General features: G+C 42.3%; 4 protein-coding genes across 7 annotated transcripts in view; 3 read left to right on the top strand and 1 right to left on the bottom strand.

The window, feature by feature from the left end:
* Positions 1-8405, top strand: part of LOC117461567 (nectin-2-like) — an 88149-nt gene extending 79744 nt beyond the window's left edge. Inside the window, exons 7-10 of the mRNA XM_034103496.2 lie at positions 3848-3983; positions 4143-4200; positions 4574-4663; positions 6767-8405. Of these exons, the coding sequence (XP_033959387.1) occupies positions 3848-3983; positions 4143-4200; positions 4574-4663; positions 6767-6973 (491 nt within the window). The 3' untranslated portion in view covers positions 6974-8405. The remainder of the gene's footprint in view (positions 1-3847; positions 3984-4142; positions 4201-4573; positions 4664-6766) is intronic.
* A 27811-nt stretch (positions 8406-36216) lies between these two features.
* On the top strand, positions 36217-58836 carry atp1a3b (ATPase Na+/K+ transporting subunit alpha 3b). The gene is made up of 23 exons (XM_034102405.2): positions 36217-36439; positions 36559-36648; positions 45886-45957; positions 46498-46557; positions 46793-46996; positions 47107-47220; positions 47395-47529; positions 48057-48174; positions 49039-49307; positions 49543-49741; positions 50651-50895; positions 51720-51912; positions 52786-52961; positions 53502-53638; positions 53724-53874; positions 54456-54624; positions 54722-54876; positions 55048-55171; positions 55405-55550; positions 55634-55764; positions 56182-56283; positions 56636-56727; positions 57288-58836. The coding sequence occupies exons 2-23, from the start codon at positions 36643-36645 to the stop codon at positions 57314-57316; spliced, it is 3027 nt and encodes a 1008-aa protein (XP_033958296.1). The 5' UTR covers positions 36217-36439; positions 36559-36642; the 3' UTR covers positions 57317-58836.
* A 2036-nt stretch (positions 58837-60872) lies between these two features.
* Positions 60873-65857, bottom strand: rabac1 (Rab acceptor 1 (prenylated)). Of its 2 annotated transcripts, none has more exons than XM_034102415.2 (6): positions 65748-65857; positions 64496-64631; positions 63733-63945; positions 63388-63485; positions 62559-62660; positions 60873-61847 (listed from the first exon to the last, which is right to left on the bottom strand). In XM_034102415.2, exons 2-6 carry the CDS (start codon positions 64615-64617, stop codon positions 61759-61761), a joined length of 624 nt encoding a protein of 207 aa, XP_033958306.1. In that variant the 5' UTR covers positions 64618-64631; positions 65748-65857; the 3' UTR covers positions 60873-61758. The 2 variants fall into 2 exon arrangements, with proteins under 2 accessions (XP_033958306.1, XP_033958307.1); XM_034102416.2 differs by having other exon boundaries at positions 64496-64628; positions 65748-65841.
* A 632-nt stretch (positions 65858-66489) lies between these two features.
* On the top strand, positions 66490-79810 carry dedd1 (death effector domain-containing 1). 3 transcript variants are annotated; one of them, XM_034102414.2, is made up of 7 exons: positions 66490-66615; positions 66943-67120; positions 67779-68278; positions 68441-68521; positions 68868-69008; positions 78014-78422; positions 78679-79810. In XM_034102414.2, exons 3-6 carry the CDS (start codon positions 67804-67806, stop codon positions 78379-78381), a joined length of 1065 nt encoding a protein of 354 aa, XP_033958305.1. In that variant the 5' UTR covers positions 66490-66615; positions 66943-67120; positions 67779-67803; the 3' UTR covers positions 78382-78422; positions 78679-79810. The 3 variants fall into 3 exon arrangements, with proteins under 3 accessions (XP_033958305.1, XP_033958304.1, XP_071062069.1); XM_034102413.2 differs by lacking the exon at positions 78679-79810 and having other exon boundaries at positions 66491-66615; positions 78014-78490; XM_071205968.1 differs by lacking the exon at positions 78679-79810 and having other exon boundaries at positions 66491-66620; positions 78014-78490.
* Positions 79811-102500: the final 22690 nt, after the last annotated feature.

Raw genomic sequence — 102500 nt, 5'->3', positions numbered from 1 at the left:
GCACCTCAATCCTTAAAACTGGCCTCTTTTTCCTGCATCTCTCTCTCTCTCTCTCTCTCTCTCTCTCTCTCTCTCTCTCTCTCTCTCTCTCTCTCTCTCTCTCTCTCTCTCTCTCTCTCTCTCTCTCTCTCCTCTTCTCTCTCTCTCTCTCTCTCTCTCTCTCTCTCTCTCTCTCTCTCCTCTCTCTGAGGTTATCTGAGAGGAAGGAGCCGCTTTCTACCTGAAACCTGCTGAGTGAAAATTACTTTGGTTGGATAATGACGCCTGTGAGATAAGGGTGGGGGGGAGGCCTCCTATAGAGTTTAAAAAAAATCCCTGGAGCCAAAATGGAGGAGGGAGCGGTGTGACGATAAACAGACACGGCACTGGAATGAGGAAGCAGGGATACTGAAAGCAGGTATCAGGGTTAGGAGGAATGTTACTATAGCTTCTCAGAGTTTAGTTTTAAAGCTACACAGCACCTCCATGTGGACGATAAACGTCACTACATACACTGAAATGTATGTGATTAGTTGTGATGTGCAGATTCCAGTTGGAAATCTTAATGGAGCCCTAAATGCCTGCGAGTGCTTCTCATTCTGTTTCTGCTGCTGAGGTTTTGGGAAGAGGCACACTCTGATTTATTCTTATGTGTTTTTTTCTCCCAGCAAGCCATCCGTCCATGCTCATTAAATTACTTAATATAATTAGTCCCTCCAGGGAACCGTCGTGACTCAGAAAATGCCAGTGAAATGTTCTGCACTCTCCTTCCTGACAGTCCTTGTAAAAAATCGGACTAATTATTTAGTATTGTTCATTTTAAAGTTCAAAATTCTGTGTTTTATGGGTGAGCTGAAATTGAAATATTTCTTTTGTAAACTCAGGGTTGGACATCTTTTTAAAATTCAGACTGTCACATTAATAATTACTTTTCATATCCTGCAGCCTAGCCTGAATGTCCTCCAGGAATAATAGCTGCTGGTCCTCATCACTTTATTACAGAATTCTACAGCTGCTATTAAATTAATTGCCCACTATTCTAATAATCTGAGTAATTTGTCTGAGAAAAACAAAGGCAAAATCCTCTGACTCCAGTTTCCCTTTGTGTAAATATCTTCTGATTTATTTACATCTCTCGGAGTGAAATTAATATGTTGTCTGGCATTTGCTGTCAGCATCTCTGGCTTTGGGAAAAACTGATTGCCATGTCTCACCTTTCACTGATTTATAGATTTGAATAACTGACAGATTAACTGACAATGAAATGCTCCTTGCAGCCCCTTTTTGAGTTTTTAATATAACCATTTGGTATTATTTGGATCACTGTTATATATATTTAGTAAAGAGAATTGTATCATCTTACTCTAATGAATGCAACCATTAAAATGTGTCGGTAATATCATATTACCCTAATCAATATCAGAGAAAGAATTGAGTGTCTATTAAAGAACTAATATCTCATCACCTATTCCTACAACAAATGTCACTTAATAATAATTCAATAATAATAATAATAATACAATACAAAAACATAAAAATAATTCCAACTGTTGCATTTTTTCTGTCAAAAATAAGTAATACAAAACGTATTGACTAAAGCACATAGATAGGTAGACTGCTAAAAACAAAAGTAGAATTCATGTTTTATTTGTTGTCTTAAGAATCAAAGTGTAAATAAAACTAATATTCCTCTCTATGTAAGAGCGCTGTGGCAGACTGTGTCCCTCCAGAAGATGAAAGTACTTTAGATGCATTGAGGGCACAGCTGGGGGGGAAACAAAGGAAAAGTATTTGTACCCCGCTGAATAAATACGCACAACATAATTAACTCGGTTCACCCCATCAAAAGAAGATTTCCCATTTTATATCCAGGGAACCCTTTGGTTTGATTGCCAGTTGGTGCTTTTCATATTAGAGATTCAGATCCACTTTGATTCCTTTTTTAAATGTCATGTCTTTCATTTATTCATTTCCCTGTTTTCTCTTCAAATTAAATGTTTATAAAGTCCATTGTGTCGATGGTTCGCAGCAACCCCTTTCAAATGTGGGCTTTAAAAGCGCAATAATAAGCATAAAAGAAAGACTTGGTGTACAACGAGGGTCAGCAGTAAAACTTTTGTTTGCGCCAAAGAATGATAATTATTTTTAGTCAAAGTAGTCTATTGTTGGAGAAATATAATTAGTGCAGTAACGACGTTCAATCATGACCCCTCCAATTACTTCGACCAGGGTTTGTTCTCATCAACCGAGCTTCAGATCCTCTGCCCTTTAACAACCCTCATTAGCATAATCCCCTGGGATTTGGGGGGGGAATAATGAGCCGGGTTGCACCTTCAGTAAACATACAGTGTGTGCGTGTGCGTGCGTGCATGTAATGTGTGTCTCTGTGTGTGTCAGTTCATGTTCAGTGTAGTCATGGTTCATTAGTGGAACCTCTGCATGATTCCTCTGGTTCGTCTTAATCACCCATGTGATTCAACCTTCTAATCAAAACCCACTCTGTACCGTACCAGCACAGTGTTGCACGGCTGCACACACACACACACACACACACACACACACACACACACACACACACACACACACACACACACACACACACACACACACACATTTATAAACTCATCCTCATTGCTAAGTCTCTTTTGTATAAGGCCACCCTTAGTCATATGTCTGACAGTGTGGAGTAACTTCATGTATATCACAGTACATGGGGTCTTGCTCGATGTGACTTCTCGTTAATGTTTGTGAAATCACTGATTTCCAGCCTGGGGGCGAGGCAAAAGATCAAACTAAATGGTTGGAGGATTATTACGAAATGGAAAAGATGACGAAACATATTCCTGCTTCACAAAACAGTTTTTTAGATTTAAAACCACTTTTTATCCCACTTTCATATTTTGTGTATTAGTTCTCACCTGTTGCTTGGCAACAAACAAAATCCCCAGGAAGCTGCTGATCCCAGCCAAAAAATCAATCTGACACATAAAAACCCCTCCAAACATATGTTGGGTATTCAATTCATTCTTTTAGGTGCTTGTAGGTGGATTTCGTTCATCAGTGGGCACAGCCAGGCTAACAGTTTCCCTCTGTTTCCAGTGTTTGTGCTAAGCTAAGCTACCAGTATGCTGACATTAGCTTCATATTTAAGAGACAGCCATGGCAGGGTTATTTATCTTCCAGAAATCGTATAAGTGTCAAGTGACTACTTTAATTAAGTACTAGGTCGTTTGTCTTCCTCTGGTTTTAAAAGGTGCGTTAAATGTAATCTGAATGGCTCACAATGTATTGACATGCAGTATAAGTGATCAGGCACTACTGGACTTGGTTTTATTTTGGGGCCTTACGTTAATTAATATCTAAAATATAAAATAGTGTTATGGAATCGACAAGGCTAGGTTCATGTCCACGTCTACTTCTAATTAAGGTCATTTTTCGTTTATAAAGCCTTAATACCACTAATCACAATTCTGCCTAAGGGGGATTTAAAATCTGTACAGCACACGACAGACACCATGCATCCTTTTAGACTTTCGCTTCCTATGATTTAGTTAAAAACTCCCCAAACAAAAAGCCCCTTTTATGGGTTAAAAAAATGAAAGAAACCTCAGGAAGAGAAACAGAGGGGGGCTTCCTCTACCAGGTCAGAATGTGCAACAGATTGTGTGTGTGCAGCAAAGACTATCATAATACAATTATATAATCCATTTGACAAAATGATATGTTTTGGACATATAGTAAAAAGATGGATCCAGGAGGATGTCAAGCAGCTTCCAGGTGTCCACGTCTGAGCCACAGAACCTCCTCTCCACCATGCAACCTGAGTCTGTCTAATGGTGTTTTCTTTCTCCTATTCTCTGATATCCAGGTACTCGTCTTCCAGAGAAAGGTCCTACTACCGGCAGCATCATAGGAGCCATCATTGGAGTCATACTCCTCCTGGCCATCATTGGAACAGCCATAGCGATGTACCGCAAACACCGTAACAACAAACTGACCGGAGAGTGAGTATCTGTGCCGACGACTACAATTCAATTAGCTTTTGTTCATGCCTGGCTGTTTGTTCTGTGTGGTATCTGCAAATTGGTTCATTACATGAATCGTCACGCTGCATGTGTCATAATGTGTGACTCACCAGACAGATCTGTGTGTTTGTGTTTCAGTGGTCCACCTAAACACAAGCCCCCTCCCCCCAAGAAGACCACCAGCTCCGCCAGCACAGTGAGTCCCCGTCCAGTGTCAAAACAGTATCATTCACCAGAATACTGGTTGTTCTACGTGTAGAAAAGTTAATAGATTAAATGTATATACTGAATTTCAAAGGTTTTATTGTCATATGCACAAAGCTACAGTGTAGAAATGGCAATGAAATTCTTCTGACCTCCAACAATGCTACATATATAATAAAATACAAAAATACAAAATAAAAAGTAGTGCAAAAAGTCTATATACATGTAAATAGAATATGATATGTACAAGAACAGAATATGACATTATTAATGTGAATTAAGACAAAATTAAATACGGTTTATTGCGGTGATAACTGTTAGTATATTGCAAGATAATAATCATTGTCTGATGTGTGCGTCCTCAGCATCCAAACGTCAGTCACGTCCCGGTGGCCGGCGAGGACGGACCTCTGCAGAACGAGTACTACAATACCCAGAGTGCCGAGCCAGTCACGGTAAGGGAATGTGTTGTGTAGATAGATAGATGGGTATATAGATGGGTAGATAGGTAGGTGGGTAGGTAGGTAGGTAGGTAGGTAGGTAGGTAGATGGATCGATGGATATATGGATAGATAGACAGACAGATAGATAGATACATTCTTTATTAATCCCAATTTGGGAAATGTTTGCGTTGCAGCAGCATAAAAATTAGAAATTCAGAGATGACACAAACTCCAAAACTGTTCCTCAAACGTGGATCATTCGTTATATTTTTCTATACATTTAAATGCAGACTGTGCATGGTGTGTGTTCTTTTCCTTTCTGTGTTTTAATTATAAATGTGCACTCCCTGAATTAGTTGGATCCATCAATTTAGTGTGCTGATGAACCTTGTCAAACTGCAGAATGTTCACACAGGAAGAGAGAAAAACACCTTAGATTATCATTACAGACTTCAAATAGTATGCAGTGTTTAATTTACACTTTGCAAAACATTGATGTTCGAAAGGTTTAAAGGGGCCCTATAATGCTAATTTTAAGGTTCATATCAGTATGTAGTGTCTCTACTGGGACATGTCTCCACGCTTTAATGTTCAAAAAGCTTTTCTCATACTGCCTGTGCTGCAGCCCCTCTTTTCCCCCTCTGTCTGAAACCAGAGCCCAGTCTGATTGGTTAGCTGGCCGGCTCTGTTGTGATTGGTCAACCGTTTAGAGATTTCACGTACAATGAATTGGAGCGCAAGCCAATCGAAGCGCGAGTGTTACACAGTGATATCACTACTGGCAGAGAAACTCCCTCTGGAGGGAGCACAGGGATGTTAGCGTTTGCAGACCATTCACCTTCACAACAGCTATAACACACTGCAGGACAAGGAAAACCCCAAAAAGCATAATAGGGTCCCTTTAATGAAAAATCAACATAAAAAGAAAACAAAGTCTTTCAATAATTTACACTGTAGTCAATTTGTGAATTAATGTATAAATTAAGATGTGATATTATTTTTACCATTTTAATATCCCATGCCCTATACAATGAAAATAGCAGTTACTCTGGACGATCTACGATCTCATTGTGTCACTGAAGAGTATCCCACATCAGCCGGATATTCAATACTGCATGGTCATTTAGCGAATCAGAGGTCTGGAAACCACTGACTGGAGGCTGATAAATCTCTGGGTAATGGTGTGTGTCACTGCACAGCTGCAGCAGTTAGAAATACACTGATGAGCCGGAGGATTCGGCTGAAGGAGGACACAACAACACTGCTCCTCTTAATAGATTTCCCAGAATGAGAGGAGGAAGTCATGCAGGTCAATACTGTACCACTATTTACTCTTTTTCATGTTTTATTTACCTAATTAAACAGGGGCACATTGAACAATTTTGTGCACATAAATATTTTTAATTGAGCAAGTCTTAAGAAGCAGACATCCTAGCTTAAGAAAAGTGCTGCATCATGTTCTAGCCTTTCAGGAACAGATTAAACCCTGGCTGCAAAATAAATTGTGATCCAGATAAGATAAGGTAAATCCTAATGAATCCCCTTAGAGTAATTCAGGTGTCAAAGCAGAATAAGAGACAAAGAAAACGCAATCGGCGAGTGAAAGTACAGGGATACCAATACAATTCAATAAAAATGTAGGCAAAATTACAACAACAATAGAATTAGGTAAAACTGCTAACATATTCATATACAAATGAATATTTATCAATATAATTAATATCCGAATGCAGTTTATTGCCATGTAGGTTTTCACATACAAGGAATTTGCCATGTTGTATATGGTGCAAACATGCCATAAGAGGAATTGAGTTGTATAAAACAAGGAACAAATACAAACATATTTAAATGAAAAATACACTAAATAATGTTAACAAGAAATATAAACATACAGGAAAGTAAGGACAATAAGAAAATGACAATGTACTATGAGAAATGTAATTATGTATCATGTCTGTGTGCAAGGTCAAGATGCTTTTTCATCAAAAACAAGTGGGATTACACTCAATTTCTCTGATATAAAACAACGAAGTGTTCATCACTAATTGACCTTGATAAGAGAAAGTGTCGAATACATGAAGGATGACATGTTTTCTGTTGCCTTGTTTCTGGAAGGACCTGGATGCCAACCACGACGATGACGACTATGTTGAAGATGTGAGGGAGCACTACCACTCTGCTGCCCCCTCTGGATGGGATGACCCCGGAAACAACGAGGTCCCGCCTCCTTACATGCGCACAGACAGCGACCCCCAGGACTATCATCCGGCCCCCAATGTCAACCGTGGGGAGAGCTTTGTGTCCACCGCCATGTTTGTGTGAGAAGACACAGAGGAGGCGTGTGTGTGTCTGTGTGTAAATATGTGTGAGTGAACATCTCTGCAGGCTTACATAAGAAACAGATAGCTCGAGCTATATGAATGCGAAATGTGAAGACGTGTGAATGTGAATTTGATGTTGAGATTTCAATACTGTGCCGTAGAGACTGGGATATGTTTAGCATCTACGAATATTTATCTGTGGTCAGGTTACCAATGATGTGAGATAATCAGGTTCAGTTGTGTTGAAATTGATCATTTTTTTAAAAAACCTTTTCAATTCTTTGCTGCACTAAGTTGGTTTGTGTTTTGCTATTTTGTCTAAGAATATTTAACTGTGGTCAGGTTACCAGTAGGCCTACTATGACATCAGATGCAACTTTTCACTAACTTTGAAAACCCTGATCAGTTTAAATCAGCAATATGTAAATGTTTCTTTTAAAATGTATCAAAGACAAATGTTTTTAATACCTTTTTTAGCTGTGTGAAAATGTTACAATCGAAGTCAAGACCAGAACAAATTGTACACTGTTGAATTGCTGGTGGATTTGTAAAAACTGCCGCATGTGTTATTGATTGTGGGTCTTTCTCATACATTATGGCTGCTTACATGGCTTGGTGAGCAGAAGCACGACAGTAAAACATGTTGCCTCCGTCTGGTCCTATCTGTCTGCTGTTGTTGGTTTACAAACCCAGCCGGCGTGGAGTCGGTGTAAAGCAGGCGCCCCGTGGAGAAGCTAGCTGCAGTTAATCAGGCAGAGAACAGACTCACACACCGTGAATAGATCGGGGTGTAAATTGCAGTGTGGGCGGGCAAGAGCCTATATTTGTGGAAATGCTTGATTTGTATAGATTTTATGTCTTCTTCTTCATCTGGCCTTTGCCTCGCTTTTGTCAGTGACACTTAGTTCACACGAGCTAGTGACTGAGATAACTTGAAACGCCTGATGCTTTTTTTTGTACTTGCATCCATCCTTCTTAAAGCCATAGTTGCTCATCAATGAGTTGCATCAATGCCGATTGTTGGGGATATCTGTTACTTTTGTGCCTATTTCTTTTTATATTTCACTTTGCTTCAGAATGCTCAGATAGATTAGGATAAATCGGGATTACGTCCATTAACTTCGTCTCGCCAGTTGAGGATTAAATATATTTTATGGAGTTCAAATTGAGGTTGACACAGATCCTGCTTGTATACTGATATGTCCGTCCATTATCAGGGTCAAGTGTTAAACAGGTTAGTAATACTTAATCCACACTTTCTCTACTCCATTAAAAACCCAAAGGTGTGTTGGTGCCAACAAGTTTATTTTCTTGTATATCAAATAATGTTCTGAGGAACTTCTCTCTAACTGAATGATTTTGCTTTTAATCTATTGTGCTCTTTTGAAATTCATCGTGACAGTTGATTGATTTAATAAACGTGTAAATTGTGATCCTGGTTCAAATCATTAAATACAGTTTTTAATTTGTATTCTTTGCAGCTGCAGGTATTTTTACCCTCAGTTGTAATACCAGCATTTCTCCATGTGGTTGCAGTGTGGGCTCAAAGTAAAGAGAGGCTTTGGATAAAAGAGTCACATTTATCACGAACACATGCTCGTATATAATGCAGAACATTTGCTAAATTAGGAGTGCTCCTTTAGCTATGACTGAGCATGTTCACTTCTCTGCATGTATCAGTCATTTAAGGTGTGTACTATACGCACACAGTGGTGGTTGCTGCAGCTGCAGTACCCACAGATGTCCATGGGAGGGCTCTAACTGCAAGAGGCTTTAGCACAGCATACTGAGGACTTGTTCTCTGCTTCCTCCCCTCACGTCTGACTCATCTTTTTCTATCTTAAGATGCATTTCCTCCAATTCCATTTTTAGATCAGCGTGATTCATTTCAAGCACTGAGGATGCATCAAAGGAGCTACAATGTGCAGCTTTACAGATGCAGAATAGGATCACATGAATCCCATCCTGCACCACCACATGTTTAAAGCACTTGCAGCTTATCCATATTAATTGAGTGCAGCAGTGTCCAGAATAAGCCTGGTGCAGACTCTCCTCTGCTGCAGAGGAAGGTGAGGATGACTCTGCAGTCTGCTCTCTGCCTGTATTCTGATCACACGGGTAGCTGGGGATTCGAAGAAGAACTGAATGTGTAAGGGCTTTACTGCTTACATTATGCATTTTTCAGCAGAAGGCCATTCAAGACGTAACTCCAGCAAGGTCAGCTCGTGCTGCACTGAAAACTCTGCCTGCTCCAAACAATATGGCAGCTGTGACTTTCACTCTGCACCTGCTGTTAAAGGTAGCTTCTATGAACTTGATTATTTATTCATGTTTTTTCTTCCAATTTTAGTTGAACCTCAGTGTGCTCTTTGCAGTGTACATTAAGGTGCATGTACATCAGGGGTGTCAAACTCAAGGCCCGGGGGCCAAATCCGGCCCGCAACTTCATTTCATGTGGCCACACAAGAGCTTGCAAAAATATAATATGTTTATTAGGTTACATGCCGCTTTACATAAGCACATTGCCCACAAACTACATGTCCCACAATGCATCTCAAATTAGACTTTTATTTCTCAGAATTTGACCTTTTTTTTTCAAAATGTCACTTTTTTTTTGTTTTTCCAGAATTTGGCTTTTCTTTTTAAATCATTTTTGGACATACGCACTAAAGAGATTTGCAATTATTTCCCCTAGACTTCTGCTTTCAAACGTAGTTAATTATGAAGTTATTACCCTATCCGATAATAATCCATCATGTCATATAATACATTATTTTATATATATTAAATATTTATATATGTATATTTATATAGTCTTAAAGTTACAACCGGCCCTTTGAGTGCAACCATGATGCTGATGTGGCCGTGATGAAATTGAGTTTGACACCCCTGCTGTATATGAACGTGGGAATTCACCAGTGTTGGAGGAAGTAGTAAGATTCTTTCCTTAAGTAAAAGTACTAAAACCACAATGTAAAACTACTCTGTTAAAGCTAAAAGTAGGCAAGATATTCAGTCAAATGTACCTAAGGTATTGAATGTAAAAATACTCGAAAACAATCAAACTTCAAGTAAAAAAACACCCCAAAAAATGCAAATTGCAAATTATGAAAATGAAATTAGAAAATTATCTAAACGTATAGAAGACAAATGTACAACGCATACACTTTTTTCTGTTTCTCCATGCAACAATTAAAATAATAAAATAACTTTAAACTAAAGGAAAAAGTACAATATTTGATCATTAAGTCAAATTAAGTGGCATTAAAAGAAAAGATGATTAAAGCAATACTTAGTGAATGTACTTATATGCTGTCCATCACTGTAATTTATTCGGACACAAAGAAGAGGAGACAATAAGTGGAATGTTGTGGATCAAACAGCTTTGAATTCAACTCATTCCTGAATGGAAACTGTTCTCACGCTTCCCTGTGCTACTCCTCTGTAAACTAGCAGTGATCTGTGCAGTCGCAGCGTTATGGGATTAGCAGACTTTGAGAACCGGCATCCAGGTAATGAGTGAGGGAGAATAAAGCTCTCATGCCGCCAACGCTGCTAATCTGGTTTAAAAATAGAGACGGAAGAGAGGGATTGGGAAAATCGGCGTGGACAGAAAAAGATAGGGGTGGGGGGGGAATGGAGGAAACGGCTGATTTGACTCCCGGCAAAGTAGGTGAGGAGGGATTTACCAGGTGACCTTGACAGTCAGCGGAACAAATGTGTGGCAGGTTCAAGACACACAAAGAAACTTGTATCATCCTATCCTATCATCTATCCTTTAGACACCAGCAGCCTGACCTGATGAACAATATCTGCCAAGGCTCATCATGTGTATGACAATGATGAGCATGTTTGGCTGCATGCTGTTGGCGTGGTTGGTGAGTAGACAAATACACACACACATATTTATAAATACATGCCTGTTTAACCTGACAAATCCCCCTTGAATGACCTCGAATATCTATTTTAAGGTCCAAGAAGGAATATGGATTAAAGCATACTGTTATAATTTAGCAGCAATTTGACAAAGCTTAATTATATTCTCTTCAAAGAGAAAAAGATCATTTGGGTCAGCATGCTTAAGATGTAGATCTGAACCTGTTACACCCGTTAATTGGATGAAATGAACACATGACTGGACACAAATGGAGACAGGAAGTGTGTGTTTTTAGTTTCTCAGCTGCTGATGTTTAAGAAATGAAGTTGTTTAAGAATATTATGAATTCGGTATTTGTTTTTCCTCAAAGTGAATGTAGTCCTGCAACTTTCTCACCTGTTCTCAGCTTTTTCTCTTCATCCCTTCCTTACGCATTTGTATTTTCTCATTCTTTCTGGCTCATCTCATCTCTCAACGGGGACAATTCTGTAAACACCAGGCCAGAAGGACGAGCTGTGAGGGGGGAGAGCAAGAGGACGGGGGAGGCACGAACTCTGGCGCCATGGTGAGTGACGCTGCTGCCGAGACGCCCTCGCAATGGGGAAGGCATGTGAGTGTGGAGAGGGGTGGAAAGAGAGGGGAACTGATAGAGAGGGGGGCGCATGCTGTGAAGGAGAGCGAGAATAGAGAAGGACCGGCTCCGGGGATTACAGAGATGAAGGTGGAGGGCACAGAGGGCCAATGGACAGCTGGTGGAGGCCCGGCTCAGCTCGGATTGGCTCATATTTGTATTTCCCACTGTTAGGATATTGAAATATTAATAGTCAGATCTGGGGTGTCCAAACTTTTTCACCGAGGGCCACATACAGAAAACTATACGAAGGGCTGGCCACTCACTCGAGGTATATTGCCTCATAAGTTCAGTTATAAGTTAGCTAAATCAATCAAATGTATACGTAGATGATGCTTGTGAGTGTTGGCAGCTCATCCCTTAAAACAGAAGCCTCAGATTATAATAAGGAGAAATATGAAGGGTGTATTTCACGCTTGTTAGGTAAATAAGTCATTGGGCTTTTTTCTTTTCAACTAAGATATGTTAGAACATGTTTCCGACTTTAATTGACTGAATTGAATTGAAAAATGGTTTTATTAACACATGAATACCACTGAGTAATACATTTGTACATTTATATTTAAGAAGTGCAATATAAGACAAGCACAAGTTTCATTTGAGGGCCATATTACATTTTTAATTTGCTGAGGGCCGATTCAAAATGGTCCGCGGGCCGCATTTGGACACCCCTGAGTTACATGCTTCTCAATGTGAAAAATATTGACACAATTGTAAAGATATTGCAGTACTTAGATTTTTAAACAAAACACAATTACATAATATGACGGAAACAGACATGGTCTCACCCAGCAGACAGATAATGGTCCTGCTGTAAAGTTGTATTCAATAAACCTCGGCTGTCTGCTCGCCTCAGGCAGGACCAGCACTGACTGACAGTGATGCAGCTATGCATGTTTTGTAACTCTCAACATAATGGTTTAACTTAGAATTGTTCATACTGCATGAATACGACACTGTGCCCAACTGTATACAATTTTTTCCAGTAAAGGCCACAAGGTGATTGCTGTCATGAAAGGATTATTCTCATAGTTGCATAGATGAACTAGAATGGCACTCATAGCTGAACAATGGATGCTTTCAAATGCTCCACTGAGGTCCCACTTCCTGTGTTGTGAAGTCGTTCTCCTGACTTCACAAGTTCAAAATGTGTGTGGTCTTTCGCTGCTCAAAGCGTTTAAACAACCTGTTTCCGTGGAGATGTCCAACTAAAGAGGATACAACTTGAATGTTCCCAGTCTGGAACTTGTTTTTTTCAATCATTTGCCACATGAAGACAGAAAACATGCCCTACACTGCAATGGTAATGGATGTCAAAAATAGCTTGTGTATCCGCCCTGTGATTCAGTAATATAATGGACTCTTTCTTTGCCCATGCCACATCCTTTTTTTTAAATAAAAATCAAGCCAGTAGTTTTCCATTATCCGTTGACATTCAAACCGAGATAGAAAAAAAACCTTATTGGCAGAGGAAGGCTATTTAGAAACATTACAGTACATGTCACTTGTTAGACGCTTTTATCCAAAGCGACTTACATACTCAGTACTGTGGGCAATCCCCACACGAGCCATTTGGGGTGAAGTGTCTCAGGGACACAACGACATGCTGACTGCAGTGGGGTTTGAACCTGTGACCCCCTGATCCCAACACCAACGCACAACCCACTGCGTCACATTTAAAATATATATATTTTACAAGATATAACGTCATACTGAGGATCAGGCAAACTATGTGAGTCAAAGCAATCAGATGTACACTTTGCTGAGCCACCGTGGCATTTACAGAAAAACGGTAAAAGCTTTGACATTTTGCAACCACAGCACAAGTAGAGAAGAGACAACAAGTCAGTGATCGGACTCTGTAATGTTAGTTACGGTGCTCACACGTTCTCCACTTTCTCTGCAATGCTGCCATAAGCTACCTGTCTTACCAAACATGTCAGGCTGTAGCTCCAAACCCCATGTGTGTGTTGAATTGAGCAATAATGGCTTTATGTTTGAGTGAATTCATCTTTCATTTGTAAGAAGAAGTGTCAACATACTTTTTTGAATGACAGAATAAAAACCGAAAGTGTGTAATATCAAAGTTTGTAAATAGCTGTATGGATGAATACATGTTGAACATTTAGAAATGACAAACGAAGCACAGTGTTGCTTATCTTGGATAGTGAGTGTGTTCAACCATGTGCTTGTGTGTGTGTGTGTGACATCGGCAGCCTGTTCCCTGGGGCAGACCTGCTGGCAGTTGGTTTAAAATGATGTTTAATTTGTAATGATCTGCTCAGGTCGCATCCCTATTCTGCTTAGAAACTCCTTCTAACTGTCTCCACATTTTTCTCGTGGGTGGTATCTCCAACATGCCCTTTAAATATCTTCCTCAGAGGGCTCACAGCAAACCCTCAAAGTATGTTATCCACAATCATAACCACTTACTCGGTTATTATCGGCGGAGGGCTGTTCACAACCTTCCCGTGTTGAAATGTAAGTGTGTGTGTGAGGATCGTGTGACAGATGGAGAAGTGGCTGATATCTTACACATTCTTCGACTCACCCGTCTGCTGTAATGTCCTGAACCTGCAGTGTTTCCCTCTAACACCTCACAGCTCTTTTCCCTCTCTCTATTCCATGCTTTAGAAACAATGCTCATTTTTTAACATGCCCAGCAACATAAGATCCTGCTAATCCAGTCACATTGTGTTGAGCCTCAGCTCCTGTCCATTCATACAGGGAGGGTCTTCTCTCCTCCAATCAGAGCCACAGGCCTGCTCTGCAGATGCAGGCAGAGGGTGGTGTGCACAGCTGTTGTTCTTCTGCATTGTTAAGAAGGTGCTCCACCTGGACAGGAAGAGGCAGAGAGACGGAGAGCAGACGAGGTTTATAGTCGACATGAAGTATAATCACGGTTAACATGTGTTGCAGCTAGGGAGAAATGAGGTTCAATCAGCATGATGAAATGGCAAATGATGGGGTTATACAACTACCCTTTTGTTCACATATGAGTGCAGTCATATGCAATAAAAAGTGACACACACAGGTGTTAGTGCCATAAATCAAACACTGAACCAGCAACGATCAGACTCTGGTTGTGTGAAATGAAACTATGGGCACCATTTTGTCTCACCCTTTATAACGGTCTTATCAATTGTATCTAGTGGCTTTGTAGATGGTTAATAAATAATGTACTGACATGAAGGTTTATTCGTGACATTAGAGCACATATTAAACTTAAAGGTCCCATGACATGGCCATTTCTACTGATCATATTTCCATTGTTGAGGTCTACTAGAATCCTGCCCCCCCCCCCCCCCTCCCTGTGAGCCCAGTGCGCTCTGATTGGTTGGGACGTTGCAAGCTCGTTGCTGCTCGTTGCTGCGAGGAGCGGACAGGTTTCCGGGTCGGCGATACAGCGAGAACAAGCGAAACTCATCCTGAGCACACAAACACTCACAGCCGAAGTAAAAACAATAAGTGTGGCTTGATATTGAGTAAGAAAAAGGTTTCTAACGCTGTGAGAATGGGTCTGCGGAGAGCATTTCTCCACGATCCCAACTCGTCTACCAGCGTTCAGGGAGCTCTATGCAAGTCAACGGGGACTCCCTGTTAGTTGGCCAAGGGGTCCTGGTGTGTGAGGGGCTCCGCGGATTGGTCCATTTGGTTCACACGTCACAGAACCCAGGAGGCAAACAATGGAAAATGAGAAATGTCCAACGAGGCGTTCAAGGGCAGCAGACAGGTCTTCTCTGTGTTAGAGTTTTACTCCCTACAGGGTGTACTTTGAGGGTTGTGACTCTGCAGACCGTTCACATGCAGAAAAACCTTCATAACTCACAAGGGGACGGGTGATAACCGGAATGACATGACATGGGCCCTTTAAGGTGCACTTATTGCTTTTTCCCCGAGCACAGAACATGTGTACCTTGTAATTGTTGGACACTTTTCATACCAATAACAGTAGTAGGTGAGTTCGATGTGCTGTGTGCTTAATGGCTCTTCGGCATACACTTTCTAAGTTTGTATCTACTGCGGCATTCTTTCAAAGATATTCACTTGTTTCTTATTGTGATGATAGTGAGAGAACACGTTGTCAAACCCATTGTGTAATCCAAAATCTCTTAGTGTTTATTAGTGATATGTTGACTCTAAAAGGTATAGCATGTAGTATGATTTATATATTAACCATCGTACTTGTTAGGTATTGCTTTCATCTTTCAATCTGAAGGTTGTGGGATCGATCCAAGCCCCTGCAGTCAATACATCAATGTATTCAGCTGCTACTAGCAACTAATTAACCCCAAATGGCTCCGGAAGGAATGGGCAGTGTGTGCATGCCAGCTTCCTTGAAAGGCACCTTGCACGGTAGCCTCTGCTACTTCCTCAGCATGGGTGAATGATGACTTGTATATATGTATGCTTCGAGGAGTCGTAAAGACTGGAACAAAGCGCTATATAAAAAGCAGTCTATTTACCATCCGTGTTGCAATGTATGACCCCTCACTCCGCGTAAATAAGAGTCTGCAGTTATTTATTAATCCTTCAATTTGTCAGGATTACGAAGCTTCAGTAAATACACAAATATAGACAAGAAAAGCCACTTGAATCAGCTTCTGCTCCACCTGTTTATCGAGGTTAAATAAGGGCTGTTCACTCAAATAAAATAGACACCAAATGTTTAATCAGGATTATGTACAATGCAGCGCCCTCTGTGCTCCCAGAGATCCCAATCAGCCCGCTTAGTCTGTTTGTTTGCAACCGATTGAGTAAATGTGTGAAACCAGTTAGATGAGGCCAACACACACACAGACACACAAACACACACACACACAGCCAGATGTTTCATTCCCCAGTGCTGACACAACATTTGAACAACTGAGTGCCTCTTGGGTTCTCTTCCAAACTCCTCCAACAGCCCTCATTCAATTCAATCCCCAAACACATTTCTGGGCCCATGTGCAACCTTGGCATCTCATACACAAACAAACACACACACACACACACACACACACACACACACACACACACACACACACACACACACACACACACACACACACACACACACACACACACACACACACACACACACTAATGGCTGCCAGGGTAACACTTGAATAACGACCTGTTTTCACACAGTGATGAATGGCCTGACTGATATTTTAGTCTGAGTAAATAAGCCTTGATTTAGTAGCATAACATGTTAGCATGTTATGCTAACATGGCATGAGTTATGAGTAATTTGTGGGTTAGAGATACTCCAGTTTAGTAGCCAAGTATAGGTATGTGGGTGTGCTTGTGCTTGTGTGTGTGTGTGTGTGTGTGTGTGTGTGTGTGTGTGTGTGTGTGTGTGTGTGTGTGTGTGTGTGTGTGTGTGTGTGTGTGTGTGTGTGTGTGTGTGTGTGTGTGTGTGTGTGTGTGTGTGTGTGTGTGTGTGTGTGTGTGTGTGTGTGTGTGTGTGTTACCCTGCCAGCGGTTGTCCAGATGCTTGTTCTAATTTGATAAAGCCTGCAGCCACGCCCACAGGTTTCCATCATTCTCATGGAAACAGCACACCAAGGTTTGAAATCATCAATGAAATCTACGAGCAGCGTCACACAACCCAGTCTCACGGCATTTCGTGTTCACCAACACGACTTTTAATCTATTGATTCGTGTTGACCAACACGATTTGCCCCTTTTTTTCGTGTTGCACAGCACGATTTTAAAAGCAATGTATTTCTACTGCCTGCAGCACGTCTTTTTCTCCGGTCGGGTCGTGGGAGACCGGAAGCTGTGTGGTTCATAAAAACATGTTCTTACTCAATATCAAGCCACAATTATTGCTTTTATTTTAAATCGTATAATTTCGGACTTTTGTTGCCGTCTGTGAGGAAAATAAATGGGGCTCAGAGCCTCAGGATACTGAAATCTGTATTTTTTAAATATTTTTTTCCTTCTAATTTGTTATTCTTTTCAAAATAACACACTGTTATTTACTCACCAATAACACACAATTATCCCTGCTTTTATTTATTGGTTTAATTCCATAATCTCGGGCTTTTTCGGCGTCCGTCAGGAACTGAATTTCAAAATAAAAATAACCGGAAATAGACGTAGGCATTTCGAGCGATTACCCAAGATCCTCAGCTATGGTTTTAAGCTCGCTGATTGGATGTGTTAGCCGTAATGCATGCTGGGATTTGGTGTTTATATTATATGAAATCCGGAAAACATTTTAAAAGAATAAAATAATACTTAATTCCGAGTGCTCTTGCTTTTCTCTTTGAAAGTCATCACATAACGGCATTGTAATACACGGTTCGGCTGCATTACATATTACAAATCTGCCGTAGTTCTTTATTTAGAGAGCCCTGATGAGAAGACCTTTGGAAAAACTGGAAGAAATGCCGCCGAAACTGAATACTTGACGTGGATCATAAATATATCAACAATTTAATAACATCTTCAATTTCTCTTCACACAATACGTCTCCTTGCAGTATCAACACTAATTCGGCTGACTTTTACATTTGATCTAATTCATAGATCGGTTATATTTACACCATAACGGTGCACAGCTGATAGAAAAGGACTGTAGTTTTTAAAGATATTACTGATTTTCTTTGAATGTAAGAATGTAAATACTGAGTCTGAAATAGTATAGCAATATGCTGTAAAATGATGTGAAAGCATGCATGAAACTATACATCTTCAGATGTTGTACATACACACTAATAATACAAAGTTATTATGGCTGTGTGTACCTTGTGTGCACCTCCTAGTGGTTAAAGCACGTTATTGAATTATTGTTTTTATGTGTTATATTTGATTAAAAAAATATTAAGAGTACATACTTTCATAGGGGGAAAGTATAAATATAGAAATATAGAATATAAAAATCAAGAAGATACTATAAGTGATCTCTACAATAAAACAGTTTAGTGCAGGATGTACAAAGATATTAATAGGAGGAGGTGCAAAACAGAAAAACGGATTAACCTTTATTTAAACATTAAATAACAGATTAAGGTCTTTGGGGGTATCTATCTACAGATAAATATTAAGCCTGACAAAGTAATTAACGTCTAATATATTGCTTTCCTGCAATGTTAACTATGTTGAAGCACTTATTTTAACTGATATTATACACATTAATTATACTCTTATGTATGTAGATAGAATACGAAATGTGCAGAATATGACAGTTTAATGGTGGAGGTACACACATATTGATAGATGTCTTGTATGCACTGTTGAGGAACCTGTGACCCAAGTTTTTCATTCATTGCATAACTACACCGTAGTTGTGTATGATATGTCAATAAACCTTTGAAAATCTTGAAAGGGATGTGCAAAATAGCCATAATATACAGTCTTTAATTAACTATTAGTAGAGAATAACGAGTAATGAATATACTTTATTACTCGTTTCCATTCATGTCAATTGCAGATACATGTTTAGTCTTCTCAAGCACCAACTATCAAATATCTCTCCTGATTGTTGGCACTTGACAATCACCTTACCTGAATTTCACTCAGGTGTAACTAAAGTCTGATTTAAGGGTTTTTTATATGCAGTGTTGTGCTAGTTACTGAAAACCAGTAACTAGTTACCATTACTAGTTACTTCATTTCAAAAGTAACTCAGTTACTTTACTGATTACTTACACCAAAAAGTAATGCGTTACTGTGAAAAGTAACGTTTTAGTTACTTAAAAAAAGGCTCCCATTATAGTAATGCCCTTATAGCCTTAATTTCAGTACTGTTATTGCATTGGAGAATAATACAATCTATTGATCAACTTGACATGCATTATATGCAATCTGGATAGCATCGATATTAGCTGGCTTTACATGTTTGTATATTCTTTCTCCAGGTAGTTGGAAAAAGTTTTCCGTCCCATATGCCGGTGTGCCGCCCGGACATGCTATCATGCTAACTAGCTCCCTGAAAGCGGGTGACTCCACGGTAGCAATAGCCTGCATGTGTTCTACAACATACCGTGCGATGGCTTTATCGACTTTTCCCTGGCTAGCAGTCCCTTGGTTAAAATCCAGCCGCTGTTGCTGAGGTGCAGGTGGAGTGGCGTCGGCTGAGTCTCTGTGGTCTTAGCTACTAGCTTCGTCCCAGCATGTTGTTTTTGCAGATGTTTTAAGAGATTTGAATGACTGGTCTGGGCAGTAGATAGGCTCTTTGACCCGCCAGGACACAACTTACATTTAACTAAAACGTTCTTTTCTTTGTGCTCGACAAAAGTGAAATAGTGAGAATATCTCCAGGTGGAGAAACTAGACTTGAGCTCCGCCGCCGCCATGATAGTCTTGTTAGTAAACAACACAAACACGCCCACAGCGCGTCTCCGCATGTGACACAGGAAGTATCTAAGTACATTTACTCAAGTACTGTACTTAAGTACAGTTCTCATCTCTGTTCACCTGGCTGTTGACTATATAAAAAACTAACGCAGTAACGGAGTAACGCACCATGTAGTAACGGTAACTGAGTTACTGAATTTAAAAAGTAATGCGTTAGAGTACTAGTTACTGCCAAAAATAACGGCGTTACAGTAACACGTTACTTGTAACGCGTTAGTCCCAACACTGTTTATATGTCACATAATTAATCAGAATCTGCAAAGTAACTCAAATAAATGCAGTGAAGTAAAAATACCAGGTTAACCTCTGAACTGTCGTGGAGTAGAATTACAAAGTAACAATGAGCTGTCATGTGGGTATATATTAATGCTGCGCATTATGGACACAAGCGATTTTCACCCATTTAGTAATTATATGTTTTACATTTGATAACACCAATGTGTTTAATACTGGCAACTTCTAATTGTGGGGAAAACGAAAACGTTCAGTAGAGACGTCCCATGGAACATTTTGCGAAACACAATAGACAGCATGTGTAGTTCTGGGGGAGAGTTCGATTCCAGTTTTGGATAGTCTGGCGTGGTTTCGTTCCATTTCACACAGCTGTTTGACGCTCTGCGTAACCTTACGGGAACTGTAGTCCTAAACGATAGCTGGGGATTATGGGTAGTGTAGTGTCTTCGGCCATCCTAAACTCAGAAATGTTGACAATCGCAATTATGCTCGAACTGTCCCTTATAGGCCTACGTCTGTTTCCGGTTATTTTTATTTTGAAATTCAGACACCAAAAAAGCCCGAGATTATGGAATTAAACCAATAAATAAAAGCAAGGATAATTGTGTGTTATTGGTGAGTAAATAACAGTGTGTTATTTTGAAAAGAATAACAAAGTAGAAGGAAAAAATATTTAAAGATACAGATTTCAGTATCCTGAGGCTCTGAGCCCCATTTATTTTCCTCACAGACGGCAACAAAAGTCAGAAATTATACGATTTAAAATAAAAGCAATAATTGTGGCTTGATATTGAGTAAGAACATGTTTTTATGAACCACACAGCTTCCGGTCTCCCACGACCCGACCGGAAAAAAGACGTTCTGCAGGCAGTAGAAATACATTGCTTTTAAAATCGTGCTGTGCAACACGAAAAAAAGGGGCAAATCGTGTTGGTGAACACGAATCAATAGATTAAAAGTCGTGTTGGTGAACACGAAATGCCGTGAGACTGGGTTGCGTCACAAGGACACAAAGATGTCAGCCCTAATTATATTCATGGAGATTGAGTTTAACCTTTTCACTTTAGTTGTCAACAGTAGGTCAACAGTGTGTAATATTGCAGAGCTTAATCCGAATTGACCCCTGCCACTGCCAGCATCCTCGGGGTAATACACCAGCATTAGTTTAACAGCTGGATTGTGGGCTATCTGGTCCCGATAAGTGTAGCTGGGCAGTCGATGTGGCCGGCAGGCACAGATTCATGCTGGAAAAATATAATGTTAATAATAAGTAATATTAGTAGTTCTTAAGGTACACTTACTAGATTGATTTTTTGACTTTGTGAACATGTTGTGTGGTCTTCTTCAGTGGAGGGATTGTATTTACTTACAATTGAGCATTATTGTGTGATCAGTTCTCAGTTGCGATATGATTTGTCAAACTGTTATTTCCAGTCAGAAATGAATTGCTATCTTTTGTGTTTCAAATGTAAAGAATTTGCCCTTTTTATTTAGCACGTTTATGGCATCTCGCAGGTCGAGCATCGCATTGTTTCCCTCCCACGTCCACATGTGATATTAATGAACTGTTTTTGTTGCAAATGCCAATTATTTTCCAAATAATTTAATCTGCGGATTTGCATTGCATTAATATGCAAGGTTATATGCAAACATCAGTCCTTAACCCAATAAAGTCTTTTGAAAAGTGTTTAGTTTAATTACTCAGCCTGTCTCTCTGTCTGTCTCTCTGCCTGTCTCTCTGTCTGTCTCTCTGCCTGTCTCTCTGCCTATCTCTCTGCCTGTCTCTCTGCCTGTCTCTCTGTCTGTCTCTCTGCCTGTCTCTCTGCCTATCTCTCTGCCTGTCTCTCTGCCTGTCTCTCGGTCTGTCTCTCAGCCTGTCTCTCTGCCTGTCTCTCTGCCTGTCTCTCTGCCTGTCTCTCAGCCTGTCTCTCTGCCTGTCTCTCTGCCTGTCTCTCTGTCTGTCTCTCTGCCTGTCTCTCTGCCTGTCTCTCTGCCTGTCTCTCTGTCTGTCTCTCTGCCTGTCTCTCTGCCTATCTCTCTGCCTGTCTCTCTGCCTGTCTCTCGGTCTGTCTCTCAGCCTGTCTCTCTGCCTGTCTCTCTGCCTGTCTCTCTGCCTGTCTCTCAGCCTGTCTCTCTGCCTGTCTCTCTGCCTGTCTCTCTGTCTGTCTCTCTGCCTGTCTCTCTGCCTGTCTCTCTGCCTGTCTCTCTGTCTGTCTCTCTGCCTGTCTCTCAGCCTGTCTCTCTGTCTGTCTCTCTGCCTGTCTCTCTGCCTGTCTCTCTGCCTGTCTCTCTGCCTGTCTCTCTGCCTGTCTCTCTGTCTGTCTCTCTGCCTGTCTCTCTGCCTGTCTCTCTGCCTGTCTCTCTGCCTGTCTCTCTGTCTGTCTCTCTGCCTGTCTCTCTGCCTGTCTCTCAGCCTGTCTCTCAGCCTGTCTCTCTGCCTGTCTCTCTGCCTGTCTCTCAGCCTGTCTCTCTGTCTCTCAGCCTGTCTCTCAGCCTGTCTCTCAGCCTGTCTCTCTGCCTGTCTCTCTGCCTGTCTCTCAGCCTGTCTCTCAGCCTGTCTCTCAGCCTGTCTCTCAGCATGTCTCTCTGCCTGTCTCTCTGCCTGTCTCTCAGCCTGTCTCTCAGCCTGTCTCTCAGCCTGTCTCTCAGCATGTCTCTCTGCCTGTCTCTCAGCCTGTCTCTCTGCCTGTCTCTCAGCCTGTCTCTCAGCCTGTCTCTCAGCATGTCTCTCTGCCTGTCTCTCTGCCTGTCTCTCAGCCTGTCTCTCTGTCTCTCAGCCTGTCTCTCTGCCTGTCTCTCAGCCTGTCTCTCTGCCTGTCTCTCAGCCTGTCTCTCTGTCTGTCTCTCAGCCTGTCTGTCTGCCTGTCTCTCTGCCTGTCTCTCAGCCTGTCTCTCTGCCTGTCTCTCTGCCTGTCTCTCAGCCTGCTCTTCTGAGGATGCGATGACCTGTGATTTACTGCTACAACATGTCTGTAGCAGTTTAAATGGAAATGTGGAAACCCCCCAGGTCTTGCCAAAGATAAGGTTGTGCTTCACTTCCTGTGCACGAGTGTGTGCAGTTGTTGCTAGCTGCATGTTGGCATACATAACCTTGAGAGTTCTTCTTCCTCTAAGCATCATGGGACGGCTCAGAGGACAGGGAATGAGCCAATCAGCCGTTACGGTCACCCCACTCACATTGCTCATCTGTTCACACATTCTGCACACACACATTCTGCACACACACATTCTGCACACACACGATCACGCATCCTCTCAAGATGCTGGATGTGAAAATGCATATGTAAGACCCAATATCTAGGGCGGTAAAATATTGCGTGTAACTGACGTGTTACAGCTAAATTTAGACTTTCATTGAGTCCGTTCACAAGGGATGAAGAGGGGGAAGGAGCAGAGCGAAGAAGAGAGGGGGCTGGGAGTGGGAGACGGCTGAGGACGGAGCGAACACATGTGAACTGTAAGGGACACAAGATGGGGTAACATATAGAAGAGAAACCCTTACTCTGGCCAGCTGCTTATGAATCATAGTATTGATAATAATGTATTTGTTGCATAATTCTAATGGAAAAGAAGAAAAAATGCCACAATTTCATCAGAATCTGAAAAATGTATTTATCGTTCTGGAAATTAGGTTTCCAGTTGCTCCATTTTTTCAAAAGAATACAAACATGTATACATAAGAAGTTAGATTTTACGAAAAAATAAAGATATATATACAAATATTTATAAAAACATAAGTGAAAGTAAAATGCTCAATTCAAGAAATATATCTAGTAAAATATAATACAAATATTTACATACACATAAGAACCCCAAGTAAAAACACAACATAATAACGTATTTATTACAATGTACACAGTGGTGTATTGTAATCGTTAAGATATAAGATCAGAGTAAAGCATTTGGCACAACCAAAACAGAAATGAGAAAAGAACGGGGCGAAAGGACAGAAAGCAAGATGAACGTTAAATAATTAAGTGCCTTTACCATAAATAGATGCCCTCCTAAACAAACAGTAGTGAGGCCTGTTTTAAACAACTTCTGCTATTCATAGATGTTCATTTCACCGGTTGGGATGCAGGAAAGCTTAAGGTCTAATTTCCCTCCAGGAGCTTAATCAAGGAGGTGCAAAGAGTCAAAAGGACGTCTCAGTAGAGGTTGGGAAATCAACGCTCTCTCCTAGATTTTACACATTTGGAAATACAAATCATTCGTGAGGTGATGGAGGGACTCGTTGTTATCCTAGCAGCGGGCTGTAGCTCATTGAAGAATCAAAAAGCATAATGAATGGTCGTACTCCAGCCTTGAGAAGATGAATGGACAGCGTCTCTCAGGATGCACTGGCTTGCAGTATTTCTCTTGAGATGTGCGTAGAAGACTGTGCGTGACTATTTGATACAGGTTGCACACATCATCACCGTAACTCCTTCTCTCTCCTTCTCTCTCTTCCTCTCGCAGGTGGAGTTATGGGCTCTGACATGCGACACTGAACTGTTCCCTACATGTTTCTTACGCATTCCCCTGTGCTCTCGTGTGTGGCAGATGAGTAATGTGACGGGGAGGGGAATGAAAGGGGGGATGGGAGGAAGGAGATGGGAGAGTAGTTGCCAGGGAGACCTGTCTCCAGGGTGACTTGACGGGGGTGACCCTGGCAGCTATAGTGTTGCCTTTAATATCCAATGCTACACCTTCTGTGTGTTGAATAAAGAGTGCTTCAGTCACGATGGATGTCATGTGAGCAGTACCTGTCATGGCTCTCGCAGACATCAGCTTGCATTGGGCTGCAGTGTGTAACGGTGAAGGGACAGTGCAGCGGCCAGTGGAGAGCCAATTACTCAGTTCTTTACTCACACTCCACACTCCCACCGAGGGAGCAATGTCTGCAGGAGTCTTACAGTAATGAGCACACATCAGCCTCTTTCTGCCAGGAGCTCAGGATAAGGGCAGAGTTACACATTTAGTGGACAAGCCTGGGAGACATAAGACGCAGGAACATACACACAAGGACACACACACACACACTAAAAGCTAGTCACGCACACACAGCTGACATCACGCAGATGATTAATGTGCTACCAAAATTAGAGAGCATCGCAGAGGCGTATTTCTTTTTTATCTGCAATCTTCAGTGTGTGTGTGTGTGTGTGTGTGTGTGTGTGTGTGTGTGTGTGTGTGTGTGTGTGTGTGTGTGTGTGTGTGTGTGTGTGTGTGTGTGTGTGTGTGTGTGTGTGTGTGTGTGTGTGTGTGTGAGAATGTATGACACTTGTGGTGGTCCAGGGACACAGCCCCACCCATATCTGCGGTGACTGGGTGCAGTGATATTGAAAATCTTGCTGAGGTTGTCCTGCTAGCATAGCGTCAGGCTAATACTCCATCACACTGACTCATTGGGTACAGCAGCAGTAGCACCCCAGTGAAACACACACACACACACACACACACACACACACACACACACACACACACACACACACACACACACACACACACACACACACACACACACACAGACACACACGGCTGCATACTGACGCACATGGTGCAGAAGCACGCAATCATGGTAAAGCGCACTGGAGTCTTTATTTCTCCTCTACTATCTCTCACTTACACACCACGGCAAACACACCCAAGCATACTCTCAATCTATCATGTTGAACAGAATGGGGCCACACCCACTGCTGCACATCTGTCAGGGCAAGAGTCCTTCTGCGACTGCTGCTGACACCACATATGGAGGAAGGCCGCTGCAAGTGAACGCATCATTAGGCTATCGTCGAGATTAATCAAACGCTGCTGAACACAGAAAATACATATTTGTATGCGTATCTCACTTTTATAAAAGATTGTGTCTACATTACATTTTTGATTGAAAAGTTATGCATACATCTTTGATATACCCTTGTCAGAATAATGCTGAATGTTGCATGAGAAGATCAATATGAAGACATGTGGGAGATACAGTATAGATCTTTTCATCTAAGCTCAGCGAATCAGCCAATAGGAATACTTTAGTTTAATATTCACCAGTTTTATTCAATCTGAATCTCCTTAATGACCTCCCCCCGACTTCAAGCACAGTTTTCATGCTTACATAATTCCCACCTCTACATCTGGGCCCTATTCTTATACCTCTCTTTCATCTCTTTCATTGAAGAATTGTTATGCAATAAAAGAGCGTGGCATGCTGTCAATTTAATCTGGACGGGATGACGTCTGCATGTCTCTCTGTCACAGAGAGGTGGAGGGAGGCAGAACTACGCAGCTGAACTTTAAATCCTCTTAGTGTCCTCAACTATCTGTCTCTCATTCATCCGTCTGCATCTAACTATCCGTCTATTTATTGTGGCATGTGTTTTTTAGTGCCCTTGTGGTGAAGATGAATGCAGCTATATTTCTATGATTTTTTCCCCCGGCTTCCTCCATCTTCCCTGCATCCTCCGTAACAACCCCCTCCCCTTATTCTCCTTTCTCTGAACCTTCAGTGTGCACTTCCCTCTCTAGCCTCCATCCCACAGCCCCCCTGCAAGGTCGTTCCCAAGGACGGCATGCTCCCAGCACCCCCTGCTTCATTGGCTGATGGGTATTAAAGGGCCAGTTCCCCCTGCAGAGCACATGGCTGCACTCCAGCTCGGCTACCACACTCATCACTCCCCGGGCTGCTTACTGTACTTATACGCGCACATAGCAGCTCACATGCAGCAGAAAATCCAAATACATTCTAAGCAAAAGGCTGACAAAATATATGAAATACATTCATAGACTATCTTGGCTGTTATATCAGGAAGGTGCAGCTTACCATACTCTGCATGACAGGTCACTTATCAGAGTGAAAAACGATGCCTGCGTGGAAATATGCCAACACACACATGCAGGGTGTGAAAAGACACTCGGCCCATTCCTGCAGACTGCCAACTACGTCTGAGCCAAGCACACCTTTACCCTTACGATAAGTGAGCGTGACACACAACAAGCCCAGCAGACCTGAAACATACAAAGCCAACAGCTTCAAAGCAGCTGGGCAGATAGACTGTCAGCAAAATGGCTACCACATTTAGCAACATGTGCTCTCTGGAATAACGAGGGAGTTAAGGATAGGTAGATGAAACATAACAACAGTACAATTCTGAAAAGGATCATTTAGTGGAGAGCCTGACTTAATAGCTTACAGGGTCCATCATTGTTATGTGAAAAGCTAATCTGCTGAATAATAATCATAGTATACTCAAAAGCCCTTTTCCCTCATCCTAGTGACCTCCTTCACAAAGCAAATTGACATCTGGGATACAGATGACTCTGCGTTGTTAAGTACTTCAAGAATGTTATCTCATTATTAACAATAATGTAGTTGTACGACAAGGCCAACCATATAAATCAGCTCTGAATAGTCAAATGACTAAATGTACCACTTATGTCATTTTATATATATAGACATTTTTATATAGAAATGTTATTTTATTTATTGGGATAAACCCCTTGAGATGCAGCATCTCGTTTTCAAGGGGGTCCCGACAATAACAACAACTTACAGACATACATCAACAAAAAGGCAAAAAGCAAAACATGACAAACCACGTACAGTCTGTTAAGTACAATTCAAGTAATACATACAATCATTACAATTTGAGAGACAGTCGAGCAGATCAGTTTCATCAATATCAGTTTCATCAACAACAAGTGCAGAGCAGTTGAAAGTGAGATGATAATGCATGTTTAAACATACACAATGATGCAAGAGATCTAATAGCAGCAGGTAAAGTATTCCAGTCTGTTGGGGCTTTGAACATGAACGCTCTTCTCTTATACATCTTTAATTAATGTCATCTTGCCAGTCATTTCAGAATTGATTTCCTTTCTTAGTTAAGTGTATTTACAACGCTCTCACATCTGTAATGAACATAGAGTATGATGCTACAGCTAGCAGCTGGTTAGCTTAGCTTAGCACAAAGAATAGAATAAAGGAAAAAAAACTATCCTTGCTCTTGCAGTTTTTTCAGGAACAGATTAGATAGACTTATAGTGAGTTCTTAAACTGCCGGTTGTCTTTTTCTTTTGTTCAGAGCCAGGCCCTTTGTTTTAGGTCTTTATGCTAGCTAGGCTAAACTAAGCAATCTGGATGTTGGCTGCAGCTTTATATTTAAAATACAGACCATATTGAATGTGCCATCAATCTTCCCATCCAACTTTAAGAAAGTGAATAGGCTTATTTCGTATATCTCAAAATATCAAAGTATTTCTTTAATCATCAATCATAACTTTTTTGTTTTACATTCGATTGCATTAAGGCTTTATCATATCCGACCTTCACAGTAGACATTTGAACATATAAAATTGCGGATCACCACTTTCATTGAATTTTGGATGATTTAGTCAACTTTGTAACAGCCATGGTGTTCCTGGTCAAAAATGACCGCCATAAAGAAAAGGAATTAGTAACCATCCAGATCAGATACAACACACACACATACTCTAACTCTACTAACAAAGAACTGCTAACAGAGCACTTATATACTAATAAAGGACTGGCTTATCTATAGCCAGTTGAGTAGCACTTGAAATGCTTGGCTCTATGAAACCTGATGTACTTATATGATTCTGTTTTCTTCAATGTTGTGTCTTCCTGGTCGAATGTACTTATTGTAAGTCGCTTTGGATAAAAGCGTCAGCTAAATGCAATGTAATGTAATGTAATGTAATGTGTGTCCTCCCCCCCTGATGTGCCCATCCCCCCATGTGAATCACAGCTGGCACTCACAAACACACACACTCACACACAGAACAATTTGATACATTTCCCGCTCTTATGTGCCCATCCCCCCATGTGGATCACACCTGGCACACGCAATACATGTTCAGTGTCTGTTCTTTGTATATTTACTGCAGTTTTTCATGTATACCAGCAGTCTGATACAATATGTACAGTTTGAAAGGGTGTTAAATGAAATCTGGTGATGATTAATGGTTTTTGTGTTAATGTAATAGCAGTTAAAACAGGACCGGTCAAATTTGACCACGAACACCAAAGTAAGGGGGGGAACACGAAGACAATAGAGCCCCTTCACACCTTTGTGCTCATACTTATGTTGCTTGATTAGCCTTTTCTCATGACTGCGGGGGCGCTTACAAACTACTTGATTGACATATACCTCAGGGTGTTACGATTATTCAATTTGTAGACTGCGCAGAAGAGTTTTGTAAAAGCATGTAATACCCTGCCAAGCACCCTAGGCATCAGCCATTGTAACTGAAAACACCGTTATAGTTGTACTGGAACATTTATAAAAGAATATGAGAAAATGGGTGTTAAAAAGACAGAACACTTCTAATTTCCTTTTAAAATATATTACATTGGGTGAAACACATTTGAGCTTCTTAGAAAATATAGAACAATGATTTTTGTATTATTTGAATTGAGACTTTCGTTTAAATCAGCTGTCAAAATTAGGCATTATTCCTGCTGTAAGAATAATATATACCATCTGGACAGATCTGAGAACAAGAATATGATCAGACAACCACATAGCAACACAAATAACAACCACAATTGACAAAGAACTAGTAAAAGCAATATCAAAAGTCGTACGTCAGATAATAAAGCTTTAAAACTAAAAAGGATAGAGCTTTAACAAGATCTGGTTAGACTTGTGCTTATATAGAATATCAAAGGTCACATATGTATTGGACCTTATCAAAGTTACAACATTGAAATGTAAGATAGTTAGCCAGATTTGACAGAGATTTATAGATAGTTAGTGCTCCCAACTTTGTAATACAGAGAGAAATAATGAGTACAGAATGTGTCAGTGACAAAGCATTATGCACTGATAAACAGTTTGACTGCTAAAGTAATGATCCCTGTAATGACAGAAATTCCCTGTAATGCCTAAAAAGTGAAGGCATAAAATTGACTGAACAATTGTTTAACATTTATGAAAAGACAGACAACCTTAATTTGCTACAGAAAGCCTGGTTTAACTTATCATTTTATATTCAAATGTTAAAATATAAAACCCTTCTGTCAGTCTGCTGTCAGATTCTTTAGTATGTATATGACAAGGAAAGAATGAGAAGGGTACCATTTACAGGATATTAGCATATAATGGTGTTTGAAGTCTTAATGGAAGTTGAAGTGCATACTAAGAATACCTCCTAAAAAGCAGTGGCATACAATGGAAAACAAGTGGATGGATGTTTGTCTTCTAATGGCCTTGCAGACTAAGGTATTCACTAAATGTATTTCAGATTCAGTCATAAATCCTTCAGCCATTACTCCAAGTTAATAAAAAGATGTAACATTGAGACCGCTGACTCAATTTCAACAAATGAGCAGCTGATGATTATGTTATGTTATGTAGCTAGCGTGTAGGTGAAGTAGTAAAAAAGAAAGAAAGAAATCGTGCAACAAAGGTAGGGTGGAGCAGCGTTTTGCTGCAGTGGCAGCGGTGCTGAAAGGACAGCTACCAGAAGAGAGGGAGGAGGGGTCAGGGAGGACGGAGCGAAATGCTATAAAACCAAGATTATATAACCATAAATGTAGAAGAATAGCGTACGTTGAGTCATGTGTGCATTTGGGCTAATTATATCATACACCTTTCAGTAACTGTCCATGAATGTGTGCATTTAGGTGTGACCTGAGAAAGATCTGGATATATTTATGGCAGACATTTTGTCTCGTCATTGCAGGAAAAGCACAGGTATCATTAATAACACGATTTAAGGCTGTATTAGTTGTCCCAGGTCCAGGCTGGCTGCCACAGATTGTTAGGATATTCAAATGGAATGGAGCCATTGTTAAAGTTATCAGTAACACTTTGCTTTTCTTCCAAGACAAGTTAAAAAGCTTATTTTGAATTCAGGGCTGTGGCCAAGAAATACTGAAGTCAAGGCTGTTTCCCAAATTACATTATTTTGAATATACTGCAGCTGCTCTTACAAGGTACTGGCGGATGCAATATGCATACTATTAGGACAATCTTTCTTTTGATGGTGTTGAGTCAAGAACTTGTTCGGCTATGCATAAGGACTGTTGGTCAGAATAGCAAGAAAAACATGCTGGCTGTCAAACTGCAAAATGCGACCAGATAAAGTAGGACATACTGCTATTGTTGCATACTGCTTACATACTACATACTTTTGGCCTACTAAATGGTAGTATGGGTATTGGAACGTGCCCCACGAGTCTCCCATTTAGACGCTGTTAAACCATTATATTCTAAACTTTGATTTGATATCCAAGCCATGAATAAACATTCTGACCGACACCCACAGGGGTGATTCTATTATTTTCGGTTGGTTGGATGTCCTCTCAGCACTGTGTGGGTTTGTAAAAATCGGTCCTCGATTGATACCTCCTCCCTCTTGTGTTTGATTGGTTGCACATCTTAGTGTCGGAAAAAGGAACTTCTTTATTGTCTTATTTATACAAAGAGTTTTCTGACGTAATTCCCAGCATAGCTTCACTCAACCCAGAAACACAATCAGTGTGAAGTGAAAGCACCAGTTAATGTCACCTCATTGTTCGTTTTTGCTAGTCAAAACTACTGGAATGTGTTTATTTTTAATTGCAATGTGTTTACTAGCCTCAGGGCACATATTTGTGTATAACAAAATACATGACCTGTCATCAATGGTAGCTGTTTCCCTGCTCAAATGGTTCCTTATTGGTATAATAACCTTAGAGCAGTTTTGCACAATCATTTGAACGAATAACAACAACACAATTCCGGTTTTGCACATTGGAAATGTTGTAGGAATATAGTTTGATGATGAGTCAGGTAGTGAAAAACAAAAAACAACACATAAGGAGAGGCAGATTTAAGTGCACTTTAATGTGTTGTTCTGTTTTATTCCCTTAAGCTGTGAAATGTTTCTGAAATGTCAGTTATTTCTCCGAGTATGTATTGATAGAACTGCTAAATATAAATCTTTCTTTCATCTTTTCCTCTCTTTCAAGTCACCAATTATCCGCCCTCCTTTGAACGCATGAAGGGATTTTGATTCCTGACAAACTAACTTTTCATTATTAGGGCAGATTCCTTTTTTTCCCTGCTGCTGCTTTTTTGCATTTCTTATCTGACTACAGACTCTGCTCAAGCCTGCAATGCTCTTGCACTCAACCACACATCTGCCATCCCATGACGACTAAACCTTCATTGACCGTCATCTGTCACTCTTTCCACGCTAAATCCCAGAGGAATTTTCCACCCCCCACCTAGCATTTCCCTCCTTCATCTTTGTCCTATTGTCTTGTCCTCTAATATCTTCGCCCCTCCCTCCTCACACCTCTCCCCTGTCATCCCTCTTAACCCCATCTGCCTTTCCATCATCTATCCCCGGAGATCTTAGCCCATCTTTTTGTTCCCCTCTCTCTCTGTCTCTGCCTCCTTTCCTCATTCACTGTGCACTGTGAGTGGAACACAGATTATGTCAGACATGTATAAAACCGGATTAGCTAGGATCACCTTCACTCACACACACACACACACACACACACACACACACACACACACACACACACACACACACACACACACACACACACACACACACACACACACACACACACACACACACACACACACACACACACACACACACACACACACACACACACACACACACAAATCACCCCGTATATCCCTATTCAAACTCAAATGTTTTGTGCTGTGTATGTCCTAAAGTATGTGCATAGCCCTTTTTAGATGCTTCTGGAGCAATTACAAACTAAAAAAACACATGTAGACTTTAGCATCCGTAAATTCTCCCACTGTCGGACGAATAAAGGATTTCTGATTTAAAAAGATCCCAACATTGCATAAGGATTTCAATACAATTCCTTTCCTTTTTCATTATGGCAATTCCACCGAGCACAAAGAAAAGCCCATAAATAAATAACTTTTTTGTTTGGAATGTGGTGAGAAAAGTATGCACTTTCCTGCTCAGATCCCTTTAACTACATCCAACACCTTAGAGAGGAACTGGGATGCACACTGGAAGCCAGGCCTCATCACCTGACATCAGTCTCAAACCTCACTAAGTGCTTTTGCGTCCGGATGGGATCAAATTTCTACAACAAAATGTCTAAATCCAAAGTTGAGGCCAGGTTATGAGTGATGTTGAAATGTATTGCTCAACAATCACACGTGAATGTGAGGCATGGTCATCTGCATAGCATTGGCTTCATATAAATAGATACACTGACACATGCAGCACAAAGATAGACACTATTTTAATCTTGCCCACACCACACATATTTTCCTAAACCCCAAACACAGCCCATGACACTAACGCTTCAGGACATATGATATTTATCAGCAGCTCTGACTCACACCTCAGCATCATGATTATCAAAATCACTGCATACTATCGCACACGCAAAGGGCCTGTATGTCGCCTGGCCGAGTCCTCTGGGGACGTCTATATGCTTCAAGACATCAGCTTCCTGATAATGAGAGTGACACAGCATTGTCTGCAAGAGCAGCATCCACACAGCCGATCACTTTGAATAACAATAAGCACCGGCTTTCCCTCGGTGTCATCTGTCTCTTCTTCTCTTTCTCTCATCCCCCTCACCCATCCCTCAAATTCTGACTCAGCAAAACTAGTCGGAGGCAAGGTCATCTGACTGCTGTTGCCGTGGAGACCGAGATTTGGGGGATTTTATTTTACCTCCCCCTTTTTTTTCTGGTACTGCAAGGCAGGGAGGCGAGTGATGGGGGGCAGGAAGGAGTGAGAAACATGAAGGTGTGTCGGAGGTTAAAAAAGGGATACTACTGGCAGCCATTTTGGTTGAAATGAGATTGAATGTAACTTTATTAGCAGCAGCACGATAACAATGTCACCCTCATGGGTAGCACTGTGGGATTCAGGATCAAATTCTGTCTGTTAATCCTCACAGTTTCCTGAATGGTTCAAATGTCTCAACACTTCCCAGTGTGCCAGGGTTTTATGAAGCTATAAATACATATGTTATAAAGATATGAATTGGCAGCCACAGGGAAATAGACATACTGTAGACATTTATGTGGGCGAATAATAGAAACAAGAGGCTATAAAGCTGCCCAAAAATAAATATATTCCATCCATCAATTCAAACCAAATGATTGAAATGACATTGACATTTTTTGGAGTCAATGTTATTTTCTTTATCTCATGTAAAGCATGATTTACCCTAACACCAATGGTCACTTTATATGCGGAGTTGGTCCACCTAACTTTAAAATAAATCAATTTTTTTAGATCCTTGAATTAATTTGGAAATAGTCTGCACATGTGTAATTCTTCAGCTGTATAGGATTCTTTTACAACAACGTATTATATGATAAAATAGGTCTAACAATACAGTATACGCAGAATATTCATGTTCCTTTATTAGAAATGTCTACCTACTGCTAACTGTATTCAGTTGCCAGCCATTCATCAAAGCTTTACAAAATGGTTCTTTAGAAACCAGACCTGGGTATACAGTGATGAAAGTGGAAATGTGTCAAAATGCGCTTTCATTTCCTGTTAGTGCAAGCCATGGTGGGGAACAGATTTGAAACCGTCAATCTGGTAGTTCAACAAAGTAACAGAACATTAAATAAAAACATGATTACTCACTGCTCAATTCAATTGGGGGGATATTTGTAAGTCATCTCCACTTTAGCAGCACATTTGATGAAGTTTCTGGCTGACTGTCCTCTAACCCTGAGCTCACACTGTTCTGATGCGTTGGTTCACGGTGCTGCCCATCGTCTGGCCTGCAGCAAGGAAGCCAGTGAGGCATGGCAACAATCTGCTGCGGGGACGGGAAGCGTGACTCTCAGCTTTCCCTTGCAAATCAGGCATGGGTTAGTGTGCATGAATGTGTGTGTATTTGTTAGTGTGCATATGCAACCCAGTGACTCTGAGCGTGTGCTGCATCGTCCCCTCAGTGTAGTGCACGAAGGAAAAACGTGACCAAGGGCCTGTAATGGCAAAGCACTGCTGCATACTGTATGGGGCACCCTCCTCTTGTATTTCCTCTGACTCTCTTTTATGCTTTGGATTTATGTAGCACTGTTACAGAAAAATGCACAATCCTACCTGTTCTCATCTTTTGTAAAGTCATTGCACTTGGTATGCCTCCCTCTCAGTTTATTTTCTACCATTTCCTCCCCCCTCTCTCTCTGAATACGTGTCCAGTGTTTAAGGAATGTAGTCTGATTTGTTAGACAAGTTTGTTCTTGCTGTGTGGTACTTACTGCTGTCCCACATGTCAACGGTAGACACAAGTCTTTACGACTGCCATCATAAAATGTCAAGTAGCTCCAAAGACAAAATGCCAGGTTGAAGTCTTTGCTTTCACTGAGGTACGCCTATATCAGTATTTTGCCTTTGCCACAAGTCTCTCCACATCAGCTATGCTGCTGACTCTGCATCTTTAAAACTGTACAACTGCTGATGCACGGCTGTCAGGTTGCAGGTTGTCTGCAGCCCATAATGCCCCTGATGTGCAGTAATACATTAATAACCGAACTGTAGACTAAAAGGATTACATTTGATTCTGATTTAGAAAATAGTTGTCATCTGCATGTCTCTCTCACACACACACACACACACACACACACACACACACACACACACACACACACACACACACACACACACACACACACACACACACACACACACACACACACACACACACACACACACACACACACACACACACACACACACACACACACACACTCTGTGGCTACACTAATGTGTCGTCTTTCTGCTATATGAAGGTGCACAACATGCTCATGACAGGCCTGCTAAGACATCCAAGGATGCTTATCCCATGCACTAATGCACACAAATCCACTATTTGTATCTTACATAAGTACATTTCATGATGAACAAACACAATCACGACAACTAGAGTCTAACCTTGTGCGTCCATTTTTAAAACATTTCAGCCTAGAGATTCGCGATGCTGCTGGATGCAAGCCTCGGAATTCTGCAGTAAAGCAGGAGGGGCAGACTGGCCGTTCTATTGGTCGGTTTATAGGCTGACATGACACCGATTGGGCAGCAAAACCATCACAGAATTCACGGTCAGGCTTGTGATTGGCCAGCTGCATGACAAATGGGCGGGTCTTAGCCCCCTTCAATACTGTCTTTAGGCGGAGCTTTTTGCATTGGCGGAGTGGTGCGGCTCTAGAGGAGTACTGCGGTAACCGGGACTTTCGCGGAGGGAGATCAAGTGCTGAAAAGGTAGCTCTGCGGCTCTTCCTTTTTGCCGGTCTTTCACCGCAAGTATCAGAGAGCAAAGGAAGGAAGCGCACCCCGCGTGATGCTCCGCTTGAGACCGCAGCATTTCATTTGAAAGACGTCTCCCAGGGAAACAGAATAGCCGAACCCTTTTGGAAGGTTTGACAACGTTTTGATTTAAAAAAACCATTTTGTCAGATCAACTGCCATGACGTCGTTCTCATTTTTCATTTAAGCCACCCTGAAAACTGAGCATATTCTCTTTCATATTTTTCAAGGCAAGGCATTTTGATATTCAACGCGAGGGGCTGACACCTCTCAAGCTGTGCATCACCTGAGAGGAGAAGAGTGACTGCGCCAACATGGGGGTAAGACTGACGATTTCCACTTTATAACTGCGTTGTAGCCCCCGTGAAGTGGCCTGAGAAAATAGCCTTAAAATGTTACTCCTGTCGAGGAAGGGCTGAAGTGATGTCATTTTTCCCCCCCTCTATGGAAATCCCGTTTGCCTGAGTGGCATTGACTGTAATGCGGAACTCTGTTTTAGCCTGGTCTCCGAGACTGCGACAAATTGATGTAGCCAGTAGCTCCTCTGTGGTGCCGCTATATGAAGCAGAGATATAACACCGATCTCCGTGATGAATTCTGCCTGCTTTTGACTTGAATTACTCTTGAATAGAAATAATAATATTATATTCGCTGGTGCCTTTCTCTCTTATTCGCTCGGTCAATTCATTGGCACCGATATAAATACGAACGATGCCAAGGTGTCGCTTGTGTGGTTTAGAGGTTATCCTATGTATTCCAGGTCTATGATGGGCCCTACTGTCACTATAACCTTGCGAGCCATGCTAGGCCTAATCGGTTTATTCTTACCGAGAGCTCTAGTGGGTGGGGAGGGGGGGGGGGGGTATGAAGGGTGGGGGTAGGGTGTACCTGTTAGAAACCCATTCTCGTCACCCCTCATTTAGCTGTGGTTTATTTTCTATTTGAACATTTTGTTGCATTTGAAGGCACATATTTTATGACATTGTCAGATGAACACGATGTACTGTGACTCCCTCCATGCCCGCGCATCCTCCCCCCCCCCCTCTCCTCGCCCGTATGTGCTCCCCTTGCTGTATATCCCGTTGGCACTGCCCTCTCCGGACCGGTCAACCGAGTAGAAGCATCCGGTGGTGGAGCAGGAGAGATGCTGACCGGTGGACGCCATCAGTTTCATCCCGGGCACCCTCGATGGCCCATGCGTCATAATGCGGTTACTGGGAATAAGCGCCTCACCAGTTTATTTCCCCCGTTTAATTTGTGACGTAACAGCTACTCGATAATCGCTAACAGTGATCACATTTACAACCGATTAAATTCAAGATGCGAATAGAACAACGTTATATTTGACAGTAATTTCATCCGCTTTGCGCAGTTTAAAAAAAAAAAAGCATCTGTTTCTTGTTATCTTGTATTAGTCATGCACATGGTATTAGAGGAAGCTGGTGGAAAAAACCCGCGTTCCCGGAAAATGCCAAGGCGTTGATATGAGTGTAATTGTGAGATATTGCGCAATGTCCCCCCCTCTGAATCAGGCAGAGAGGAGTTGTCATTTTTAATATTCGACTGCAGTATTAATGCTGAAAAACGAGGAGCCGTGTTGCTGCAGGCAGGAGATGATGCGGCTCTGAGAGATATGCACCGCTGCAGAGGCAGAAGTCGATGTCGTTGCAGTTACACAAGCATCTGAAATGCCTCTGCCGGTAGAGATGTAGCCCGTGAAGCTAACCGGCACCATTAGTGGGCACTGCGTCAAATGGGATGGGAGTATTACGCATGAATCGCTGCTGTCAGGAATGTAGGGTGGGATTTGGGAAGATGCCGCAGCTCTCCGGAGATTGGCATTATAAAACAGAATACGAGCGTGCCTGGCGATCTGTGAAGGGTGTTTCCTTGACTTTCACTCGATGCCTGCTGAGGTCACCCTGAAACGGAAAGGGGATGGAGAGATGGATGGATTCGTGCTGCGAGTACATGGATGCCACCAGTCACCGGTCGACACTTGCTTCTCGCTATTTCTGTCATTTTCCCCCTGAATTTTGCATTGGTGCACTGTGCGAGGGCATTGCCAGCTGTCCTTCCCCAAGGCCGCAGGGTGCATCAGTAGCGACGTGCCTCCTGCGTCAAACTGGGGGCGGGGCCTGTGATGTGGAAATTCCCTGTAAAGAGCTGTGATAGGTTGGCATGGGAGCACGCAGAGAGGACAGGGCTTAGAGACAGCAGTGATGCTATAGAGCAAAGCCTGGGCATGGGTCAGGCTTGCCAGAAAGACCATTTAATCTGGCAACGGGATGAATCTCAATGTGGAAGATTATCTCTAAAGAAATGTCTTTTCAGTCACACACCTGCCCACCTCCATCATTGTTCTGCATTGGTGCAGCTATACAAGGCGGATGCTGATGAGACTATAGGGGGAGATTTTCACCTTCAGACACGTGACACTGGTGGGGGAGGGTGGCAGTGCTGAGAGAGCGAGAGGGAGGGAGGGAGGGAGGGAGGAAGAGCAGCTCAGTAGTGGCTGGTCTGCAGGTGTAGAGTGAGAATGAGAGAGGGAATTAAAGTGATGGTGGAGGCGTAGGGTGGGGGAGGGCTGCCGGTCGGTCGGTATATCTTGTTACAGGATAATGACCTGAGGCTCCCATTACTCTGGCTCCTGTTTCCTCCTGCTGCACATGTAGGATTGGTTATCAGGAGGAGACAGATGGGACAGGGAGAACAGGGATGTGGTTGGGTGGATGATCTTCATCGGACACTGCCTGAAGGTTGAGCATGGTGGAGAGAAGAGGTTAGAGAGGTTTAACACTAGTGGGCAGGTATTAAAGATGGATGAAGGTGCAGTAGCAGCCCCGAGACAGAAGGTCACGCAGGCTGGTGAGCGGGGGTGTGGTTGACCTGCTTGGAAGGCATTGTAGTGAGGAGAGTTGATTCTCTGATTACCTGACATGATGTAAATGTTTCTAGAACAGTCAGTGAGGCGTGTGAGAGGATGGAGGAGGATGCACGGTGTTGGTGTTAGACGGTTCAGGAGTTGGATCTCTGCAGAGGCCCAGCCCTCAGTTTGGTGCAGAGGACTGCACATCCCTCCCCACTGCACCTGGCGCCTGATAGGCTGCACTGATCTGTCCTACATGTCGCACGGACCAATAGTAAAGCACGTCCATATAGGATCTGATCAACCGCATGATCTCCCTGACCGCAAAGCCTGCTGGGATATCTTTGCCCTGCGGCCTAGGTCAATTAAGGTCAATATGGTGACCTTTGAAACATCCTCTATTGTCCCCTTCAAGCCTCTTGTAGGTCTCTGATCAATAATATCTGCTGTAATGAGTGCAGTGTCCTCAGTGAGAGTCCTGCTGAAGGACAGAGTCCAGACTTCTCTTGTGCCTCAGCAGAAAATCAGGAGCTAGCCAGCCTGAGCTGTGAGCTCAATACCGCTTGTGCAATGCTAATGAAATGTAAAGGTCAGCACTGTCTCTTCATACATTACTTTAGAACAGATAACCGTCGGCACGGTGACAGCTTTCCAGCATTAACGTGTTACTGGTCTCCCATAATTAATGCATTTCAAGGGATTAGGTTGCCTGACTACAACGACATGACTAATTCAGGGTGTTGTCCTGGAGATCTGTGTGTGTGCTCGTGAAGAGTGTGTGTCCCGTGTGAATACACCAAAGCCCAACGTGTAACAATGGGCAGCCACAATGGACAAAGGCTTTTAAAAATAAAAAACAGATCATTTTACAACAAGTTGGAACATTTGCTCGGTGTGTTGCAGTGCCGCGGTTCAGCAGAGAAGATTAAATATCTTCCAAGTATCACAGTTATTTTCTTTCCGAGTAGTGAATAGTTTTCCTTTCCTTCAGAGATACTAAAACAACTATCCTGGTTTGGAATCACAACGGGACACATGCCAAATGTTAATGGGTATTTATTCTAGTTGTGTCGTCAGCAGATGTGTGTATGTGCGTGCGTGCACATCTGGATATATCCGTGCAACCAGATGCTTGCTCAGGCAAGGCACGTTTATTTATACAGCACCTTTCAGCACACGGCAACCCAAAGTGAACAACCAAGATCTACAGCACCAATATAGACCAGGCCCCATTGGAAGACACACCTCGCCCTCAAGAGACCACGGTGCATTGTAAAGAACTAGAGACACAGTTACAAAATGGTGGGGTGACAGATGGACAGAAGTGATCCGAGGGGAGAGGAAGGACTTCTGTTAAATGTGAGGTCTGGGTTGATCCCGATGAGAGCTAGAGAGTTAATCTCCTTCGTCCCTATATGTTTATGTGGTTCAGAGATTAAGACTTTACGTTAGTGCTCTTGAGCGGCCACCATCTTTTCATTTCTCTCTTTACCAGTCAATCGGATTAATACTCATGTTTCAACTTGAACTGCCCCGTCCCCTGGAACCACACACATCTTCACCTGTTCCCTCTCGTCTCCATGTTGGATATCTGGCATCCTCCTTTTGATATCTGATCACTTCAACAGACAGCCGATCACATCTCTTACAGATAAGTGAAACAAATATCTTAACAGTTTCTTTTACAAAGAATTCAAATCCTTCTCGTCTGGTAAAAGTACCAATCGAATCTATTTGCTTAGTCAGTACTTTTTTTTAGATTGCATTTACACATTGGATTTCCCTGAGAGAGGATTGCAGAGAAAGAAGAGTGAGAGAGAGACAAAGAGAGGGGGGGCACATGGGCTAATCCACTGTGGTAATCAGACTAGCTAATCCCAACAGCAATGTCCATCGGTCCACAGCCTGACCCCCCCCCCAATACTGCCCCCCCCCCCCCCGCCTGCCATCCTGCTGCAAGAAACAGCAGATGGCCCAATGACCTTGCAATGTCACTCACACACACACACACACACACACACACACACACACACACACACACACACACACACACACACACACACACACACACACACACACACACACACACACACACACACACACACACACACCATGACACAGCACATGTATCAGTGTGTCTACAGATGCAGAAATTAAATGCAACACTTCTCATAACGGCTCTCGCAAAGATCGTTTTTATTTCCCCCCTTTATTCAATAATCCATGTTAGAAATGATATTTTCATTAATTGACTCTTAAGAAGGCCTTGCTATCTAAAACCGTCCTGCAAAACACAGGCATTGAACCGTCTCACCCAACGACTGCACGCTTTCAAAAGAAGAGGACATGGATTAGACCCAAATATCTAATGTTAGCCGTGAAGACAGGTAGGAATAGATGTTTATATTAATACAACATCCGCTTAGAAGTGAAGACACGAATGTGTGTTCTTTGAGCAGTACATTGTACAGCCATGGTCAGAGTGGAAAACAGGCACATGGTGTACACAGAGGAAGTGTTCGTTGTGTCGTATTGTGTGGTCGTTACGAATGGTAAAATAACTCTCGTTTTCCATTCACAAACCACTTCCTTATATTAGTTCCACACGAAGAAAAACAAACGTTTATGAAAGAACCCGACATGCCAGTCCCAGTGGATCCCACCGTCAGTGGGCATGCCTCGACCCGTAGGTCTGTAACGATCCTCAGGTGCCACTCCTACAGTTATTTCAACACGACATCTACCGGTAGATTATTATCACACATTCTCAGTCTGCCGAAATGAAGCAGCTTTGTAGTTTTGAACATCGCCAGCTGTTTTCCTTTTGAGAAATGCAGTGTTAGCATAGAGAGGCAGTTACACCCTTACTCACTGGATGTTTTAAGTTAAGTCTGACTTGTTTTGTATTTGTTTTTTTAACCTCTCTCTCTCTCTCTCTCTCTCTCTCTCTCTCATTCACCTTCTCCATCTTTCTGCCGCAATGCGTGTAGATGCTGCTCATACGGACTGTAGCCAACACAGTGACTCACCTCTGCTCACACACACACACACACACACACACACACACACACACACACACACACACACACACACACACACACACACACACACACACACACACACACACACACACACACACACACACACACACACACACACACACACACACACACACACACACACACACACACACACACACACACACAGTATGGATTTATTGATACTTTAAGCAGATTTTAATAAGCCGATATGTAACCGCGCGTGGGTGAGTGCACTCCATAGACAGAGGAGCATCCGATGAGTCCAGATTGTCAGAGACGCGTCAGTCACCATCGGTGTGTTGGTCTGTGGGAGATCGGCGTCTGTAATTCCAGCCACGAGTCTCTGTTTCCGTCCTCAGAACCTCGGGGGGTTCATTACATTACCCAGAACGCCGTGGGACAGCTGGACACCCACAGGCAGGGAGGCACACTCTGGTATTTCCTGCAGATGAAAGGAGACTCCATGTGTGTTGCCTCCATCTTTTCTACACTGTATAATTAACTAATCAAGGTGGAGATGACGGAGGAAGATATATAGACAGACCGGTAACAACCAACGACGTGCAGTTCAAAGCCTTTTACTTGTTTGTTTCTTTAAGAATAGCAACATATCTTAGGTCAGACACATCTTATCAGGGTGTGTGTGTGTGTGTGTGTGTGTGTGTGTGAAGGGGGGGAAGGACACACTCACGTGCACAAAGCCAGCAATGCACTTAACATTCTGTAAACTGAAGATACCTCTCTCTGAGTCATGCTGATAACTCCTCAGGCCCAAATGCACACTCACTCCACAATGTAATCAGTTAGCAAACACAAGTGACACACACACACACACACACACACACACACACACACACACACGCACACACATTACATCACGTGTCACTTGTTAGACGCTTTTATCCAAAGCGACTTGCACACACTCAGTACTGTGGGCAATCCCCACAGGAGCAAGTTGGGGTGAAGTGTCAACGACATGCTGACTGCAGACGGACTCGAACTTGCTACTGCCTGATTCGAAGTCTAGCACACTAGCCACTGAGCCACAGCCTACACACATACCATCAGGAAGGTTTCGCAATCTATTAGAGTGGGGTCACTGTGGGTCAAACGCTGACACAAAGACTGCTGGTCAATACCTAATTAGAGGCATGAGAGAAGGGTGACAACGGCTCTCCTCCCTCTCTCTCCTCCCTCTCTCTCTCCCTCTCTCTCTCCCTCTCTCTCTCTCTCTCTCTCTCCACCTGTTTATCTGTCCCTGCTTCTCACCTCCCACTGATGTCTCCCTTTCCATGTGCCCAAGCGTGTCTCTCGTCCACCGCCTTCGCATCCAATCTCTCTCCACGTCCTCACTTTTCACCACATAGCACTTTGTTAATAAGCACTCCCACCAACCGCTTGTAAGTGTCGAGGCATATGTGTGGTTTGCGATAGGGAGATAAACACCGAGTGTGTGTTCATCCTATCAGTTTCAGGGATCTGAGGAAAGCAGGTGCGCCATGAGCGGACAATGCTCCCTAAATGCGCATTTGAGCGTTCCTCATCTCCTAGACACAACGGCGTTTTAAACCGATGAAGCGTCCTTTACACACCTGGCCGACCGCCTGGCACCTGATAGATTATGTTGCCGTTTTGACACCTGATTACTTAGTTGGCAAATTGGTTCCGATTGTTCAACATCTCTTTTCATCTCTAAATGGAGGCGCCATGAATAAATAGAATACATGCACTCTCTTTCTCGCCCACACACACATCCAGGGTGGGTCTCAGAGGGGATGAGCAGCAGTGTTTTTCCACTGCATCAGTTCTGCAGCCTTCCTCTCCTCAGGCCTGCCTGGTCTTGCTGCAGCAGGAGATTTGCTCACCTGCTGCTTTGCTGCATGTGGGTGTGTGCACTTGAAGCCAAGTCAATCAGCTCCTTCCCACACTGACATGTTGCTCTATGCCTGACATGCTCCAACACATGGCTTTATTGTTTGCTTTACATTCAGTGGCGGTTGTTGAGCAGCCCGCAGTTCTCTACAATTAGAGCGCGTGAGAGTTGTCCTCCGCATGTTGTTTCACGAGGGATGTTTTTATTCACCAGAGAAACCAGAAAGACGGGTCCTGGTTTCAACGTACAGATCCAAAGTGCAGGGGCAAGATTTCACAAGTGGGACATGCATAGCTTCTTGGGGACATGTGTCACACTGCAGGTGTGTGTGTTTTGGTGTGTGAGATCTCAATCCACGCTTCCTCGCTGGAGCTTCAAATCTGAGAGGAGAATTCCAATAGTTGTTTTTAAAGTATGTGTTAAGCATCATGTCAACGGACGGATTAAACATTGCAAACAGATTGGTCCAGCAGCAGTTATCTGTGTGTGCTGCACTGCTCATGTTACCGCCTGATCCTACCACTAGAGGGTGCTCACTTTATTTCAGTCAATTTCAGCACACAGTAGTTTTCTGATATCCTGTGAGGCGCCACGCAGTCAATACCTTTTCTTTGGACACACACACACCTTAGTGAGGAGGACTGTTATAGATGATCCGATGATAGGTATTGATGTTTCGGTCTGTATCAGCTGGACTTTGCTACTTCACCCAAGCATCAGTGTATATCTGAATGTATTGATCACGGGCAGTGTCCTTTGTGACCTTTGTCCGTGCAGGGCCTGACCTATAGGACCCACTCACACCTCCAGGGAGGGATTGTGGCTTCTCCGTGTCACCTCTGACCTCTGTTGAGGAACCTTGGTATTGATGATGCTCTGCGGTCAAGCTGCTCTCCTTCCGGACTCAGGCTAGAGTTACACTTAGACCTAAAGGGACTAGAACGTGCCGTGCCAAGGACAATCGGGGCTATTAATAGTCCACTCAAGTCCAGTTTAACAAGATAAGCCGATTTCTGAGGCATCAATTATAGTAAGGAGAGTTCCTAGAAACAGCAGGGCGAAGGACGTGTCCGTCCGTGCAACATACTTAAGACATGAATCACTCCTAACCTAGACATCAAAGTGTCTGTGGTGTGTAGAACATATTGGAGTATATTTAGAAAGCCTTTGATGAGCACACACTCTCTCGTGTCCTTGCATGTAGATACATGAAGGAACATAAGGGGATGAGTTCAAACATGACTGGTTACACCCTTTGAACTTGTTTATGTGTTGATGTGTACATCAGGCTGTTGTGGACATAAGAGCGAGAATGATTTGATCAGACATCAAATGGATGTGGCAGAGCAGGAAGGAGCCTTTCATGTGTGGTCTTACTTAATGTTAATGTGTTGGTCCATAAAGAAGCGACCAGGGTAACGCGTTACCTTCCATGTCTTTAATAATTCATTGGTTTGTATTAATGCTCTTCTTCAGCCTCCTCCTCCTCCTCATAGTAATTGACAGGCCACTTCACACGGTTACACGATCCTTTTCTGTGAAAGATTAACACCTTAAGGGTAATTCAATAAAGCCCGCTGTCTTTTTTTGAGGCAGTATAGTTTTATTCTGTTAATACGATGTCCCACTATCCCATCACCCCAGTGACCAGCTAAGGTTATTCATAAAGGTGAAAGGCTACCCTCCCCTTAAACTAGTCCCACGGCATGTTTGAACCATATGTGTATGTCTGTAGTATGGAAGGTCAGACAGTTACCGAGTTGCCACCACACAGGACAAAGATAAATCCCCCAAGAAGAAGAAGGGGGGCAAGGACATGGACGAGCTCAAGAAGGAGGTTCCTATTGTAAGTATAACCTTCTCTTATATGTGAATACTTGTGGAATTATATGTTGGCACAAAGTGAGTTTGAGACCAATTCACTTTCGATCTTATCAATCCAAAAGTTGATTCATTTGGCATTTACAACTAATATAACAAATATTTATATGCACCCGTGCATCCCCTTTTTGAGGATATAGTAAAGGAAAGTGAATTGATACCAACTGTGTTCGAGAAAAGGGAAATATTTCTCACGCAGGCCAGAAAAAAAAGTATTTTCACTGGTAAGAAGGGGTGACTTGTGACCTGGAGGTCGTCACTTCGATGCCAGCGCAAGAAACACCCGGGCCGGCTTATCAGCTGCCCTGATTCTCTGATCTCTCAGGTGAACGGCATGCATGGAGATCAGTTACTCACAAAGAAGAAGCTGCATATTCGCATCATTATTGTTTCAATTTGGACAATTTTCTACGAAATGTCCTTGCATGCAAAACATTGCAATGACTTAACATAATGTCCGAGGCAAAGTATTAATTATCCCTTTTTTGTTTTGTTATTCTTTTAGACGGAACATAAAATGTCTATAGAGGAGGTATGCAGGAAATTCCAGACTGACTGCGTCCAGGTGAGTGACATGATCTATTCCTCGTAGCCGTGACTTGAGACCTGTTTTTATTAGTTGACCCCTGGGTGGTTCTTCATTGCAGTGTGTATTGTTCCGTCCTCTGAACTCCAATGTATTTGTCCATACTAAATAAATATAGCACTTGAACAAAGGTGTGTTTGTGTTGGCGCTGCATCAGAGCAGACCTGCTTTCCTCTGCCCGCTTCACACCTCACTTCCTGTGTTCTGCCTTCAGGGATTGACCAATGCCAAGGCAGCAGAGTATCTGATCAGGGATGGTCCCAATGCTCTCACCCCTCCTCCCACCACCCCGGAGTGGGTCAAGTTCTGTCGCCAGCTGTTTGGTGGATTCTCTGTCCTGCTGTGGACCGGCGCCATCCTCTGCTTCCTGGCCTACGCCATCCAGGCAGCCACTGAGGACGACCCTGCAGGAGACAATGTGAGCAGAGCATACGCTCAAATATTCACATCGAGAGCGAAGAACCTCAGCACAACGACTTCCAACATATGTTTGACTCTCTCTCTCTCTCTCTCTCTCTCTCTCTCCAGTTGTACCTAGGTATTGTGCTCACAGCTGTTGTCGTCATCACTGGATGTTTCTCATACTTTCAAGAGGCCAAGAGCTCCAAAATCATGGAGTCTTTCAAGAACATGGTGCCTCAGGTAAAGATGTGTTTTGCTCACTAGAGAGTGTGAAAGCTTAAGAGTGGGAGACAATTTAACTGATTACTTATTCATTTAAAGAACAACTTGTCAGTTAGTTTATAAGTGCTAAAGTGTGCAAGGTTGTATGGTCTGTGTATATTTGCTCTAACCCTCGCTCATATCTCCCTGCAGCAAGCGTTGGTGATCCGCGAAGGCGAGAAGGTGCAGATCAACGCTGAGGAAGTGGTGGGTGGAGACCTGGTGGAGGTGAAGGGAGGAGACAGGATCCCTGCTGACATCAGGGTGGTCTCTGCTCACGGCTGCAAGGTACACACTCACTGATACACAACTTCAAAAACACTCACTTGCTAGATATGAAGACAAAGTTAAGATGTCATGATATACAGTTAGCATACGATAAAGTCTCATTGCATTTAAACGTGTTTTCATGTCGGTGATGGAACTTTCATGTTGGTATCAATTAGTTCAGCATTGTTACGCTTTTCATCCGTCATATTCGCCCGAAAGAGATCTTGTTACAACCAAATTTGCAAAATCATAATAAAATGATCTATGGAACTGCATCTCATATCATACGAAGAATTATTATCCGCCAGTTAATAACAGAAATGCATCACATTTTGTTAGATATTGTCCCTTTCATATAAACCACTAATTTATATTTAACATTCAACATACAGAATATAATAATCTTATTGGGTTTCTGATCTTTATTCTAATCGATGTCTTGAGAGAGTGTTTGGGCTGGGCATATTATCCAGGCACGTCGCACATCCCAAAAGTCTTACTTCTTCTTGTTTGCAACTACATGCTTTCTCTCTCTCTCCCCCCAGGTGGATAACTCCTCCCTAACAGGAGAGTCAGAGCCTCAGAGCCGGTCACCTGACAATACCCATGACAACCCCCTCGAGACCCGAAACGTCGCTTTCTTCTCCACCAACTGTGTGGAAGGTATGGTCTCCACGGCGATAATATAACATGCTTAGATGCAGGAGTGACTGGACCCTACGCTCTTCCATACGTGGGTCAAAAAGGACCCGTATTAGAATAATGGTTTTTATGCCATTTTTGTCATTTTGGTTAAGAAAAATCACTTGTATAATATTTAGTATTATATTTTGGTTCACACTAAAAATATTTTATATTTAATTTTTCACTATTTATAATTGTAGACATTTTTTTTACATTTTGAAAAAAAAACGTTTCCCATAGAAATGCACGCGGGTCATTTTTGACCCACTTATGGAAGCTTGGGGTAGAAATACAAAAACTACAATTTCTTAAAATGTAAATACAACATTTGAATGGCATGATATCCAAAACATGTTTTTTGAGGAATAGCTGGAATATGAAATGTAATTACAAAGATCCTTCAAGAAAACCACCTCACCGGGTCCAAGAAGACCCACTTGTGCATCTAAGGGTTAATAACTTTGTGTGCACATGGTTTGAGCAGTGGTTCAAATATTCAATTGCATTAATCACATAAAAGAAACCTGCGATTAATCAAGACTGTCAACAAGTTTAAAGTTCTAGTATTTATTTTGCAAAACTAGTAAGAGAAATCAAAGGTTTTTACTTCATTAGAGTTCAGCTTAGTGTTAATGATTCTGGAATTATATGTCTGTATATTTTCGGACACTTAGCCAAAGCAAACGTGGTGGTGTGGTAATTTGATTTAACACGTTAAGGTTTCCAGCCCTAGTCGTTTACTCCAACATGTAGCATCTAACTGAGACATTGTTTAAAGGACACACTAACTGTTGCAGCGAATATATTGTACAATGTTGTGTCTCTGTTCTTTTTCCACACCAGGCACAGCTCGTGGTATTGTTATCTGCACCGGTGACCACACAGTCATGGGTCGCATTGCCACTCTGACCTCTGGCCTGGAGACCGGAAAGACCCCCATCGCCAAAGAGATCGAGCATTTCATCCACATCATCACCGGCGTGGCTGTTTTCCTGGGCGTTACCTTCTTTATCCTGGCCATCGTCCTGGGTTACAGCTGGCTGGAGGCCGTCATCTTCCTCATCGGCATCATCGTGGCTAACGTGCCCGAAGGGCTGCTGGCTACTGTCACTGTGAGTGGAGGACAAAGACATACTGCATAAGCCATTTATACTTCTTCTGTATTAAAGACTTTTGTTTCCTGTTGGACAAATATCATTTATTTTATTATTATATTCAAGTGCTTACTTTGTCTATATTGTTGTCTTCAATAATATAGACAAAGAAACAAAGAAAAATAACGTTTAAAATAATAATAATGTGTTAATGTGATAAACGTTGTCTGACATCATGAATGTTTGCCTGCAGGTGTGTCTGACCCTGACTGCTAAGCGTATGGCGAAGAAGAACTGCCTGGTGAAGAATCTGGAAGCTGTGGAAACCCTCGGCTCCACCTCCACCATCTGCTCCGACAAGACAGGAACCCTGACCCAGAACAGGATGACCGTGGCCCACATGTGGTTCGACAACCAGATCCACGAGGCCGACACCACGGAGGACCAGTCTGGTGAGAGAGGACAGGGCGCAGTCACTTCCTCAAACCAGACTTCCTTTATTTGTCCCCCACACGGGACATGCACATTGTTAAAGCAGAGTACTGATAGAGACGAAAGAATACAACACTATTACTGTATATAAAGTCATGCACATAGTATTATATAATGTCTTTATTACATTTTTCAAATACAACACAAAACAGAACAGGCAACAACAAAATGAAGTTAGATAGTAATAATTATCAAAAATAAATAGACAAAGGAAGGAGGAAACCCTCGTAATATAGGAGATACCTACATAGTATTTAGAATAGATATTATTACTAGAAGTACACAGTCAGGTAGATAAGTAAGTCGCAGGATTTATAAAATTGAAGTGTGGTATATAAGAGTAGTACAATTATTATTGCACATACAGATTCCTGTTGCATTAGTGGATGGAATCACTAAGAGTAGCAGCCAGTAGTAACAATAGTATTAGCAAGGAACATATTACACATGTTTTTTTACATGGTTTCACATTGGCCTTCTACAGCAGTGGTGTCCGAGGTGTTGTGTGTGTGGGGGGGTCTACTAGGGCTGTGCAATTAATCGTATTTTAATCTCGATTACGATTTTGGCTTGCAACGATTACGAAAACAACGTAATCGAAATAAAACGATTATTATTTTTGTTTAAACTTTTTTTTTTTTTTTATAATTGGTTTTAATACATTTTCAGTTGAATTATATTAAAGTTCAGGGTAATCAACTGTTAAAAACATACTGTTCACATTTTTTCAATAAATGGATAATCGTTTTTAATAATCGTGATATCAATTATTGACCAAAAATAATCGTGATTATGATTTTTGCCATAATCGCGCAGCCCCAGGGTCTACCAGCGAATAGATTGTTAATAATCTTCTTCTCTCTCTCCAGGTGCCTCTTTCGACAAGAGCTCCGTGACGTGGCTGAGTCTGGCTCGTGTTGCTGGTCTGTGTAACCGCGCTCAGTTCAAAGCGGGACAGGACGCCCTGCCCATCCTGAAGCGTGACGTGGCCGGAGACGCCTCAGAGTCCGCGCTGCTGAAGTGCATCGAGCTGTGCTGCGGCTCCGTGAGAGCCAACAGGGACAGGAATAAGAAGGTGGCCGAGATCCCCTTCAACTCCACCAACAAATACCAGGTACGAGACATGTCTATGATATTCTATTTTATTCTATCTACTTGCACTGTTTGATCTGTGTTATTGTGTTGCACTGTGGGAGGAGCCTGCTGTGACCTAAGGTTTTCATTGTCATAACGACGCTGTAGCACATGACAACAAAAGCCTTGAATCTTGACATGTATGTTAAAAAAAATGTAGTCAAAGAGAAACATTTAATACATAAAAGAAAATACAAATTGCTAATTTATTCGTAATTATCTTTTATTCTCCGTCTCTTCTTGGCTGAAGCTATATGATACAACAATAGTGACAGATTATCCAACGTTATTGCAAAAGTGTATTGATTAGAAAGCATTCGATGATACGATATTACTTTATTTGTCAGATCAAGTCTGAAATGTGACAGCAGCTCCATGTCCAACATCATCACATATCCAGACACAGATTCAAATCATATATCATATCATTTAGCATAATCTCAATCTCAAACCAAAGTGCTGTACAATATCAAATAACACAATGGGAGTACAATAATAAAACAATAATTAAAACATGATAAAAAAGCACAATAACTAGAAACATATAAAAACACATACAAATGTAAAAATGTTATGTTCAACTAGTATTAAGAGCCAGCGCAAAGGAGTGAGTTTTCAGCTGGGATCTACAAAGTTCAATCGACTCAGCATCCCGGATATGCACTGGGAGGCATAGCACATGTGTGTGATCAAACAAAATGGTGTACAACAGTATTACAGATTAAAGACATGCATTCTTATGTTACAGTAAATGCTCAAACAGCCGATTCAATAGATCAAATGAACTCTCTGTGCTCCTTCTAGCTGTCAATACACGAGACTGAAGATACCAATGATAACCGCTACCTGCTGGTGATGAAGGGCGCCCCCGAGAGGATCCTGGACTGCTGCTCCACCATCATGGTGCAGGGCAAGGAGCAGCCCATGGACGAGGAGCTGAAGGAGTCTTTCCAGAACGCCTACATGGAGCTCGGAGGCCTCGGAGAGAGAGTGCTGGGTGAGGAGAGAGAGAGGATGGAGCCTCACCCCGAGGTTTAAAAAGATGCTCTGAGCCTCGTTAATAGGCACAAAAACATTAGCAATCAAAACCAAATCCGCTTTTGGACACAATTTCTCAACAGAAGGCTCGGTAGGGAAACATTCCAATTTACTTTGCATTTCAATTTGTTCCACCGGCACGAAGAAAAACTGTCAACCAGAGATCCTAGTGAGACTGAAGCTTACCCGACACGACGAAAACAACGGAACGACCGGACGAGCCCCCAGTTTACGGAAATAGGGATTTTGTTTAGATTCTTTGATGCCAAACAACAGTGTGTGTTGCATTGCATTTAGCTGACGCTTTTATCCAAAGCGATTTACAATAAGTGCGTTCGACCAACAAGATACAAACTTGAGGAAAACAGAATCATAAAGACATCAGGTTTCATAGAGCCAAGTATTTCAAGTGCTACTCAACTGGCTTTAGGTAAGCCAGTCCTTTGTTAGTATATAAGTGCTTTGTTAGTAATTCTATCGCTCGAAGTCGAAAGAGATGAGTTTTCAGTCTGCGCTTGAAGATGTGTAAGCTTTCTGCTGTCCACCATTTCCCACCATTTTGGACATATTTTAGTTTATATAAGCATTTCTTTTGGACAGGAGATTAACAATATGTAACTCAAAGGACAGTAATAGTAGTGTCCTTTATTAGCTTGAAACCATATACATGCATTACAGGGAACTGCAAACACATTCCGTAATTTGCGACAGCTCAAGACCATCATATGTGTTGTTGTTAAAGATCTGATGATAAAACCAGGGTTTATGGAAATGAGCTCCGTGTTCATTCCTCACACATCAAACGCTAACTCCCACACGTCTCCCCCTCCAGGTTTCTGCCACACGATGCTCGCAGAGGATCAATACCCCAAGGGCTTCGCCTTCGACACGGATGATGTCAACTTCCAGACAGACCAGCTTTGCTTCATCGGCCTCATGTCCATGATCGACCCTCCCCGTGCCGCTGTGCCTGATGCTGTTGGGAAATGCCGATCAGCTGGAATCAAGGTGAGTTTTTTAACACGGCCAATAAATCACTAACCTCGCGTTAACACATCCCGTCAGATAAATTACGATATAAAATCCAATATTTGAAGTTACGGTCTTTTATTATTTTAATTAGTTTTAAACTTTATTTTCCTTTTACTTAAACAACACATACAGTTTCAATGACAACAAAAAAACCACGTGTGCAGGTTGTCCATTTTCTTAACCCCCCCCCCCCTACAGAATAAGACTTAATAGTACAAAAACACTTTAAAATGAAAGACAAACAGTTGAAATCACAAAAAACGAAAACAAAACAACTGCAAACAATTCTGCACACACGTGAGCCATCTCTCAAACAAGATGTGTGAACCGTGCACATTTCTCTGTATACTGACAGCTTTTCCAATGATTTGTTTGAATGTGTTTTTGTATGCACCATTATATACAGTCCATGTTCATGTACTTGATACTCTATCCGATCTATATATCCCCGTGTTAAATAGGACGGTCCTGCATCAGTTTGAGATTGTCTAATGTAATATGTGTTGCTCTCTTTAGGTCATCATGGTCACTGGAGATCACCCTATCACTGCCAAGGCCATTGCCAAGGGAGTGGGCATCATCTCCGAGGGCAACGAGACCGTGGAGGACATCGCAGCTCGTCTCAATATCCCCGTCAGCCAGGTCAACCCCAGGTACAGAAACATCACAGAAGAACAAGTCGTCCAGATGACGATGGCAAATGAGCAGACTCACATCAACGCTTCACTCTGTTTGTAGGGATGCCAAAGCCTGTGTGATCCACGGCACAGACCTCAAAGACCTGTCTCAGGATCAGATGGACGACATCCTGAGGAACCACACAGAGATTGTATTCGCCAGGACGTCCCCTCAGCAGAAGCTCATCATCGTAGAGGGCTGCCAGCGACTGGTGAGGACATAGGAGTCGAATCTCTAACCCGAGCACTGTTGCTTTATGTTACTATAATCAAATCAAACGTTTCTTTTTCATGATATTATTACATTGACTACATCCTGGCGCTATAAGTAGTATTCTACTTTCACAACAGCAGAGGGCGCTAGTTAGTCATTGATTGAGGATTTCCTGACAGTGAGATATTGGAAAAAACTGTTGAATTAAATTGTAATTGTTTTCATTACAACTGATTATTTTAATACATCTGATGTTGATATGTATTTAAAATACCATGTTTTAGATTAATTTGATTACATTGAATTAATTTAGTTAAATTGAAACATTTTAGATTTATTTCTTCATGCCATATAAACGTCTATTCAGCTCTTGAAATCTTTGAGTATGTTTTTCAATCATGATTAGATATAGACACCAAAACAGTTTCTTAAGTAGTGACTCATTTCACTTTTATCACTGTGGTCATGAATCATAGATTTCTAAGATAGTTCTCATTTAAACTCAAACTACCACATGGTCAACGATGGATGAAATATAACCTCCTTTATAACCTCCTCTCTGTCCTCCTTCTCTCCCAGGGTGCCATTGTGGCCGTGACAGGCGACGGTGTGAATGACTCCCCCGCTCTGAAAAAGGCCGACATCGGTGTTGCCATGGGTATCTCCGGCTCAGACGTGTCCAAACAGGCCGCTGACATGATCCTGTTGGACGACAACTTTGCCTCCATTGTGACAGGAGTGGAAGAAGGTGAGAAGACCCCGAGCGCCTGAACATGAACGTGCGGTTTCCCAGAGCCACACCCTGTGACTGAGTTCCTGGTGTGACTTGTTTCTCCTCCCTTCAGGTCGTTTGATCTTTGATAACCTGAAGAAGTCCATCGCCTACACCCTGACCAGCAACATCCCAGAGATCACCCCCTTCCTGCTGTTCATCTGCGCCAACATCCCCCTGCCCCTGGGAACCATCACCATCCTCTGCATTGACCTGGGAACTGACATGGTGAGAGCGGATTAAACACTCAATAGAAGACGGTATCAATTAATTGAGTAAAATAAACATAAAATACAGATATAGATTATTTAACATTACCTTAAAGCAATGGTCCTAAAATGAGAATATTAAAAAAAGTGAGTAACTGCTAAAAGTTCCCATGTCTCCCTCCCCCCTCAGGTGCCAGCCATCTCCTTGGCCTATGAGACGGCAGAGAGCGACATCATGAAGCGTCAGCCCAGGAACCCCTTCAGGGACAAGCTGGTGAACGAGAGGCTCATCAGCATCGCTTACGGACAAATTGGTAAGTGAAACAAAGATGGCTACTGTTATTACTTACTATTATTGTCTAGGCTTCCTGGTGTTTTCTCCCTTCTTTCTGACATTCATGTTAAAATAACTTATTTAAGGCACACGACAAGGCATGTTTCTTTGGTTTGTTTTGACTTATTCTGCCTATAAGAGAATTAGTTTTGTGTTTTATAGATAACTTCATCTCTGGATATGTAACTTCATCTGTGTGTGTTTTCTCCTCAGGTATGATCCAGGCTGTTGCCGGCTTCTTCGCCTACTTTGTCATCTTGGCTGAAAATGGTTTCCTGCCCAGTCGACTAGTCGGCATCAGGCTCAACTGGGACGACCGCTCTGTCAACGACCTGGAAGACAGCTACGGGCAGCAATGGGTAAGGGTGTAGTTTCACTTTGTGAGTTGTTGGGTGGTCTTATTACTTTGTCTCATCGTGGTCCTGAACTCTCCTGCCCTCAGACATACGAGCAGAGGAAGATTGTGGAGTTCACCTGCCACACAGCCTTCTTCGTCAGTATCGTGGTGGTGCAATGGGCCGATGTGATCATCTGCAAGACCCGACGTAACTCTGTGTTCCAGCAGGGCATGAGGTATGTGGACTTGGAGGCTGACCCTCTTGGGATCTTGTTTTCTGACGGGGGTCCCAAACATAGTCATCAGACAAATGGGAAAACAGAACAGTATAAGACACAATAACAAACCACTAGCAAGCAATCACACCAACAAGGCTATCAAAAGAAAACATGTACAGACATCGATAAAACCCAATTTAAATAACGCTAAATATGATCAAACTATGAAGAAACGCAAGTGATAGCATTAATGAAAACAAAGGCAACTTGTTATATCAATAAATACTTGTATGACATACTATATACATTTACAGCTAAGTTCCTTTACAACAGTGGCTTATCTTTTGTCCCCATTATCATAATGACACACATCTCAATTTCTGCATCACTTTTTTCTTTCTGCTCTTGAATATTTGCTGTGTCCTTCCCACTCAGGAACAAGATCTTGATCTTCGGCCTGTTTGAAGAGACAGCCCTGGCTGCCTTCCTGTCCTACTGCCCCGGCATGGATGTGGCACTCAGGATGTATCCTCTAAAGTGAGTGCTACATTTAAACATATGCTTCACTTTGACACTAAGGGCGACTGTGGCTGCGACCGGAAGGTTGTGGGTTCGATCCCAGCCCGTGCAGTCAACATGTCGATGTGTCCTTGGGCGAGATAGTTAACCCCGAGATGTTCCCGATGGCCAACGACGTGTGAATGTGTGTGATGCTAGTTCCGAGAGCAAGGTACACTGCTCTGTATGAATGGGTGACCGACATGTGAAGCGCTTTGAGGGGTCTTAGAGGCTGGATAAAGCGCCATATAAGTTCAGTCCATTTACCATCACGACATATTTTGTAATCTGATGTGTTTTAACCCTCGCTGTTCTCTCGTCTTGCTTACAGGCCTAGCTGGTGGTTCTGTGCGTTCCCCTATAGTTTCCTCATCTTTGTTTATGATGAAGTGCGAAAACTCCTCCTCCGTAGGAACCCCGGAGGTCAGTATCTTTTCTGCTTCATGTCCTCTTCATCCCTTTTTAAGCAGGTTCCTTTTAAAGGACGTTGTGTCGTTTACTTTGCTTATCGCTGTGACTTTATCGAAAACTCAACGATGAGACCCAAAGAAGTCTCTGCACCCGGCTAAGAACATGTCCAGCTCCTGAAAAACTACAACACATAGTTTTAAAGCACGATTATGACATTTTTACGGTTAATTAGTGAGTTTCAGAAGTGCTAGTTGGGATATTTTCTTATCTTTAGACTCTCCCAATATCAGATTAGCGAATATCGTAGCTGCAATCATTCATAATTACAATATTATCTAGCTTTCCATCGATTTAAAATGTGAACATCATTTTTTAGGGGAATGAAGTGAAACCCCTCTCAAAAGAGGAGTGAAAGTAGCTGGAAATAAAGTAAAACCAGTAGAGCTGCTGGATCATTCACTTGATATCTGATTTGTCGACAACATGATATCACGGAATGCATTTATTGAATATCATCCTAAATCTCTACTAACTGAACTTTTCTGTGTTTTCTTTCTTCCTCTGATATCCAGGTTGGGTGGAAAGGGAGACATACTATTGATCGATGGAGCATCTCTGCTCAAACCCCCTACATCTCCACTTATTTCTCCCCCCCCTCCCCCCTGTCACTTCATCCCTGGCAAGACACACCTCCAGACGCCCCGCCCTCTTAAAGACAAAAAACGCTTTGAAGCAATTTTCATCACAACTGCCCCAAAGATTAAAAACAGCAAAAGCACCTTTACAACTTTCTACATTGACCCTCCCCCCCTCCCTTTCTGCCCCCCCCCTCCTACGATACTCTTTGCATGTGTTCTCTCACTGCTGTGTACATAAACCAATATATCTACCAAACGGCAGCTGCATATTGTGTATGTAGATTTGAATGAGCTAAGGATACAAAGGGAGTGTCTACGCTCTGCAAAAAAGGGCCAACCAGCTCCTGCCCCTCCCTGTTCCTCCCCTGCTTTCTCCCCCCCCCCACCTTCGTCTGTCTCTATACCTTCGTCCCCCTCTCTCCTCGCCAACCCTTTGCTTGTCGTCCAATCACACACACAGCTGTAAAGATCACACAGTGAGACCCCACCGCCGACACCACCTCGACTGCCACCTCCTGTCTGTGGAGGACCAGCAGGGGGGGGGGGTCACCTCCCTCCCTATCCTCCCTCCTCGCCCCCTCCATCCTCCCTCTCTTCTGTTCTCAACGGCCACCGTGTTGTTGTTTTTTTTAAATATGTGGGGTACGGGGGGATTTCGATGATTTCTTTTTTTATTTCCAAGACGGGAGGGGGGGTACGTGAGAGCTGCTTTTCCTCATTTAGGCCTAACAAAGCACACCCCACCCGTCTCCCCCCCTATGTCTCTCACAGCCCCCCCCTCCCCTCCCCTCCCTCCCGCCCCGTTTGTCTCTGTTTGTGTGCACAGTGTGAACCATTGTCCTTGTTAATAACTATTACAGTACACCCCCCCCCCTCTCCCCTCCCCGCCCCAAGTTGGTGAATACAACTCAATCTTTCTGTGTGCTCTAGGAAATCTATATAATTCTATACTGAATTTAAATGAAACAATAAAAAAACACATGTTGAAAAACAGCTCAAGAGAGACATTCATGAAAAATAAGGAAAAGAAAGCTCGAGATATGTGTCTCTGTTTTCTGTTTTTGGTTTCTGTTCTTTTTTGGCTGTTTTTCCAGGGGGCTATTCTAAACCTGTAACAGCAGAGCAGGGTCTTAGGTTGTGTTTTACCAAAAGACACAAGACACCAACCAAGGCTTTCAGGTTCCTGTCGCTGCAGGTATGACGTGGTGAGTGGCGATGAGGAGACCATGCGCCTCGGGACTGTTACCGGGTTTGGGTCCAGCTGTGGTTTAGTCCAGGTCCTGGTGCGGCCCGGTCTGGCCCCGGTCTGTGTGCATGTTTGTGTTGGAGACCAGCGAAGGGCCAGCGGTCTCAGGCTGGGTCTATCTCAGATGGCAGCAAGAGATGAAAAATTCAAGAAGAAAAAAAAAACACAACTAGCAGAACATGTGTGTCAAATAAATGAAACAAAACACCAATAAAACATCTAGAACATTTAATACAACCCAGACCTGTGTGCGTGTCTCTCTGTCTCTGTTTTTACTCGTGAAAAACTACACTACACAGTACACACCATGTTTATCTGCCTACTACTTATCATCTTAATCACTCAATGTTTCATATTATAACAAGGTAAAGGAATTTAAAGGCATCCATTACAATAGACATGAAATACTGCTACAGTATTTAAGCAAGTATGAACAATAAAGGTGTTTATCACTTAGGTAACATCTAATTTATCTTATTGCGTGAGTCTGTATAAACGTCGAATTTAATGTGTTAATGATTACAACCCCTTTGAACCCATGATAACTTCCCACGTGAATCAATACCTCAAAGTAGTGGCCATCGAGACGTTTGAGACCAATCCCGACGGGCCGGTAATGAAGTGGGCCGGTCGGACGATGTGGACCGGTCGGATATGTCACTAGCACCCCCCCCCCCCCGTTGACAATTTAGTAGCGGTGCCGAAGTGGGCCGGTCGAGAGTCCCGGGCTGATTAAATATCTTTGATTGTAATACCACACCCGACTTTCTATTATTTCAACACATAAATCCAATATGAGGTTGTATTATCTGACATTTTAATCCCACTACGGTGTAAATGTGTTGGTTTCCATAACACACAGCAGGAAATATGAGGATGGGATGCCACCTAGTGTTGTGAATGTACACGCACTTCAACGTGCAAACTGCATGATGTTAGAGGAGGAAGAGTTGGCAGTAGCCCAGGGTAATGCACCAAATCCTCTGTCAGCTGCGTCTGACATTACCATCCATACGCTCTTATTGATAGTCTTACCAAGGGAACAATGTCTCCAAACTCATCTTCCCATACTATAAGAAATAGAAAATTAGTCATGTGTTCAGAAAGCAACATATTTGATTAATAAAAGCGATTTTCCAAAGGCTCCTGCAAATAAAGCAAGGCAATACATCTTAATGTTAAGGGAGCAGGCTACCACTGTTCCACAAGGGTCATCTATTCTAAATGAACCTCTTATTGCCTGACTTGTACACACATGAATATACACAACATGGAGCTCTATAATGTGATGATGATGATGATGATGATGAGGATATGGTGTGTGTGAGAGGTCACTTTGCCACATCCTGTCCACATTTAGGACATAAGTGAGAAGAAGCAAAAACTTTCTGGCACCGCTTTGCCCAATGACAAGTGCAGTGTCTCCTGCTAACACATGCACACACACACACACACACACACACACACACACACACACACACACACACACACACACACACACACACACACACACACACACACACACACACACACACACACACACACACACACACACACACACACACACACACACACACACACACACACACACACACACACACACACACACACACACACACACACACACACACACAGTCTCCCTGACAAACACACTCACACCCTCTCTCTAATTTCCCCTGTGTCTCTGCAGTGAGCTCGCTGCAGTGCGACTCCCCCCCCCCCCCCTCGCCACCCTCCGTATAATAGAATATCGATCGCCTTTGCCGCAGTGTGTAAGCGAGTGTGTCTGTGGACGAGTGTGTGTCTGACTGGGGCCCACCAAGGTCATTGCCATGGCAACCTGAGCAAGGGGTACTCGTGCTGTGCTGTCACAGGTCACAGGGTTCACGTGGAAAGGGGGGACAGGGGGGGGACCACAGGGGGGATTGTGGGTGCTGCAGTGTGTGCTGGAGATATAGAAGAGCCACCAGGGTTGAGACTGTCAGTGTGTTCAGACCCGAGCAGAATAATAAGAACTGTACGGACTGAGTGCTCAGGGTCACTGAGTTTACAACTTCTGTAATAGGTACACAAGGCAAGTTTATTTATATAGCACCTTTCAACACAAGGCAATTCAAAGTGCTTTACAAAAAATGAAAGACATTAAGAAAATGGCATTTAAAATCAGTCATTAAAAAGAAAAGATAATAAAATAAACATTAAAAACATCACAAAGTGAGTGAATACAACAAACCATGCGAGTTGATTGAAGGCAAAATAACAAGAAGCAGATATGAAGCTTTCTTTACATTAAGGGTTTATTGCAGTTATGAAAATTCAATTTAAATACAAAAAACACCCATTTTTACATCGAAATGTAAACCAATGAATAACAGATTTTTAAAAAGAAATATTTCAGGTAAGGAAACCTGACCTGAATGTGGATAAATATGCATACAGTCACAAAGATACCATATGATCAGCCGATGCAAGACAACATTATTATGTACTGACCTTTAAAGATGTATTTTCTGCAACCTGTCTATGTTAAGTACCGTATCTGAGATTGGTTTTTGATCCCCCTGAATAAAACAATAACTTTGTATTCATTTTTTTTTTTTAAAGCTTTACATTGCACTTTTCCTTTGGACAATCTATATTTCTTTAGCTGTTTAGAATGGAAACATTGCATTTAGTGTATCTTTAAATAAAGAAGCAGCAAACTTGTCGGATGGGTTGGATATAGAAGATATTCCTGAAGCTATCTACAGCAGACAATTCTATTTTCTTCAAATTAAACCCTTATTGTTATGTATTTATGCATTATTATTGGAAACTGTAAATTACTACTAGTACTTCTACTTGAATTGAAAATTAAAGATATGAATGTGCGACATTATGGCGAGCGAGATGGTATTTGACACAAACCAGAGGCATCCAAGGTATAACATAATTAGAGAAAGGCATATAATCTGTATGATAATGTGCCTAAATACGACAAATTACAATGTGTGCATTTGGCCAGCTATGTGTATGAATGCGTCTGCATAAATGTCTGTAACATCAACTACTTTATAGGCAAGACAAGGTGCATTCTAATACAGGGAATGCATGGTGAGGATCAGATGTGGGAGCAGTGCTTCCTCCACCCGTGAGTGATGGAGGGGCGGCTCCTCCTCTTCACACCGGCTCCATCAGCAGCTCCTCCATGTCCGACCCCTCCAGCTCCCTGAACGCAGCGTGAGAGCCGATCACAAACAGCGTCGCTCCTGAAGGGAGACGGGACAAAGTGAAAAGAGGAATGTGAAGGGGAAATAGCAGGAAGATTCTTGTTAGACAGAGAATGTCCATATTAACAATTAAATTAAGGTAATTAACTGACGATGATGTTTGGTAAAAACAACTTAAAACCCTGCTCTCCAAAAGAATATCAGAAACCAAAACGAAAAACAACTATAACACGGAGACTTTCAGTATTTTATTCCAGGGTACAGCATTTCATTTTACATAATTATATTCTACATGACAAATTGAAAAGCGGAATGTGATGGAAAATAGCAGGAAGATTCTTGTTAGACAGAGAATGTCCAAATTAACAATTACATTAAGGTAATTAATTGACACTATAACACTGAGACTTTCATTATTTTATTCTACAGTACAGCTTGTCATTTTACATTATTATATTCTACATGTAGCTAGTTTACTTACCCTTTTAATTTAACCATTTGCACTATTTCATGTCTTTTGATCTTCTATGTCCTAAATATTTAGACTGTTGCATCTCTGCATTGTTAGAGCCCGGTACTACACTGATATTGTGCATATGACAATAAAGTCTTTCATTTTTTCATTGAATGTAACGGTGTAATATGATTGGATACTAGAACAATATTACACAAAACTTTGAATTCCAATAAATATTCCTGCATGCCGGGAAAATAACGAATGACAAGACCAGCTAATGTAGTTTATCTCACCCAGAACCCAAAACACTGCGGCTCCGGCTCCAGCCAACCAGAACACAGGAAGGGAAACGGCTCCAGCGAGACCCATCTGGTGAGGGACGGTCAGCTGCTTGCCTGGTAGACAAAAGAAGTACAGATTTAGCCACATCAAAATACTGCCGTTAATAACAAATATCTATGTGATTCCTTATATTTTCTTGTACTAGCTAGCACAAGACATGCATTTCATCTAGTACTAAATACATGTAGTCATTCACCTGCCTGTTTAAAATTGTGCTGATGATTAAGGAGCACTTCATGTCCCTTTTAAAATATATTGAAAAAGCATTTTTGGTCGATGCGTTGGTTCTAAAATGTTGACTGAAATTAATTCCGAAAAGAGTACCTGTTTTTGTGCATTTTACCTTTATTTCTATTGCACATTACCTGCAACGAGGGCTCACTATTTGTAATGTCTGACTGTTATTTTGTCGTGACAATGCTTATGCTGCTCGTTTGAGCCAGGTCACTCTTAATCTGAATCTTGATTTACCTAGTTAAGTCAAATATATACACACACACATATATATAAATATGTATAGGATATATATAGGAAAACATGTGGCACTTGACAACTTGCAACAACAAAAATACAGTAACAACATCAAGTGTATATTTCCAAAACAAATATTTTAAATATTTGATATAATCTGGGAAGGGTGTTTTAGCAAACACTCACACACGCTGAGGTTCATTTTAGAATATTGCTCCAATTAGCCTGGCAATTTTGAGAATTCAGCATATGAGGCAGTTACCTAATTAACAGACTGCAGCTCAAAGCACACCTGGCAGCTTTACTCACCGAGAATAACCAGTTTGGACTCCAGAGACTTGAGGTGGATGATGTAGAAGGCACCGAGGAACACAGCCAAGGCAATCAGAAGCATGGGGGAGCTGATGCTGAGGAGAGGGAACAGAAACATACAACATTCAGTGTGACTTACAGCAGCATTTTTTTTATTTGTATCGTACATGTTTTGTGTATTTAAAATTCCAATTTAATCCCACACATATTGTTTTGTTTCCAATATACCCTGTGACCTGGACGAGTACATTCCTGTGTGTATTGGACACAGAGTGTGTGAGAAAGAGCTGAGTAAACATTCCCACAGACAAATCAACACTAATGATTTTTCATTGGCCGTACATGCAGTAGAGGATGAGACCCAGGAAGATGAAGGTGTAGTTGCTGTTGAAAGTCTCCACGTTTTTCACCATCCTCTGACACATCTCTCCAAAGTTGCGGGGTTTGGAAAACTTGCGTTGATCCACGAAGCCGGCCCAAGGGCGAATGGACAGCCGACGCCTGTCGATCCACTCTTTAGCCATACTGATCGAGAAGCCTTTAGGGAGCCAGAGCCTAGAACATTGGAAACATATATTAAGAACAGATTACATAGTGATACATTTTTGTTTTAGTGTTAACTCCATATTTACTTTTAAGATTGACAGCCTCGTAAACCTTTTAAAACCTTAGAAGCCTGTTTTACTGTTAATATTTACATTAATTATGTGACCGTCTATGTTTCCTGGAGATATTGAATTGCTCTTTTTACTGCAATGTTAGTGTACAGTTTTATTATTATGCTGCTGTGTTTATTGTATTTTTGTAACCCTGGCACAACAATTTCCTTTGGGATAAATAAAGTCCTATCTTATCTTGTCTTATCTTATCTCAATTGTTATTTACTATTGGGACATTCATAAGCAGGCCTACAGAGACTAGTTGGAGGCTATATGTACCCATAGTCAACAATAATAGCAGATACTTTATATTTCCATTGGGCTATAGGGAAGACATTTGAGAAAAATATAAATCACAAGCCCGTGTGATAATAGCATCATCATTATAATTGTGTGAAACATTTAGCGCACGTTTAACTTAAAAATGTAAATGTATAGGCCCTTACTTTGCCAGGATTCCAGCTCCACCTGTCCCAGTAGGATGAGCGTCCTCAGACCCGAACATATCTCCAGCCTTGCTGTCCATGTCTACAAGGCAGTTCTCCCCCGACGGAGCTCCAGATGGCATGTATGGACAGTCTGCTGCAAAGCAATAGTAATGCAAAAACACATAAATAAATACCATTCAAATACAATTTTCGTATCTAAAATTTTATTTTTTTGTACAAAGTGATCACCTGAGTATCAACAAATGTTTCTGTGTCTATATACAGAAACGATTCTGAACGATTGGTATTACAAGCGCGACTGCTGCTGACACACTTGTAATAACCAGTTCTCTGTTTATCAGATAACTAGTCAAGTTCAGATATATAACTAGCCGAATGTTCACATATGTGTATATAAGTACATTCACCTGATCCAAGTTTAATTCATGCTATTTCTATTCATACTGCTTCTACATGTTTTATTCTTACTTTATTTGTTATTGTTATTTATATTATCATGTGTAGTGTACTATCTGTGTTTGTCTCTTATTCTGTTGCTGCTATGACACCTGAATTTCCCTACAGTGATCAATATGCAGTGTATATATATATATATATATATATATAAACACCAAACATTCTGGATTTAGCTTCACAAAGGTTAAGAGTCGATTACTTTATGAATTACAATGAGTTTAAATATGTATAGCTAGAGGCATCAATCATGATTTTTGTTGGTGAACTTAATATTTAAAAAGTCTTGAAAGAGAGTATCACAGTATTTCAGAAGAAAAGGTCAAACGTGTGCATTTATTTCAAAAGTAAGTAGTAATTAATGTGTTACTACTTTGTTTATAACAGGAGCAAGAAGCCTACACTTCACACTAAAGCTAGCTTAGTTTAGCTACAGAGCAGTATTTGGGTAATGGAAACATATTAGTAAACAGGGCTTGGTCAGTGCCACATCACTGGAAACAGGATACTGAGGAAACCTGTGCTAGCATCCACCCATAAAGTGTTCATTTATGAGGTATAGTGTTGTTCAATCCAGAGCACGTTTTACAGATAAATAAAATCGGTGTGTATAAAAAAACGACTTTTCTGCAAGTTGAAAAGATTGCAACAGCTAGCTTATCTGCTAACGTTCATCTTAACTACGGATAATAACAGCGATAATGTACACGGTGGAGGTAGGATGTGTTACGCGGATAGAAATAAGACATATTGCATTGTTGTTCTCTAAAATCACGTTATAAAAGTATATACTTACATCAGAACTTTTGTGACAGGGCTGCCTAAGAGGTTTTGTTGCTGTTCTTGTTCACGGATGTGATGCGGATGTTATTTCGCTTCCGGTTGTGTGAGTGCAAAACAGCGCCATCTTGTGTCCTCCCCGGGGAGGTACTGTCCGCAAATAAAACAAAATGTACTCTGCAGCTTCACATCGTTTTCTGTGATCATCACTCAATAAAGAATAATAATTCATATATAATTATAAGTGTTTCTTACAGCCAGCAGCATGTAAACAAGGCATTGAACCTGACTTAAAAATACAACAAACAGCAAATATATACATATCAACAGGAGATATACCTCTATATACAATATAATAGAGTATCTAACATTACATACTTTGTTAAAAATGACATGTTTGTATTGTGTGCCACTTGTATCATTTTGTTGCATTTGACATCTTGATAATATGGAAGGTTAGGATAGCAAATGTGAATGTTATGAATAGCAAATGTGAATGTTATGAATGTTAAACATAGCAAAACAAATGTTTGGGGTGATTAACTTAAAGCACATTTTCCAGTAGATATTCAAAATCATGGATGGCATTGTCCTAGAAAAATCTACAAATAGCTTTCCTTGTTTTTCTTAGCAACACAGCTGTGACAAATTAGATAAAACAGCAGCAGACTCGGGTGTGGTTTTTACAGTTAGTCCTTTCTGTAAATCGCTCTGAGAGAAAATCTGACTCCAGATCAGTTAGAAGAACACGTGACTTGGCAGGCGGCCTGCTGTGATTGGACAGTTTCTCTATGTTATTGTGCTACTAGCAGTACTGCAAGTTGCTGAGGAAGCATTCAGACGATCCGACGCTTATGTCCAGGAAGGTGAAAATTCAATTCAAGGCAAGGCAAGGCAATAAACATCACTTTAAATGAGTGTAACCATTTTATACCCGTTTTTATTCACGTTATAACATATGTCACCGTCTTTATTTAGGTGCGTGTGCAGCTAACGTTAGCTGGTTACGGTCCTAGCTTCAAAGTCATTAACGTTACTATGCTTTATCGCACATTCGTCACGTATTTCTTCCCACAGTTAACAGGATATCTGTTCTATGTATGTCGTATCGCACCATTGTTAGCACTGGTTTTTCATTTCAGTTTGGTTATTTAGCTAAGCCGTTGTTTCGAAGTGCATTTTGTTTACGCTTGTTCTGTTTCCCCCCCCAGAAAAACGCGATGACGTACCAGGTTAAGGGGGTTATTTGCTCCAACGTTTGCAGCTGAGTACTTAAAGGTCTCTGGCTGCTAAAGATACTCTGTGAAACGACGCCAACAAAACACATTCACACTGACAGAACTCTACACTGCATGCTACAAGACAGCGTCGAGCTGACATCGAAGACAGGTAGGACTGCTGAGCTTTGCTGAAACGTACTTTTCTAAACAGTCTAATCCAGGGAACTCGAGTGACGCTGAAATGTAACTATAACAATGACAGTTGTTTAAAGCTGAGGTTGGAGAAGTACTCGGATATTGTACTTAAGTAAAAGTAGAAGTACCAGAGTGTAGGAATACTCTGTTCCAATTAAAGTCCCAGCTGGTAAAGGTGCAGCTAGTTTTAATGACTTGTATATTGCAGGGTAGCTCGTGAATTTACTCCAGGTGTAACTAAAGTCTTATTTAAGTGTTGATTATATTTCAAATCATTAATCCAAATCTTGGGATACATATTTTTTTAAATCCTGTGGAGCAGAGAGAGGAGCTGTGGATTATTGTTATTGATTAATGCATCAGTGTTTCTTAAGGTCAAAAACACTAAACTCCCAACTTAAAATGAAAGCAGTTTTTTAAAGGAAAAAGCAAGTACAATTGAATGTACAGCATTACTTTATTTGTGTTGGTGATTTAGCTACTAGCTAATTTCCATATTTCGGCCACTTGCTAGCTTTGTCGTCCTATAGCTATGGACCACAAATGTGTTTTTTAAAAAACGTTAAAGTTCAATAGTTAATATCTTACACATCTGGTGTCCTGCTGGTATGTTTTCGTTATATCCTATGTAGGTGGAGAGGGGCTAAAGGCAGACCCATGGCTGCAGTGCATCATCCGGGGTGCCCACACAGGGACTCGCTCTTCTGGGATGAAACAGACTGCCAAAACTACTATGGGATGTTGTCACTCCATGAGGTTTTTGAAGTAGTTGGTTGTCAGTTGACACAAACTGACATTGAGGTGTTGTCGTTCCTCCTGGATGAAGCTTGTCCTGCTCCTCACCCTCTCGACCCAACAGGGTGGACAGTTGAGCCTTGTGGGGACGATCCTAATGACCCGGGTGTTTCTCCGAGTCCTGAGCTGCTAAAGGCCTGGATGAAGTTGAAACCTCAGGGCTCCCAGGGTCCCCTAGTGGCCTCATGCACCCCTAAGAGTGGGCTTGAGCTGTTGTTAGAGCTGGAGAAGCGAGGCTACCTCAGCGACGGGAATCTGGAACCACTACTGCAACTGCTGAGAGTCCTCACTCGTCACGACCTGCTGCCACTAGCGTCGCACAAGAGAAGACCGACAGGTGAGGTTCAATCGCAGGAGTACCAATATCAGATTTGAAAATGATGATGAGGGTTTGGGGGCATCTCTCTACAATGGCCTGCTAGAACATGTCAGCAGTCGCTGCATTCCTGTACTAAGAGTCGTAGTCTGATGAGTACTAATCAATGTTTTTGTTTTTTAGTAACTCCGGAAAGACTGATGCCTCACAGCAAAAAGCAGACAGAAATACCTCAACCATATTATGCACATCATTTGAGAACTGGTAAGTGCACTGGTAGTATTCATTCTCAGTACAGGCTTCAGTGTTACTATAAACCTTTGAATCAGTCAAGAAGACGTACTGTCCGGTACCAGTGTTTATCATTCCTTCCACAGCATGTAACATGTTAACGATGCACTTAAAGCCAGTACCTGTTTTAGGTTATGAGGCACCGGCATCCTGTCAGAAATGGACATTTAGTTTGTTCCATTATTTCTGTTGTGCTAGGAATGCACATATGCATAATTAGAAACAGAAGTACAACTGTCAAACAGCAGACCCCCAAACATGTCCAAGCGTATGTGTCACTGTCCGAATTCCACAAACCAATAACATGCAACTTTCTCAGGTATTATCCCCCCTGTGACTGAGCCATCCGCTAGCAAGGGGAGGAAGAGGAGGGGAAATGGCTGGAGCGGCAGGCCCAAGAAAACAAGGAGAACTGTCCCACCTCTGCCCCCTCCACCACAAGCACATAAAGACTTTTGCAGTAAGTCCCACACCTGCATTTTTGACCTGTCTCTCTGTTAGCTTTTTTCATCTTCTGCCTTCCTATCTTCATCCTGCCATGTCATCTCATCCATCATTTCCCTTTCTTTTCCTTATTTTCAATCTATTAACACCACATTCTCTCTGTTGTCTCCTTGATTCTGATGTTGTTCGTCGATGCTGAACATTAGCTCGAGTTAAGGGGTCTTCATTCTTTTTTTTCAAAACGAAAAACCAAAGAAGCTTCAGGCATAAACATCTTGCGTGTCCGCTGGTTTTACTCCGAAACATCTGCGTTCCAAATAAGTGTTTCAACTATGGTTGTTCTCTCTCTTTTGGGGAGACAAAGTGTTAAGGGCAACATGTTACCAGCACACTTTAAAATAACTGGACCAATTACTATAATCAGGGGTGCACATAACTGTTTTGCCCTGGTTCTCAAAGGAGCACCTGGAGATGTGGCTTGGTGCTCATCCTTAAAATGAAATAAACCGTGACTTTTGAGGGGGTCTTGACTTTATTTGCCAGACACACGGCACTGAACACACGTGCAGAGGTGAACACAGAACACACGTGCAGAGGTGAACACAGAACACACATGCAGAGGTGAACACAGACCACACATGCAGAGGTGAACACAAGACAACATTAGCACGACCAGTAATCCTACAAGCTGTCATCACTTCCCTCCTGACTGTCAGACATGGTAGCTGATGATGTAGGCCTACTTCTTTCTCTCTGGTTGAGTCTGCGACTAGCTGCTTGCGTCCACAAGTCAACAGCTGGGTTTGGGTCGAAAGTCTCTGTTGTCATCTTAGACAAGTGGATGTAATCAAATAAGTATGTGAACATAACCAATAACCTACCATAGCCAATAACAAATTAATGTAACTTATTTTATTTGTGTTCATTCAAATCTTATTTGACCATAAAACATTTTTATTTGTGCTTTTTTTTATCTCCAGTTTTAAAGGATATTTTTGGGTACTGTCCTATAGTATACATTGGAATGATTTAAAATCTGTTTATCCCAATAATTATAAAGGAGTGCCTTGGAAATATGTGTTTACATAAATTGTGACCAAACCGTTTGAACTTAGACTAAGAGTCCTTTACCTCACTGAGCTGTAGTTAACTTATCAGCCTCTCAGTCTGACTGGAGAGGACTCTCCCTCCACATCATTGTAGAAACATTCTTCTTATATCCGTTAGAGCAGCTAGCACCAGATTCTAATAACAACAGCGCTGGTACCGGTGCACCCTCCCTCTCTCCCTCGCTCACTCGCATTTTGGCTGTGAGCTGCGGGCGCCAGATAAGCCAACATCCCCATTTTCATCACTTACAGCGCCCATCGTACAGGGCAAATGAAACGTGTAACCGGGATGAAAAAGGTGTTACATTTACTGAATTATAAATATTGTTACATCAAGGCTGAAAATTAGGATGAGCCCCAAAGGTCAAAATGTTTTTTTTCCTCCCAGAACTGCCAGCGCAGAGCCTCCCCAGATCTGGCGCCCTAGGCCAACATCTAGCCAGTGCTACGGGCCGACCCTGAGTTCATATCATGGTTCATATGCAACTCGCAAATATCTCGCTCTCTCTCTCTCTCTCTCTCTCTCTCTCTCTCTCTCTCTCTCTCTCTCTCTCTCTCTCTCTCTCTCTCTCTCTCTCTCTCTCTCTCTCTCTCTCATCTCTCCTCTCTTCTCCCTTCTCTCTCTCTCCCTCTCTCCCTCTCTCAATGTTGGTACGCAAATGCGCTTTGTTTCAAATGACCCGGTGCTCTTTTTTTTGCACCAGTTATGTGCAGCCCTGACTATAATCCATTCGATCCTACAGTAAATATCATGAAGCAAAGCACCAGTCACAAGTAAACCATGGAGGGAGTTTACCTCCAAAATGTCAACATACTATTACTGTTAAAAGCACCGCACAGAATTATTTTACACAGAGATACGCAACGTAAAAAGATCCGCCGTTAAGCCGGCTTAAAGTTTTCACACTGAACAAAAATTAGCAAAGCATTAGCATAGCCCCAGTGTGTGGTTATAAGCTTAACACAAGTTAACACAACAGCATCGGCGTAACTCATCCTGACGGCATTAGAAGAAAAAGCTTAATTTTGAAGAACTTAACTTTGATTGAGTTTGTATCACCTGCTAATCGACTCTATCTCTGCTACCATAGGAAACAACATGGTCATTGCGCTACAAGTTTTTTGAGCAAGCACTTGAATAAAAGTTGCTCGTTGACATGGTACATTTTACAATTATTTTTTTCGTCTTAAGTATCTAATGGCACTAGAAGGTCAAACACGTATTCACTGTCTGCAGCGAATTATGGCTTCACATCTCAAACCCCAAACAATTAATAAAACGTTGTCTGATTGACAACTTTCAACAATTGATTACGCTGTTGGACACTTACTTCCCTTTCAGTTGCTTCTGTGGTTTCACATGTTTCATTTGTCACGCTCCTACTATGTTAAGACTTACAGTATCTCCGTAACCGCCGTAATTAAACATGCAACATCAGGGGGATTGTGTCACTGTATCCACTTCTCTATCTTTACAATCTTTCCCGCTCATTTCACCTTTTCTCTAACCCATCGGACTATGTTCAGCTGCTGCTATTGATATGAGCGCAGCCTTGTAGATTGTCTCCTGTCCTTTTGTCCACTCTGTACTGAAAGTTGTCCAGTCACCGCTAAACGCTGCCCTTGTTCTGCATTAATGTCCAGCTTGATACCAAGTTGTCACAATATTTAAATGTCCAACATCGTATACATTCCTGAAACATGTTTTCTGCAGTTCTTCGAAACAACCTAACTCCAGTTGTAATCCATTAGCAATGTCCTGTTCCACGATCTGTTGCCTGTCTTTGAATCCATCATTGCTACTTTCTCTGAGCCCAGTGAGATTGAGATAACACTAACATCAATTGCCCTTTTGTGTGACGTTTGCTAAGTTTTTCATGCCAACCGTTTCTCTCCTCCATCATTGCCTGTTGCTCAGAAATACAACAAAGGACTGATGATTCTAGCTTTAGTTTTTATTTGAAAAAGCTATTCAAGATGCGTGATGTGCCTGTGACTATAAACATATCGCTGTCTTCACTCCACATTTGATTCCACCAGGTTGTCTCAGGATTCTGACTCAGATCCAGTTACAGAGAATGGATCATGGAGACAGAGGGAGAGACTGAGGAACAAAACAAAAAAGTCTGTCACTCCACTAAGTCCATACTTACTGCAGTGCGTGTGATCATCTCAGTCATGCGCTCGATCACAACTCTGGGCCGATGCCTAAGGTAAAGGAGGCTCTCCCCCTTGTTACAGCAGGGGTTGGTGCTGCCACGTTGCTCTTTATTCGATGCCTGTGTTTCATAATGTAGCTGCCCCCTCCCCTGTCCCCCTCAGGAAACATAATTTGCTCCTTAAGAAATCATCCTGTAATGTCCTCTCGTGATGTGCACTGTGGATGATTCCTTATCTATTTCTGACGAGGGTTTTTGGTGTCAGTGTTTCACAGAACTCTTCAGCAGCAAGCCTCAATCAGCTCATATCTCAGTCATGACCACTGTAATGGCGGTTAATGTCGAGAAAGATATTTATTTGCGGGAACATATTCACAAACATGGCCAACTAACCTCTAGGTCTTTATAGAGCTGGGACTATAGAGTGCCACTGTGACCCGGAAGTAGACTCCTTCCGGTTCCTTTGACAAAAACCAATGCGATTTCTCCATAGGATTTTGGAAAGTAGCTCGAAATAAGGTCTGTGGTTGTGGGGTCGACATGTGGAGATTATCCGGCTGAACAAAACGTGATCTGTCTCTTCAATTTGTGTCGACCTTATTTCCAGCTATTTTCCAGTTTTTGTCGAAGGAACCGGAAGTGGTCAAATGCTAACTTACTTCCGGGCTTTTAGGACGCATCACTGTGGCACTCTATAAATGTATATAGTTCACATTCATTCATTTTTGGAGGTCAACTACAGGATTACGTAGAACAAAGAACAAATGGTCAGCCTTTGTTACCCAGTAAGGCTTTGAGGCCCTAGATCAACACTTGTATGTACTGCATCCATACGACAATAGAAACACAAGTTAGATTTACTACATATAACGTAAAGACATTTTAAATGTGTGCGTCAAAAAAGTTGTTGCTTGATATTGCTCATTATATATATTTATTTATTTAAAGCAACAATGTTAACCAAACAACTGGTTTCGTCCAGGTTATGAGAATGAACAACAGATCATTTTGTTGCGCACACAAAGAATGGAAAGCAAGGGGATTGTTAGGAGATGTTTACAGTGAGCAGTACAGGATTAGATGTTCTGATGCCACCTTTTTAAGCTTTTATTTAGCTTTATAGATTTGGGTGTTAGTAAAGGGCATTTCATAAATATACTTAAATCTAAACCATATTGCATAACGAATAAACATACGTTGGACATGTTTGTGAAGGTGTCAGTTTTTGCCGCATGAGGGACGCCTTTTTGGGCCATCCTTTCCTCTCACACTATCCTCATTACAAGTTGTTTTAAACATCTGCCTTAATATTCACTCGACTCAATTCATCCTGGCTTACTGAAACTTCCTGTAAGCCAGCTATGGAGTCCAAAGCCAAAAGAAAAATGCTCATTTTTCACAGATCCTCGTCCTTTCAAAAGGGTCCTGGTGCTGAATTCAGAGAATCTAAACTGGACGGCTGTTTCGAAAATGCCCATGTAACCTTTTACTCGAGCAGCTCTGAGGAAAATAAGCCAACGTGCTCTGCTGAAGGAAGCTCCTGCTGTATCTCATCTCTGCCCCGCGTGAGCCCTGGGTGTGCGTTTGTCAAGAGGGAGCAGAGATAGATTCAGTTCAACGCTGGCCCCTAGCTTTCAAACAGACCTCCAATTCTTTTCATGACTCATCTCTCAGATCATTTTCAGTGAAGTGTCTCAATTACATGCTGACAATGACAACTGCCTGTTCCAAATGCCCATAAGGTGTTTGTTACCTGAGCTCAGCAGTAGGTCTGTTCTATCTAAATGGGGTGCTTGTGAAGGCCTTACTTGCTTTAATGGACGCGTCTGATTAATGTTGTGTTCGTGGCTTAAATAATGGGTCGGTGAAGGCGAGGGTAAGGGGATTGGTCAAGGTAAGAGTTGTCCCAAGCATCCCACTTGGACTCGAGTGTATATTATATTGTAGAGCTACAGTAAAGCTGAGCTGATTAACTTGTCAGTACCAACTATTGCCCTGACTCAGACCTCATTACAACTAAGAGAAGTGATGCCTGCTTGATGTTGAAAAAAACGACCCAGTCGACAGATGTCCAACCCACTTGTGCTTGTCTCTCTTCTCTTTCTCTCCTTTCTCTGTGTTCGCAGTTCTAAACAGACCAACATGTGTGTCAGGAAAACAGTATCCTTACACACTATCAGAAGGAGAGAACGAACTCTAAATGCTCAAACTACGCTCAAAATGGTACAGAGGGATTTTTGTCTATGGGGAAAAGAGAGTTCTGTCTGCCGGCTCTCAATACTCCCCTAACTCTCCACTCTCTTGGTCAGTCATTCTGCAGACAAACGGATCGATAAAGAGTCGAAGCTCTCTGTGCCAAGTGACTCCTCGTACTTAAAGTTTTTTTTTTTTTTTTTTTTTTAGTGGGTTGAGATGAAGGGAGCCGAACAGGCTTGGTGTTTAAAGTGAGAAAATGAAAGCTGTGCCTCCTAATGTCCTGTCTAAGTGGATGTCTCTGTGTCTGATGAAGCGTGAAGTGCTCTGTAACCCTAACAAAATGACTATCATGGTGTTCCTGTGGTTTTAAATGGCCTTCTCCTCAGTGCCACTATCTCTACCTCCATCCTGCTCAGTATGAAATGGGAAGGCAGAAATGGAGGCCATCCATAAATACAGTAATTGCATGAAGGGCGGTTGTTTATCATAGCCACAGCCCCCCTCACACAGTGTAATGATCCAAACAGGTTGAACTGTTAACGGGGCTTTGGCTTAATATTTCACTCAGTCCACACTGAACACTATAAGAGCTAAAGGTTAGGTTACATGCAGACGGACTGATGCCCTGTTGGACACTTTGTGATCAATCAAAGTACAGAAATGGTGAAACAAATCTGCATTAGTCAATAGGCCTGCAAGATGTTTTCAACCCCCATCTTGTTTTGCAACATTGAATAACAGTGCACTTTGCCAACGTGAAAACTAATGGAGTTATGGACCTTTTTCACAGCAGACATTTTGAGTTGACATGATAGAAAAAGCGAATTTGATGAGGCTTCCCCGCGAAAGAAGATGAGTAAAATCATCAAGTGTCCTTAGTGGACTTCTAGTTTTACATGGTTCAGTAATTGTGCGTTACATTACACTTTTGCACTTGAAGAGTAACATTAAGAGGCTAGAAGAATTAAAAACCTCATGCCAAGTAAACAACTGAATCATAAACACATTGGTTGTAATAGCTAAATGCTTCTTGAATTAAAAAATGCTTCCAAAGCATTGTCCCAGCGAGCCAACATATACAACAACAGGGCCTCCCCTTAGTGAAATGCATCGCTCATTAATAACACCTGTGTTTTCCTTCTTTTACATGTCAAAATGTCTGCCATGAAAAACGTCTATTGTGCTAAAAAGCATTTCTTTGTCAGGGTTAGTCTGCAGTAGGTGCTTCCTCCAGGATAACGCCGTTTGCGTCGTCGGAGCATAAAAGCACTTTTGAGTAAGAGATGTCTTGTAAATGTTTTTTTTTTAATACTGATTTCAAATCGTCTGAGGGTCACCAGTAATTCCCCTCAGTTCTTTTAGAGTTTTCTTAGGCCTCCCGGTATGGTTAAGTATTAAAATACGGTATGTCCTAAGCCCGATGTTTGGCATTGCTCTGACTGTATTAAAGGGCACCATTTGCTACGTATGTGTACCCTTCCCATGAGTATTACTTTTAAATGATCAACCAGAAACGGTTGCGATTTTATTGTGTAATGTTTTTTTTCATGATGCCACTTTTTGCCAAAGTAACCAATAGCTGAAGTCCACTGTTAATCAATGTTGTAAAACTAAACCATGAAAAACGGGGAATTAATTCTCAGTATTGGCACTTTACGTTCTCTGAAGACAGTCTTGATCTATGTTCTGACAAAACAATGTATCGAACTTTTACCTGTATGTTTTGGTAAGATTTGAGACTAATATCAGTTATTGAAGACACTGTAATAGAAAAAAGGTTTAATAATTTGTCAAATCAATCAAATATTCCTGTAAAATGTCAGTGTTTCATATTCCTGTACCATAAAACCTTTCCTTCTCTGTATTGGCGAGCTGAAGTGTAAATTGAATGATTTCCATTTGCAAGTCTTATCCCCAACCGTGCATATTCTTAACATTTCCTGATCCTCATCGATTAAGCGTCTCCTTTTAACCAGTGCTCTGTTTTCATAGTAATCTAATTACGGCCTTATGTAGCGTGAATGCAAATGCCAGTGTTTGGTTATCGCTCTCCTACAAATGTTAAGACGTGCAAAATCAATGCCTTAATTCAACATTTGCATTTCTAATGTTGACATTTCCCAAACTTTGTCCCTCTGGAGCCAGTCCCCACAGCCCTAAACAAAATATGCACAAAGAGGCCGTAAACATGACTCTGGAGTTGAAACATTCACTGTGGAGCCCTAGCTGCCGTAAAGGTTACCAGGTACAGATGAGAAGTCTTCAAGTTAGGTCCTTGGTGCTCTCTTTTAATGATTCTGTACCTTAAGCGAGACTCCAGTTATCATCTAAACATCAGAGTCATACGTTTGAGCTTTTAAGGCATTTTTTATTTTTTTTAATGGTGTCTTCAAGTGTTTTGTTTCCATTTCTCCTTTTTTTTTTAACGTCTGCCTGAGCTCCAAAGAGGTTTTGCAAAACCTAGAATGACTTCAAAACAGCTTGTAAACATGTTTCTAGTGAAATAGATGTCATCTACCGATGGTAGTTGATACTGTTAACCTCTACTAGGGGTTTTGAGTAGGAGGGATGGATTTTTGTTGCAGCAAAAGTCTTCAGCCGCTGGTTTCCACTCGAAGTCCTGGAATAATGACATGGTGGACGATCTCAGCGGTGTTCTTACTCAGTACAGTATGTATCCTCTGATCTTTCTCGCTGCGCTGTTGCATGACCACCAATCCTGTAACTCCGGATCTCCAGCAGCTATCTGTTCTCCGCATCAATCATGTTGATCAGAAACAATCTGCCCTTTAGAAACTCCAGGCTGGAACAGAACGCCTCTCCTGGGCTTCACACTGCTAAGTTGCTTTCATTACTTCCACCACAGAATTTGCTCAAGTTAATTTCCATATGTTCATTACACAAACAGCCCTGATTTATTTAGACCGTGCAGGACCCTGAAAATTCTGATGCAATTTCTATTCACCGACGGCAGTCACCTAGCTAACAGCTGACATTATTCTTAAAATGTTGGAATTGCCTGGGAAGAAAAGAGACGACACTAATGGTTCAGTTGCAGAGTATTTCTCTCGATGCTCCAAAAGGTCACTTTTCACCAAAACAAGGTTGCAGCTGCACATAATGCAACACATGCACAGTCTGGTCGATCTAGCCGCAGGGCCTCTCATTGCCAGTTTGCCTTGCTCTCCTGCAACATTATATCTGCACTTTGTCAAAGGATATTTCAGTGAACATTTTCTAGTCCAGTTAGTAGTCAAAATCACCTTTGGGAACTCTGGTGCTCTTCAAACCCCTTATTTATTTTTGAACCCTTGCTTAGTGTAACGACAATATAAACATATTTTAACAATATTGTCTTGTCCCTGTTTTTCTTCCCTTTTTTGATTTGATTTCCCTTTCTCTCTGTTTCTGGACGTGGGCCTCTCCAATTCTACCCTTTTCCACTCTCTCTCCTTGTTCACTATCTTTACCTTTCCCTCACCATTCACTTTCTTCCTTCTACTCTCTCCCACCACACTTTTCCACCTTTGGCTTCCTCCTCCCCCTTCTGTTATCAGATATCCGCCTGCGTGTCCGGGCCGAATACCTGGAGCACGAGTCGGCTCTCCGCGAGGGAGTCTCGTCGGACAAACAGCAGCCCCTGGAGCGGCAGTTTGAGTTGTTCAGCAAAGCCAACACTCTGCTTCACGCCAGAGACCTCGGGACCCTCGTCTGCGTCATCAAGTTCACAGATGTTGACAACCTGGAGTCCTTCTGGGCAGACTACCTCAGCGGAGCTCTGCTGGAGGCCATGAAGGGAGTCTTCATCACTGACTCCCTGAGGAGGGCCGCAGGCAGGGAGGACGTCCGCCTGATGATGAGTGTGGACCAGGACGACTATGAGAAAGGCCGAATGCTGCTGAGAGAGAAGAACGGTGTCATCTAGTCAGGGTGGGGTGGACTGAGACTCGCTGGGATTATAGGCTTGTAAGATATTGACTTTAAATGATGGAATAATAAGAAATGATGTATGAAAATAAATGGTTACAGGTTAATCTGCAGCCATTTTCATGGCCTCTTTTTTTTAAGTTTCAATCCATGTGATGACCACTAGATGGCAGCTCTTACCATTGGTTGCTTGAAATCATAATCAGCCTTACATTTTCACAACAGTCAGATGTTGTGTTTAAAATTACCTCTCTTTGTTAAAGAAAACTAAATGAAAATTTGCTTTCATGAACAGGTGCCACTTTGTAGGACACCAGGATGAGGCAGGATCCATCAACATATGTCTTCTTAGACTTTGACAACAAGAGCAAGCAAGAGTGTGCCAAAATAAGTGGTAAGCCCCATGTAATATTATAAATATAAAACAAGTTTATGAAATAAATGTTATGTTCAACAAGTGATAGAAAAATAACTACACATTTAAATGCATACAAACACTCCTGAAATGAGAAAGGTGCTTCGTTTTCAAGAGCATGTTGTACTTGAAGACTTATAGTTCTAAGTAGCACTTCTTTATTTAAACTGATTTTAAAGGACAAAGAAACTTGCCAAGTTAAGTTTCTGATCTTTAAAAAAATGACAGAGTTGAGCACAGACGGAAAAGTGGTCCTCGCTCGGTAAAGATTGACCTTTGTGTCCAACTTTGGAGAGTCGAGAACACGCATACACGCCTAGATAACAAACTGGGATTCTCAGCCCCGTGTGCAACGACAACTCCACTCGTGATTGCCGTGGTCAAGTGGATACGGCAGTTGCCAGTAGATGACAGCAGTGATTAGGGCTAGGCCTCAGCACACCATGGAAGATTCATCATCCAAAGCTTGTCAACAGACACCCAGATAATGCAACGGTGGCTTGTGCCCGTGCTTCTAGCTAGGCCTCGGCAAGTGCCTCTCTCAGCAAGTAAAGCACAGGACAGCGCGTCGGTCAATAGAAGTGATGTTGGAGAGATCAAAATCAAAAGTGCACATCCCAGCTCACTCAGCCCTGCTATGTAGGCCCAGTAGAGTGGCTCACGGACAGCTGTCGACTCACCCTGCTGGAACTAATGCCTGGACTTCACTCATAGAAGACGATCAATAAGCCCCCCCTCCGAACAGCCACGACTTAAGCAGGCAGACTCGCTACTGTCTGAAGGGCAGGCAGGCCAGGCAGAGGGAGGGACAGACAATGGACATATTTCTGTTAAGTGTTGTTTTGATACTGGAATTGTACGTATAATTTTGATTGTACTGTATATTCATAAAAGGAAAAACACATTCAGGGAAACATTTGTTAAAAATAAGAATTTCTGTTGGAATGCCAATTCTTTTTGTGGTTGTCTGTCTATATATGACATATTATTTCTGCTGAATAATAAAAGTTCACTGGCCTAAAGCTGTGTTTGCACTTTGACGTTTATTGTATCAAAAACGTAAAATGCTCAATTTGTAATCTTTGCCGTCGATGTCATGCAAGCGAAGCACATTTGTAAATGCATCACTTCCGTCACTCCAGCGCCACAGCCGTCCATAGAAATTGGGAAACAACATTTTATGGAAAAGCTGTTGCTTTAACAATCCAAACCAAACAGCTGTTACTGTGTGTGTATATATATATATATATATATGATATTTGAAAAAAATTACACTCAACACAATTCATTCAAGTCCTTTTTGACTATTCTGCCTGTAGAAGGGAGGCATGTGGCGCAGTGGGTTGTGCGTTGGTGTTCGGATCAGGGGGTCACAGGTTCAAACCCCACTGCAGTCAGCATGTCGTTGTGTCCCTGAGACACTTCACCCCAAATTGCTCCTGTGGGGATTGCCCACAGTATTGAGTATCTAAGTCGCTTTGGATAAAAGGGTCTAACAAGTGACATGTAATGTAGAAAGATTAAATGTAAGCCTTATACAAATCTAACTGAAACCCCGAAAGCACCTCTTTGCATCTCCGGAAATCACTTTTGAATTTTTAGTTGTCTGTTTTTCCTCCTCAGTTTTCTCAGTTAGACGTTTCCCCCGACCCTGCGTACCTGTATTAGTGGAGCGTGCCCTGCTCCTGCCCCCGGACGGTCTGAAGAGGTCCGTCGAATGCAGGTCACCGTGGATCAGATCCTTAATTATTTTCTCCGGTCAGCACGAGGAGACCCAATAATGGTGTGTGCTTCAAACATCTTATTAAACTACCCACCATTGTGCTACGTTTCCCTCCACTTGCTTGTAGGCCCGGCTATTGCAGTGTAGTAGTTGTAATCTTATGTGATGTAAGACGCTTTATTTATTGTCAGTAAATGTGCCTTTTTCTTTTGCTTCATATTCAATGCAATCACCTCAAATGTACACTTACAATGTCTTCAAACAATATATAATATTTTCAGCTTAGATTATGTTTATCTTTATCTGAAGTGTATCATCTTCCTCCATGATAGATTATGGGACCTAAACATATAATTCCCTAATGAATATTTAACAAACAGATATATTTTGGACATTTAGCCTCCATTTTACATCCACAAAATAAAAGCGAAACAGCCGATACAAGAAAGGAGCTTTACCAAAACCCAAATGAGTGACACTAGAGTAAAATCTATTTCGTGGCTTCCTCTAAGCTATGAAATGGATTTTTAAGGTGCTTCTCATTATGTTTTCAAATACCTCCAAAGCCTTGCTCCAGATTACATTGGTAACATCCGTACAGCTAAAGTCCAATGTGAGATTTGTGCTCATCTCTTTCAGCTTAAATTTTTTTTTTATAACATTTATGTAGCTCTGAAGTACAAAGAATATGGCAGCTTCTCAGAATGTAATCGTGGAGGACCAATTTAAATAGAGAGCATTTTACTTTATTTCTAAATCAGTTTTAAAGGAATTGCAGAATTTCTTCAGTAGTTTTCTTCAATTCAGAGTAAAGACATGATAGTTTTGTATGCAAACGTGAGGGGGTCTTTGACTTATAGCTGGACCTTCTTGGACATAATTAAGTCCTCTGATGTAGAGCAACACAGTCCACAAGCACATGAATAAATAATGTAAATGCCGGCTAAAGGGCACTTTGAAGAGTCACCTCATTACACTCGGAAAATCTAAGCATGCTCTGTACTGGCGCTGTGACGAGTGACTTTTTTTTACATTTAGTTCAAAATGTTTTTTTTAGACCAGTGATTTTGACACTGATTTGTTATGTTTAAAGGTCATACTTAATGTATTATATTATTTTATTTATGTAATCTATTGTGCACACAAATAGCTAAATTACTGTCATTGTATATACATTTGAGGGCCTCTTTGTGCCTCTTTTTGTTTTAAATATTTAGTGCCAATTACTTCCTTGTCACTTGCTGACTTAAAGACACCATTATAATGTCAGTTCAGGGCACTCTGACCACACCCGGCCTTTGGAAATGCTGCACTGCAGAGTGTCTAAATTAAGTTTTATTATTGACTCGCCATCATCGAGAACAATAAGTGGAACCAACCCTCGGGGAAAAAGCTGATAGGGCCGTTTCTACCCTGTTCAGAGCGGGCCCGTTTGATGGCCAGCTAAACTGCCTCAGGCCTGCCTTGGGGAAAACTGAGATTTTTGAAAGCCGCTTCTCACCACACCCAGCCTTAAAGCAAGACCAGCGATGCGATGCCCACAGGGAGACCCAGGCACTCTGAAAACTACAGAGGTCCAACTCAAAAGACGCTGCCGTGTTGCTCCTCTGAACAGTGACTCACTCTCGGATGACCCTGCCACTATGAGGGATTTGTTTGACAAAGAAATCGGGCGCATATCTGGAGCACTCAGTAACAAAATGCTCACAAATATCAAAAGGACAAGACTCAAGATAGAGCCCTACTTTCTGACATACTGCACTCTTCCAAAGGAATCAGAACTCTGAAGGTCTTCACTAAAGCTTCTTCATCAGACTCCTCAAACAGCTCGACTGCTAAACCTCGGACCCCACTCTACACTTACTGACTTTTCTTCAACCCTCTTCTTTCATCTTGCAGTAACACTTTATCAAAATGATGCTGAGGCTTCTGCATCACTTTTGGCTATAACTGAACTTCGTTGCTCAGTTTAGAAATGTTTCGCCTAGGTAAAGATCTGAGTAGAAAGTTTTCCACAATCTTCAAATCGCTCTGGAATAGGGTTGCAAAGATCTGTAATATTTAAAATGGGAACAAATCCATTGCAATTAATAGGAAATAACCAGAATAAATATAAAAGGTACCCTCCGGCAGGATGTTATATGCTGACAGAAACTAAACTTTTACCATATTATAAATGGACACTATCAATTAATTGACATAAAACAATGTGCCATGCGGTGAATTAGCTAGCCATTGAGTTAACTAATGGGGAACGGTCTAATACTAAGAATTAGTTGGCAGATTATGTATTGGACGGCCACAGGGTTAGTTAGTTAGTTAGTTAGTTAGTCAGGGTTAATTAGTGAGCTTAAAACATATAGTTAGCGATTCTAAGCCAATACACTTTTGATTATTGTCTTGCTGTACGTTCTCTGTGTGCTTTAAACATCTTCACAGTCCTGGCTCTGTAAATGGGAAACAATGCATTGCCATATTTCAGCCAATAACCAATACTAGCCTTCTTCTATCAACAATCTTTCTCCAGACTCTCCGACCCCCCGTTTGAGAACTAGGGTTAGTGGATTTTTTTTTGTCTTAGATTAGCTGTTAACCCAGGTCTTTATGCTGAGTTTAGATAACTGGCTGCTGGCTCTACCTTAATACTCACAGACAGACATGAGAGTAGTACTGGATCAGAATGGAATCAAAATGTCTTTACACTTTAAAGAGTACCCTCATTGTCCAAAGCTCCAGTTCTCAAGGTTGCACGAGCCCCAGCTGAAAGGAGGTTTTGAGTCCATCAGCAGCAGCGGACCCCCGGATCCTCCCAATTTAGGGACAGTTTCATACCACAGGCCATACGACGGTTAAACACCTGCACTTTTGAAAGAACATTCATCTCTTTGCAAGTTATATACAGTGGAGCAAAAAGGTATTTAGTCAGCCACCAATTGTGCAAGTTCTCCCACTTAAAAAAATGAGAGAGGCCTGTAATTTTCATCCTAGGTATACCTCAACTATGAGAGACAGAATGAGAAAAGAAAATCCAGAAAATCACTGTCTGATTTTTTAAGAGTTTATTTGCAAATTATGGTGGAAAATAAGTATTTGGTCAATAACAAAAGTTCATCTCAATACTTTGTTATATACCCTTTGTTGGCAAAGACAGAGGTCAAACGTTTTCTGTAAGTCTTCACAAGGTTTTTTCACACACTGTTGCTGGTACGTTGGCCCGTTCCTCCATGCAGATCTCCTCTAGAGCAATGATGTTTTGGGGCTGTCGCTGGGCAACACAGACTTTCAACTCCCTCCCTTCTATGGGGTTGAGATCTGGAGACTGGCTAGGCCACTCCAGGACCTTGAAATGCTTCTTACGAAGCCACTCCTTCGTTGCCCGGGCGGTGTGTTTGGGATCATTGTCATGCTGAAAGACCCAGCCACGTTTCATCTTCAATGCCCTTGCTGATGGAAGGAGGTTGTCACTCAAAATCTCACGATACATCGGCCCCATTCATTCTTTCCTTTCCACGGATCAGTCGTCCTGGTCCCTTTGCAGAAAAACAGCCCCAAAGCATGATGTTTCCACCCCCATGTTTCACAGTAGGTCTGGTGTTCTTTGGATGCAACTCAGCATTCTTTCTCCTCCAAACACGTCTAGTTGAGTTTTTACCAAAAAGTTCTATTTTGGTTTCATCTGACCATATGACATTCTCCCAATCCTCTTCTGGATCATCTAAATGCTCTCTAGCAAACTTCAGACGGGCCTGGACATGTACTGGCAGGGGGACACGTCTGGCACTGCAGGAGTCCCTGGCGGCGTAGTGTGTTACTGATGGTAGCCTTTGTTACTTTGGTCCCAGCTCTCTGCAGGTCATGGACTCGGTCCCCCCGTGTGGTTCTGGATCTTTGCTCACCGTTCTTGTGATCATTTTGACCCCACGGGGTGAGATCTTGCGTGGAGCCCCAGATCGAGGGAGATTATCAGTGGTCTTGTTTGTCTTCCATTTTCTAATAATTGCTCCCACAGTTGATTTCTTCACACCAAGCTGCTTACCTATTGCAGATGCAGTCTTCCCAGCCTGGTGCAGGTCTACCATTTTGTTTCTGGTGTCCTTTGACAGCTCTTTGGTCTTGGCCATAGTGGAGTTTGGAGTGTGACTGTCTGAGGTTGTGGACAGGTGTCTTTTATACTGATAACGAGTTCAAACAGGTGCCATTAATACAGTTAACGAGTGGAGGACAGAGGCGGCTCTTAAAGAAGAAGTTACAGGTCTGTGAGAGCCAGAAATCTTGTTTATGTTAACGAGGAATTTACCAATTAATTCATTACAAATCCTACAATGTGATTTCCTGGATTCTTTCCCCCCATTCTGTCTCTCATAGTTGAAGTGGGAGAACTTGCACAATTGGTGGCTGACTAAATACTTTTTTGCCCCACTGTATATAACTTGCAAAGAGATGAATGTTCTTTCAAAAGTGCAGGTGTTTAACCGTCTTATGGCCTGTGGTATGAAACTGTCCCTAAGATGGGAGGATCCGGGGGTCCGCTGCTGCCCCACTGTATATCAATATTCCAATTACTTGTATATAAACTATTCTGCACTATTTATATTATATTCTATTTCATTTTATTTACTAGCACTATTATCTGTTGCACTGTTGGAGGAGCCTGTGACTTAAGATTTCCATTGTCATAACTACACTGTAGCTATGTACACATGACAATAAAATCCTTGAATCTCTCCGGCCTGCTGCTGACCCTCCAAACCCCATCCCCATCTCCACAGCCACCCCTCCTCTGCAGCTTCGGCTCAGCAGCAGCAGCTCTCGGCCAATGGGCTCCCTCGCTGCCTCGCTGATCTACATCCAGGTCAAGGATTCAAGAGACGGGGTCAAAGATCCCGTTGCTATGGTGACAGAGCTTGGGCAGGACCGTGATGCAGTCGGCCAGGGACCAAAACAACCAGGGGAAGCCACGGTAAGAGAAAAAAAAGAAACAATGATGGAGCCAACATTGCAAATAAAACCACCCTATTGTTTCCTTAATGAATCGATCAGTTTCAACATGTGTTTTCACTTTCTACCCTCTGCAGTGGGGAATAACTTGGACTCAAATATATATATATATATATTAAGCGGCCCTAGCCCACTGTGGACATTTGGTGGGGTGACTGTTCAGTTTTATTGCCTAAAACACTTCATAGAGACATCAGAGGTAGTCTCGTGTTCCATGGTGCAAATTGTATTGGGGTGCAGAAGCTAATGCAATGCTGGGTTTGTGTGGCAGGACACCGGTCATCATCTTCCTGTAGACTTTATTCCACTGTCCGCAGGTGTTCTTCGCACCTCCTTGATTGGATGGAGACTCAAGTCATCTTGCGGTAGCTCGGCCCTAAATCAGTCTCCTATCGAAACGTGTCATCTAAAGCTGATAGACACTACAGCCGTCTGCCGGCCCACTGGGGCTCCCTTTATTATATGTATACCCTGCAGCATATGGTACATCTCTCTGATGGGGGAAATTCTATGGCTTTTATTGAGGAGAGAAAATTAGATTAGGTGATCTTGACCAAAGCCTTCATCCTTGGTTTGCCTCTGCACTGTGTGTGGTTGTAAAGCTGGTATCGTCGGTCCCACCGGGTTTCAAAGGACATTTTTAAAGACAACATCTGAGCACATTTTTCCCATTACAGGTAATGTTATTTGGAATTTGTCGTCCCAGTTGGTTAATTTATCATTATTAAGCCAAAAAATGTGATTAAAAAAAATTGATTCAACCTTTGTGATTTCTTGTCAACTCTGCAACATTTTGACTGTTTCAAAAGCACCCAAATCTGGATTACACCTCCAAAGCCAACTTCATTCAAACTCATTACCGTATGTTTTTTTTGCAATTATGGCTAATTCAAAATGTACACAAAACTAAAAGCGTATTTTTGAATTTTGAAAAGACAAATAATTTGAATAATTTGACAATAGTTAGAATGACCATATCTTCAGATTATGACAGACTGTTATATGTCAAGGTTTTACAATCATTTCAAATCTTTAATGGCAGCACGTATGACACCAGATGCTATACATTTACCACATTTTATCATCCTTATTTCTAACCTAATTTCTCCTTATGTTGTTTTTGTGGCAAAGAAATGAAAGAACCTGTCAAACTGACACACTTCGAACCGGTCAGACTTGACCGCAGGACAACAGGAATGTTATAAACAGAGTATTATTCAGTGCCCAGCATCTGGTATAACAGACCAGTTGCATTGGTTAATCAAATCCATCATGCAAACCACGGGTATGCAGGACTCTCTGCATGCCGAGCAGCACTGAGGTGTTTTCTGTGGCCTGCAGGTGGCAGCATATAGATGAATCACACATCTGAGGAGGCCTCATATTCAAAACGGCAGCTCTCCTGCTGAATATCCACTGTGTCACATCAGGAACACGTGATAGTCATGAAGTTACACAACTAAGAGTAAAACCTCCAGCAACTCAGAGAGATTTTAAACTTACAATTGCAGAACTTTAAGGTGTGTTTGCATATTTGATTGTATTTGTATGCAGTCCACTCATAGCTGCTGCATGGGTCTTTAAACATGTATCATCTACCAAGTAAATGAGCACCATAACATGCGTCTTTTGGAGAACATAACCCGAGTTCTCTGCAGTGATATTTAACCTAGAAATGCCTCTGATTGCTTATTACCTCAGATGTGTCATGGTCCCCTCCTTGCACTTCAGACGACCGCTTTGCCTCGCTCTCTCCTTGCCTGTCTCATGCACGCGCCTCTTTCTCCTCAGCAGCAGCACCACAGCCACCGGGTCGCCATGGAAACCGCTGAGAGACACACGTCGAGGGTAAGGGATGGAGAGAGAAACAGGGACAACGATGGTGGTGGACAAGAAGAGAGAGAGAGAGAGAGAGAAAAGGGGGGACATAAAATAGGGTGTTGCCATATCCCTCCCCCCCCCCTCCTCCTCCTCCTCCTCTCACCTCTAACCCCTCCACCCCTCAGTTTAATGCTGAGACCCCAACCCCAGATCAACCGCCCCGCACACTGGCCCCCCTCCCGTACCCTCTCCCCCATCTCGTTGCTCTCCATCCCTCTCTTGTCCAGACAGGCTGCTCGCATGGCGGGGATGGAGACGTTCGCCGATGGAAGCACTGGTAAATTTTTCACATCCACAAAAACATAACAAAAACAACCAGGAAATGATTCGCGGTGGCTCAGATATGCAGACTTAACCTCTGTTTTCATGTGTCTTTTCACCATTCCTCTCCTCAGCTCCTACTATACACTCCCCCTTTCTCCCCTTTCTCCCCTTTCTCAAATCCTAATTCTTTCTCTTCTGTGTCAATTCAAAAATGCTCTCGCCATGGCAGCGTCCAGTGGAGAGATGAGAGAGGGGCTACAGAAATATCGGTCTTAATGATTTTTCTGTACGGGGATGGTCTTTTTCTTTTCTTTTATTGATTAGATAGAAATTAATTCACGGGGGCAACCCTCGTGTTCCGACTCTTTCCCACTCTCTCTCTTCCCCTCTCTCACCCCTTTCCTCCCTTGCTCCTTTGCTCCTTGGACGAATAGCGTTGTGTTTCCTCGCTCGCTCTGCATGTTGTATTATCGCGGGAATGTTTGATTTGGAATATGCTCTGTGTGTTATGCAAACATCACATGTTCACCGGCAATGCTTTCTCCCATCACCTGCGAGTGTCATGCACATTGTCTGCCTAATATAGAACGATGTGAGGATGTTGAGTGGATGCAGTGTTTTGATTGTGCGCGTAATTTCGTTCACATTTCTATCCATGCACAACTGGCAGCACAGATTGGCTTGAAGGGAGGAATTGTATAAATAGAGACATTGATTTACACAATTTAGGCTGTATTGCTGCTGTATCTCCTCGTCTTTCCTCGTCGTTGCTTTATTCCTTATTCTGAAAGGTCACGTCATGAGAGCTCTTTACGCACAGGTGGGCGTGCAGGCCGTTGTGTTAATGGGCAACCTGTGTGTTAATTCGTGCATAATGAGGCTTTTAACACAGCAGTTTACGGCCCAATTTGCCCGCGCAGCGAGGGTCTTAATCAGTGGTCGATATTTGCTCGTCGGTATCCCGATGGCCGCAGATAGCACAATAACACCTCAGCACGGTGAGGGCTGATACGCCGCCGAAGGGAAATCGATGGACACACTGAGTTAATTATGAGAAAATCAATTAAAAGGAGGGGATCTATGGGGCTTTATAAGGCCGAGTAGGGAGCTCTCTCTGGCAGAGGAGAGGAGAGGAGAGGGGAGAGCGGATGGTGGACTCCCCCCTGCCGGTGCCTGTCTCCGCCTGGCTGAGATCCCGCTGCTGCATGGAGCCTTATGATCATCCAACGACGGTGTATACATCCGTGGAGCCAAGTCCTTGAATCCTGTAATTTTTCTACCAGGATGACCCTTACACATATTTTTGAGATATCGTGGTCAATCAGATGGTTTGCAGTGATGCTGAATAATCATATCTGTGATTGGGTTTAGATGTGGTCACCAAATACATTTCTGTCCATTCAAAGTCATATTTACATGTGGACTCAGTGCCTCGTCTTATTCTGACAATCAGAATCTCACGCTTGTTTAAAACTAGACCAGGAAATGAATTCATTTTATAATGCACAAGGCCTGAGTGTCCTATTGGTGCTTCTTTAAATTAGGGAGGCATAAAGGTAATATACTGTAGATAAATTATACAGGCTTTGGGCATGATTGTGGCACCACGCAATAGTTGGCAAGTGCAGAGTAATTTGAATGCACGAGCTATTGTCAGTGTGTATTTTGACTCGTGTTATGCAGATTCATTTAGGAGTTCCCCTGTATGAAAATCACACGAAGCTGAAATCAGTTCAGAATTATTTTGAATTGCAGCCCAACATAAGCAGTGTGAACCCCAGTGCACATGACGGTGAACCCCATGAGACTGAGACACAGCACGTTGGCTCAGCAGACAGATCTCGTTAAGACTGCAGCTGTAAGGCGTATAGAAAAACCGACCATTTTGGTTTTTAACACTCGTATTTTGGGATAATTTATTTGACCACCGTTTGCATTTATTGCACTCACGCAATTGAGCATCTTCTAAACACGTTGTTGCATATTCATGCTGCTTTGAGACAGACATTAGGTTGGTGCTTTATTCGTGGGAAAGCCCTTAACTTACCTAAAGTGAGTCTTTATATAAGAATAGTAACTCTAATGCATTTTTTGTTTTATTTGTCCAAAGATTTTCTTAATGTGTGGCAGTGAACATATTTATTGTCTGTTCTTTCCTTTCGCCTCTTGTCCTGAAGTTATAGGAATAATTGTATTAAGGCTCGTCAATAATTGTTGTTTTGCGTTGTAGTTTTCACCTTGCCATTCCTTTATATTTTTTAAGTATTCATCTTACAGGCACAAGTAAAAATGTTAGTTTGTGTGTGTGTGTCCATTCCAACTCCTCTGCGTAATTTAACAGTTAAATATCCATACCTTATTATTTGCAAATTAATGGAAATGTAGGTGGTAATATAATTTTAAAGGGTATTTCCTTTGAATTGTGCTGCGCTTGTGGAGAGAACTTTGAACACTGTTGCTTTGCATAACAAGTCTGTTACAAATCTGTTACGGTATACGTAACCATAAATTGACTCAAACTTATTAATCATGAACATTTTAGGTCTTAAATCATCAGTCTATACCGGTTTTTAGGTTTACGTTTTGTCAGAGAATATTCAAATATTCATGCATATCTTTTCTGCATATTAATATCTTTTTAAAATTGCTCATGACTACTGATGGTTTTTAATGTTGCTGCTCATTCTGCAGACATTGTTGCGCAAAAATGTATTTTTAGGCATGTATGCATAATATTCAAATACAAAATTATTCCTTATTATTTATATCTTCGGTATTTAAATCTGCATTTAGGTAAACTGCCAACATAATACATCCTTCAGATGAGGGGTGTTCAACATTTCTATTTTAATTTCGAAGTTATAAAATCCTTTGTAAGAAAGTTCAGGAATATTTCGAAACTTTAATTCCCATATCCAAACAGCAGGCCTCTTATTTCACCTGCGCAGTAATGGGTGTGTTTCGCTTTTAGGGATATATTCATTTTTTCTGTTACCAATTGTCATGTTTATATTTACGGAAATAGTTGTTTAATATTTCGTATTCATGCAAATATAAAACACAACCGGAAGAGCAGACAGAACTGTCGGAGTTACAGTGTATCGCACCAAGACACGACTAAAACTCATCCGGACGCGTTCATATTCTAAACATATTTCACATTAGACAATCTTTCAAATATAACCTTGGCTTTTTAGAGCATTTTTACGTGTGCAGAAAACGTGTTTTTTTTTTCTCCTTCGAGGGAAAACTGAAGAAGTAAAACAAATGCGCAGTTGAAATTGGGTCGTATGTGTAAGTAAGGACGATCATTATAATAGGCCTGCAGTTTCATCAAGTTTCATAATAAAACACAGCATATTTAAACACTGTTAATAAATTGATGACCTTCACCATTTGAAATGTAAACCTGCAACTGATAGCCCGATTTTGTTTTCAACATAAATGTATCTTTTGATAATTCTGCGTGGATTTGAAAAGCAGCGTGTTCCTGCAACGTGATCATTGATATTTTGAAGATTATCCAAATAGGATTGAGATGCACGTTACCATGAAAATCCTGTGCATGATCTTTGGCTGTCGTCATTTCTTTTTTTCTTTTTTGCAGAACTGGCACCCTGACGCCATGTCCTGCACCTTATCAACTTGAAACAGACCACACAACCGATACATTCAATGTTATGGTCAATGTGAAAGTCTATGCCGCCTGTCCAAAAGCGCGTCCCATAAACCGGTTATTGGCTCAGTTGTTGGCGTCATAAAGCAAAATCGTTCGTGTATACGCTTTGATGTGGAGGGTTTCCTATACATTTGTGTTATACTGGCCACTTCCACTCGGTATCAAGCACGACAGGCAATACAAAATTAATCCATTTTCCGCGCACGACTCCCCTCCCAAATGGTGTGGCTGCTCTCCGCGGCTCGGTGCACAATGCGGTAATGACCCCGAGGTCAAAGGTCGCCTGGCCAGTTCCTCAATTAAGGCGGAAAGATTGCAGTTGCACGATTCATCGTTTCTGTGACAAGAAAGGGCCAGCAGTGACCGGTATATACAGAATAAATTAATGTAGCATTTGCTTGAATATCAAACTTTCACCCCAAACTGAAAGACAAATTCTTTATAAATTGTATATTTTCAGTAATTTCTTAAATAATTTCACGTACTCATATTTATTTTTGCGAAATTGTGCTAAATGTTATATACATTTTTTTAAATACGTCTTTATATTTAAGTTGTAGTTTATAGTTGGTTTGAATTTTTCTTCACAGAATACATTTATAAGGAAAACACCAAGGATAAGCAGAAAGTCAGACACGTTGTCACGGTTTTCAATGCCAGTTATATATCTCCATCAAGGGTGGTTCGCCATAGAAAGTAATGAAAAAAAATGGTACTGCAATTTTTATTTAGGTACCATTTTTCTTAGTGTGTTTCCTGTGGAGGAACGCGTTCCCCCCGCCACATAGTCATGTATCAATTGTGGTTATTGAATGTAATCAATAGTCAATTCACGATCATCGCCGCATCGATTAGCTGATGAATGGTAGTCGGATTAATCATCCGAAAAGATCCGGTTGTCGATGGCGTTGTGTTTCCTAACCTGACCGCACACACCGAGGCTCCAGCGGCACAGACAGGACTTCAATAAGTGACAAAAGAAGTGATAAATTGATCAAAAATGACCACAATAAAACGGGCCTCTTGTGGGGCCACACATGTCCATTATGTGAGTGTGTCTGCGGGTTGTGGTTGGAATACATCAAGGGCTTGGGGTCAGAGTTCAGCTTCATGCCAGACTGATGACCCTGCAGACAGACTGACCTTTGGGGGTCTAACAGCTGGGGGAGAAGGTGGCGTACCGGACCGGCAGAGAGAGGAGAAGGGAGGAAGGCGGAGAGGGGGGAAAGATGGAATTAGAGGAGGTGAAATTTAGGACAGAAGGGTGGAAAATAAGAGCGAAGGGGAATCTAAAGAGGAAAGTCGGCAGGGGGGAGACAGAGGTGGCTACCACAGTGGACCTTGAGTATATCCTTGTGGTTTCAGTCGATCTATTCCGCTGCAGTCTCCCCTGGTTTTGGTGCTGGTTTGAAGCAGTGAATTAACACCTGACCCCGGCTTCTGACCCTACCCCCTTCCTCCTGCTACCCCCTCCAGATTAGCAAATATGTGCTATCTAGCCTGCACACACACACACACACACACAGATATATACAGCAACACAGAATCCCAATCACACATGTACACACTTAATGTGTAGAGAGTAAAAAAAGAACAATGCAGCGCGGTGTACAATGTCCACACAACCTTTGCACATCCCATCGTCTGTCCACCATCTAATTCCCCCGAGAGGAGCCTCACTGCTTGTCACCCTAACGGTCAGTCTGTAATGACTACCTCCCCCTACACAATGACCAGGGAGGCAGACTCTCCCCCACACACTGACCCTCATCCATTTTACCTGCAGGACGGAGCCCACCGTCGGCCCCACTGCCACAGCTTCGGATCCCCAACAAGCTCCCGTCCTGGCATCATGTCGATCCCACCACCCATAGCTTTTTACTCCATAACAGTGTGATTATGCACCATAAAATAAACCACAACATTGTACATATGCAGGGCAGTGAGCGCATAAATTAAATAATGTTTTCTATATTACGGTAGTTGGAGTTTAAGTTTCAGAGAGTCCATCATTTCACATGAAAAAACTAAACCATGTTAACCTGGAACATCTTGTGGAAACAAAGGTTAATAACTACATGGATGGGAAACGCAGCGGTGGCCGCTTGCCTCAGCGGTGTATTTTATGGCTGGGATTATTGGTTAATTTGACAATGTACTCGTTATATTGCTGCAAAAATGTAAAAAAAATGTAACTGCATTTAACGGCTATAGTCTATACATCTGCTGCCAGAAAAAATGCACCAGATGTATAAACAATATCCAGTTTCCTGAAATTCAGTTGACTAATACACCAGTTTAAATTGAATGTGTAGCAGAATCAGTCCTACAGTTTTATTTATAACTCCTGTATGGCAAATGAATGTACGTTTCCATTTATGTACATGTGCTGCTAGTGTATTAATTATGGACTAATGTTTTTACAATTGTATCTAAACATTTAAATGTCAAAATTAATAACAGACACCAACCACCAGTTTTCAGACTCTAAAATCACATTTCTAACTTAATGCAGTAAAAACATGTATTGTATTTATTACTGTAAATTACACAACTAAGATTACATTCTCCCTATTTATGAAGATGCAACTAGTTAAAATACTCGAATCACTTACATAATTGTATTTATCTTGAACCAATTTTCTTTGTATGAATCAATCAACCAGTCCTATTGTATTCTTAAAGCTGTCTTTTGTATCTTCTACTAGATTCCAGATCCTTCTCTCCTCAGTGTTGTTGAGGGATGCCAGGTATAGACACATCTTTTTCTCTCGTGCCCAGCAGGAATTAAAGTCCTAATTCTTGACAGTGTTAGTGCCGTGCGTAACCCGCCGAGCATCGCAGGTCCGCATCGCTCTTCCCTCGCATCCCATCTCCCACAGCCTCCCTGAAGCCATTGTGCCGGATTGATGGTCTCTCCGGCCGATAGGTGAGGGGGTCTCTGTGGGGCTGGTCAGCTGAATATGCAGTGCCCCCCCTCCGCCTGTGAGTGTCAGCAGAGAGCAGCCCCTGTGTCTGGCTCCATTAGGTTTCCTACCTATCTTCCCACTGTGTCAGACAGAGGAGGAAGGCAGCAGAGAGGGGGAGAGCAGCGGGAAGTTGCCCAGAGGAGAGGGAGGACAACAGAGGAAGCAGGAAAATACATCTTTTTATCCCTGCTCTCTCTGTCAAAAAGCCCTGTACAGTTTCTCTCTCTGCGTCTCTTCTCCTCCTCCATCCCGCCCGCCTCTCACTTTGTCCTTCTCTCACCCAAACCTCCTAATCCTTCTCCTTTTACCCCACACTCGTTCCTTAATCCTAAATCTCTTCTTCCCTCTCGACCAGGCCCTTTTTTCAATTGTTCTCCCTGTACCTCTCTGTTCCCCACCTCCTTCCTGCTGTCTATCACACCTGCACATGCCACCTCTCAGCATAACCCTTTTACACACTCCGGATGACTGCAGCACACCTTATTTTCTCTCCTTCATCTCTTGAACCCTTTCCCCTGTTTTCTTTGTTACCATCCACTTATTGCCCCTGACCAGCCCCTCTTTTCATGATGTCGCTCGCTGTCTACACTAGTGCCAGATTTAAATGTCACTAATGCCACTATCACAATGAACGTCAGAATAAATTCATTAGGGCTCCACAAAAATCCATTTTCTATGAAGGAAGCATTTCCGTGCAGTTGCCACAATGCACCTGCCAGAGATTTTCTTTTTCTGTCCTGAGCATGCTCAAGCTCACACCAATTTTAGTCTCTGCGGCCATTTTGTTGGATGTGATCAATTTTCTGTGATTTGGCTTCAGTGATTTGCAGCCTGTCAGTCTCTCTGTTGTGTTGCCATGTGCAGCTTAACGCTTTCAACCGTATCCGAGGGCTGAGCGAGGAATATGAAGTCGTGGATATTGAAGCATAATCATGGCCTGATTTTTCCATTATCAATTATATAACAAAATGACTGCGTGTAATGAGCTTTTTCTCCTTGCAAGCTGATGAATGAAAAGGGGGAAAAACGAAATTGATGTTACAATCACAGTAAAAAAAACTACTTTCACTTCCACTGTTCCACTTTTTTGTTGTGAGAGTGGGCTGTAATTTCACCCCTGAGTTTAACCACACAATGTTTCACAAATAGCGCTTCCGTGCCGCCTCAGCACCGCTCATATTATTCAGATAACAAGAAAGCCTCTGTCGTGTCTTACGAAATAGGATATGTTTTCTTAATCTGTCAATAGCTCCGGCCCTGAAAGACTTCATTTTGGCTGAGCAATGAAAGGCTCAAAAAACATCAATATGGCTGCGCAGGATAAGAAGAAAGAGCCATATTCCAAGTCTGTATCGCATTCCCTCCATACCCTCCTATTTTGTATGGTGCAGATATTGGGTCTCAAGCGAGAAATCTGGATTGCGTTCCCTCAGAATTGCAGCATCCTTCTGTTAAAAGTGGAATAGGAATGTTATACGGAACCAATGCATCTGGACTGGTCTTGGACATCTCAACAATACGCCTTCACACTTCCCCTGTGTCTCTCTCTCAATAAGTGTCTCGCTCTCCATCTCCATCACAACCCAGCACAACAGTGTGGAGGTGCGGATTAGGGCCTAAACGTAGTCATGTCGCGCTGTCTCCCGAGGTCCACCATGGAAATAAAGTGAAGAGAGGAAGAAGAAAAAAACACTCTCCACTTCATACGCCTCTCACTTCCATTCTCTTTGTGCGTTTAACGTGTGAAAAAGGATTGCCGAAAGGATGTCAAGAAGACAAGTGATCGGAAAAGGCAGACGGTTATCCTCGCTGTGCCTCGCCTGTCACACTACAATGTGCATGGTTGATAACTCATTCCCAAAACATGCATGGTCCGGGTGTAGTTTTTCAAATAGCTTGTACGTGTGAACGCGATTTAAAGGGGTTTTTTATGCAGCTGTCATGCTGTGAGAATATCACATTGGTATACGGTAATCCACTGGGCGAAGGGAGTGTTTTGCATCGTCTATGAATACGTGTATGATATGGTTGTGCGCTGTATTGCACACGTGACTGTCAGAGCGGAGAGTCTCGGCAGCAGACAGTGATTTCACCGATGTACAGTCGTTGCTTTTGCCTCCTGCCTCCCCCCCCCCCTCACTCATCCTATTTTCAGCCTTTCATTTTTTTACACAAGGGGAAAATGAGGAAGAACAAAACCAACATATGAAAACTAAAACATGACAGAGAGCGAAGGGGAGGGAGGAGGAACAGAGGAAGGAGAGGCAATCTCAGAAAACAAGAGGGCTTTCAAAAGTAAGGGATGAAAGCTAGTCAGGCTGTTATTTTTGAAAAATGATCCTTGTGTAGTGCTCCTCTTAAGAGCCAGGTACATATTATTTTATCTTTCTGAGGAGACTCAGCGAGGTGTTTTGGCACACACAAAAAACTCGATGGTTTCTTTTAAGTTGCACAATTTATCGTCCTTAACGTGAATTTTGACGGGTATGTTTTAAATCACGTGTCGGAGAAATCTTCCTCAAATCAGATATGGGGAATAAATCAAAAGCTAACTCATGAGTCGCTGACATTTCCGCATGCATCGGCTGTTTATTACCACTATATCTTGACAACCAGTTATTCAAAAATCTCCTTTATATGTCAAATAAATAAGTTAGAAATGTCAGATTGCCTCCATGTTACAAGCAGAAACACTTTTCCTCTCACACTCGCACACTTTCCTTAACGGAGGCTGCCGCTGCTGGCTGGCCTGAAACCTGCATTAGAGTGGAGCTGGCGTCCGCACAGAGTCATTTTGAGTCCCCCCTACGACCCTTAAAGCCAGGGATCCCGCGGAAAAGACGAGGCACGTGATTTGATGTGATGTGATGTCGGAGAGGAGAGGACAAAGTGGCTTGAAAAAAAACCTCAATGGCTTCTGGCTGAATCAGAGCACATTGTCGATCGCCAGGCTAATAGTTAAACACCTTATCGCTGCTGCTGAAGTGATGCTTTCTTCATCACACAATAAAGACATCCAAATTATGGTGGGAATATGTGTGATGGTACACGATACAGTCGATGTTTCTGCCATTTAAAAGCAGCTTCAATGAGCCTTCCACTGTTTGTGTGTATCCAGATAGAAAGGATTTGACCTTGTCGTTACAGCAGATGTTTGTATAGGAATGTGTGTGTGTGTGTGTGTGTGTGTGTGCGTGCGTGTGCGTGTGCGTGTGTGTGTGTGTGTGTGTGTGTGTGTGTGTGTGTGTGTGTGTGTGTGTGGTGTGTGTGTGTGTGTGTGGTGTGTGTGTGTGTGTGTGTGTGTGTGTGGTGTGGTGTGTGTGTGTGTGTGTGTGTGTGTGTGTGTGTGTGTGTGTGTGTGTGTGTGTGCGTGTGTGTGTGTGGTCTAGCATTACTATACTTGTGGGGACCTAAATATGTCTACACAGTCACGTGTGGGGACTCGCCTCCCTTATGGGGACAACATGGAGGTCCCCATAAGGGGAATCAATAATTTTAGGGTGAAGACTTGGTTAGGGTAAGGGTAAGGTTAAGGGTAAGGGTAAGGGTTAGGGTAAGGGTAAGGGTAAGGGTAAGGGTTAGGTTAAGGGTTAGGCATGTGTTGGTTATGGTTAAGGTTAGGATAAGTCTCCAGGAAATGCATGTAAGTCAATGTAATGTCCCCTGAAGTGATGTATACATGGTATGTGTGTGTGTGTGTGTGTGTGTGTGTGTGTGTGTGTGTGTGTGTGTGTGTGTGTGTGTGTGTGTGTGTGTGTGTGTGTGTGTGTGTGTGTGTGTGTGTGTGTGTGTGTGTGTGTGTGTGTGTGTGTGTGTGTGTGTGTGTGTGTGTGTGTGTGTGTGTGTGTGTGTGTGTGTTCAACACGTGTCTCCCGTATCAATAGGTTAATAGCTGAGGTGTCAGTTTCAGTGACTGGCTGATTAGTTGTGTGTTCACTAATCCACACCGGGGCGGGGAACTATTGGCTTTCCCATTGATCTTAGCGTGGTGAGCAGGCAGAAGATAGAGAGAGGGGAGATCTATTGATTGACCCCAAATTAGCCCCCCCACCACCGCCGCCACCGCCGCCCACCAACACGTTCTGCCGTTCCCCGCACTCATCCCCGGCTTCCTCATTGGGCGACCGGGCTGACAAACGTCCGGTGTGATTGGACGCTTCGACGAGGAGAGAAATGTCTCGTTTTTGATGTTGTTGAGTTGGAAGTGTTGCTTGTTTGTGACTCGGCTGTCAGTTGATTGGCCGCCTGCCGAGGAAGGGAGCAGCTGGTTCGGATGCCTTTGATGAACCAAATAGCGCCACTTCCAGCGGGAGGGAATTACTTTTGTGTTTTCTGATCTCAAAGCGTAACCTTGTTTGTAACCCTCGGCTCTGTTTCCTTTTGGCCAGAATATTCCTATCAGAAGTGTGTGGACATCGTCTTCCGCCCGCATCCTTCAACTTCTCCTCCTCTCCTTGCTGTCCTTCATGACTGTCACTCCACTGCATCATATTCTTCCCTTTTTACTCTTCTTTATCTCCATTTCCCCGCCCCTCCCTCCAATCCTTGGGTCTAAGCTTTGAGCTTTTTCTCCTGAGCTTTTCCTTCCCATATATCACTCCATCTCATCCCTCTCTGTCTGCCTCTGATATTCCTCTTTAGGCCTCCGTCACTCTCTCCCCTGTGTCTATGTAAGCAAGAGAGAGGAGGTTGTTAAACATTTTTCTTCCCTCTTAATTGTTTTGACTGGGCCGATTGGCATCCCGATTAGGCCCATTGATTTCCTGGCGCTAAGTGCATTGATTTTTAAATTTCTTATTGATCCCCGCTCTAAATCTCCTGCACACTCACTCACAGTCTCACCGCTTTTCGCAGCGGCTGGAATGGAGAAAACAGACGGAGAGGAAAAGGAAAGAGATTGCTGTTAGGTAAATACTCTGACCGGTGAATTAAGAAGAGAGCGAGCAGGACGGAAAGCAGAGTTATGAGCTGTGAGGGGATGTCCACTCGAAAAAAATCCACTCAGAGAAGAAGCTATTGAGATTTCTACACTGTCATAATCAGATCCTTTACGCGTCTGTCTGCATCCTACAGCAAACAGCTGTTCAGTCTGAAGAGGATCCATAATTCTGTAATTATAACCCGCATCAGGAGGGACTGGCGGAGAGCTGTAGCCGCCCGGCTGGAACATGTTCCACTGTGAAGGATGAGTCAGTTTATGGGTGAACAGAGGTTTATGAGGGATGGACAGATATTGGAAATGTCAGAGATGGAATGGAGTGTTTTGTCTTCGCCTTGCTATTTCACATGGTCTGCAGAGCCTACTGGAGACGTGTGTGTGTGTGTGTGTGTGTTATTTCTGGCTTATGACTGTGTTAGGCTTTAGAGGCCCGCTGGACTCCGAATCTTACATGCCCACTGGTGTTACTCTCAAGGTGGTGGACCTAATTGGCTGTATCCGACTCTGTAGTTGTGTGTGGTTGTGTGTGTCTCTGTGCACGCCTGCATGTGTGTGTGTGTGTCTCTGTGCATGCATGCAGCTTGAACGTATGCGCCACACTCCTTTTGTGTGTGCACAGCAACATCCATGTGTTTTTACATCTCTGTGTGTGTGTGTGTGTGTGTGTGTGTGTGTGTGTGTGTGTGTGTGTGTGTGTGTGTGTGTGTGTGTGTGTGTGTGTGTGTGTGTGTGTGTGTGTGTGTGTGTGTGTGTGTGTGTGTGTGTGTGTGTGTGTGTGTGTGTGTGTGTGTGTGTGTGTGTGTGTGTGTGTGTGTGTGTGTGTGTGTGCTTTGACCTTTCCTTGACTTAAGTGTGGAGCCTGAAATTCAAACATTCAGTTCATAGCATTTTCTTTCTATAGCCTCTGTACTTGACCAAATTGCGCTAACCTTTTCTCAAGTCATTTGCTGCTGTCGGCTCAGCGGGTAAGAGTCCTTGCTCCGTACACAATACGTACATGGACCGTAATGTAGCATTACAGTGTTGCAATTACAATTTGCTCTTTGGAGATCCACTTAAGATAAGTGCTTTCAAATGGCAAGCAAGGAAAGGCAACTATTGTCATGGAGAGAAACAACCTACATATCACGGCTTCTTCGGGGATAAGGCAGTGCTGCGCTGCAGTGACGTTCCATGCAGGATGCTTTAAAGAGTGCTTTAAAGAGTGCTCTTTAATGGGGGCATTATTATGGAGATGGTGATGCTGCCAATGACAGTGATGGTAATGACACTGGCGGAGGAGATTGTTTTGCTTAAGCTTTCAATGTTTACATTCTCCTCCCCACAGTTTGCATCTGCGGGAAATGTAAAATAACATATGATTTCACGGCAGAGTGTGTGTTGGCTCGACAATGAGAGATAAAGGGTTTAGAATGCAGACGCCGGGCTGAGCTGCTGTTTGCCTTGGAGTGATGGGGACTGTGTGTGCTCGGGTGATAGGGATGACACACACACACACACACACACACACACACACACACACACACACACACACACACACACACACACACACACACACACACACACACACACACACACACACACACACACATGCAGGCTCCCGCAGACAATAAGGCTCCTACTGCCTGATGGTCACTCTTACTGACCGCTTTTTCAGATGAGAAGTAGGAACCTGCAGACTCAGCACACGGACACACACACACAACCACACACACACACACACACACACACACACACACACACACACACACACACACACACACACACACACACACACACACACACACACACACACACACACACACACACACACACACACACACACACACACACACACACACACACACACACACACACACACACACACACACACACACACACACACACACACACACACACACACACACACACACACACACACACACACACACACACACACACACACACACACACACACACACACACACACACACACACACACACACACACACACACACACACGACACATGTACACGTCCCTCATATACACATATGATCAAGAGACGGACACACAACTAGCAATCACACCCATACGCTGCCCTTGGGCTCACACCCACACACACACATGCGTAGAGATGGACACACACACTTCATTCGATACACACTCCAAACATAACCTTGACCTGTCATACTCCCAGCCTGCTGTCTCATCCATACTTCATCCGTGTCACACACACACACACACACACACACACACACACACACACACACACACACACACACACACACACACACACACACACACACACACACTGAGATGCATGTGCGGAGCGTACAGTACAGTGTATTGATCACATGAACTTTTACTGTCACAAATTCAATCCAATGTTTTTATTAAGAGATTTGTCAAAAGTGTGAGATTAGAAAAAGACACTTTTAAACTAAAGCATTTTATAAATGTATGTGTTTTCTCTAATTGTATACATTCAGGTTATGAGAGCTTCTTAGCAGACTGGTCTTATGTATTTTAAAATAAGACCCTGTAAAATATTTGTATTTTCATTACCAACAATGACTGGTCTTCGATCAGATGGTCGGAAAATGTCAGAATACTACGGAGGATTAAATGAAATATCCAAATGTCACGTTTTCCCAATCCTCAGTCCAAACATATTTAGACATAAAAGTCATTTAACAAAGCAGCAATCTTCTTATATTAGAAACTAGAGAAATTGGGCTTTTTTTGGGAAAGATTATTCAAAATAATATTGAAATGTTGCCGATTCATTCAGTTGACGAGCCGACGAACCGACTTAGTTGCAGCTTTAGTTAAACATTGAAAATGTTCCTCGCACATTTGAACGGCGGCCCCTCGGACGCATCCGGACGTGTCGTAGAATTAGAGGCGCAGGCCTACTCGGTGATGAATCTCACTGTCAAAGACACATTCGAAATAAATCTCTCGGCATGGACTTCCAGCGTGTGTCGCACTCTGATAATTTCCACAATATCCTCTGCAGCCCCCGGGGGCAGATTTTTCCCTGCTGTTATTTCTCTCTCCGTCTTCCCCTGTTTGTTTCTATCCCTGTAAAATGCTGGTTGCTTTGCTGAAATACTGCAGTGCTTTATCTGCCCTCTTTTCCCTCCCTTTAGTCCCCCTCCTACTCCTTTTCCTCCCCTCTCTCTCCCCTGGATGGGTTGGGTGTACACCCCCCCTCCACCACCTCCTATTTTAGTTGTTGTTGTTGTTGTTGAATATGGTGGGGGGGT

The sequence above is a fragment of the Pseudochaenichthys georgianus genome, chromosome 16 (assembly GCF_902827115.2).
Source record: "Pseudochaenichthys georgianus chromosome 16, fPseGeo1.2, whole genome shotgun sequence".
Lineage (NCBI taxonomy): Eukaryota > Metazoa > Chordata > Actinopteri > Perciformes > Channichthyidae > Pseudochaenichthys > Pseudochaenichthys georgianus.
Note: the sequence above shows the minus strand (reverse complement) of the source record. Positions and strands in the feature narration are given on the sequence as shown.

Bases quoted from the DNA above. Each gene is read 5' to 3' on its own strand.
- rabac1 (XM_034102415.2), bottom strand. From the start codon at position 64,617: ATGCCATCTGGAGCTCCGTCGGGGGAGAACTGCCTTGTAGACATGGAC. The intron at 63,486-63,732 runs GTACGGCCAATG...CCCTCTCCTCAG, and splicing joins GGTCTCATCCTCTACTGCAT to CATCAGCTCCCCCATGCTTC. The intron at 62,661-63,387 runs GTGAGTAAAGCT...TTTGTCTACCAG, and splicing joins GTCCAAACTGGTTATTCTCG to GCAAGCAGCTGACCGTCCCT.
- atp1a3b (XM_034102405.2), top strand. The intron at 53,875-54,455 runs GTGAGGACATAG...CTTCTCTCCCAG, and splicing joins TAGAGGGCTGCCAGCGACTG to GGTGCCATTGTGGCCGTGAC. The intron at 55,765-56,181 runs GTATGTGGACTT...CTTCCCACTCAG, and splicing joins GTGTTCCAGCAGGGCATGAG to GAACAAGATCTTGATCTTCG.
- dedd1 (XM_034102414.2), top strand. From the start codon at position 67,804: ATGGCTGCAGTGCATCATCCGGGGTGCCCACACAGGGACTCGCTCTTC. The intron at 68,279-68,440 runs GTGAGGTTCAAT...TTTGTTTTTTAG, and splicing joins GCACAAGAGAAGACCGACAG to TAACTCCGGAAAGACTGATG. The intron at 68,522-68,867 runs GTAAGTGCACTG...CAACTTTCTCAG, and splicing joins TGCACATCATTTGAGAACTG to GTATTATCCCCCCTGTGACT.